The sequence below is a fragment of the Glycine soja genome, chromosome 18, assembly GCF_004193775.1.
Source record: "Glycine soja cultivar W05 chromosome 18, ASM419377v2, whole genome shotgun sequence".
Taxonomy (NCBI): Eukaryota; Viridiplantae; Streptophyta; class Magnoliopsida; order Fabales; family Fabaceae; genus Glycine; species Glycine soja.
The window spans coordinates 50,200,526-50,314,207 of NC_041019.1; the positions used below are offsets into that span (position 1 = coordinate 50,200,526).

The 113,682-nt window shown below is 31.2% G+C and overlaps 7 protein-coding genes across 8 annotated transcripts in view; 3 read left to right on the forward strand and 4 right to left on the reverse strand.

Annotated features, from left to right (window-relative positions):
* The window catches only part of LOC114396118 (2,3-bisphosphoglycerate-independent phosphoglycerate mutase-like), a 5,619-nt gene extending 833 nt beyond the window's left edge, over positions 1-4,786 (reverse strand). The window contains exons 1-9 of the mRNA XM_028358014.1: positions 4,659-4,786; positions 4,186-4,368; positions 3,792-3,919; positions 2,893-3,043; positions 2,612-2,815; positions 1,591-2,015; positions 1,006-1,198; positions 830-925; positions 1-47 (exon numbers count right to left, since the gene is read on the reverse strand). The exon at positions 1-47 is cut by the window's left edge and continues 109 nt beyond it. Coding sequence (XP_028213815.1) covers positions 1-47; positions 830-925; positions 1,006-1,198; positions 1,591-2,015; positions 2,612-2,815; positions 2,893-3,043; positions 3,792-3,919; positions 4,186-4,347 — 1,406 coding nt within the window. The 5' untranslated portion in view covers positions 4,348-4,368; positions 4,659-4,786. The remainder of the gene's footprint in view (positions 48-829; positions 926-1,005; positions 1,199-1,590; positions 2,016-2,611; positions 2,816-2,892; positions 3,044-3,791; positions 3,920-4,185; positions 4,369-4,658) is intronic.
* A 9,162-nt stretch (positions 4,787-13,948) lies between these two features.
* Positions 13,949-25,084, reverse strand: LOC114397380. The gene is made up of 14 exons (XM_028359434.1): positions 24,149-25,084; positions 22,617-22,751; positions 22,391-22,512; positions 22,103-22,313; positions 21,704-21,941; positions 21,466-21,619; positions 21,021-21,344; positions 18,807-20,421; positions 15,535-15,666; positions 15,310-15,431; positions 15,025-15,235; positions 14,636-14,873; positions 14,388-14,541; positions 13,949-14,278 (listed from the first exon to the last, which is right to left on the reverse strand). The coding sequence occupies exons 1-14, from the start codon at positions 24,981-24,983 to the stop codon at positions 13,949-13,951; spliced, it is 4,821 nt and encodes a 1,606-aa protein (XP_028215235.1). The 5' UTR covers positions 24,984-25,084.
* Positions 25,085-44,483: 19,399 nt separating this feature from the next.
* On the reverse strand, positions 44,484-45,435 carry LOC114397381 (putative cysteine-rich receptor-like protein kinase 9). The gene is made up of 2 exons (XM_028359436.1): positions 44,587-45,435; positions 44,484-44,501 (listed from the first exon to the last, which is right to left on the reverse strand). The coding sequence occupies exons 1-2, from the start codon at positions 45,433-45,435 to the stop codon at positions 44,484-44,486; spliced, it is 867 nt and encodes a 288-aa protein (XP_028215237.1).
* Positions 45,436-60,886: 15,451 nt separating this feature from the next.
* LOC114397382 lies at positions 60,887-73,099 on the forward strand. Its single transcript, XM_028359437.1, has 15 exons — positions 60,887-62,498; positions 65,245-65,376; positions 65,784-65,905; positions 65,977-66,187; positions 66,325-66,562; positions 66,647-66,803; positions 66,925-67,247; positions 67,378-67,462; positions 68,483-70,022; positions 70,857-70,988; positions 71,399-71,520; positions 71,592-71,802; positions 71,940-72,177; positions 72,261-72,417; positions 72,539-73,099. Exons 1-15 carry the CDS (start codon positions 60,968-60,970, stop codon positions 72,863-72,865), a joined length of 5,526 nt encoding a protein of 1,841 aa, XP_028215238.1. The 5' UTR covers positions 60,887-60,967; the 3' UTR covers positions 72,866-73,099.
* Positions 73,100-84,082: 10,983 nt separating this feature from the next.
* LOC114396558 (cysteine-rich receptor-like protein kinase 7) lies at positions 84,083-88,275 on the forward strand. Of its 2 annotated transcripts, none has more exons than XM_028358602.1 (7): positions 84,083-85,700; positions 86,337-86,471; positions 86,576-86,697; positions 86,774-86,984; positions 87,149-87,386; positions 87,476-87,629; positions 87,763-88,275. In XM_028358602.1, exons 1-7 carry the CDS (start codon positions 84,149-84,151, stop codon positions 88,096-88,098), a joined length of 2,748 nt encoding a protein of 915 aa, XP_028214403.1. In that variant the 5' UTR covers positions 84,083-84,148; the 3' UTR covers positions 88,099-88,275. The 2 variants fall into 2 exon arrangements, with proteins under 2 accessions (XP_028214403.1, XP_028214404.1); XM_028358603.1 differs by having other exon boundaries at positions 86,636-86,697.
* A 4,474-nt stretch (positions 88,276-92,749) lies between these two features.
* On the forward strand, positions 92,750-96,903 carry LOC114396521 (probable serine/threonine-protein kinase PBL8). Its single transcript, XM_028358535.1, has 6 exons — positions 92,750-93,015; positions 93,135-93,517; positions 93,759-93,894; positions 94,721-94,857; positions 94,964-95,087; positions 95,839-96,903. Exons 1-6 carry the CDS (start codon positions 92,964-92,966, stop codon positions 96,330-96,332), a joined length of 1,326 nt encoding a protein of 441 aa, XP_028214336.1. The 5' UTR covers positions 92,750-92,963; the 3' UTR covers positions 96,333-96,903.
* Positions 96,904-97,401: 498 nt separating this feature from the next.
* LOC114396754 (ethanolamine-phosphate cytidylyltransferase-like) lies at positions 97,402-107,537 on the reverse strand. Its single transcript, XM_028358897.1, has 9 exons — positions 107,037-107,537; positions 106,220-106,455; positions 105,508-105,701; positions 102,822-102,893; positions 102,301-102,368; positions 100,805-100,925; positions 99,692-99,757; positions 99,451-99,573; positions 97,402-97,921 (listed from the first exon to the last, which is right to left on the reverse strand). The coding sequence occupies exons 1-9, from the start codon at positions 107,345-107,347 to the stop codon at positions 97,850-97,852; spliced, it is 1,263 nt and encodes a 420-aa protein (XP_028214698.1). The 5' UTR covers positions 107,348-107,537; the 3' UTR covers positions 97,402-97,849.
* Between the last annotated feature and the right edge of the window lie 6,145 nt (positions 107,538-113,682).

Sequence of the window (113,682 nt, forward strand, 5' to 3'; positions counted from 1 at the left end):
GTGACAACATAAATTCCACCCACTTGCTCTATTGCATCAAGAATCATCTGCAATTACACATGTAAATATACATTAATCAACACAATGAGTAGCTATTTAGCCTTCATCTCTCTTGTTTGTTTCTTTATAGCAGTAATTGCTTAATTGGCAAGATACAAGATTAATGACGAGCCACCCGAAGACATTTGTTTTTTCCCCTCCTTAAGCAGAAACGAATTTGGGGTATAAAGCTATTTGGAGTTAACTAAGTCCACAGAAAAAGCTAAAAAAAATTGTATATATAAAACAAAATTAAAAAAAGACAAATAATTGCAAAAATGTTATAGAATTGCCATTGTGATTTGTGAATTCTTCCAACAAGGGAAAAAGAACTTGATCTTTAATATCTAAGGGACAATTAGTGCTGAGATAGGAGATTAGGACAGGTGATATAAATCCCTTCAGTTGACCAGACAATATGCCAAAAAACAGAGTGAAGGAACTAGGATCCTCTAATATTAGTTCTCAACATAACCTAGTTATTTTTAAAAATGATAGACACAATACTTTGGAGTCACATGACTTGATGCATTAAGCTTAACTGTTCATACAAGGCGAACAAGATTCACTCCTCTTTTCCCATACTTAGCTTTCTCTCCAAATCACATTCTATAAATATCATACTTGTTAACACTGATTAATCACCTGCGTACTACTTTTACTCTACTTGTGAAATAAAAATCTAAAGTGAAATAAGGAATTCCCAAAAATTTCAGCTAGAGTTTATAAAGAATATAACAAACTTTATTTGAAGAACTGCTCAAACAAATTTTAAAATTAAGCTTCATACCTTCACAGCAGCATCAGCTGCCTTGCATGCCACAACTGTTGCTTCAATGTCACCTGTATGCCCCACCATGTCACCATTTGGAAGGTTGACGCGTACCTATACAACATACAAAATAAGAGTAAATAAAAGTTTAATTAGACCATGATTCCCAAAATCACGGAGAACCATTTAGTCACCTGATCAAATTTCCCGCTAAGAATAGCATCCCTAGCCTTTTCAGCAATCTGCAATGCTTTCATTAATGGTTGTTCATTGAATGTAATCCCAGAATCACTAGGAATTTCCACATATTCCTCCAATTCTGCATTAAAATACCCAGAGCGGTTTCCATTCCAGAAGAATGTGACGTGGCCAAATTTAACAGTCTCACTGTTGACAAAAAAATTCGTACAAGTGAGTACGATGGCCATCATTTCACAGATAAGTACTAGATAATGAAGAGCACTTAAGGTAAACATTATGTTGCAAAGGAAGTCTCTTAAAGGAGACATGAATTTAAACCTCCTATTTCTCCCCACACAAAGTTGTTATCTTTTATTAATTATTAACCCCAGTGGCCCAGTTTGAAGGACTCAAATGAGAAACATTTGTTCACCAGGTTGGGCCAACAATATAAACATCGTGACTTCTCATTTATTACACAGTTCCCATCATTCACCATCAAGAACAGAATAAGCAGGTAGAAGTATTATGGTCTTCCATAAATTACAATATAATAAAAATCCTACTAATGATTAAAATAGAGATTATAGACAATTCACCTGCAAGCAAAAGTCCGAATACCATTATACACTAAATATTCACCAGAAGTCCTGTCAATCTCTGGTGGAGAAACAAGGTAATGACTTGGAAGTTTCAATTCACCATCATATTCAAGCATTCCAGCATAGCGGATTTTTGGGTAACGAACTCTATCAAATTTGTCAAAATTTTCATACTCAAGAGCTTTAGCAATCATTGTCATACGATCAGCTCGGAAGTTGAATGTAACAACAGCATCACCATCAACTATCGGACCAACAGGTTTCCCACTCTCGTCAACAATAACAAAAGGAGGCAAATATTGGTCATTGGCCTTTGGTTCTGCCCTCAGCTTCTTGACAGCTTCAAGAGCATTTGTAAACTTATAAGGGGCTTCACCAAGAACTTGAGCATCCCACCCTCGTTTCACAACACTCCAATCATTCTGCAGTTTGTTTAGAAATCGGTGAATCATAAATAGAAATACACACAAAAATGAAAACATTTCAAACTTATAAAGCATTTTTTTCTTTGTCAAACTTCAGAGGTAATATAGCAATACAATAGGCACATAGCTGCACAAAAATCAGTGACAGACTAGTTAAAAAGTTAAATGGTGTAGGTTAAGTACCTGCATAAGATGATAAAATATAAAGCTAAATTTGAAGTAAGAATGGAATAGGCAGAGTCTATCTAATGAATACTATAATTGACCAAAATATTTTCAAATTTAGAGAGAAGCTAAAGGCAGAACACAGCTCACATATGTAATCAGGCACCATAAAGTGAACTACCATTAAATTAGTAAATATTATAATATAATTGCTGTTAACACACACCTATCCCACCTTTTAATGAATTAAAATTGTCTTGTATACGAATAAACAGAGTGGCAAGAGAATAAATTGTGAAAATATAAAAGATTTTTTAACATTTGTTTTAAAGCAGGGGGGAGGTATTACACCTAAAATCCATATGGGAGTGCAGTAATGAAAGATGCCCGGGTTATGCAAATTGAAGGTCATTTCCAGGTCACTATACCTCATAACGATCCATTGTGACATTCATACGACCTCCACCTGATGCTATCCTAGCATCGACACCTTTTGCGCGCAAGTTTGCAAGATCATTTTCAAGGGTTTCCACAAACCCCACACTTGAGCCATCCAAAACATCACGGCCATCTGTAAGAATATGGACACGGACTCTTTTAACACCTCGCTCACTAACTCCTTTAAGCAACAACTGTACAAAAGTAGTTAGTTAGAAAGAATAAACTGAATACACATGAAGGAAAAACAGCTCCAACCCCAAATAATCACCTGCAACTGATCAAGTCTGGAGTGAACTCCACCATCACTCAGTAGCCCAATGAGATGCAATGTGCCATTTTCAAAACATTCCTTTATGTACTTGAAACCTTCTCCTTCAAAAATTTTTCCAGAGGCTAGAGCAAGGTCGACAAGCTTAGCACTAAAATGAACAATCACAAACCAAGATATCCCAATCATCACACATGCTATGAATAATTTTAAAACTAAGAAATATAGACTATATAGCATAGCTAATGGGGAAGAACATAACTAAACATTTCAAGATGGTAAACATGCAATTATAAATCCCAAATGTAATACAAATTCCTTGTGAAAAGTGACATTCAAAAAGACAAAACAACAACAGTGTTTACATGTTTATTGTTGTGTTGCATCCTGAAACAAAACTACACAAGTATCTGGGGCACATTTATCTATTGATCACATTTACGATAATTTAAGAAACAACGTGGAACAAGCCATTGTATGGTTCAATCCATGACAAAGTATGGCAGGCACAACACAACAAATACAAAAGTTCACAAGAAACAAGATAAGTTCATCTTCGTAGGAATCATAGGTATCTAGAAACACCAGTAACATAATTCAAGAAACATACAAGACCAAGCTCTCGTGAAAAACCAGTAAATCTAAAAACAAACATTTCATTTTAGTTTTCCAGACATCAATCAATTTAAAAAACAAAATTGACAAGCAGTATATGATCACAATTCCTATTAACTGCTAGTGGTAGTAACCAAGTTCACAAAGAACAGTTCACAACCAATGCGGCCAGATCTTCCTACAATATCACTAAATTGACGGCCCTGCGACCCCAATTTAATACCTAGGTAGTAACATACACAGGGGGCCAAATAGATGAAAAAGAGAGGCTAGTTTTAGTTTACCCCTGAGCAAATATGCGACCAGCCCCAAGGGCATTGTGACCAACTTCACTATTGCCCATGTCATCTTCTGTTGGAAGTCCTACAGCAGTACCATGAGCCCTGACCAATCTCCACCGTTCAGGAGCACCCTGTAGTACAAAAAAAAATCCTGATTAATTTCATCTAACTCAAACTAGCAATAGATTTTTGTTGTTGTTTCCTCACAGGTATCCTCCTTCGGTTTGGAGGCAACCCTGTTTGAAACACTGTCAGATACTAAACATGAACAACTCTTCCGGATTCGAAGGACTAGCCTTTTTTTCCCACTAGACCCAACCCCCCGTTTGTAAAATAGCAATAGATCTTTGAAATCTGTAAATAGAAATAGGATCCAAAAAAGTGCAAAAAATTGAACCTTTTTAAGTGAATCCATGCAGGGTGTTTCAGCCTTGTGGATGCAGTTGTACTCATTGGGTGTGGCCTCTCCCCAACCATCCAATACCACAACAGCCACAGTCTTACCCTTTGGAAGCTTTGGATGATCCGCCAATTTCCATGAGAAACCTGAGCTACCCATCTGCTCCTTTTTGTTTTTTTCCTATCAGATTCAGATTCAATGGCAAATCCAAATATACATCAATACATCATCACTCAGATACAACAATAATAATCACTCATTACCCATCTGGGTTTTGTTTTTCTTTTCTATCAAATTCAGATTCAATGACAAATCTATATAGATATACACTAATAATCATTCATACTATGATATTAGACAATAATAACTCAGATACAACTATTCACATCAATACATCATCACTCAGATACAACAATAATAACCGTCACATGTGATGTGATATTAGACATCTATGGACAGTTGGAAAATACCTGCTTTCCTTCTCGGTGTCAGCCGCAAATATATGAACTAGCAGCACAAATGTCACAGAGGTAACCTAACAAGACTAAACCTTGTGTCTGTGTTGTGTGGTTTGGTGTATATAAATACAATTTTATTGTACAACTGTTTGTAGAGTCTAGTAGCGTCGCTATTTTCTTTCTGTTTTCTTTTTTTTAACCTTTATTATTGTTGAAAAAAAGAAAAAGGTGGGCACGTGAATCCGGAGAGAAGTTTACGAGTAGCCACGAATTGAAGAGAAGAAGAAGGAAATAAAATAGAATTTTCAATCATAAATTATCGTATAGTAGTAAAATTATATAAAAATATTTATGAATAATCACGAAAAGAAATTAAAAAATGTTATAGGACTTTAACAAGAAAACTTGTTTTTGTGAAGATAAGTAATAATCATGAGATAAAAAATAGATTATTGAGATTAAAATATTTAAAATTTAATGTAACAAATCAAATTTCATCTCAATTATAAAGTCTTAATCTTCAAATAATTATCATATGTTAAAATATCATAATTATCATTCTATTTCATTTTTATTAGATAATGGTTAATCCATCCTAATGTTCATAATAATGTTTACAACAATAATTATGATAATGGTGAGAATGACAAGTAATCATAATGCAAAGCATCATGAATTAACAACAATCAATCATGATAACTTTTTTATGAATCTTTATCATATTTGATCTAGAAACTTTAATTCAAATTTTTAATTATTTTAATATTAATGATTTATTATTTTTAATGACAGTTACTATATTTAATTTTGAATTAGACTTAACTAACTTTCAAAATTTAGTTTAGAAGAAGATTGACCGATTGTCAACCTTTTATAAAGAAAGATAAATCAATTTAGTAAAATTTCTTAATATAATGTTCCGAAAACAGTTTAATTTATTTTTAAAGAATAACATATGTTTTATTTTAATTTTCAATTACTTTTATATACAAATCTATAAATTAATTTAAATTAATGATATTTATGTATTTAAACAAGTTTATTTTAATTGAGTTTAAAAATATCTATACTGTAACAAACCGAATATTCGTCATATGTTTGGTATATTCGTCATATATAGGCTGAAGCATGAAAATAGGGGCGTTATTTTCTATAGCAGACTAGCGTGCTCTACTACTTTATGCTGGCGTGGGTAGGCAAACAGCGTCATTCTCCATGCCTCCTCTTTTCATTTTTTCAAAGGAAATTAAATGTTTTTCTTTTTTGTTTTACAACCAGGTGTTGCCTTGAATTTTAGATAAATATTTTTGAGATGAGTATATAAAAATATAAATAATAAGTAAAATATAAAACTAATTGTAATAAAGCAATAATTATTTAATATTTAACTAATGAGATAGTTTTTTAAAAAATGTCAAAAACAATAGAATCATGTTGTGACATACGCTCATTTTAAAAATATGTAGAATTAAGAATTAAGAATTTGGGATATACAATGTGTTTGGATGTGTTCAATTTTTTTATCCATAAATAATCAATTTAGTTCTCGAAAGAAAGCAAGGGATTTAGATTAAAATTCAAAAAACCATATTTTTTAAGAACTAAAGTAATAATAACTAATTAAATTTAGAGACTAAAATAATAGCATAAATGCATAAGAACTTATTTTAAATTTTTTACTTGTAAAGACTAATTTGTTTTTTTAGACAAATAATATTATATTAGATATAAAGAACCTAGTACAATAGGCAACAAGTTCATAGCCAATGCCCATGCCAATAAGCAGTGACTGACTCCCACAGAATTGTCCACAGCCCACCAAAATGTAATACACTAAACGGAAGGCTATAAAACCACTCATAACAAAAAAAATATACACCTAATTGTTACAGTATATTTAGTGGTTACGAAAATCCCCACACCACCCAACTTTCCGTGAGCACCAATGGTTTGTTGAATACCAAAGTTGCACTGAATCCGTAACAAAATAATTGCCCCACCAATCCTCTCATTAAGGTTGATCCTTTCCATGCTCTTATCTTGGTAATCTCCATCAAATTTCCATAAATCTTCACTGTTTCTGCCACCAATGATTCGAATTTGCACCCCCCCAAGTCTCTATGCATGGTTTTAAATATAGCATCTCACAACCGTAATTTCGTAATTTCATTCACCAGCTTCATAGATCCACTGTCTGTTGATTAAAAACCAGATTATTGCGCGAGTTCCCCACGCAATAATACATCACAGCAGACCAAATAACTCCACAAACATAAGTCTTTGGTGGGGAGTCTATTCAGGAGTAATCTCCACACCAAAAAGCTTTTAAAGACTAATGTACCAATGTTTTACACTTAGACACATATATTTACATTTATCTTACTTTAAGGAAATGGGTGAAAATTCGAATAAACTTTATATCTTGTCAGATACAAGATCCTATATTACTTGATCAACCCTTGGAGTTAAACCACTGTGTATATCATGATTTATGCACGTAACATACACAATTTTAGTTTATTTATTGTACTAGTTTTTGCACTTAGTCGATCTACTTATATTATCTTGTCAGATGGCACAATTAATTAATGTTATTCAATGTTTGCTTATTTATTATTATGGCAGTAACCATTTCATGGTACATATTATTTGAATACTATTTCAATACAATTTCATTTTATTACTATATCAAAATACAAGAACAACTTCCTTATTACAATGATTAAACCGAAAACATGTCTACAGGTTTTCTATTTCGAAGGGTCCATGCATGAACCCTTTCTTAGTTTCTTTTCTAACGGGCCTTGCAAATTTAAGAAATTTAATTGTTTTTTTTTGTTTGGTCTAATATATGAATTTAATCCTTCATCTAAGGTAGCTTTCATATTTGCAAAAGCTCTTCTTCCTTGCACTACATAAGGTTTTATTTTCTCTTAATGTGAAAATAAGTTACATTCCTTTTTGCTCAATTGCTTGCTTGTTTCCTACCTCTTGTTTCCATTTGGGTTGAATTTAAGACGTGTTTTTTTTAGTGGTTTGGACTTTTAGACGTGGTTTTTAGTGTGTCGTGCTCTTAGCTCCTTTGTGTTTAAAAAACAAGTTGTTATATGGGAATTGCTATTCACATCCTCTCAATTTCTATTTTCACCCTCATATGTTGCAACAAAAATTATTCCAAAAACATCCTTTTGATGGAAATATTATTTTACTGTTCAAATTGTACAATGAAATCATATTATCATTACTTCATTTTTTTCACATCCTTTAATCACTACAGAAATATTTTTCTTGGTAAGAACTTTCTCAAATATCAACTTTCTCTCTCAATTATTTATCATCATATGTAATTTAGAAATAAAGAAATCAAAATTAAATATAAAGGAAAAAATAATCGTTTGTAGTTATATTGATAATCACAAAATAAATATCGATACTAATTAATACTTTTTTGGTGAATAATTAATAATACTTTAAATATGCGAATATTTAAAATATGTAAATTAAGACTTAAGAGTCTTTGAATGTTTTACTTGAAATAATAAAAGAAAAGAACACATATGAATGGTGTGTTTAGTAGGAAGGAAAAAAAAGGTTAAAAATAAGGCGAATTGGAGTTAGAGAAAAGAGAAATAGAGTGAAATGAAGAAAAATAGAATTGTTTGGTTTAAGAAAAATAAAGATAGAGAAATAAAAAAATAATGTTTAATTAAAATAATCTATTTTCAAAATATGAGAATCAGTTATCAAGGTTTGTTAATCAGTTATATATCAAAATGTGATAAAGGATTATCAAAATCAATTATGTTTTTATAAAAGCATCATAGGATTGCACGATGAGATACAAGTTACTCTACTTGATAAGATTAAACTTCACAGAGTTTAAACTAGAGAAGAGTACCATTGAAAATAATAAAAAGATGCAATGGAAGTGTGTAGGTGCTTTATTTATATACACTACTACTAAAAAATTGCGAATTAGCCACCAATGATCGCCAAGTGAGAAAAATTGGTCATCCCTAAAATTTTAGCGACCGTTTTTTCTTTTGCTTTGGGCTGACTCAGCGACCGAAATATAAAAAATATCTGAGACAAATTCGGTTGCTAAATTTATGTTAAATTAATTTGTATATGTAACTTATTTCTAACAAACTACTTTCTCCGTTGCCTTTGGGACGCATTGTCCACAAAGGGTACAACATAGCTAAGATCTTCTGAATATTCCTAATTTGCGTGAGTATTTTGTCTCAGCAACGAGTCCTTGTTGTGCCTCACTGGTGATGCTGAAGAAAGGGTACAATTCATACCCTAATATTACCCGAAATGGCTGCTTCATCTGCAGTGTGATTCATGGTGTTGTACAACAAACTCATGAAGCTTTCTTGCAATTGATTGTAGGAGATGTCTAGCGTGCTCCAATGTGAACCAACTTTGGAATACCGAACCGTGCCTCTTCGTACCAAATCACACCCTTCATGCAGGCTGCTAAAAAAATCAGTTAAAAAAAATCATAACAATAACTAGTTATAAAACTATGACCAGTTTTATAAAAAATGATTATTTCAAATTAAAAAACGCTAAAATTACCTTCTCCAACACACTCTTTTGAATATATTATTTTTTATTGATTAAAATTTATTAAAAATCACACAATTGATTAGGCTCTACATACTCCCTTCATCCCTATTATAAGAATTCTTCAAATAATTCATATTCCATTTGAACAAATTAAATAGCTAATCTATTACATTATCAATTACTTGTGTCATTTTAAAATTATCTTTTTCTTAACTCTCTATTCACTTAATTATTTATTATTAATGTTTGGAGAGAGAATAATTAAGTAAGATATAAAAAAAAATAATCCATCTAAGAATTAAAAAAGATCTTATAAAAAATAACAAACAGATTTTTGAAATATGTTTTATAATTAGAGATGAAATGAGTAGTATTTATTAATTCTCTTAACTAATAGAAAGAATGTTTTCAAAAGTATATTATTAACACTCCTCTTTTAAATATTTTTTTATTTAAAAAGTAATTATAGTTATAAAATTATAGCCTATTTCTTAGAAATAGTTATTTTAAATAACTTGTTTTATCCATCCAGGTTATATAACTAGTTTTGGATATAATTGGTTATATCCATAAAGGGTTTTTTAAAAGCTTAATTAGTTATGCTATATTATAATTAGTTATACAAAATTAATTAAGATTGTAGTTATTATATTCACTTATAATTTAATTATTTATTAGTTAAGATCATGGTCACGAACACCCCAACCTGAATGGACAAGGAACAATCTGGATGTGAGGATATATTGTGTTTGTTGCGTTTGCCACGCATTGTGTGCAGAGCTGAGAGGGTACATCGCCCCTACACATGAACATTCCATGCACTGTGTAGGAAGATAACCAAGAGAGGAGGGTCCTGAAGCCTGTTTCATAGGCCCTATTGGCCGTAGATTGGTTTCCAAATCCAAAGCAGAGTTGGTCTAGAAAACCAAGGTGGATGTTCTGTGCTTTAGTAGTTGCGAAATTGAAGAAGGTAAGAAAGATATAAAGGAAGAGAGCTTCGTCAAGGAATTATTTGAAGGCATAGTTCTGTTAAATATAGGGGAAGTTGAAACTTCTAATTAATTTCGAAAAATTCTTTGTCTTTGTCTGTTTATATGGAGCAATACAGTAGGAAAATTCATTTTTTTAAATGAATTTAAAATTATTTATGATAAAATAATTTGTTTGGATAGAATATTTGAAAAGAAATTTAATTTTTGATATTTTTATGAATTATTTTGATTCATTAAAATAATGAGATTTCAAATTCTCTCAAAAAAATAAGAATTTGAAATTCTTTTTTCATAGATGCTCACACTAATTCACGTCTTTTGCTCGCGATTCTTTCTCGCTCAACACTCGCAATTATGAGTGATCAAAGTTTTTACGGCCGACATCGACATAAGTTATTTTTCACTAATGTTGGTCGAAGTTTTTTCGGTCATAAGTTTTTTGTATAATGTCAATCAAAGCTATTTTTTGTTGATATCGGCTAAGATTTTTTTAGATGATGTTGATCAAGGTTATTTTCTCACTAACGTCAGTCATGGGAATTTTTTGCTGATGTCAGCCAATGATTTTTTTTGCCGTTGTCATCCAGTTTTTTTCAGTTGATGTTGACCAATGATTTTTTTTGTCGACGCTAGCTAGATTTTTTCTACTAATATCGATCATGACTAACTTTTGAGTAGACACCTGCTAAGATTTTTCAACCAACATCAACTAAGTTTTTTCAGCCAACATCAGCTAAAGTTATTTTTTAGCCAATATCGGCTAGGGTTATTTTTCAGTCAATGTTAGCTAGAGTATTTTGGCTGATGTCAACTAGATTTTCTTAGCCGACATCGGTTAGGATTTTTTTGCTGACGTCGACTAGGGTTTTTTGGCTGACATCAGTCAAAACTATTTTTTAACCACATTAGCTAGGTTTTTTTGTTGATGTCGGCTAAGGTTTTTTCCGCTAACACCAACTAGGTATTTTTTTTTACCGACATTGAGTATGATTATTTTTAGTCGACATCGACTAAGTTTTTACAGTCGACATCCACTAGAGTTTTTTCGGTCGACATCGATCAGAGCTATTTTTTAGCCAACATCAGCCAAGACTATTTTATAGCCGATGTTGGACAGGATTTTTTGTTCGACATTGATTAGGGCTATTTTTTAGTCAACTTCGACTTGGGATTTTTCAGTCAACGTTGACCAATGATTTTTTTCGACCGACATCGAATAGGTTCCATTGGTCGGCATCGATCAAACTATTTTTTAGTTTATATTGGATAGATTTTTTTGTCAATGCCTGTTAGGATTTTTTAGGCCGACATTGGCTAAAAATAATCTTGGTCAATGTTGTTCAAAAATACCCTAGCCAGTGACGGCTAAACAAACCCTAGCCAACGTTGGTAAAAACAAAACCTTGCCAACATCAACTGAAAAATATACTCAACCAATGTTAGCCAAAAAATAGTCCCGAATGAAGTCAATTGACAAATATTCACGACATATTTTGACAAAAAAAAACCATATTTAATGTCGACCGAAAAAATAGTCTTGATTGATGTTGGTTTAAAAATAATCAGTGGTTATGGTCAAACAAAACAACCCTAGTTAAAATTATCAATATTTTATATTTTTAAATAATTAAAAATAGAAAAATATTTTTTAATTAATATTTTAAAATTAGATTGTGTTTGTTTTTTTTATATAGTTTAGTATTAAAATTTCATAAATGTAAAATTGAAATTTTATATATGAAAAAAATTGAATTTTCTTAACAAAGAATGAGAATTAAAAAAAATTGAATTAATTTATCAAAATAAAACATTTTAAAAAGAAAGAAAATTAAAATCAAAGCAATTCAAATTTTAAATATTTTAAATTTCTTAAAAATTTAAAATTCCAAACCAAGTAATTCTACGAAGAAGGCGCGAGTTAAACACTCGTGATCATCATCTAGAAGGATTCCCCTGAAAAATCTTATAAAAAAAGTCAAGAGATTATTAATTATATTACGTGTGGAAGTAGTCTCAAAGAAAGTTAGAAAATGTCAAAAAAACTGGCTGTGGACTGTGTGGTTTGGTCGCAATTTCAATGTTACGGGAAATTGCCCACATTTTATTTGTAGTTGCAATGCGGACTGCAAAACCCTTGACATTATACATCAACATATTGTGGTTACAAACCGTTATGCAAAAACTTGATTTTATGAAACCCTTATGTCAAAATCCTTGTCAAAACATGATCAGCTCAAAAGACCCCCACCTTGTATTTATTATAAGGTCCAGCTAACAAATTCACCATATGATTAACTGTGTTTGCTCATTGAAGCATGAGAATAGGATTGATGTTTTATTTATTTAGTTCTTAAATTTTTTTTATTGATTTTTTAGATTTTGTCAAAAAAAAATTTAACTAATTTTAGTCCCTGAACTTTTATCTCATTAATATTTTTAGTTTTCATCGTCAATTGTTAACTGATGTTGTGGCATTAATTTTTAAATATTTTATTATATTTTGTAGTGATTAATTATATGATGGTTAAAACCCATTAATAATATTACTTTACAATAATGTTTAATAAGTAAAAAAATCATTTTTTTTGCAATTTTTAACCGCAAAAAATTACAAAGTCAAACTCTAAACTTGTTGGATTTGTTTTAAAAATAAGCTTAACCTACTACAATTAATAAGGGTATAAGAGTATTTTTCAATGTTTATTATTTTATTTTCACTTTATTTTGACATTTATTTCTTTTTATCCCAACAACTCAACTTTCAACTTTATTTTTACTCTATTTTTCTTTTTTTAATTTATAATATTTATTTTCATCTAATTTATTTATTTCTTTCTTCACAACCAAACCAAATAAAACATAAGAGATTCATACGATACCATAATAAGAGTTAGATTTGTCAATAATACTAATTAAAAATTAATACAATGTTAATTTTAGTTTTAATTTTTTATACCATCATCATTTTTTGAATTTGGTCATCCTATTTTTATTTATTTTTTAAATTTCATTGTCTCACTATTTTAATTGTACAAATTTAGTCATCAATCTATTAATTTATCATTTAATATTTAACAAAAATGCTAATATCACATCCTATTGCACATCTATGTTAGCATATTAGTTACACTATCACGTCAAAATCTCCATTAATTATTAGATGTCTAGTTAACATATGGACCAAAGTTGCACAACTAAAATAGTTAAAGGACCAAAAAATCACAATAAAAAAATGAAATTAAAATAACAAATAAAAAGTAATTATAGTAAAAGGACCAAAATTACAATTAAGCATTGAATATATTCATAGTAGGTACTACATCACAATAATGTATTCTTATTTTGAAATCCAAATTTCTTTGCTTAGCAAGTGATTCAAGAGTCATTCACAAATATCTAATGTAAAACATATTGAAATTTGAAATAAAGCATACTTCATTTTTTTATAGGTATTTTATATTTGTACTTTCTTTTTTGATAAACAACATGAATTTTATTATTTAAATAAGAGAACTTAACCTTAGCATAATACATGCCATAGGTCAACATAAAAAGATCTGAAACTTAAAGCCACACAAGTAGTAAGGGAACATAGTAGAAAAAGATTTACACAATTTGAGAAAACTCAAAACACATTTATATACTTCATAATTTGACCTCTACATCATAATTAAGTGTCCAATAATATTTTATAATATATTAAAACATGATTAAATAATGATATTAAAAAATAAACTATCGAGGATAAAATTTACTTATAGACATTTCATTTATAGATGATGGTATGGAATTATTGGTAGATTGCCTCGAACTTGATTCATGTGCAACAGTTGGATCCATTCTATGGTATAAGAAAAATGTTGGCTCTTGTGGAGATGGCAACTCTATTGAGTGACTACTGAGATATGAGACAATTGTCAACATTGTAGGTCTAGCATCCGGATTTTCTTGAACACATAATAAACCAATTCGAATGCATTTGATGACTTCAATGTTAGAATAATTATCTCTTAATTTGGGGTCCAATGTGTTCAATGGTGTTTCATCCTTCCAATGTCTCCAAACCTGTAACAATTTGTAAATTTGGCCAAATCATTATATTTTCCTACTTTTATATTGATTTTATTGTACATTAAGCATAAGTAATAAAAAATTCCAAGATTATTGCACTCACAAAATTTAGAAGACCATCAGCAACACGATGTGGTTCGTAGGAGCCTATATTCTTTTTTCCACTAATAATCTCGAGAATCATAACTCCAAAGCTATAAACATCTGATTTGTCTGAAAATTGTCCAAACATAGCATACTCTGGAGACATATAGCCACTGCAAAATTATGGGAAAACCGAAAAAGTGACAAATAAGCTTAAATATATCTTACAAGGGATGAAAATCATAGGAATGAGTATTGAAAACTTACTATGTTCCAATAATTCTATTTGTACTTCCTTCCTGTTGATCTATTTCAACAATTCTAGCAAGACCAAAATCTGAAATTTTTGGATTCATATTTTCGTCCAACAATACATTGCTAGGTTTAAGATCACGATGTATAACTTTAAGTCTAGAATGTTCATGTAAATATAAAATTCCTCGAGCAATTCCTCCTATGATTTTGTGACGATCAGACCAACTCAAAACCTTTTCTAGTTTAGTATCTGTAACAAATATTCATTATGTGAGAAAATTAAGCGATGCATGTTTTGTAATCAATCACTTGAATTGGTTTAAGATATAATATCATTAAAACATAATGCATGAATACTAGACTTTAAAATACTACTTAAAGAGAAGTCAACGGAATCGAACCAAATAAGAAGTAATCAAGACTTTTGTTTGGAACATATTCATAAATAAGTATCTTCTCTTGCTCATCAAGACAAAATCCTATGAAGGCTACTAGATTTCTATGTTGAAGCTTGGCTATCAATAGAACTTCATTTTTGAACTCCTCAACACCTTGCTTAGAATTTCTTGAGAGTCTCTTTACAGCTATAGGTCTTCCATCAATAAGAATTCCCTAAAAATTTAGACAATAATTTGTGTTAAAAATAGGAGCATATAAGAAAGAAGATTTAACATGTTTTCTTCTACCTTATAAACTTCTCCAAATCCACCTCTACCAATCTTGTTCTCGTGTGAAAAGTTGTTTGTTGCAGCTTCGATTGTTGCAAAATTGAATTGTAATGACTCAATAGTTGAACTTTCCTGTCCAACTAAATAAAATATTTCAATCATTACAATAAGTTTGTAAACTTTTTTAAGATTTATAATTTAAAAGTTAGTATTAAAATTTCGTTCTTTTTCTAATATACTTACAATTTTCTCTGAGAATAATCTTATTATTCTTTCTCGCCTTTCTTGTTATCAGATAGAAACAAAGGGTAGAAAGTATTCCCAATACAATGAAGGTGGGGATAAGGATAATGATAATAGTTCGTGAGTTATTTCCTGCATCAAAAAAAACACATGTCATTAGGTCAAGGTGAACTCATAACAAGAAAAGAAGCATTTTTTATTAAAACAAAAATATTATCGGTGAAAAAATGACTTTGATTTGAAGCACAATGTGTGCCCAAAATTAAACCTTGAAATTTTGATACAAATCAATAATTCTATAGCACAAATGCTACATGACCTAAGTACACTAAAACTTAAAAGCCAACAATAAAATGTTATCACATATGATAACAATATACCCTTATAAAAACGTTATCACATATAGAGTAGTCCTCAAAGAAGGCCAAACATCAATATTTTAGGGATTTGTTTTTTGCACCACCTATTTTTTAAATACACCATTTCTTTTTATTTTCTTAAATATATTTTTGGTCTCCATTTTTTTAATTTTTCATTTGGTCTCTAGTATTTTTTTTCTTGACTTTTTTTCTCAAAAAAACAAAATAATGGTCAAAATGTTTACCATTTGAAGGTGACATGTTAGGTTAACAAAGCCAATATAATGACATGGATAAAATGCAAAATATTTTTTTTCAAGGACAAAAAAGTCAACAAAAAATTTATCATTGACAAAAAAAATCCAAAAAAAATTTAGGAATAAAAATATATTTAAATCTTATATTTTTAATTCCAAAAATACCTATTAGAAAAGTCCATTTAGCATACTATCCATCCCTCTCAGGAGACTATCTCATTCCTATAAGCAAAGTTGTATCCCCTCCATTAACCACACACACTACTACCACCATTAAATCTATTAAAATCCAATTAAATTAATTAATTTTCATTTATGCAATTTTAGTTTATGAAAAATCAAATATCTCTTAGACAGTTCCCTTAGGACGTTGGGTGTGAATACTATTAATACAATCTACATATTAGAGTCCAAAGAAAATAATAATACTTTCGTATCAAAATAAAATAAAAAAAGTTATTTGAATTGAAAAGCCACAAGTTTATCACTGGTTTAACTATTGACCAGTTTTCTACACGTCTAATTTTTGTAGACAACTTGAAACAAACTTGCTATGCATATTAAATGTACTATTTTTCATATATAAAAAATATCCATGAATATCTAATTATCTTAAGTACAATACATGGATCCTTGCAAGACTAAATAAAAAGTATGTTTCATTTCAGTTAATTTATAATTCTTTTGATTAATTTATAATTTTATTTTAACAGAAATAAAAGTATCTGATAGAAAAATTATTTCACCATGTTAGACAAAACTAACTAAATTTATAATTCTTTTGATTAATTTATAATTTTATTTTAAAAAAAATAAAAGCATCTAATAAAAAATTCTTTGATTTTGTTACAAAACCAACTGAAAAGATAATTAAAAGCTAAAAGATTAAGTGATAGCTAAAAGCTAAAACTTGATAGTTAAAAAATTAACTTATCGAATCATAAGACTATATTTGATAATATATATATATATATATATATATATATATAATATATATATATATATATATATATATATATATATGTAAGCTAAAAAATCAGTAAAAAGACACAAATGGGCATATTTGGTGAAGTATAATATTCAAATAATAAATATTATCAATAATACAATGCTTAAAATAAATAGTGTAATATAAAAAAAGTGTATGAGGAATGAGTGAAAAAAATAAAAATAAAAAAAAACAAAATTGTATTTTATTTAAAAAAAGGTAATTAACAAATTTAATAAATATATGAAGAATAAAAATGAAATAAAATATAAGAAGATAGAACCTGGAAACTAACCTTTTTCAACAATGCTACTTCAAGACTATGTTTGATCTCTAAAATTAATTGAAAAGAAAGTTGAAAAACTAGTTGGTATTTAACATAGGAAGCAAGTACCTAGAAACAATAAAGCTAGTTTATTAGATTATAATTATTCGATAAAATTATCTTTTAAATTAATTGAATAATGTAAATGACAAAAAATAATACACATATTTATATGATAATTTTATATAAATTTTAATTTTATTTTATATACAAAAATATATTTTGATGTATTATAATTTAATTATTTTAATTAATTTTAAAATATTGGAATTTTTATTTATAGATAAATTATTTTTCTTATACTTTTAGTTTCAATCATAACATTTTTTATATTATTATATATTTTACCATTAATCTTATGTTTTATATTAAAATACATTTAATCAAGTTGAAAATAATATAAAGTAAAAAAACACTACAAGATAACTTTATTATCTTAATTAGCTTAATAGTTAAAATAATTCATATAATATAAATTTAATTTTTATCATCATCAATTAATGAAGTATAATGTTAATATAATAAATTAAATATTATAAAAAATACAATGGTTAAAATAAAATAGTGCAATCTAAAAAATGTATAAGAGAAATGAGTGAAAATAATAAACTAAATTTTATATAAAATATTAAAAATTTAAATTAAAATAAATCTAATATTTATCATCATTAATTTCATAAAGTATAATGTTAAAATAATAAACTAAATATTATAAAAAGTACAATGATTAAAATAAAATAGTGCAATATAAAAAAATGGTATAAGAGGAATGAGTGAAAATAATAAACTAAATAATAAATTCATGTTTTATTTAAAAATATAATAAAATTTTAATAAATATTTTAAGGATAGAAAAATAAATAAAATATAAAAAATTAAAATTTAGAAATTAGTGTTTAAAAAATGTTAAAAACTAATTGAAATGAGTTAATAACTAAAGTAGTGTTTTAAAAATTACTAACAACTACTGGAAATATTTGTTTATTGAATAGTGTTTTAAAAATTACTAACAACTACTCAAAATAACATACCGAATATAGTCCAACTCAGCCTACCATGTTTACTTGATCATATGTAACATGGGAGAAATCTTTATATGGTGTAGGACAATCATGTCACTTATAGTCATGTTTTCCAATAATCACCTAACATGTGAACAATTATCATTGATATGATATCATAAAAGTTAATAAATTTATTATTTATAATAAGTTGTGATTGAGTGTGTAATATTATAGTAAATATGTAACCTATTTTCTCTTTAAACATATGCATATTTAAGTTGGCATGCAAAATATATATACAGATTTTAAATGGATGCATATACTTAAAAATATGAAAACCTGAAGGTGAAGTATTAGTTGGTGTCGTAGGCGAGAGGTTGTAAAACTGGAACAATTCAAAGCGGAGAATACAGCTAGGATACAACATTCGTCCACCTACGCTTCCCAAACGAGCCCATGGAATTACTCCAATCATATCATTTAGGCACGCGCTGCAATCTTCGTTAGATATATCCAAGGTGCATTGAGCAAGAATATACAGCCATTGACGATCATTCAATTTCAATGGTACGGTTTGATATTTGTTACTAGTGTCCCCTGTTTCGCTAGCAACAACAGATAATCTAGTGGATATGAATGTCAAGGCTTCAGAGAATGGCACCGAATTGGTGTTGCTGGCATTCCATTTCTGATAGCTAGGACTTGTTTCCATGGTGAAGGACCGATTCGAATAGCGAAGCCAGCAGTGATTGTACCAAATTGTAACGTCCGTAGCCCAACCACACTCGGAGAGGATTTTCTCCGTCGCGTTTTGGACGCATTGTCCACAAAGGTAACGAGAAAGGTCGCCGCGACACCGGAAAAGGCCTCGCAGTGTTCCGGCTTTTACCGAGTATCTGTCGCCACTGGTGGCGTTGGAAGACAAGTCAGAGAAGAGGGTCTTGCGGTCTGATTGGAAAGCAGTATCATTCACGTTTTGGTTTGTTGAGCAGTTGTGGTAAATATAGCCAGGATCTTCTGAATATTCTGAGTCTCTTTCTGGATATTTCGTTTCAGGAACCAGTGCTTCTGATGCCTCATACGTGAGGTTGCGGTAGAAAGGGTACAGTTGATACCTAATGTTACAACTCGGAAAGAAAACTCTTCCTCCTTGCTTTCCATCGCAGCATATTTGGATTTTGGACTCTGCTGAATCAAGACAGTCTCTGCAGTGTTGGGGTGAAAGATCTTGTGTGCACTGAGCCAGACAGTAAAGGGTCTGAAATTCTGATAAGTTTGCTTGCTTTGTGGAGTACCTATTACCAGAATTTGCTGCTTCTTCTGCAGTTTTCCTAAAGGTGCTGGCCAACAAATTATTGAAGTTTTCTGGGTTGGAGGAGATATTTGCCAGGTTCCACATATAGTAAGAGGGTCTTGTGTCCACGGTGGAGAAGAAAGTGACGTTGGAATACCGAACCATGCACTCGTCGTACCAAATCACACCCTTTATGGACAGGGAACACTCTGGGTCTGAAGATAATCTCTCGGTTGCGTTTACCACGCAGCGTGCGCAGAGCTGAGAGGGTACATCACCCCTGCACATGAACAGACCGTACACGGTGTCGGAGGAGTTTGTGCTGCCGAGGACTGTGTTGTTGTAGAATAAGGTTGCGTTGGCGTTGGAAGATAAGGAAGACAGGAGGGTGTTGAGGTTCTTTTCATAAGCGCTGTTGGCAGTGGTTCTGTTTGCGCTGCAAATTTGGCCAATAATAAGAGGGTCGGCGTCCTGTGCTTTAGTAGTAGTTGCAAAATTGAAGAAGAAGCAAACAAAGATACAAAGAAAGATAAGCTTGAAGGATTTCCAAGGCATGGTTATTCTGTTAATGCTCCACATTAACATTATCATATCATGATGGTTATGCATGTCCGGAATTTCCTTTTGTGTTATAATGGAAAACAAAATATAGGGTGGAGTTTATTTAACATGGCAGTGAGGAATAGGGCAAAGCAAGTCAAGGCAGGGTACTCGTGTCTCGCTCATTAATATGGTCTTGCCCCATATTCATTCTACTGAAAATTCTTATAATTTTCATTAGATTATTAATTATATTACGTACGTGTGGAAGTAATCTCAAAGGAAAGTTAGAAGAATCTACCCAACAAAAAAAAAAAGTTAGAAAATGTCAAAACAAGTGGCTCCAATTTGGTCGCAATTTGAATGTTACGGGAAATTGCCGACATTTGCAGTTGTAATTCGGACCCAAAACCCTTTGGCATTTTTTTTATGGGTAATTTATATTTGTACTTTCTTTTTTCTGAGCAAAATGAAATTTATTGCTTAAACAAGATAACATAACCTTAGGATAAGAGAGGTCGTAGATCAACGTATATATAAAGTTCTAATATATGAATTGAAGCCATATTACTAAAGGCACAATGTTATCCCCTGAATGCCAGAATTGACCATACTTCACAATTTGACCACTATGATGACATAATTAAGTGCTAAATAAGACTTTATAACACATTATAAACATTATAATGACTAGATAATGATATACAGAGTTAAATTTATCGAGGATAGAATTTACTTATAGATATTTCATTGATAGAGGATGGTAGGGAATTATTGGCCAATTGCCTGGAACTTGCATGTGCAGCAATTGGATCTATTCTATGGTACAAGAAAAATTTTGGTTCTTGTGGGGAAGGCAATTCAACTGAGTGACTACTAAGATATGAAGCAATTGTCATCATTGTAGGTCTATCATCCGAGTAATCCTGAATACATAATAAGCCAATTTGAATGCATCTGATGACTTCAATGTTAGAATAATTTTCTTTTAATTTTGGGTCCAATATGTTCAATGGTGTTTCATCCATCCAATGTCTCCAAACCTGTAACAATTTGTCAGCTTGGCCAAATCATTATACTTTCTTACTTTTGGATTGATTTCATTGGACGTTAAGCATGATCAGTAATAATAAAATGAAAATACTGCAAGATTATTGCACTCACAAAATTTCGAAGACCATCATTTACTTGGTGTGATTCATATGAATCTATGTTTTTTCTCCCACTAATAATCTCAAGAACCATAACTCCAAAACTGTAAACATCTGATTTCTCAGAAAAATGTCCAAACATACAATACTCTGGAGACATATAGCCACTGCAAAATCAGGGGAAATAATAAATAAGCTTAAACATATGATGTTAAGGATGAGAAGTGTAGGAATAAGTACTTAAAACTTACTATGTTCCAATTATTCTTTTTGTACTACCTTTCTCTTTATCTATTTCAACAATTCTAGCAAGACCAAAATCTGAAATTTTTGGATTCATATTTTCATCTAACAGTACATTACTGGGTTTAAGATCACGATGTATAACTTTAAGTCGAGAATGCTCGTGTAAATATTGAATTCCTTGAGCAATTCCTCTTATGATTTTGTAACGCTTAGACCAGCTCAAAACATTTCCCAATTTAGTATCTACAAAAAATATTCATTACATGAGAAAATAAATCAATGCATATGTTTTGTAATCAATCACTTAATTGGTTTAAGATATAATACATTAAATATCTTAAATGCATAATGCATGAATGTTAAACTTCAAAAAACTAATAAAGAGAGGTAAGTAAACATCAAACCAAATAAGAAGAAGTCTAGACTCTTGTTTGGCACGTATTCATAGATTAGTATTTTCTCTTGTTCGTCAAGAGAAAATCCTATGAATGTCACTAGATTTCTATGTTGAAGCTTGGCTATTAATAGAACTTCATTTTTGAACTCTTCTACACCTTGCTTAGAATTTCTTGAGAGTCTCTTTATAGCTATAGGTCTTCCGTCAATAAGAATGCCCTAAAAATGTTGATGATTATTATTTTGACACAAAATAGGAACATATAAGAAATTAAGCTTAACATCTTTTCTTCTACCTTATAAACTTCTCCAAATCCACCTTTACCAATCTTGTTCTCGTGTGAAAAGTTGTTTGTTGCTATTTCAATTATTGCTAAGTTGAATTGCAATGACTCTATGGTGGAAGTTTCATGCCCAACTAAACAAAAATACTTCAATTGTTAAATTAAGTTTGTAAACTTTTTATGTTTTCTAATACAAAAGTTAGTATTAAATTTGCCTCTTTGTTTTTACCATACTTACAATTTTTCCTAAGAATAGTTTTGTTATTCTTTTTTGCTTTTCTGCGTATGAAATAATAGTAAAAGGTGAAAAGTATCCCTGGTAGAGTAATGCTGGAGGTAAGGATCAAAATAATATTCCGTGGTTGACCTTTCCCTACATTAAAAAATTAAAAAAAAAAGTGGCATTAGGTCATGAATTGATAACTAGAAGAGAAATGACTCATTTTTCTTTAATTTCAAAATATTATTGGTGAAAAATGATCACGATTTAAAGCATAAGGCGTGCAAAAAAAAATAATGACAGAAAATTTTATACAAATGAATGATCTTGTAGCACAAAAGCTACACAATCCAAATACACCAAAATCTAGAAGTAGCAAAAGCCACCATTAAAAATGTTGACACATTTGATTCAAAAGTACCTAATAAAATATGGTAACACTTAGAATAGCATAGTAGTTGTGTACGAAGGCCAAATTAAAGTAGCCTAAATTCAGTTACATTTTAAAATTTTAACATACTTATCAAATTATTAAATATAGGAATAAAATATCTTAATTAATTATTTGTATACTTTTATATTTGTTCTTCAATTTAAAATGTTCCATATGTTTTATTTATTTTTATATAATAAAATAAATATCCTCTATGTAAAATTTGAATAACTATATTAAATGAGAGTATTTTAAAGTTTTTTTTTTTAAAAAAAATAGAGTATTAGTCAATGAAAGTGTTTTTATGAGTTTCTCTCAACAATATCAGTTTTAGACTTTTTCGTAACATCTTGTCTCTTTCAATCTATTATTTTTATGTTTATTTCTAAATTTAAGTTTAAATAATTTTTAAAAGAAAGTATCAATGGTTAAAAATAACCATGTATATCACAATATAAATATTTGATCATAAATCTAAATTTTTATGTTCAAAAGTATTTATCTATTGCAAATTAAATTAAATGAATTATAATATAATTTTATATTTAATTTTTTTAATAAACTTGATTATATAAAGTAAATATTTATTTGTACCTAGTTGGAAGAGATAGGCTCTCGCATTTGACAGGTAGGAGGTTCAAACCCCTACTTGTTTTCTTGTCATAAGGTAAATATGTGTGGAAGCTGGCTTGGACTGGAACATCATCCATCTTCTCTTCTAATTTTTTTTTTCCAACAAAAAATAAAAATACTAAAATGCTAGTTTCTTTTTAATAAAGGAAATATTTTCTATTGTATTTTATTTTTCCATAAAACATATAATCTATGTCATGTTCAATAATAATAATAATAATAGTAATATATTTCCTATTCATTTTTATTTCTAATTTTAATCTGTACTCAATCTTTTTCCAGTTGTGCAAAATAAAAAATTAAATAAAGCACTCGAATCATCCTCGTAAATTTTTGGAAAAATCTTAATAGTTGTATATAGGAAAATGTTGAACATACACCCCATTTTTTTGGGTGTATATATAGGTAAAAAAATGTAATAAATGATATGATAAAAAAATAAAGAAAAATAAAATAAATACTATTTGATCATAACAGGAAAAACCTGATGATGATGATGATGGAGGAGGAGGAAGAGGAGTACTGGTTGGACTTGGAGTCTGATCCGTGATGAGGCCGTAGAAAGGGTACAGTTCATACCAAACGTTGCAACTGGGAAACCCTACTCTTCCTCCTTGTTTTGCATAACAACATATTGGAAGCTCACGTATTGCTTGCGCAAGACAGGTTGTGCAGTTTTGGGGTGACAAGTCTTCTGTGCACTGAGCCAGACAGTAAAGGGTCTGAGACTGAGACAAGTTTGCTTCCTTTGTTGAGAACCTTTTAGCAGAATTGGCTGCGGCTTCTGCAGTTTGGTTCATGGTGTTGGACAAGAAGTTCATGAAACTGTTTGTTGAGTTGTCGGTGATGTCGTTCGGGTTATACAAAGAATATCCGGGAGATGTGGCCACGGTGGAGAAGAAGCCGACGTTGGAATACCGAACTATGCATTCAGCGTACCACATCACAGCCTGTTTCGAAAGAGAACAGCTTTGGTCTGAAGATAGTTTCTCGGTTGCGTTCGCCACGCATTCTTTGCAGAGGCGAAGGGGTATATCACCCCTGCACATGAATAGACCGTACACTGTGTCAGAGGTAGTGTTTGTGCTGCCGAGGACTGTGTTGTTGTAGAATAAGGTTGCAGTGGCGTTGGAAGATAAGGAAGAGAGAAGGGTCTTAAGGTTCTTTTCGTAGGCGCTGTTGGCAGTGGTTTTGTTTGCACTGCAACTTTGGGAAACAAAATAAACCTGGTCCACGTTCTGTGCTTTAGTAGTGGTTGCAAAGTTGAACAAGGTAACAAGGACGCAAAGGAAGACGAGCATGAAGGAATTGGAAGCCATGGTTGTATGAATGTTCTACAACACTACCATACTATTGGAGGATTATATAGATGGATTTTTGCTATTCAAACTTCGCGTATTGTAATGGAAAATATAGGTACCGTGAAATTGAAACTTATAATAATTTTTTCCCCATCAACAACATAATTTAACATGGTAGTGAGGGATATAGGGGCAACGTGCAAACATTAGCGAGTCAAACACTCATGTCTCGCTTTCGTTACCTTCATACACTGATTCCACCCAAAATACTTGTAGTTTTTTTAGATTATTATATTGTGTGTTGAACATGTTTTGAAGAAAGTGGCAAAAACAGAAATGAGGGAGAAGATCGAGATGGTAGCCTGAAATCCTCTGTTGATAAAAAAAATTAACAAATTAATTAATAACCAACATTTTCAATCAAATAAAAAAGTGTCTTGAAGAAAGTTAGAAAACGTCAAAACTAGGGCAGCTCATAGTTTGGATCAGGAGAGAATTAAACCGAAATATTTATAGGTTCAGCGAGTCTTGTATTAAAAACCCAACCGAACTATTATAGGTTTAGTGAACCAGTTCTATATTAAAAAAATTGAACCAGACTTATACCAGTGAGACATAAAAATACTCAGGCACAGCAGAAGCAAACAAAGAAAAAGATGAACTTTTGTACTCTATTTCATTCCCAGACGGTGCAGAGGGTGGCTTTTTAGTGGAATATATATTACAAACATAAAAATAGTATTAAAAAACTACTTAATGAATAAGGAAGACCATAAGCGGTTGTAAACAAGAGGAGTTATAAATTCAATAACACTCATCGTAATATTATACGCACCAAGAGGAGACACCTACCTTGACAACTTTCTCTAATCTTAGCAAAAAGGTTAAGGTTCAGTGGTTCACTGAATTAGATTTTTACATTGGTGTATAGAAGTAGTGAAATGCTTTAAAAAAAACAGTTTAGTGTAGTTTTGTTAGTTGGATTATTAATAGTTTGGTGCAGTTCAGTTAAGGTTTATTCACGTTTCTTCAATAAAGTGTAGAATATTTTTCTGCTGAAAATGTTCATTTGATGTTAAATAACTATACTCGGTCACTTATTGAAGAAAAAGATGGAAATTAAATAGTCTACACTTTATATACTACTAAACTAACTAACATATAACTAATTAACTAACAAACTAATAGATTTCTAGCTAACTCACTCAACTTATATGTCCTATTTTTTGGGCAATCTAATGTTAGGAATGCTCTCACTTGGAAAGGGTTACTAAGAAGCTTTGAATTGGTGGCAGGACTTAAGGTGAATTTCCACAAAAGCAAACTGGCGGGTCTGGAGTTATGGAGGACGAGCTATAGAGGTATGCCTCTATTTTGAATTATCAGGTGATGAATATTCCCTTTGTGTACCTAGGAATGCCTATGGGGGGCTAACTTTAAAAGGGTAACAACATGGAAGCCAGTTGTGGACAAGATCTCAAACTAGCTAGCCTCATGGGAACAGAAATTTCTATCTTATGGCGGGAGGATATATATTTATTAAAATCTGTGTTATCATCTTTACCCTTGTTCTTCTTCTCTCTTCACAGAGCGCCCAAAGGGGTTACGAAAGAGATCATCAATTTACAAAGGAGGTTCTTAATGGGGGGAAAAGAAAATGTGTTGGGAAAGCTGGCAAAAGATTTGCTTGCCAAAGGAGTGTGGGTGGATCTTGAAATATTTAATGAAGCCCTAGTGGTCAAATGGATGCATGTGGTGCTTTGTTCATGAGTAGGAATCACTATGGGTAAAGGTATTATCCGGTTTCCTCATCCTGGTGGAAGGAAGTACATGAGGCATGCACACATGTGCTGGCAGCGATATGGTCAATATGGACTTAGGCTTCGTGAGTGCATGTATGTAAGCTAAGTATGTTTAAATCCAAACCAATCCATAATAAAAACTAAAAATCACTAAAAAAAAAATCAAACTAGATCAATTTTTTTTTATAGATTTGTGGATGATTTTTTCTTAAATAAATCTGTTTGATTTGATTTATGGTATGTATTTTTAAAATTAAATCAAAGCACAATACTTATATTATTTTAATATTATATGTTTTATATTTATATCACTTGATTTGATAATATTTTATAATATTATATATATAAAATTTATATAATGTATATTACTTATTTTTCAAATCACTTTTTAAGATACATTTAATTTAAATATGAAAATTTTAAATTAAGATTTTTTATTATAGAAGATTTAACATATTAATAAATTTGATAGATTTTTATTAATATTTTTTTAATATAATTTAATTTAAAAGATAAAAAAAATATAAACTTTAATAAAATAATATTTAAAAAAAACCGCAAAAATCAAATCATAAAATATTAATTTGATTTAGTTTAAATTTTATTCACACGGTGACTTTTGATGAAACTTAAAACCAATACCAATACCCCTACGGTCTCCCGTATTCTATCAGTGAGTAAACCTTAACCCGCACCTTGGAATCAATTTTTATGTTATCATTCTAACTCTTCTCCGTTATTCCCGATTACTATTCACCAACTCGTTAATGTTTATTCGCAGTCACGAGCGTTTGGAATCCTCGCTTCATTCACAAATCAAGGACAAAGATTTCAGTTTGGGGTGCTGCATTTCGCCGGTTCAGAATTACACTACAAAGTTTAAAAAAAAAAAATGAATTTGTTGTTTGTAGTATATTGGGTTCTGTTTACGCCAGAAAATTCAACAAATTGAATTTTTCATTTCAGGTTTAAAATGGGTGATTAAAGATCGAGCCTTCACTTCTGGGATCGAGCAAATTATGAGGCTTCTTGTACCTGCTTCTGATTCCAATTTAAATGGTGGCTTGAACGTTCATCCAAACTCAGAAAATTAGAGATTGAATTAGAAAGATTAAAGATAAAGTGATCCTTAGGTTTGAATTATATATAAAAAAAAAACAAATTTAATTGACTAATCTGACTATATAATTCACATCATGTTTCATGATGATTCAACTACACATAATATATAATGATGTAATTTATTTTAAAATCACAAAAAAATAATGATTAGCCGAAAAATTATTTTGTTAAATTATTAATGTTCAATAATATTAGTTGTTAAAATAGTTTAAAAATATAAAATAACAGAAAAATAATAAAATTATGATTTATTTTAAAATAAGTAATTAGGAGATTGAATAAATATACTGAGCATAAAAATAAAATAAAATATAAAAAGTGACAAGTTGACCTTTTAAAAATACTTAATAAAAACTACTAAAAAGTTACTAAAATAACTTTATTAATCAGTTGTTTAATTTGCATTTCTCATTGTATAACACATGGTACAAACCTTCTCTTCGTTCTATTTTATTTACTTTTCATTTTTTTTTCATATATATATACCCTTTGTTAGGATAATATGAGAAAAAACATGCAAAATAAATGACTTTGATGTTAGATAAGTACGTGAATGAGTTTAGAATGAAATAAAAAAAATAAAACAAAAAATTTGATATTTATAAAGTAGGATAAGAATTTCAGATTGTTATTTGTAAGAGTTATATATTATAATATAACAATCATTACAAATAATTCCTTATAATAACTAATAGATAAATAATGATTTATAGATAATTATGCACTTATCACTTGGTAAGGGAGTTGTCATATTATCATTAATATTCAAATATTAAAGTATACGAAGATAATCTATTGGTCACCCAAAAAAGGGTTGGATGTGATGTATTATCAAAATTGAATATGTGAAAGTTATTTTTCTCCTCTTTTACACAAGATGTGTGTGTCGGTATTTTTTAAGCTAAAAATATACATCACTTTGTTAAACATACGCATGTCAAATCAATAAAATAAGATGGCTTATTGAAAGAAAGAAAAAATCAATTTTTAAAAACACTGTTTTCTAATCGAAGAAGTCAACCAAATTAATATTTAAATTACATTCTTTATTTGTATTATAAAATACAATCATATACTCAATACGGTGATTAAAAGACTTTTAAAAAACTAAATAAAGAAGGGAGCATAAACACATGGTTTTATTTTTATACAAAGTATATATTAACTAGGTTAAATTAAAATATAAGTAACATAATAACATACAAATCAAAAGTTTTTGGTACAACTAATTTAGCATTTATATTTCTTAATAAAAGACTAAAGTTTGATTCTCAACTTAAAAATAGAGTCGTGACGGTATGTATTATTTTATCATCAAATGAGACAATTCTGTAGAGAAAAATAAGTTAAATGTGAAATAAAAATCTTAAATAACTTTTCATTATATAACAACAATAATAAGGGAAGTGCACTTTTTTTTATATTAAAAATCATTATAAAAGCGCCTAATTTCCATTTGATCCACATGATCACTCGAGCTCCTTGCAAATTCTACCAAAAAGAATCATTTAAAGATATATCTAACTAAACTTAGATTACAGCACATTTGTACTTTTCATAAGCTTAGCCATATATCTATTGCATTTAAATAATCTCTTAACTTTCTATCTATTTTTTTATTATTATCCTGCTTTTAATAACTATATCTTAAAAGTTTAATTTTAAGCTTTTATAATTTTTAAATTATTAGGAATTAATTAGTCCCTCTTATTATATGTAAAATTTTAGTCTTGATCCCCACATAAAGAAATAATTCTTAGTATGAAATTGTAGAGATTTAATATATTTGAACTTCTAAAATATAACAATTAAAATCAAAACTGTGTTTGGTAAAAAAAAAATGATCAAAACTGTGAAACTAACCATTTCTTCTTCAGATTTTGCAATGCAATGAATCAGTGACGCATTTTTTTATCCTAGTTCAAATCATTTAGGTTGAATTACAGGATTTGAACTCCAATAATTTAAATGCACGATTCAGCATTCTGTTGGGAACATTGAAGACCAGTCAACTACTATATTGTCATCATTGAAAGAAACAAATATAAGCTTTATATATAGTGGTGAAGGTACAATAAACAAAATAACCTAATAAATTGATCTTCCTTCTCCTGGTTAAAAAAATATTTAAATCAGAGTATAATACTGTATGGAAATTGGTTTCAAACTTATGATAACTATTTCTACAATAAATGCAAAATGTCGGTGTAATAATTATAATAATATATTAAATATTAAGATACCCCAACAACATCCCACCACAGATTAAAAGGTTTTACAAGCAGGAAGGGATCACTGGAAAAAATGGGAAAGACTAGCTATACTATCTGCAGTAAGTGAAGGATGTGACTTGTACTGGTTACTTGATATTTTTCTCTAATTGGTGCTCAATACTGTACCACCCTGCAAGGCTCTCAATCTCTCATAGTCTGCGTTGAGTCTCATTCGACTTCTATAAGATAAGATATTAGTATAACCAGCAACAATTACTTACCAAAAGAAATGCTGCAATTTATTCAAATTATAAAAGTAAAGTGGCTCAGACCAAGCTAGACTTTAATGGATAAGTTCCATGTTCTTTTAGTAACTAGTATGGTGCCCGTGGTCGTGTATGAGCACGGGTTGCTATATATACTTTCTTTTATGTTATTTAAATACTGTTTTTATATGAATATTTTTCTAATGATTTAGCCTTTTTTTATGAAGTGAAGTTAGTTATTATGTGAAATATTTATATTATTTTTTCAAATGCTCAATTAATTAGACAATTCAGTCTAAAACACAATAAAATATTTTTTATTTTATTTTGTAACGTAAGATAATACTTTATTCATTGTAAGTTGTAACGGTTTTTAATTATAATTGTTGCATTTAATGATTATCATTTTACAATTAAAAAATTAGAGATTAATCTAATAAGTTATAAACGACGTTTATGCTGGAGCAAAAAAAAAAAAAACTCACAGTAACTTGCAACTATTAACTCACAAATTGGTCCCTCGTGTCATGGTTTCAGCACAACTTGTGCTAAAACTCCGGCTGCTTTATTGATATATTTCTTTTGGCCTTTAAAAAAAAAACTCACAAATTGGTCCTAATCAGATTTGTAATGAAATATATTAAGTCTTAAATTAAATTTGTATTATTATAAAATTTGTAAAATTGTAACTAAGTAAACTGGAAGGTAAGCGTTAGGGTTTTATTTCAAAAAGTTATTATATAATTTTTCCCCCATCAACAACATATTTTACATGGCAGGGGGGGGGGGGGGGGGGGGGGATAACGGATAGGTGCAGCGTGCAAGCATTAGCGAGTCAAACACTCATGTCTTCCGGCCGAGATTGATTCCCCATAGTAATCTTATATTTTTTTTTTATAGATTATAATATTATGTGTTGAAAATGTCTAGAAGAATGCTAGAAAATGTCACAATTAGGGATGCAGATTGTTTGGTTCAGGAGACAATTGAATGGAACTGAAAAATGGTTCAAGAGAAAGTCAAACTGAAGCATTTTTTTTATAGTCAACAAATGTCTCTCACTAAATTCAATTTTGCTTGAATCGGATATATAGGACACCTGTAAGCAACAGAACTCTCTCTTATAGTGTTTAGGGTAACTGTATTTCAGGATTCAAACTTAAGAATTCTCGTTAAGCTCAAACAACCACAAGGTGAAACAACTTTCTAGATGTGGTTTGTGATTTTTATAAATGGTTTCTGAGTTTGTTTTCTTTCGCATGTTCTTTCTTACTTAGAAAAAACCTTCTTAGATGATGAGATAGTTGTTGAGTAATCTGTTTAGAAAGCAATCTTATGTTCTTTAGAATGAATCTTCTTCGATGTAAGCAAGCTGGTTCTTGCATTATGAGATGTAATAGGACTATGGATGACAATGGGTAATAAAGCAATATCGGATTATGCAGAAGAAAGAAAATGCAGTGCTGGTTTAGATGATCAAATCTGCATCTTGATCATTATTCAGTGGAGGCGAAAGTATATATATACATGTGCACGAAAGGTACTTACCCAGAAGTTAGTTACAACTGGAACAAATAACTAACCCAACGAAATTAACTAACCTAACAAGATGCTGTTAAGATCCCCCCCCTCAAGCTGGGAATGATGTGTTACAAAGATTTTGAAAAACAGTAGGAGACAAAGCTTTGGTGAAGATGTCCGCGAGTTGTAGTGAAGATGAGATCGGAAGGAGCTTGATGAGACCTAAGTTGACTTTGTGACGAACGATATGGTAGTCTATCTCTATATGTTTGGTGCGCTCGTGAAATACGAGATTGGTGGCAATCTGAATTGCTGACTGATTATCACAATATAGGGTAGCTGGTTTGATGAATGTGACACGAAAATCTTGAAGAAGATACGTTAACCATTGCAGTTCACAAGTCGTTGAAGCTAGGGCTCAGTACTTAGCCTCGGAAGAGCTGCGCGAAACAGTGGATTGCTTTTTAGATTGCCAAGAAATGAGAGAAGAACCAAAGTACACTAAGAAGCCAGTGGTGGATTTCCTGGAGTCTTGGCACCCTGCCCAGTCCGAGTCACTGAAGGCTCGAAGCTGAGGGGTTCCTGTAGCGGGAAAGAAAAGACCCGAGCCTGGTGTACCCTTGAGGTATCGAAACACCCGATAGGCAGCTTGAAGGTGAGCATTTGTGGGGCTAGACATATACTGACTGAGCTGCTGAACGGCGTATGCGATGTCAGGTAAGATATATGAGCCTCCCGATCAGCCTTCAATAGGAAGAAGAAGACTCTACCGATAGAGGAGTGCCTGACGTAGCCTGTAATTTTGTGGAGTAGTCCATCGGTGTGGTGTTTGGTCGACAACCAAGCATGCCCAAATCGGATAATATATCTAAAGCATACTTTCGTTGACACAAGTGGATCCCTACAGAAGTACGTGTAATTTTGAGTACGAGGAAAAACTTCAAATTGCCGAGGTCTTTGATTTTGAATGTCTGATCGAGAAGCATGGTTATGCCTTGTATTTCAGTGATGCTATTACCAGTTAGAATAATATCGTCTACATAAACTAAGAGCACCGTAGTGATGGATCCAGTGAATAGTAAGAAAAGTGAATGGTCTGAGTGGGATTGTTGAAAGCCATGAGATATTAAGAGGCTGGACAATTTCGTGAACCATTGACAACTCGCCTGTTTGAGTCCGTAGAGTGAGCGCTGCAAACGACATACTAGTTGGGGATTTTCAACTGATAACCTCGGTGGAACCTGCATATAGACTTCTTCAGCAAGCTCGCCGTGGAGAAAGGCGTTGTTGACGTCTAGTTGTCGCAGATGGCATTGATTAAGAGTAGCTAGAGCCAGAAGAAGACGGGCAGTAGTCAGCTTCGCTACCGGAGAGAAGGTATCAAGATAATCGAGCCCTTCCATTTGTGTGTAACCTTTTGCTACCAGACGCGCTTTGTACCTTTCTATAGAACCATCAGCACGATATTTGATCTTGTATATCCATCTGCAACCAATGGCGGTTTTGTGAGGAGGAAGAAGAGTAAGTCTCCAGGTGTCGTTCGACTATAGAGCTTGTAGCTCAGCCTGCATTGCTTTAATCCAGTAGTCATGGCGAGAAGCTTCGGCATAGGAGGAAGGTTCTGCTGTTGACGAGATGGACATGATGAAGTGTTTATGTGTAGGTGAGAGACGTGAGTATGAGAGAACTGAGCTTAGAGGGTAGCGAACAATCGTTGAAGCGCTGGTATTGTGTGAAGAGAGGTCACGGTGGTAATCCTGCAAGTATGTTGGGGCGTGTTTTGTTCGCGTGGAACGTCTAGGATATGAGGAAAAAGGTTCCACTGGGCGGCCATTGTTTGAAGGTTCTTGTATTGTGGGTTGTGTTGGTGCGGTTTCTATGGACAAGTCGAGTTGGCTACTGGAAAAGGATCCCGGGGATGGTGTACTGGGACTTAGGTTTGGTTGCTGGGTTTCAGAGAATTGCGGGAAATGATCTTCATAAAATATAACATTTCGTGATGTGATAATGTCATGCGAATGCAAGTTATAAACAAGGTACCCCTTTGTGTGTGATTTGAAACCAATGAAGATGCATGGGTGTGCTCTGGGATCAAGCTTCTGTCGATTTGCTTTAAGTGTGTTAGCATAACACAGGCAACCGAAAATGCGAAGATTGGATATATCCAATGAATGTCCATGAAGCTTTTCATAGGGTGAGATGCCATGTAAAAATGGGGTAGGAATGCAATTTATCAAATATGCAACATGTGATAACGCATAACACCAGAAGCTAGGTGGCAGATTTGCCTGAAACAAGAGCGCGCGTGTGACATTAAGTAAATGCTGGTGTTTGCGCTCCGCGATACCATTTTGTTCAGGCGTTTCTACACATGTAGTTTGATGTATGATTCCTTTCGAGGCGTAGTAGCCATGCATGAGGAACTCAGGCCCGTTGTCACTTCTTATAATTTTGACTTTGCTATTATATTGGGTTTCAATGGATGCAATGAAATTCATGATAATGTGTGGGGTTTCAGCCTTAGTGTGCATGAGATGTATCCATGTAAATCGCGAATGATCATCAACAATCGTTAAGAAATATCTATGACCGTGCATAGATGGTTTCGAACACGGGCCCCATATGTCCATGTGAAGTAAATAAAAAACATGAGATGCATGCGAAATGCTAGAGGGAAAAGGTAGTTTCTTATGTTTTGCATAGTGGCATGTGTTACACATAAAATTCTTGCCATTTCTTAAAAGAGGATAATAGGATCTCATACATTGTAATCTTTCAGCTGATGGGTGGCCCATTCGAAAATGCCAAAGGTCTATGGGAATAACATTGCATTGAGGATGAATAACGGTTGAGCATATAGCTTTGTTAGTTATCTGGTCTGGTATGAGATGGTAGAGGCTGTGTCCCGCTTCAACTATACCAATCTTCATACGATTGTTCGTATCCTGTAGCGTACATGAAGTAGAAGAGATGATTAGTGCATAGTTAGTGGAAGACACAAGCTTAGAAATTGAAATAAGGTTGAAGGTAAACATGGGTATGTATAAAACATTGAGTAAAGTTATGGTAGTCGAGAGGTGTACAATTCCCGAATGGGTGGCATGAACATGATGGCCGTTAGGAAGCTTTACTATGACTGGGTTGATGCGTTCATAGGACTGGAGATTGTTCAGGGAATAGGTTACATGATCTGTAGCTCCTGAATCTAATATCCAGGAGGTGGGTTTTTCGGTTGTGGAAGGTAGAGGCATACCTGGGCTTGATGGCTTATCAATGGTGCATGATGAGATGGAAGCAACCTGTTTGGTTTGGGTCTGGTCAGAAGCCGTGTTCCCGGAGGATGGCCGCTGGATTAAAGCAAGTAGGGCCTTGTACTGCTCAGGTGAGAATCGTACGAGATCCTGGGACTCATGATGCTGAGTTTGATCATCCACGGTTTTACCATCCACTGCCACCACATTGTTCACGGTGGTTCTTCCATTGTAGGGTTTGTATCCCGGCGGATACCCATGTTTCCGGTAACAGACGTCGACGGTAAGGCCTGTCTTACCGCAGTGGGTACATGCTTTTCTTCCGCTAGTATTCTTGTTCCTTCCATCGTGATTAAGAGGCATACCATGCTTCTTGTAGCAAACACTTTTCGTGTGACCGATTTGTCCACAGTAATCACAGATGGTCTTTGCAGCGTTAATGGAAATATCTTTAGGTTCAAAGTTGAGATTAGGAGTAGTGTTACCTAGCAGTTGTCGTTCTTGTTGTGCCACGTACGAAAATATTTTTGATATAGCGGGTATGGGATCCATGAGGAGCACGTGAGATCGAATGTTGGTATATTGTTCATTCAGGCCACGCAAGAACTGCATGGCTCGGTCTTCAAGCTTTCTTTGTGCGATGATGGTGAAGGCGGAGCAAGAACATCTAATGTTGCAGGTGCAGACTGGATCGGGTCTGAAATTTTCAATCTCATCCCAAATCACACGCAGTCGAGTGAAGTATTCCGTTACTGAGAGTGCTCCTTGCTTCATCGTTGACGCTTCTTGCTGGAGATCGGAAATCCTCAAAAGATCTCCCTGCGAATATCTTGATTTCAGGTCTCGCCAAATTTCTTTAGCTTTGTCCATCCAGAGTATACTTTGCCTTATAGAAGTTGCAACTGAGTGAACTATCCAGGATACCACCATATTATTGCACCGACACCAGGCTCCATACATTCTGTTCGTTTTCAGTGGTTCAGGTGCACTTCCATCTACAAATTCTACCTTGTTTTTGGCGCTTAACGCAGTGATCATGGATCGGCTCCATGAATGGTAATTAGTCGAATCCAGGACTGGAGAAACGAGAGTGATGGTTGGGTTCTCACTTAGATGAAGATACAAGTAGCTTTCTGTGTTATTGAACGTTGTTTCGTTCATGATGGTGGTTAATGTTCAAAGGGAAAAATAGAGGAGGTGAGTGCGCAGCAGAGCTCCTCGTTAGAAGAGCTCTGATACCATAATAAAGCAATATCGGATTATGCAGAAGAAAGAAAATGCAGTGCTGGTTTAGATGATCAAATCTGCATCTTGGTCATTATTCAGTGGAGGCGAAAGTATATATATACATGTGCACGAAGGGTACTTACCCAGAAGTTAGTTACAACTGGAACAAATAAATAACCCAACGAAATTAACTAACCTAACAAGATGTTGTTAAGAATGGGGCAAGGAAAACACGAGTAATAACCCTCATCACGTAGCAGTTGCCTTGTTGGATGAAATTCCTTCCCATGTTTACCACATACTTATACGTACACTTATTGTTAAGTGAGTATCCATGAGTTTTATGAATATCCACATATATGTATCCCCAGGAATGGGTACCTTGCTTTACTTTCCCTTGCTCGGTTAACAAAGCCAGTGGAAAAAAAATGCATTTACTTTAGGGAGTTGCTAGGTGCACCCAGCAACATTGCTGGTGCACCCAGCAATTATGTGAATGGGCCAAATTGCCCTTATCTAAAAAACACGAATACCTACATATGGAAGAAGGTTCTTCCGTTGTTGCTATTTTCAACTACGGAAGAACCTTCTTTCGTGCCATCTCGCGGAAGAACTTCTTCCGCAGAAAGTCACAGAAGAAGGTTCTTCCACAGTTGAAAATAACAACAGCAAAAGAACCTTCTTCCGTGGATTTTGCGAGATCGCATGGAAGAAGGTTTTTCCGCTGTTGTTATTTTCAACTGCGGAAGAACCTTCTTCCGTGAGTTAATTTATTTTTTTGGTTTTTAAATTTTTGGATTATTTTGTATTTGCCTATGTTATTTTGTATTTTATTATTACAACATTTAATGTATATTTAATTCGGGTTATTATTATAAAATAAAAAATATTTATTTAATATATATTAAATTTTGTAATAGTAAAAAAAAATTGTGATGGTAAATATTTTTTATTTTAAAAAATATATACGAATTAAATATTTTTTATTTAATTTGGGTTACTATTACAAAATTTAATGTATATTTAATTTGGATTACTATTACAAAATTTAATGCACTAAATATTTTTGTAATAGTAACCCGAATTAATGCATTAAATATTTTTTATTTAATTAGGGTTACTATTACAAAATTTAATGTATATTTAATTCGGATTGCTATTATAAAATAAAAAATATTTATTTAATATATATTAAATTTTGTAATAGTAAAAAATTTGTGATAGTAAATATTTTTTATTTTTAAAAAAATATACGGATTAAATAATTCGTATGATTTATATCAAAATTAATTATCACAAAATTTATTATTTAAATTTACATGTGCATTAAATATGCATTAAAAATTGTAGTGATATATATAGTAACATTATTTATTTTATAATCTAATTGGTTCATTATCCCAGTTGGTTAGAGCGTTGTGCTAATAACCTATATATTTTTTAATCTGTATATTTTTTAAAAATAAAAAATATTTACTATCACAATTTTTTTTTACTATTACAAAATGTAATATATATTAAATAAATATTTTTTATTTTGTAATAATAACTCGAATTAAATATGCACTAAATTTTGTAATAGTAACCCGAATTAAATAAAAAAATATTTAATGCATATTTAATTCTGGTTACTATTACAAAAATATTTAATGCATTAAATTTTATAATAGGAACCCGAATTAAATAAAAAATATTTAATGCATTAATTTGGGTTACTATTACAAAAATATTTAATGCATTAAATTTTGTAATAGTAATCCAAATTAAGTATACATTAAATTTTGTAATAGTAACCCAAATTAAATAAAAAATATTTAACCGTATATTTTTTTTAAAAATAAAAAATATTTACTATCACAAATTTTTTTACTATTACAAAATTTAATATATATTAAATAAATATTTGTATTTTGTAATAATAACCCGAATTAAATATGCATTAAATTTTGTAATAGTAAAATACAAAATACAAAATAACATAGACAAATACAAAATAATCCACAAATTTAAAAATAAAAAAAATAAATTAACTCACGGAAGAAGCTTCTTCCGCAGTTAATGTTACAACTGTGGAAGAATCTTCTTCCGTGCGATCTCGTGGAAGAAGTTCTTCCACAAGAATTCACAGAAGAAAGTTCTTCCGCTGTTGTAATTTACAACTACGGAAGAACCTTCTTTCGCAGAAACATTAAGGGGTATTTTGGGAATTATAAAAAATTGATGGGTGCACCAGCAATCTTGCTGGGTGCCCCTAGCGATTCCCTTTACTTTACTTGCATGTATATAGAGACTCGATCCTAAACTATGTTAAGAAGTACACTTAGCATTGGACCCATAAATTTGAGGGTCCCAAATTTTTATTTTGCTGTAATATTAAAAAAATCATTTTAATATGGTTCACCCATTCACACATTAATCAATCGGTAAAAAAAAAAAAAGTTCATGCACCACTCACCCTTTGAGCTTCTTCTTCACTTCTCAATATAGCGCATCTAACGGCAGTTCTCAAATTACAATCTCAAATTTAAAGGTTACAAGTAATTGAACATTGAAGTTCCACCAAATTATTCAATAATATGCACCAATTTCTAGCTTTGTGAAAATGGTAATATTTTTTCTAATAAAAGGTATGGAAAGCGAAGAACTATAGAAGGGAGAATCCACATAAAAAGGAAGAGTAATACACTGATTATTAATATCATACTGAGTCTAAGTAGTGACTATATATCATTGTCAATGACATTTGAATTGTGCTCTAGATTGTGATTTCCTTTTTGAACTTAAGCCAACAAGTCAAGAAGGAAAGGATCAAATCACGCAGAAGGTCAAGAACGATGTCGGTGCTAGTGCCACATGTCAACATTATAGATTACTGAGTGGATTATTGAACTCTTAAGGCTTGAAATTCAAAGATTTTTCTATGCATTCACTTTATAATATTATTCGAGTATATATATATATATATATATATATATATATATATATATATATATATAGTTTGACTTGGATAATTGGTGTTGGATTGATCAAATGATGCATAAGTGTTGTTATACTTGCTACTTGTCGTGATTTGATACTATTGTTGCTGCTTAATATTTAAAATGAAATAAAACTTGTTTCGTCTTAATTAAGAACTTAAATATTTCAATTGCTTATAGGATTTTACTAACTGTGTCATCGTATCATCAGTCGAGAGAAGTATTTCAACGTTAAAATTAATAAAACCTTACTTGAGGTTGTCAATATCATAAAAAAGATTGACTGATTTAACAATTTTTATCTATTGTAAAAGATATGTTGGAAAACATTGATGTTAATGTTACTATTAATGATTACTCATTGAAACCATTTTTTATGGTAATGTATCTATTTTGTTTTACCTGTGAAGCAACAATCCCACAAATAGAGAAAATATGTTGCTGATACTAAAAAATAGCACAATAGTTGATTAAAGAAAAAATGTAATATTTATCAGATCTATATTATTCAATAATAATATAACTTTTAATGAGATTATGTATCTATTTTATTTTTAGAATAAATATTGGTTTTAAAATAGTTATATATAAGGAGTCTTTTATTTATTATTTTGGAGAGGGCCTATAAAATGTCAGGAGCAGTCCTGTGTATATATAAGTATGAGTTTTTTTTTCATGCCCAAATAGAACTTTAGTATAGTTGCTGAATATGTTTTATTAGAAATCTTCGTGAATTACATCAGTCATTGGTGTTGCTACAGATTGTTTGCTTATATGCCAAAGTTTTGATCGGAGAACAATTTTTTTGAGTTATTGTTCTTTGCATTCTCAGCATATATCTATGTTAGTTGAGGAATAAAAAATATATTTATTGTGTAAATCATAGGAGAAAAGATTATAAATAACATAATTTTAATATGTCAATAAAAATATTTCTAAGTCCTTAACCAATACTCTTAAGTTACATACTAACATTTATATATAGAGAGATGCGGTAACAAAAAGAATCATACATATAGCTACACATGTAAAATATGTATAATTTTAGTCTTGATCTCTACATTAAGAATCAATTTTTAGTTTGAAAATTATAGAGATTTAATATATATTGAACTTTCCAAATATAACAACTAAAATCAAAACAGTGAACCTAACCATTTCTTCTTCAGATTTTGCAATTCAATGAAGCAGCGACACATTTTGGATCCTAGTTCAAATCATTTACGTTGAATCACACAATTTAAACTCCAATAATTTTAATGGACCATTCAACATTTTGTTGGAACATTGGAGACCAGTCAACTATATTGTCATCATTTAGTGAAAGAAATAAATAGAATAGCTTTATAGTGGTGACGGCCTGACGGGTGAGTAGAGCTGGACATGCAGGTAAATCCCCATTACCCATGAAGCCCATCTCGCAAACCCACTTTTTAATCGGGTTCGTTTTTTCTAAATCCGCCCTCGCCCCACATGGGTTATGCGGGTGACCCGCATTCACAAAAAAAAATCAGAAATTGTGTATTACCAAAATCACATTAATCTCAAGTTCTCAACATCAATTTTCTCGTTCCCATTTTTAAAATTGGATATCTCAGCAGTTCTAAGACTCAGATAACAAAGCTGTAGATAAATTAAACTTATATATATATATATATATATATATATATATATATATATATATATATATATATATTTCTCACGAAGCTTGAAAGGATATCCATATTTTATACTCCAAGTATCTCTTCTAACAAAATCTTTCTTCCTAGATCTATACTGATCACTCCTCTCACAACCAATTAACACAAATGAAATTTTTTCTCTAATATCAGTGTTTGTGTCTGATCTCATAATCACCGCCACAAATAAGTTTTCATGAGCAACTGATCGACCCACTGCAAAACATCATCTCAGATAGGAAACATCAACAACTCAACTCATACAATTTTAGTCTTCAAAAGGACATTCATTTTATCAATTTAATAACAATAATGAAGATTATTACCTCAGAAGTATTGAACGCATCTGAACAATCAACATGTTGTTCATTCACACCACATTCTTGTTTATTTTCATCATCCATATCAACTTCTTCAGACATTATACTGTCATACATCTATTGATTTTGGTCCATCTTTACAACAAATTAAAATTTTCCACATGACAAACATACAACACCTAACCGCATTATACATATAATATCATACAAAACTAAATGTAATCTTTTATTGCATACCATTTTATAAACACTACAATTCATAACCATATATATTAAAAACCAAAAACCCTATATCAATCTATATACAAATTATTTCAAATACACATATAAACAAATAATTTTTATTTACAAATTTACATACAAACATATTTATAATTAAAAGGAATTAAAACTTTAAACAATTTTTACAAATTTTAAAATCTGTATACCATACGGATCATGTTGATTCATAAGGTTTATATAGATCAAGTTGATCCGTATGTTAAAATTAAACATATAGATCAACTCACCCAGGGAAACCAGCAACACCAACCCGTGTACCTGGTGTACTTTCGACGACGAACCAACCACTGCAACAACCACCACTCATCGGTAACACTTTCACCTTCACCCAAGTGGCACCTCACTCAACGAGAAAAACCAACAGAGTAAAAAGCGAAGTGCAAATACCACAAAACAGTAAAAACAACTTTAAAAAGGAAGAAGACGCATGGATAATTCTGAAATTACCAAAAATTGTTGGGTGCACAAGCAATAATGCTAGTGCACCTAGCATCACCCCGCATGGGTTATGCGGGTAACCCAGATTCACAAAAAAAAATAAAAATTGTGTAATACCAAAATCATATTAATTTCAGGTTCTCAACATCAATTTCCTTGTCTCCATTTTTTTAAATTGGATATGTTAACCGTCCTAAGTGATAGTATAGGTAGAGAAGATAATTTAAACTCAGGTAACAGAGCTGTAGATAAGTTAAACTAAAAATAAATAAATTTAATGGGGAGTGAGAGAGAGAGAGGAGTCTGATGGTGGAGGAAATGATTTAGGTTTAGTTTAGTGTCGATGAATTAGAGCTAAGCCTTAGGTTAGGGGTTTTAGTTTTGTTAAAACACCTTCATTTTTGTTAAATCACACACCTTATTTTATTTTTTCATAGATATTTAAAACTCGTGGGACCCACGGATAAAACTTGTTGAACCGTTGACTTTATGCGGCGCAGGCTAAAAAACCTACTTTTTAAATGTGCTCAAAAAAATGAGAACCGTTTGCCCAGGTCTACTGGTGATGGTGCAATAAATAAAATAACCTAATAAGTTGATCCAGCTTTCTTTCATTTTGGATATGTTTTTATATAAAAATTTATGAAAAAAGAAAAAAAATAAAAAAATAATAATTTTTTTCCTTAAGCTAAAATAAATTCTCTATTAACTAATCATTAGCTAATTTGTGAAAACTTTTTTGTATTATTTCTCTAAAAAATAATAAAACATCTACAAATTAACTAATAATTTATTAATAAAAAATTCATTTTAACTTATGAAAAACTTTTTCATTTTTTCTCTTAGAAATATTTCTAAAAAAACTTGTTCAAACAAATCACTTAGTGGTTAAATGAATTATTTAATAAGAGTATAATATTATATGGAAATTGGATTCAAACTATGATATTTAATCCTATTAAATGGCAAATGACGATGTGATCATATTAATATAATATATCGAGGGCCGCCTGTGTTTTGAATGAGTGAAGATATGGCTTGTGTTGGAATGAGTGAAGATATGGCCTGTGTTGGGACACGTTTTGCAATGTTGACCTTGGTGCTCAAGAGCGTGCTCTCGTAGTGTAGGTTGGGACTCTCTATACTTATATATATATATATATATATATATATATATATATATATATATATATGAAAATAATGATTTTTGTTCATCAATATATAAAATATTAATAAATTCGTCGATAAAATTTAAATTCTAGTTTTTAAAAATAAAAAAAATGTGAAAAATTTATTCATTTGTTATTGTTGACGAAAGGATTTATGCGAAACATGTAAGAATAAATTTATCAATGTTCTAAACATTCAGAAATGAAAATGACTATTTATCTAAAATATATTTAATTTTCTATCTATCTCCATTTTTTAATTGTGACAAACATAATATTACAATAAGCACTTAAAAAATAATTATAAGTTACAACAAACATAATAATAAACATAATATTGATTAATAAACATATTTTATTTGTTATTTTGAAATTTTTATTGTGACAACATTAAGCAGTTACAAAAATCAAGTTGATTCTCATTTTTTTCTATAAAGGTTAACTTAATGGTTGTGTATTTTTGTTTGAGTCTCATATTTTGGATAAGGTACGGTCAAATTAGACATTTCAGAGTAATAAATAGATTGTGTTTTTTAATCAATATTATGCTCATTATTATGTTTGTTCTAACTTATGTTTGCTTTCTTTTTTTTAAGTGTTTATTATAATATTATGCTTGCAATGATTAAAAATTGGAGGAGATGAAAATTAAATTATATTTTCGTCCATGGATGTATAGAGCGCTGATAAATTCGTCCTTGAATGTGTCATGTAAGATCTTTCATTAACAGTGACGAATGAAAGTTAACAGATTGTTAGATTGTCGTACTTTTTCATTTTTAAATACTAAAATTTAAATTTTTATCTTTTAGAAATGAATTTATCATATATATTTCCATGTTGTGAATATATTATTCAGTTCTAAAAACTAGCCCGGTGATTGACACGGTCATGACATTGGGTCACTGGGTTAGTGATCGAACCTGTGGGTCACTAATTGACTCACATGACCTGATCTATAATATAAAAAATTTATATCTATCTTAAAATATTTTAAAATAACATCACAAATTAATATAATTTCATAACATAGATAATTAGATATCAAAATGTAAAAAAAAAACATTATTATCCAAGTTGAAACAAACAAGTAACAAACATTACAAACATAAATAAATAGATAAATAAGTTCATGTTCAACATATATTCCAATTATCCAATATGTAAATAATATATAATTGCATTAATTGTATTCATTACTATCCAATATTTTGCCCATCATCTCACATTTTTCCCCTACAACATCTAGTTCAACAATAATAGTTATCCTGATCACAAAAAATTAAACAAACTAAAATATCAACTAACCCCTGATTTAAAAATGATATGATAGAAAAATAAAATAAATACTACTTGATCATAATAGGAAAAACCCGATGATGATGATGATGGAGGAGGAGGAAGAGGAGTACTGGTTGGACTTGGAGTCTGATCCGTGATGAGGCCGTAGAAAGGGTACAGTTCATACCAAACATTGCAACTGGGAAACCCTACTCTTGCTCCTTGTTTTGCATAACAACATATTGGAAGCTCACGTATTGCTTGCGCAAGACAGGTTGTGCAGTTTTGGGGGGACAGGTCTTCTGTGCACTGAGCCAGACAGTAAAGGGTCTGAGACTGAGACAAGTTTGCTTCCTTTGTGGAGAACCTTTTAGCAGAATTGGCTGCTGCTTCTGCAGTTTGGTTCATGGTGTTGGACAAAAAGTTCATGAAACTGTTTGTTGAGTTGTTGGTGATGTTGTTCGGGTTATACAAAGAATATTCGGGAGATGTGGCCACGGTGGAGAAGAAGCCGACGTTGGAATACCGAACTATGCATTCAGCGTACCACATCACAGCCTGTTTCGAAAGAGAACAGCTTTGGTCTGAAGATAGTTTCTCGGTTGCGTTCGCCACGCATTCTTTGCAGAGGCGAAGGGGTATATCACCCCTGCACATGAATAGACCGTACACTGTGTCAGAGGTAGTGTTTGTGCTGCCGAGGACTGTGTTGTTGTAGAATAAGGTTGTAGTGGCGTTGGAAGATAAGGAAGAGAGAAGGGTCTTAAGGTTCTTTTCGTAGGGGCTGTTGGCAGTGGCTTTGTTTGCACCGCAATTTTGGGAAACAAAATAAACCTTGTCCTGTGCTTTAGTAGTGGTTGCAAAGTTGAACAAGGTAACAAGGACGCAAAGGAAGACGAGCATGAAGGAATTGGAAGCCATGGTTGTATGAATGTTCTACAACACTACCATACTATTGGAGGATTATATAGATGGATTTTTGCTGTTCAAACTTTGCGTATTGTAATGGAAAATATAGGTACCGTGAAATTGAAACTTATAATAATTTTTTCCCCATCAACAACATAATTTAACATGGTAGTGAGGGATATAGGGGCAACGTGCAAGAATTAGCGAGTCAAACACTCATGTCTCGCTTTCGTTACCTTCATACATTGATTCCACCCAAAATACTTAATAATTTTTTTAGATTATTATATTGTGTGTTGAACATGTTTTGAAGAAAGTGGCAAAAACAGAAATGAGGGAGAAGATCGAGATGGTAGCTTGAAATCCTCTGTTGATAAAAAAAAATTAACAAATTAATTAATAACTAACATTTTCAATCAAATAAAAAAAATGTCTCGAAGAAAGTTAGAAAACGTCAAAATTAGGGCAGCTCATAGTTTGGATCAGGAGAGAGAATTAAAACGAAATATTTATAGATTCAGAGAGTCCTGTATTAAAAACCCAACCGAACTATTATAGGTTTAGTGAACCAGTTCTATATTATAAAAATTGAACCAGACTTATACCAGTGAGACATAAAAATACTCAGGCACAGTAGAAGCAAACAAAGAAAAAGATGAACTTCTGTACTCTATTTCATTCCCAGACGGTGCAGAGGGTGGCTTTTTAGTGGAATATATATTACAAACATAAAAATAGTATTAAAAGACTACTTAATGAATAAGGAAAACCATAAGCGGTTGTAAACAAGAGGAGTTATAAATTCAATACCACTCATCGTAGTATTATACGCACCAAGGGGAGACACCTACCTTGACAACTTTCTCTCATCTTAGCAAAAAGGTTAAGGTTCAGTGATTCACTGAATTAAGTAAATTTTTACATTGCTGTATAGAGGTAGTGAACTGCTTTTAAAAAAACAGTTTAGTGTAGTTTTGTTAGTTGGATTATTAATAGTTTGGTGCAGTTCAGTTAAGGTTTATTCACGTTTCTTCAATTAAGTGTAGAATATTTTTCTTCTGAAAATGTTCATTTGATGTTAAATAACTATACTCGGTCACTTATTGAAGAAAAAGATGGAAATAGTCTACACTTCATATACTACTAAACTAACTAACATATAACTAATTAACTAACAAACTAATCGATCTCTAGCTAACTCACTCAACTTATATGTCCTATTTTTTGGGCAATCTAATGTTAGGAGTGGTCTCACTTGGAAAGGGTTACTAAGAAGCTTTGAATTGGTGGCAGGACTTAAATTTCCACAAAAGCAAACTGGCGGGTCTGGAGTTATGGAGGACGAGCTTTAGAGGTATGCCTCTATTTTGAATTATCAGGTGGTGAACATTCCCTTTGTGTACCTAGGAATGCCTATGGGGGGCTAACTTTAAAAGGGTAACAACATGAAAGCCAGTTGTGGACAAGATCTCAAAGAAACTAGCTAGCCTCATGGGAACATAAATTTCTATCTTATGGCGGGAGGATATGTTTATTAAAATCAATGCTATCATCTTTACCCTTAGTTATTTTTCTCTCTTCACAGAGCGCCCAAAGGGGTTACGAAAGTGATAATCAATTTACAAAGGAGGTTCTTATTGGGGGGCAAAAGAAAATGTGTTGGGAAAGCTGGCAAAAGGTTTGCTTGCCAAAGGAGTGAGGGTGGATCTTGAAATATTTAATAAAGCCCTAGTGGTCAAATGGATGTGGTGCTTTGTTCATGAGCAGGAATCACTATGGGTAAAGGTATTATCCGGTCTCCTCATCCTGGTGGAAGGAAGTACATGAGGCATGCACACATGAGCTGGCAGCGATATGGTCAATATGGACTTAGGCTTCGTGAGTGCATATCTGTCCCTAAGTAGGGAGGGATGTTTAAATTCAGACCAATCCATAATAAAAATAGAAAACCATTAAAAAAAATTAAAAATAAAATTAGATTGATTTTTTTTATTTGTTTAAATGATTTCTTTTCAAGCAAATCGGTTTAGTTTGATATGTGATTTATATTTTTAAAATTAAATTAAATCATAATATTTATATTATTTTAGTGTTATATATATATATATATATATATATATATATATATATATATATATATCACTTGATTTTGTAGTATTATATATATATAATTTATATAATGTATATTATTTTTTTAAATAACTTTTTAAAGATACGTTTAATTTAAATATAAAAATTTTAATATAGAAGATTTAACATATTAATAATTTTGATAAATTATTATTAATATTTTTTTAATGTAATTTAATTTAAAAAATAAAACTAATATATAAATTTTAATAAAATAATATTTAAAAAAACCACAAAAATCAAATCATAAAATAAAATATTAATTTGATTTAGTTTAAATTTTATTCACATAGTAACTTTTGATGAAACATAAAACCAAACCAATACCAATACCCCTAGTATCTCCCGTGTTCTATCAGTGAGTAAACCTTAACCCGCACCTTGGAATCAATTTTTATGTTATCATTCTAACTCCTCTCCGTTATTCCCGATTACTATTCACCAACTCGTTAATGTTTATTCGCAGTAACGCGCGTTTGGAATCCTCGCTTCATTCACAAATCAAGGACAAAGATTTCTGTTCGGGGTGCTGCATTCGCCGGTTCAGAATTACACTACAAAGTTTTAAAAAAAAATTGAATTTGTTGTTTGTAGTATATTGGGTCTCTGTTTACGCCAGAAAATTCAACAAATTGAAATTTTCATTTCAGGATTAAAATGGGTGATTAAAGAGCCTTCACTTTTGGGATCGAGCAAATTCCATAGGCTTCGTGTACTTGCTTCTGATTCCAATTTAAATGGTGGCTTGGAAGTTCATCCAAAATCAGGAAATTAGATATTGAATTAGAATTAAGATTAGAAATAAAGTGATCCTCGGGTTTGAATTATAAAAAAAGAACAAATTTAATTGACTAATGTGACTATATAATTCACATCATGTTTCATGATTCAACTATATATAATATATAATGATATAATTTATTTTAAAATCACATGAAAATAATGATTAGTCAAAAAATTAGTTTGTTAAATTATTAATGTTTGATAAAATTAGTTGTTGAAGTAACTAAAAAAATATAAAATGACAGTAAAATAATAAATCATAATTTATTTAAAAAATAATTAGAAAATTAAATAAATATATTGGGGATAAAAATAAAAAAATATATAAAAAGTTAAAAGTTAACATTTTAAAAATACATAACAAATTAAAAACTAATAAAAAGCTACTAAAATAACTTTGTCATAATATAACACATGGTACAAACCTTCTCTTCTATTTTTATTTACTTTTCATTTTTTCTCATTTATATATATATATATATATAGAGAGAGAGAGAGAGAGAGAGAGAGAGAGAGAGAGAGAGAGAGAGAGAGAGAGAGAGAGAGAGAGAGAGAGAGAGAGAGAGAGAGAGTTAATATGTTGGTTGTAGGAACCCTTTGTTAGAATAATATGAGGGGAAACATGAAAAACAAATGATCCATATGATCACTCGAGCTCCTTGCATATTCTACCAATAAGAATCATTTAAAGATATATCTAACTATAACTTAGATTACAGCACATTTGTACTTTTCACAAGCTAAGCCATATAGCTATTGGATTTAAATAATCTCTTAACTTTCTATCTATTTTTTATTATTATCTTGCTTTTAATAACTATATCTTAAAAGTTTAATTTTAAGCTTTTATAATTTTTAATTATTAGGAATTAATTAGTCCCTCTTATTATATGTAAAATTTTAGTCTTGATACCCACATAAAGAAATAATTCTTAGTATGAAATTGTAGAGATTTAATATATTTGAACTTCTAAAATATAACAATTAAAATCAAAACTGTGAAACTAAATAACCATTTCTTCTAGTGACGCATTTTTTTATCCTAGTTCAAATCATTTAGGTTGAATTACAGGATTTGAACTCCAATAATCTAAATGCACGATTCAGCTTTCTGTTGGGAACATTGAAGACCAGTCAACTACTATATTGTCATCATTGAAAGAAACAAATATAAGCGTTATATATAGTGGTGAAGGTACAATAAACAAAATAACCTAATAAATTGATCTTCCTTCTCCTGGTTAAAAAAATATTTAAATAAGAGTATAATACTGCATGGAAATTGGTTTCAAACTTACGATAACTATTTCTACAATATATGCAAAATGTCGGTGTAATAATTATAATCATATATTGAATATTATTATATGGAAGCCCATGTTTGTTTTTTTTATAAGTGAAGGGTATTTATTTATTTTATGTAAGGAAGGGTAAAGTCCTTATATTAAAATAGAGGGGTCAAGATACCCCAACAACATCCCACCACAGATTAAAAGGATTTACAAGCAGGAAGGGATCACTGGAACAAATGTAAACCTATGGGTAAAAAAATGGGAAAGACTAGCTATACTATCTGCAGTAAGTGAAGGATGTGGCTTGTGTTGGTTACTTAATTGATATTTTTCTCTAATTGGTGCTCAATACTGTACCACCCTGCAAGGCTCTCAATCTCTCATAGTCTGCGTTGAGTCTCTCTCGACTTCTATAAGATAAGATATTAGTATATAACCAGCAACAATTACTTACTTAAAGAAATGCTGCAATTTATTCAAATTATAAAAGTAAAATGGCTCAGACCAAGCTAGACTTTAATGGATAAGTTCCATGTTCTTTTAGTAACGAGTATGGCGCCCGTGGTCGTGTATGAGCACGGGTTGCTATATATACTTTCTTTTATGTTATTTAAATATTATTTTTATATGAATATTTCTCTATTGATTTAGCCTTTTTTTTATGAAGTGAAATTAGTTATTATGTGAAATATTTATATTATTTTTTCAAATGCTCAATTAATTAGACAATTCAGTCTAAAACACAATATAATATTTTATTTTGTAAGTAAGATAATGCTTTATTCATTGTAAGTTGTAACGGTTTTTAATTATAATTATTTCATTTAATGATTATCATTTTACAATTAAAAAATTAGAGATTAATCTAATAAGTTATAAATGACGTGTATGCTGGAGCAAAAAAAAAAAAACTCACAGTAACTTGCAACTAAATAAATATGTTAACGTCCCTCGTGTCATGGTTTCAGCACAACTTGTGCTAAAACTCCGGCTGCTTTATTGATATATTTCTTTTGGCCTTTAAAAAAAAAAAACTCACAAATTGGTCCTAATCAGATTTGTAATGAAATATATTAAGTATAAATTAAATTTGTGTTATTATACAATTTGTATAATTGTAACTAAGTAAACTGTAAGGTAAGCGTTAGGGTTTTATTTCAAAAAATTATTATATAATTTTTCCCCCATCAATAACATATTTTACATGGCAGTGGGGAATAACGGATAGGTGCAGCGTGCAAGCATTAGCGAGTCAAACACTCATGTCTTCCGAGATTGATTCCCCATAGTAATCTTATATATATATATATATATAGATTATAATATTATGTGTTGAAAATGTCTAGAAGAATTCTAGAAAATGTCACAATTAGGGATGCTGATTGTTTGGTTCAGGAGACAATTGAATGGAACTGAAAAATGATTCAAGAGAAAGTCAAAGTGAACCATTTTTTTATAGTCTACAAATGTCTTTCACTAAATTCAATTTTGCTTGAATAGGATATATAGGACACCTGTAAGCAACAGAAGTCTCTCTTATAGTGTTTACTGTAACTGTATTTCAGCATTCAAACTTAAGAATTCTCGTTAAGCTCAAAAAACCACAAGTTGAAACAACTTTCTAGATGTGGTTTGTGATTTTTATAAATGGTTTCTGAGTTCGTTTTCTTTCGCATGTTCTTTCTTACTTAGAAAAAACCTTCTTAGATGATGAGATAGTTGTTGAGTAATCTGTTTAGAAAGCAATCTAATTATGTTCTTTAGAAAGAATCTTCTTCGATGTAAGCTAGCTGGTTCTTGCATTATGAGAAGTAATAGGACTATGGATGACAATGGGGCAAGGAAAACACGAGTAATAACCCTCATCACGTAGCAGTTGCCTTGTTGGATGAAATTCCTTCCCATGTTTACCACATACTTGTACGTACACTTATTGTTAAGTGAGTATCCATGAATTTTATGAATATTCATATATATATGTATCCCCAGGCATGGGTACCTTGTTTTACTTTCCCTTGCCCAGTTAACAAAGCCAGTGGAGAAAAAAAAAATGCATTTACTTTACTTGCATGTATATAGAGGCCCGATCCTAAACTATGTTAAGAAGTGCACTTAGCACTGGACCCGTAAATTTGAGGGGCACAATTTTTTATTTTGCTATAATATTAAAAAAATCATTTTAATATGACTTACCCATTCTTACACTAATCAATCAGTAAAAAAAAGTTTACGCACCACTCTCATCACTTTCCACTTCTCGATAACGGCAGTTCTCAAATTACAAACTCAAATTTAAAGGTTATAAGCAATTGAACATTGAATTTCCACCAAATTATTCAATAGTCTACACTAATTTCTAACTTTGTGAAAACGGTAATATTTTTTTCTAATAAAAGGTATGGAAAGCAAAGAACTATAGAAGGGAGAATCACGAAAAAAAAAGGAAGAGTAATACACTGATTATTGATATCATACTAAGTCTGAGTAGTGAGTATCATTATCAATGACATTTGAATTGTTTCTGAATTGTGATTTTCTTTTTGAACTTAAGTCAACAAGTCAAAAAGGGAATGACCAAATCACGAAGAGGATTGAGAATGATGTTGATGCCAGTGCCGCATGTCAAGATTATAGATTATTGAGAGGATTATTGAACTCTCAAGGCTTCAAATTCGAAGGTTATTTTCTAGTCATTCACTTTATAATATTATTCTAATGTGTGTGTATGTGTGTATATATATATATATATATATATATATATATATATATATATATATATATATATATATATATATATAATTTGACTTGGATAATTGGTGTTGGATTGATCAAATGATGCTTCGGTGTTGTTGTACTTGTTGCTTGTCGTAATTTGATACTATTGTTGCGGTTTAATATTTAAAGTGAAATAAAGCTTGTTTCACCTTAATTAAGAATTTAAGATATCCAAATATTTCAATCACAAAAAAGATGTACTAATTTAGCAATTTTATCTATTGTGAAAGATATGTTAAGAAACATTGATGTTAATGTTATTATTAATGATTTTGCATCACAAAAATGCTCATAGAAACCATTTTTTATGATAATGTATATATTTTATTTTATCGGTAATAAGTCAAGTAACAACCCTACAAGTAGAGAAAATATTTTGTTGATGATACAAAATAGCACAAGAGTTGATTAAAGAAAAAATGTAATATTTATTAGATCTATGCTATTCAATAATAATACAATTTTTAATGAGATTCTGTATTTATATTTTTAGAATAAATATTTGTTTTAAAATAGTTATATATAAGGGGTTTTTTATTTATTATTTTGGACTGGGCCTATAAAATGTCAGGAGCAGTCCTGTGTATATAAGTGAGTTTTTTTTTTTTCATGCCCAAATAGAACTTTATCATAGTAGCTGAATATGTTTTATCAGAAATTTTCGTGAATTAAATCAGTCATTGATGTTGCTATAGATTGTTTGCTTATATGCCAAAGTTTTGATGGGAGAACAAATTTTTTGAGTTATTGTTCTTTGCATTCTTAGCATATCTATGTGATCTTGATAATTAGTGTTCTTATAGTATTAGTTGAGGAGTAAAAAAAATATTTATTATTTAATTAAAGGAGAACATAAAAAAATTATAAATAACATAATTTTTGTTTTCCAATAAAAATATTACTAATTCTTTAACCAATACTCTTAAGACATATATATATATATATATATATATATATATATATATATATATATATATATATATATATATATATATATATATATATATTCAATTTCCATATCATCAATGGCTCTTAATTTCATTTTGATTTATGTCTTGTATATCATACATATTGTATTTTCTTTGCATGGCGATGTTAAATCGTTGTATCTCTCAAGAATTATGTTCTTTTCACATTCTCAAGGATATTCAGATTCATTAGTAGCACTCATTCAAAATGCTTATGTTAGGATTTGTGTAATTGTCATATATATAGAGAGAGGATGCATGCGGTAACAAAAAGAATCATACATATAGCTACATATGTAAAATATGTATAATTTTAGTCTTGATCTCTACATTAAGAATCAATTTTTAGTTTGAAAATTATAGAGATTTAATGTATATTGAACTTTCCAAATATAACAACTAAAACTAAAACTGTGAACCTAACCATTTCTTCTTCAGATTTTGCAATTCAATGAAACAGTGACACATTTTGGATCCTAGTTCAAATCATTTACGTTGAATTACACAATTTAAACTCCAATAATTTTAATAGACCATTCAACATTTTGTTGGAACATTGGAGACCAGTCAACTATATTGTCATCATTTAGTGAAAGAAATAAATAGAACAGCTTTATAGTGGTGACAGGTGAGTAGAGGTGGGCATGCAGGTAAACCCGCACCTTCTAAAACCATTACCCGTGAAGCCCATCTCGCAAACCCGCGAGGAAGTGATTTAGGTTTAGTTTAGTGTCCATGAATTAGAGCTAGGCCTTAGGTTAGGTTAGGGGTTTTAGTTTTGCTAAAACACCCCGGTTTCTGTTAAATCGAACACCCTATTTTATTTTTTCAGATATTAAAAACCCGTGGGACCCACGGATAAAACTTCTTTAACGCATTATGCAGGACGGGCTAAAAAGTCTGCTTTTTAAATGGGCTCAAAAAAATGAGACCCGCTTGCCCAGGTCTACTGATGTACTGGTGATGGTGCAATAAATAAAATAACCTAACAAGTTGATTCAGCTTTTCTTTCATTTTGGGTATGTTTTTTTTGAAACATTTCTGAAAAAAGAAAATAAGAAAAAAAATAATAGAATTTTTTTTTCATAAAAGCTAAAATAAATTTTTCATTAATTAATTTGTGGAAGCTTTCTGGTATGACTTTTCTAAAATATGATAGAACATCTACCAATTAACTAGTAATTTTTTAATAAAAAATTCATTTTAACTTATGCAAAAACTTTTTTATTTTTCTCTTAGAAATATTTCTAAAAAAAATATTGAAACAAATATTTTACTGGTTAAATGAATTATTTAATCAGAGTATAATATTATATGAAAATTGGATTCAAACTATGATATTTAATTCTATATTAAATGGCAAATGACGGTGTAATCATATTAATATAATATATGGAGGGCCGCGTGTGTTTTAATAAGTGAAGATATGGCTTGTGTTGGACACGTTTTGCGATGTTGACCTGGTGCTCAAGAGGGTGCTCTCGCAGTCTACGTTGCGACTCTATACTTCTATATGTATATATACCTAAATAATTATTTTTGGTCATAAATATATAGAGGGATGATAAATTTATTTTTAAAAGATAAAAATTTAAATTTTAGTTCTTAAAAGTGAAAAAATATGATTAATTCATTCATTTGTTAACGAAATAAGTTATATGAAACATTCAGAGATGAATTTGTCAGCGTTAAACACATTTAGGGATAAAAATGATTATTTACCTAAAATATATTTAATCTTCCATTTTTTTCTATTTTTTTAATTATGATAAACATAAAATTACAATAAACACTTAAAAAATAAGAAAATAAACATTAGTTACAATAAACATAATAATAAATATAATATTGATTGATAAACATAATTTATCTGTTGCTTTGAAATTTCTATTGTAACAACAGTTACAAAATCAAGTTGATTCTTTTTTTTGTAAGGATTAACTTTCATATTTTGGATAAAGTATTGTCAAATTAGACATTTTAGAATAATAAGCAGATTATGCTTATATTAATCAATATTATGCTTATTAGTATGTTTATTCTAACTTATGTTTGCTTTCCTATTTTTTAAGTGTTTATTATAATATTATGCTTACAACGATTAAAAGCGGGAGATCGGTGAAGATTAAATTATATTTTGGTTAAATAGTTATTTTCATCCCTGAATGTGTAGATTGCTGATAAATTCGTCCTTGAGTGTGCCATGTAGGATCTTTCATTAACACTAACGGACGAAAGTTAACGGATGAATATATTTATCCTCCTTTTTTCACTTTCAGAAACTAAAATTTAAATTTTTTATCTTTCAAAGACAAATTTGTCAGCGCTCTGTACATTCATGGATGAAAATGATTATTTATCCTATATATTTTCATGTTGTGAATATATTATTCATAGTTTTAAAAATTGGTCCGGTGATTGACCCAGTCATTACACTGGATCACTGGGTTAGTGATCGAACTCATGAGTTACTAGTTGCATTGACCCACATGACCCGATCTATAATAAAAAAATATAAAATTTTTATATTTGTCTTAAAATATTTTAAAATAATATCACAAATTAATATAATTCCATAACAGATAATTAGATACCAAAATGTTAAAAAGAACATCATTATCCAAGTTGAAACAAACAAGTAACAAACATAAATAAATAGCTAAATAAGTTCAAGTTCAACATATGTTTTTACCTGTCCAATATCCAAATAATATCTAATTGTTTTCATTACTATCCAATACTTTGGTGTTGGGACAGGTTCTCCAATCAGCTCACATTTTTTTTTCCAGTACGGCATCTAGTTGCTCATAACAAATTAGACAAACCAAAACATCAGCTAACCCCTGATTTGAAAAGAAATTTAACTTATAATCATAAGTAAAACTGCCTCCCACAAAGCAAAAATAACACTCAACTAGTTCACAATAATAAAAACCGAAAAAAGCACAACTGAATAACTTTCTCCTTTTATGAAGCCCTACAACTATCACAAAAATAGTCACCCATGTTTCAAAAATCTTTCTCATGATGCATTGAAATTCACAAGTCTTAAAAACACAAACAAAATATAAAAACACAAGTTAAAAAATGACTATAACCAGAAAAAAAAAAAGATAAGTGACTCGGTCCGACTTGACAGGTCACCGATTTAATTGCAAATCCGTCTGGGTCATTCCGGGTTGAAAGCACACCTAAACAAATGTAAGACCCAACCCAGTCTAGCCATAGGTTCACGGTTCATCAACTGGTCGGATCAGCCGGGTTGGTCAAGTTTTAAAACTTTAATTTGATATTATTATTAGAATATGTATTATAAACATTAATGGTTTACATAAATAATAACGACTTGTGTTTCTTAATTAAGTAGTTTGAAATTTAAATTTTAATTGATTCATGAATATGAAATAAATTATGTTGAAAAAAGAATATACATCTTATATGCACTCACAAGCTTCGATAAAGATTTATTATTACTTTCAATAGGGACACTTTCGTATAAATACCCTGGTGTGAGAAAAAAATAACTAACAACAATTAATTAAAAAATGATAAAAAAGTTTATTAAAATTATAAGAAGTAAAAATGGCTTAGAACAAGCTAGAGTTTACTAGACAATTCCATGTTCCATTAAAAATTTGAAAACAATCAATGCAAATATGTAGTCATCATTTAGTGAAAGAAATATTGCTAAAAGTTTTGTAGCGGTGAGGGTGCCAAAAAATAAAATAACTTAACAAATTGATCTATATCTATCTCAACATGAAATGAAATTGAATATTAATTAATTTGAGATTTTAAAAATAAAAATATATTTTAAAGACAAAATTACATGTATTTTCAATTTTCATGTTAGGAAAAGAAGAAAAATAATGGTTATCAAGAAAAGAATCAAACACCAAAATGGGGAAGCTTATATGGGACCTAGTCAATAATCAAGATAAACTCTGGATTCAAGTTATTGGCAAAATTTTGGATGATAGCAGAAAACAAATGGAGTGCTCTTAGTAACCACTCTTTGGAATGCGAGGTCCCAGGAATGGAATCTGACTCTGATACTATGTTAGATTTCATCTTAAAATTAATTGACATTAAGTGAAGTTGTCCAACAAGTATATAAGTTATCCTGCAAGGAACGAGGCAGCTGATGTGAGACTTTGGTATTTTTCAACAATTTTAACTAAAGAAAAGTCATGCATCCTTGGAAATTATAAAAAATTTCCGGAGAAAATACTGTCTCATGAAAATGGAAATGAAAAAAATGTGGGCGGTTGACTTCGTTGACTTGCTTGCACCACCAGTCCTTGATTGCCATGTTAAATTATACGTCCATTGAATCTTATGGAAAAATAATATATAGAAATTTCATCTTCATGAGCCCATTCAACCCATATTACAGGACCCAAAGGAATGTGGACAATCTGAAGAGTGACTCGTGGTTAAGGGTTCATTAGACTTGTTTGTATCTAGTCTTCAGTCATTCCGTGTTAAACTTAAATGCGTACGTTGCTGTCTTGCTGATTGAAGGAAAGAAAAAAAAATGAAGAAAGAAAACTAGTTTGACGAAAACAGGCACGAGAAATTACAAGGCAGTTTCGTCATAACTTATATATCTTGGAGCAAATACTCATCAAGGATAATATCGTGGTGTTGTGAAACATTAAAAAAATCATGCATTCGAATTCCTTCAAGCTCATCTTCCTTTTTACCCTTGTTACTTTGTTCAATTTCCCAACTACTAAAGCACAGGAGTCCCGCGATTGTCTTGGCCAACTGTGCAGTGAAAGCCACATATCAAAATGGAACATTGATATTGAATAATAAACAATGGGTGTATATTCTTGCTCAGTGTGCATTGGATCTACCTAGTGATGATTGTTGATCTGGTGCTCAAGAGCGTGCTCTCGTAGTCTACATAGGACTCTATTTAGATAAATAATCATTTTTATTTATAAATATATAAAATATTGATAAATTTATCCTCAAAAAATAAATATTTAAATTTTAATATATAAAAGTGTAAAAATGTGATAAATTCATTCATCTATTATCATTAACGAAAGAATTTACATGAAAAATTCAAGAATGAATTTATCAGCGTTGTACGTTCAGAGATAAAAATAATTATTTACCTAAAATATATTTAATCTTCGTCTTCCTCCATTTTTTAATTGGAACAAACATAACATTACAATAAATACTTAGAAAAAAATAGAAAAACAAACATAAGTTACAACAAACATAATAATAAAAATAATATTGGTTGATGAGCATAATTTGTTTCTTGTTTTAAAATTTCCATTGTGACAATATTAGGTAGTTAGAAAATCAAGTTGATTCTCATATTTTTTTTGTAAAGATTGACTTAATGACAGTACATTTTTGTTTGAGTTTCATATTTTGGATAAGGTACGATCAAGTTAGACATTTCAAAGTAATAAACACAAATTATATTTATTAATCAATATTTTTGTTTTAACTTATGTTTTTTTTTCTATTTTTGTAAGTATTTATTATAATATTATGCTTGCAATGATTAAAAATGGGAGATATGAAGATTAAATCATATTTTGGATAAATAGTCATTTTCGTCCCTCAATTTGTAGAGTGCTGATAAATTTGTTCTTGAATGTGTCACATAGGATCTTTCATTAACGGTAATAGACCAAAGTTAACGGACAAATAGATTTGTTGCATATTTTTTACTTTTGGAGACTAAAATTTGATTTTTTTTATCTTTTAGGGACGAATTTGTCCGCGCTCTACACATTTAGGAATGAAATTGATTATTTATCCTATATATTTTCATGTTCTGAATATATTATTCATAATTTTTAAAATCGGCTTGGTGATTGACCCGATCATGACAATAGGTCACTAATCGAACCGATGAGTCATTGGTTAACCCACATGATCTGATATATAATTAAAAAAAATATAAAATTTTTATACATGTCTTAAAATATTTTAAAATCACAAATTAATATAATTTCATAACATAGATAAATTAGATACCCAAATTTTAAAAAAAATTATCCAAGTTGAAACAAACAAGTAACAAACATCACAAACATAAATAACTAAATAAGTTCAATTTCAACATATATTAATAATGCCCAATATGTAAATAATATCTAATTATATTCATTATTACCCAATATCTTGGTGCTGGGACAAGTTCTTCAATCTGCTTATATTTTTCCCCTTCGACAATGATAATTATCCTACTCACAACAAATTAAACAAACAAAACATCAACAAACCCCTGATATAAAAAGAAATTCAACTTATAATTACAAGCAAAAGTGCCTCCACTAAGCAAAAATAATACTCAACAAGTTCACAATAATAAAAACTGACAAAAGCACAACCCAATAACTTTCTCCTTTTATGAAGTCCTACAACTATCACAAAAATAACCACTTATGTTCCAAAAATCTTTCTAGTGACACATTGAAATTCACAAATCTTAAAAAATACAAACAAAATATAAAAAACACAAGTTAAAAAAAATGACTATAACGAAAAAAAAAAAAAAACAAGTGACTCCATCCAGCTTGATGGGTCACCTATTTAATCACAAACTCATGTGGATCACTTCTGGTTGCAAGCACACCTAATCGAATGAAAGACCTAACCCACTCTAGCCTCTAGGCCGCGATTCAACCGATCAGACCGACAGGAGGATCAGTCCAAGTCTTAAAATTTTGATATTATTATTATAATATATATTATAAACATCAATTATATACATAAATAATGACGTGTGTTTATTAAGTCATTCAAAATTTAAATTTTAATTGATTTAAGAATATTAGAAAAAAACATATTCAATATGCATTTACTTCGATAAAGATTATCATTGCTTTTAACATTGACACTGTGGTCCAAATACCATGGTGAGAAAAAAAAATCAACAACAATTAATTAAAAAAATGATACAAAATTTATTGAAATTATAAAAAGTAAAAATGGCGCAGACCAAGCTAGAGTTTACAAGACAGTTCCATGTTTTATATATATATATATATATATAAACAATCAATGCAAATATGTAGTCATCATTTTAACTAAACAAAAGCCATGCATCCTTGGAAATTATAAAAATTTCCGGAGAAAATACTGTCTGGAATGAAAATGAAAAAGATGTATGTGGGCGGTTGACTTCATTGACTTGCTTGCATCACCAGTCCTTGATTGTCATGCCAAATTATACGTCCAATGAATCTTAGAAAAATATATAGAAATTTCATCTTCATGAGCCCATTCAACCCATATTACAGGACCCAAAGGAATGTGGGAAAATAATGAGAGTGACTCACGTGGTTAAGGGTTCATTGACTTGTTTGTATCTAGTCTTCAGTCATTCTGTGTTCAACTTAAATGCGTTGCTGTCTTGCTGATTGAAGGAAAGAAAAAAAATGAAGAAAGAAAACTAGTTTGACAAAAACAGGCACGAAATTACAATGCAGTTTCCTCATAACTATATATCTTGGAACAAATACTCATCAAGGAAACCTGGACAAACTATGAACAGCAAAAATCCATCGATCGATCCTCCACCATAATATCGTAGCGTTGTGAAACATTAAAATAATCATGCATTCGAATTCCTTCAAGCTCATCTTCCTTTGTACCCTTGTTATTTTGTTCAATTTCCCAACTACTAAAGCACAGGAGTCCCACGATTATCTTAACCAAATGTGCAGTGAAAGCGAAATCCCTGCCAACAGCACCTATGAAAAGAACCTGAGGACTCTCTTCTCTTCCTTATCTTCGAAGGCAACCGCCAAAACATTCTTCTACGACACAGTGGTGGGCAGAAACTCCTTTGACACGGTGTATGGTATGTTCATGTGCAGGGGTGATGTACCCTCTCAACTCTGTGGGCAGTGTGTGGTAAATGCAACCCACACCCGAGATTCAGAGCCAGGTTGTTCCAGGTCCATATGGGATGTGATTTGGTACGAGGAGTGCATGGTTCGGTATTCCAACGTCCCTTTCTACTCCAAAGTGGCCACACATCCCTTCTGTTACAAGTGGAGCTTGGCCAATATCTCCTACAACCCAGAAAGTTTCATGAGTTTGTTGTACAACACCATGAACCATACTGCACATGAAGCAGCCATTTCTGGTAACATGTACTCCACAAAGCAAGCAAACTATTCTAATTCTGAGACCCTATACTGTCTGGCTCAGTGCACACAAGACCTCTCACCCCAAAACTGCACAGCCTGTCTTACTCAAGCAATAGAGTACCTCCCCAACTGCTGTGAAGGAAAGCAAGGAGGTAGAGTTTTGTTTCCCAGTTGTAACATTAGGTATGAATTGTACCCTTTCTTCCGCAATGTCACGGATGAGGCACTACCAGAAGGAATTGTTCCTGAGACAAAATATTCACACACGGATTCAGAATATTCAGAAGATCCTGGCTATATTTCTCACAACTGCTCAACCGACCAAATCATTAACGATACTGCTTTCGAATCAAACCTCAAGACCCTCTTCTCTGATTTGACTTCCAACGCCACCAGTGGCAACAGAAACAGCAAAAGAGCGGGAGCGGGAACACTGCAAGGCTTCTTCACGTGTCGTGTCGACCTTTCTCGTACCCTTTGTGGAGAATGCGTCCAAAACGCAACGGAGAAAATATTCTCCGCGTGTGGTTTGGCTGCGGAGGGTGTGATTTGGTACAATCACTGCTGGCTTCGCTATTCAAATCGATCCTTTGCCATGGAAACAAGTCCCAGCTATGTGGATCTGAATGTCACCGACACCTATAATCAGGTGCAATATTCCTCTCATGCTTTGACATTGATATCCAATAAATTAGCTGCAATGGCGGATGGCACGGGCCAAATTCTTGACAAATATCAAAGTGGAACATTGATATTGAATAATAAACAAAGGGTGTATATTCTTGCTCAGTGTGCATTGGATCTATCTAGTGAAGATTGTGGTGCCTGCCTAAGTGATATGGTTGGATCAGCAATTCCATGGACTCGTTTGGGAACCCTAGGTGGCAGAGTTCTGTATCCTACCTGTATTCTCCGCTTTGAACTGTTCCAGTTTTACGATCTGATTCCCACCACAGCAATCACTCATCCACTTCTACTAGCACCAGCATCAGGTTTTTATAATTTTCTTTTCAATAATCATACTCAAATATTTCGTCATTTAAGTATCATTCTAATATTATTATTTTTTCTTATTACATCATGAATTCTAAAATAAAATAAAAGATAAATATCCATTTATTTTATAAATTTCACAAATATTTTTCATTTCTTTTTATTTTTCTCTTACTCTCACATCATAAATTTTATAATATTTATATTCTTTTCTTTCTCTAAATCATCATAAACTATATAATACTTACTAATATAATAAGTGTCCGTAGAACCATTCATGGAAACTCTATCTTTCCTTCATTTTTCTTTCTTTTTCTTCACTCTAAATATGAAATAGCATATGTGTTCATGTAACATTTTTTTATGATTACGGTTTTATACTTTTTTAATCGGTACATGTTTTTTTATAATAAAATCAGTACAGTTTTTACTTTTTACAAGGCAGCTTTTATACTTCACGTATACGTGCATTTAAAAAATTTCAAAAACTTCACAACGATCATTAATTAAAATAAAGTGCATTAGTTTTTTACACAACTAGCAAAATTAAGATTGAGTAAAGTCTAAAATTCGAAATAAAATTAAATGAGATATTTATTGTTCTTCTTATTATTATTAAACATAAACATGACAAAGATTATTAAATAATAATAAAATATAAAATACGTAATTTTCTTTATTAATAATAAATAAATATCATAAATATAAAATATAATTTATATATTCAAAATATTATTTATTATAATTTTTAGTTATATATATAATTTTAATTACAATACACAGAGTAAAACTAATGCTAATTTTCATCAAATCTCTCCATGGTTCATAGATCTTATAATAAGTACTATTTATTCCTGTACAAAAATTTGAATTTTATTTGAGAGTGTTTCGACGAAATTATTTTCCTTGTTAAATTACGTGATTTTATTTCAATATATCTACTTTTATTTATATATTTTTTTATTAATTTTATCATTTAACTTTTTAATTAATTTTAAATTAGTGTCAATTTGATTTAAAATTTAAAATTTGATAAACTGCATCAAACTAAAGATAGTTTTTAAATAGAATATACTTAATCAATTTTAATTTAAATTTAAATTTAAAATTCAATATTTGTCACGTACGTCGTATCAATAAAGATAACCTGTGTCAATTCAAAAAGTTTATTTTCATAACTTTTTTATTCTTATGGAGTTGTCTAGTTTGTCCCAAGCTAAAATGAACTTAACAACCTTCATCATACCTAATTGGTGCAAACTACTTTTAGATGGTTGCAAGTATTAATTGCACCAATTAGAAATGATGAAGTAATGGTTGTTTAATTTTATTTTTCCTTGTACATGCAGTAGTAAATTAAGCAAAATCCTTTCTAAAAGTCTTAATTTTTTAATTTACTTTTACATTATTTTAATTTTTTATTTCAACATAATAAAATAAGATGTTAAAATTCAATAACAAAAACATCTATTTTTTATTGTGTATTTATTTATAAACTTTACTTAAATTTAAAAATACATTTAATATATGAGAAACTTATAATAAATATATCTAAATTGAAGATGCATGTTACTCTATAGTCTATCCGATCCATTGTACCCAAAAAAAAGCCTATATGATATTAAATATAAGACATTTATAACTAATTCATAATTATTAAAAAAATTGATTACTTTAGTTATTAACATTACGTTTGTAATTGTAATTTCTTTTCAAAGCAATCCTTAAATAATTAATGTATGAAAAAGAATAATATATAATGGTACAGATTCTATTTTAAAATTAAACTCTTCAATTATCCAATCCTCATAAGAGATGAAAATAAGACAAACAGTTAATAACATTTATTAGTTATGGATTGAAATAATTAAGAGTATTTTGATTAAAAATAATAGTTAATACTTGGAACATTTAAAAAAGACTTTTATAATACAAAGGAATCTCTAAAGAAAAGGGAGTACAAAAGAATAAGGTAATTTCTAAATAATAATATTTTATATTTAGGGACGAGTATTATGTTTTACGAAGTAAGCTTCACTAATTTATTCTAGGTTATAATGTTAGTGTATACATTAGATCTCTGGTAAAGTAATTTGTTTTCCTGTAAGTATGTGGTGGAGAGTTTGACTTTTAGTGGTATCTATGAAAAAGATTTTGTTAAAAAGAATTTGTTGAGAAAAATATAATTCCACAAAATGAAATTAGTCTTTCACAGGTGATATTCTTATTGAAAAAAAAAAGTAATTTTCCTTTCTCTCTATTTATTTTTTTATATGAGTCACTATGCTATGAGTTTTTTATTAGAAAAAAAATTAAAATAATAAAAATAAAAGTAACATATCTAAATAATAAAACATATATTACTTATGTTATTATTTATAAGACACAATTATTTAATTTATTAAAATTAAAAATAAAAAAGTGGTAAATTTTTTTAAGCAAAAGAAATAACATTAGTAAGAGTACAAAGAGTGTACTCTAGAAATTTTATGATTTTGATGAAATAGTTTGTCTTTTATTATTGTATAGTAATATTTGAATTAAGATTTGTAATGTTAAAAGAGATAATAGTCATCGAAAAAGAATCATATCTAAAAGGTTTAATGTTGTACTTATCTTTGTTGATATAATATTTATTTAACAAACATAAAATTATGAATATAAAATTTAGATTTATACTACTAATAATAATAAAGCACTTCTTTTCTTGCTATCAATTCACCATGTGCCTTTTTTTTAATGTAGGAAAAGGTCGATCACGAACTATTATCTTGATCCTTACCTCCGCCATCATTGTTTTGGGGGTACTTTTCACCTTTTGCTACTATTTGATTCGAAGAAAAGCAAGGAATAATAAAACTATTCTCAGAGAAAACTGTAAGTATAGTAAAAAAAAATGAAATTTTAATACTAACTTTTCAATTAGAAAACTTAAAGAAGTTTAGGTGGCTTTTTGGAGTTTGAGTGTTTATTTTCTGTTTTATTTTTTATTTTTTGCAAATAATTTTTATTTTCAAAATTTTAAGATTTATAAAATATGTATTAAGAAAAAAAGTTCTTCATTAGGTTTTCACTTATTCAGAAAAAGCTAAAAGTATTGATTTGTTATTTTTATTTTTTGGTCTATTTTAAAATAATTCTAGAGAAAATATTTTCTAAATTTTAAGTAAAAGTATTTTCACTTATTTCATATTTTCTTTATAAATGAAAACAGAAAAAAATATTCAAATCAAGCGCCACCTTACAAATTTAGCTTAATGATTCAAGTATTTTCATTTATATAGTTGGACATGAAAGTTCCACCATAGAGTCATTGCAATTCAATTTGCCAACAATTGTAGCAGCTACAAACAACTTTTCATATGAGAACAAGATTGGCAAAGGAGGATTTGGGGAAGTTTATAAGGTAGAAGAAAATGTGTTAAATTTATTTCTTATATGTTCCTACTTTTAACTTATAAATATCTACATTTTTAGGGCATTCTTAGTGATGAAAGACCAATAGCAGTAAAGAGGCTCTCAAGAACTTCAAAGCAAGGTGTAGAGGAGTTTAAAAATGAGGTTTTGTTGATAGCCAAACTTCAACACAGAAATTTAGTGACATTTATTGGATTTTGTCTTGAAGAGCAAGAGAAAATACTTATATATGAATACGTGCCAAACAAGAGTCTGGACTACTTCTTATTTGGTTTGATCCTTTAAACCTCTCTTTAGTTTTTTAAAGCTTAACATTCATACATTATGTATTTAAGATATTAACTGTATTATATCTTAAACCTATGAATATCACTGAATTTACTCATATAATGAATATTTCTTGTGTAGATACTAAACTAGAAAAGATTTTGACTTGGTCTGAGCGTCACAAAATCATAGAAGGAATTGCTCGAGGAATTCTATATTTACACGAATATTCTCGACTTAAAATTATACATCGTGATCTTAAACCTAGTAATGTACTATTAGACAAAAATATGAATCCAAAGATTTCAGATTTTGGACTTGCTAAAATTGTTGAACTAGATCAACAAGAAGGAAGTACAAATAGAATTATTGGAACATAGTAAGTTTTGAATACTCTCATTCCTTACTGTCCTTTGCATGATATTTTTAAGGTTTTTTTTTTAATTTTCCCATAATTTTGCAGCGGCTTTATGGCTCCAGAGTATGCTATGTTTGGACAATTTTCTGAGAAATCGGATGTATACAGTTTTGGAGTTATGGTTCTCGAGATTATTAGTGGGAAAAAGAATATAAGTTCATATGAACCACGTCGTGTTGTTGATGATGGCCTTTTAAAATTTGTGAGTGCAATAATCTTACAATATTTCCCCTTTATTTTTACCCATGCTTAGTGTACAATTAAGTCAATCTAAGAGTAGGAAAGTGTAATTAATGATTTGCCTAACTTACATATTGTTACAGTTCTGGAGACATTGGAGGGATGAAACACCATTCAACACATTAGACGAAAAATTAAAGGAAAGTTATTCTGAAATTGAAGTCATCAAATGCATTCAAATTGGTTTATTATGTGTTCAAGAAGATCCAAATGCTAGACCAACAATGATGTCAATTGTCTCATATCTCAATAATCACTCGATTGAGTTGCCAACTCCACATGAACCAACCTTTTTCTTATACAATAGAATGGATCCAATTGCCTATGAATCAAATTCAGGGCAATCTTCCAACAGTTTCATATCATCCTCTATCAATGAAATGTCTATAAGTACATTCTACCCTAGATAATTCATTTTTGTATATCATTATCTGTCATGCATGTTTTAATTTATTATAAACTCTGGATTCAAGTTATTGGCAAAATTTTGGATGATAAACTTCTGTTCCCTAGTCGTTCCAATCTTGTTTGGGCAGATTGGCTATAGCAGAAAACAAAGGTGGATGGAGTGCTCTTAGTAACCACTCTTTGGAGTATCTGGTTATCAGGAATGATGAACTCGTTTTTGTTATACCAGCTTGTGTCTAAGATTCAAGCATTAATTGGAACGATATTGCGGGCGTTTGAAACCCTAGGGAGCTTAATCATCACTCGCGTCAAGAAAGACTTGTCAGTTGCATTAATTTGTACCAGCTTAAGCATTGGAAGCTGGTACACACTTTTCATACATATTTTTATTGGTTAAAATATATAAAAAATTAGAAAAGCATAATACAAACTCATTAAATAAAATATGAAATCAATTGAATTTTATGATTTTTAATAAATTTTTACCGATCAATATATTTGAAAGAGTATGTATGTGACTCTATCATTTCTCTATCTCCTACCCTTTCATTATCAATGAGGAAGATATTTCTTTCTTCAATAGCAATGTTAATTATTTTCTCTTTTGTAGTTTTCTGCAGTTGCTATTTACAGACTTTCCCCGATCGTTCGCATTCACAGTCTCGCTTTTGCATTCTTTAATTTAATTCTTGTGGAATCATTTTAACTAAAGAAAAGTCATGCATCCTTGGAAATTATAAAAAATTTCCGGAGAAAATACTGTCTCATATGAAAAAAAACGTGGGCTGTTGACTTCGTTGACTTGCTTTCACCACCAGTCCTTGATTGTCATGCCAAATTATACGTCCAATGAATCTTATGGAAAAATATATAGAAATTTCATCTTCATGAGCCCATTCAACCCATATTACAGGACCCAAAGGAATGTGAACAACCTCTGGGAAAATAATGAGAGTGAATCACGTGGTTAAGGGTTCATTGACTTGTTTGTATCTAGTCTTCAGTCAGTGCCGTGTTAAATTAAAAAATTGAATGCGTTGCTGTCTTGCTGATTGAAGGAAAGAAAAAAAATGAAGAAAGAAAACTAGTTTGACAAAAACAGGCACGAAATTACATTGCAGTTTCCTCATAACTATATATCTTGGAACAAATACTCATCAAGGAAACCTGGACAAACTATGAACAGCAAAAATCCATCGATCAATCCTCCACCATAATATCGTAGTGTTGTGAAACATTAAAATAATCATGCATTCGAATTCCTTCAAGCTCATCTTCCTTTTTACCCTTATTATTTTGTTCAATTTCCCAACTACTAAAGCACAGGAGTCCCACGATTATCTTAACCAACTGTGCAGTGACAGCCAAACCCCTGCCAACAGCACCTATGAAAAGAACCTGAGGACTCTCTTATCTTCCTTATCTTCGAAGGCAACCGCCAAAACATTCTTCTACGACACAGTGGTGGGCAGAAACTCCTTTGACACGGTGTATGGTATGTTCATGTGCAGGGGTGATGTACCCTCTCAACTCTGTGGGCAGTGTGTGGTAAATGCAACCCACATCAAATATTCAGAGCCAGATTGTTCCAGGTCCATATGGGATGTGATTTGGTACGAGGAGTGCATGGTTCGGTATTCCAACGTCTCTTTCTTCTCCAAAGTGGCCACACATCCCTTCGGTTACGAGTCGAGCTTGGCCAATATCTCCTCCAACCCAGCAAGTTTCATGAGTTTGTTGTACAACACCATGAACCAAACTGCACATGAAGCAGCCATTTCTGGTAACATGTACTCCACAAAGCAAGCAAACTATTCTAATTCTGAGACCCTATACTGTCTGGCTCAGTGCACACAAGACCTCTCACCCCAAAACTGCACAGCCTGTCTTACTCAAGCAATAGAGTACCTCCCAGACTGCTGTGAAGGAAAGCAAGGAGGTAGAGTTGTGTTTCCCAGTTGTAACATTAGGTTTGAATTGTACCCTTTCTTCCGCAATGTCACGGATGAGGCACTACCAGAAGGAATTGTTCCTGAGACAAAATATTCACACACGGATTCAGAATATTCAGAAGATCCTGGCTATATTTCTCACAACTGCTCAACCGACCAAATCATTAACGATACTGCTTTCGAATCAAACCTCAAGACCCTCTTCTCTGACTTGACTTCCAACGCCACCAGTGGCAACAGAAACAGAAAAAAAGCGGGAACACTGCAAGGCTTCTTCACGTGTCGTGTCGACCTTTCTCGTACCCTTTGTGGAGAATGCGTCCAAAACGCAACGGAGAAAATATTCTCCACGTGTGGTTTGGCTGCGGAGGGTGTGATTTGGTACAATCACTGCTGGCTTCGCTATTCAAATCGATCCTTTGCCATGGAAACAAGTCCCAGCTATGTGGATCTGAATGTCACCGACACCGATAATCGGGTGCAATATTCCTCTCATGCTTTGACATTGATATCCAATAAATTAGCTGCAATGGCGGATGGCACGGGCCAAATTCTTGACAAATATCAAAATGGAACATTGATATTGAATAATAAACAAAGGGTTTATATTCTTGCTCAGTGTGCATTGGATCTAACTAGTGATGATTGCAGTGCCTGCCTAAGTGATATGATTGGATCAGCAATTCCATGGACTCGTTTGGGAAGCCTAGGTGGCAGAGTTCTGTATCCTACCTGTATTCTCCGCTTTGAATTGTTCCAGTTTTACGATCTGATTCCCACCACAGCAATTACTCATCCACTTCTACTAGCACCAGCATCAGGTTATTACAATTTTCTTTTTAAAAAAGACTTTTATAATACAAAGAAATCTCTAAAGAAAAGGGAGTAGAAAAGAATATGGTGATTTCTAAACAATAATATTTTGTATTTAGGGACGAGCATTATGTTTTTTACGAAGTAAGCTTCACTAATTTATTCTAGGTTATAATGTTAGTGTATACTTTAGATCTCTGGTAAAGTAATTTGTTTTCCATGTAAGTATGCATGTGGTGGAGAGTTTGACTTTTAGTGGTATGTATGAAAAAGATTTTGTTAAAAAGAATTTGTTGAGAAAAATATAATTCCACAAAATGAAATTAGTCTTTCACAGGTGATATTCTTATTGAAAAAAAAAGTAATTTGCCTTTCTCTCTATTTTTTTTTTATAAGAGTCACTATGCTATGAGTCTTTTATTGGACAAAAAAAATTAAAACAATAAAAATGAAAGTAACATATCTAAATAATAAAATATATATTACCTATATTCTTATTTATAAGACTCAATTACTTAAATAAGACTCAATTACTTAATGAATTAAGATTTAAAAAAATGTACAAAGAGTGTACTCTAGAAATTTTATGATTTTGATGAAATAGTTTATCTTTTATTAGTGTATAGTAATATTTGAATTAAGATTTGTAATTTTAAAAGAGATAATATTCATCGTAAAAGAATCATATCTAAAAGGTCTAATGTTGCACTTATCTTTGTTGATATAATCTTTATTTAACAAACATTAAATTATGAATATAAAATTTAGATTTATACTACCAATAATAATAAAGCACTTCTTTTCTTGCTATCAATTCACCATGTGACTTTTTTTTAATGTAGGAAAAGGTCGATCACGAACTATTATCTTGATCCTTACCTCCGCCATCATTGTTTTGGGGGTACTTTTCACCTTTTGCTACTATTCGATTAGAAGAAAAGCAAGGAATAATAAAACTATTCTCAGAGAAAACTGTAAGTATAGTAAAAAAATGAAATTTTAATACTAACTTTTCAATTAGAAAACTTAAAGAAGTTTAGGTGGCTTTTGGAGTTTGAGTGTTTATCTTCTGTTTTATTTTTTATTTTTGCAAATCATTTTTATTTTCAAAATTTTAAGATTTATAAAATATGTATTAAGAAAAAAGTTCTTTTAGGTGTTATTACGTTTTCACTTATTCAGAAAAAGCTAAAAATATTGATTTGTTATTTTTATTTTTTGGTCTATTTTAAAATAATTCTAGAGAAAATATTTTCTAAATTTTTAGTACATGTATTTTCACTATTATTTATATTTTCTTTATAAATGAAAACAGAAAAAATATTCAAATCAAGCGCCACCTTACAAATTTAGCTTAATGATTCAAGTATTTTCATTTATATAGTTGGACATGAAAGTTCCTCCATAGAGTCATTGCAATTCAATTTGCCAACAATTGTAGCAGCTACAAACAACTTTTCATATGAGAACAAGATTGGCAAAGGAGGATTTGGGGAAGTTTATAAGGTAGAAGAAAATGTGTTAAATTTATTTCTTATATGTTCCTATTTTTAACTTATAAATATCTACATTTTTAGGGCATTCTTAGTGATGGAAGACCAATAGCAGTAAAGAGGCTCTCAAGAACTTCAAAGCAAGGTGTAGAGGAGTTTAAAAATGAGGTTTTGTTGATAGCCAAACTTCAACACAGAAATTTAGTGACATTTATTGGATTTTGTCTTGAAGAGCAAGAGAAAATACTTATATATGAATTCGTGCCAAACAAGAGTCTCGACTACTTCTTATTTGGTTTGATCCTTTAGACCTCTCTTTAGTTTTTTAAAGCTTAACATTCATACATTATGTATTTAAGATATTAACTATATTATATCTTAAACATATGAATATCACTGAATTTACTCACATAATGAATATTTCTTGTGTAGATACTAAACTAGAAAAGGTTTTGACTTGGTCTGAGCGTTACAAAATCATAGAAGGAATTGCTCGAGGAATTCTATATTTACACGAATATTCTCGACTTAAAATTATACATCGTGATCTTAAACCTAGTAATGTACTATTAGACAAAAATATGAATCCAAAGATTTCAGATTTTGGACTAGCTAAAATTGTTGAACTAGATCAACAAGAAGGAAGTACAAATAGAATTATTGGAACATAGTAAGTTTTGAATACTCTCATTCCTTACTGTCCTTTGCATGATATTTTTAAGGTTTTTTTTTAATTTTCCCTTAATTTTGCAGCGGCTTTATGGCTCCAGAGTATGCTATGTTTGGACAATTTTCTGAGAAATCGGATGTATACAGTTTTGGAGTTATGGTTCTCGAGATTATTAGTGGGAAAAAGAATATAAGTTCATATGAACCACGTCGTGTTGTTGATGATGGCCTTTTAAAATTTGTGAGTGCAATAATCTTACAATATTTCCCCTTTATTTTTACCCATGCTTAGTGTACAATTAAGTCAATCTAAGAGTAGGAAAGTGTAATTAATGATTTGCCTAACTTACATATTGTTACAGTTCTGGAGACATTGGAGGGATGAAACACCATTCAACACATTAGACGAAAAATTAAAGGAAAGTTATTCTGAAATTGAAGTCATCAAATGCATTCAAATTGGTTTATTATGTGTTCAAGAAGATCCAAATGCTAGACCAACAATGATGTCAATTGTCTCATATCTCAATAATCACTCGATTGAGTTGCCAACTCCACATGAACCAACCTTTTTCTTATACAATAGAATGGATCCAATTGCCTATGAATCAAATTCAGGGCAATCTTCCAACAGTTTCATATCATCCTCTATCAATGAAATGTCTATAAGTACATTCTACCCTAGATAATTCATTTTTGTATATCATTATCTGTCATGCATGTTTTAATTTATTATAAAACCTTATATGGGACTTAATTATGTCATAGAGGTCAAAATATGAAGTATGTTTTATGATGTTGGTTTTCTCAAAATGTGTAAAGCTTTTGGACTTCAACTCTAGTCTTTACTACTGGTTGGTTGTACCTTATGTATTAAGACGTTTTTATGTTGACCTATGACATGTCTTATGCGCTTAGCTTAAGTTTTCTTATTTAAGTAATAAATAAAATTTATTTTGCTGATAAAAAAGAAAGTACAAATATAAAATACCTGTAAAGAAATAATGTATGCATTTTGTTTCAATTTTCAATAACTTTTACATTAGAATTAATTCTTAATAAGACTTTAAAAAATACCTATCAACTTTCGGCTAAACATAAGGAGCTTATAAGCTCCTTCAACTATCTTAGAAGTTATTTTGGTCAAAATAAATTTGTTTGGTATGCATGTTTATTTTGGTATTTTATTTTTTATAAGTTGTGATTTTATTTGATAAAACTAGTTGATAAGTTAGGTAAAACTTATAATTTATAAGTTAAGAGCTGAAAAATTAGAAGTTAATTGAAACTTAAAAGCTTATAAACTAACTGATTTAATCTAAAGTGTTTGATAAGACTAATGGATAAATATTGAATGATGTAACAAAATATATTTAATATTTTTTACATTTAATTTTATTTCTAATAGCTTATATTCTTAAAAAGTAGGATAATGATTTTTAAATTTTGTATTATAAGAAAATGATAAAGATGCAGTGATTTTGCTCACGTTGTTTAAACTCAAATTTTTTATTTTTTTCAAAAAAACTAAAATGAAATGAAATCACTACTAAAAAATAGAAAATGAAATGAAATCACCCTTGTTAACATTGGTTTTTGAAAAAATCGATGTTAATAAACTTATGTTAATATCGATTTTCTGAAAAAATTGATGTTAATAAACTTGTGTTATTTATGAATATGTCATCGCATTTTATTTAATATTGGATTTATCAAAAAATTGATATTAATGTAACAATGTTAAAATCATTATTTGTAGTATTGAATAACTTTTATTGTTTAAAATCATTTTCTTACATTTAAATACTTTAATAAAATTATTTTAAAACAAAAAAATTAAAAAATATTTTTAGAATTTTCTTAAACATTTATTTTTCTATTTATACAAGAATAACTTAGATGTATACATCTCTCACTTGCTTCATGATACAAATCGGATCTTTTATTTTGAACTAATCATATATATTTAAAATTTCATTTAGATTATGTTATATAATTAAAAAAATAATTGAGCAAATAATTGTAAAATTGATATGATTCAAGTAATTTTTAACTTTAATGCGATCATGATAATTGGCGAGTTGACTATGTATACATGTAAGAATAATAAATTAGAAAGAGAAGTTTTCCAAACCTAAGAGGATTTTTAATAAATTAAATAAAAGGGTAAAATAAAATTTTAAATAAAATTATAAAGATAAAATTAAAAATAATAAAAAATTAAGTAGTTTTTAAAGTAGTTTATTTTCCACACGTTACTTTTCATGCTTATCAAATAAAATGCTAAGGATTCGTCAAGGTGTTACATGACTTAGACAGACATTCGCAGACTCACCACTCCGACGTTTTACTTTGCCGACGAGATCTCGATTGTACTTGGCGCTCGACAACGGAAAGGGGAAGGGGGAAGACGATAGAGAGAGGTCAATCGATGGGTTTGTTTGTGTTTGGCGTTGGGTTTGATTTTGAACTAATCTGGCATTGAAGTATGTTTGTTTGATTTGAATAATCTGTTGCTGTGATTTTATTTATTTATCGAGTTTAGGAAATGAAGAATTTTCTTCTTACACTAGGGAAGCAATTTCTGGCGGTGAGGTAAAAGTAGCAGCCTGCAGCCCTGAGGTTGGAGCTTGGTTTTTCCAAATAGCTAGAGGAATCACTAATGGAAAATAGAACGGCTTGGGGATAGTGAGAACAAATTGTTACGGGCATGCAGTCCTATCATTTTCCTAATTAATTTTACAAATTATTTTATTTTTCTAAATAATTTTAAATAAATATCATGATATCTTTCTCAGCTCTATCATGATGTTATATGTTTCTTTAAAAAAATCATGATATTCCACGTCAACATTTTATTTAATATTATGTGTCAATTAGTTAGCAAATGAACCTAAATTACATAATTAAAATATAGTAATGAACTAACGGGGACCAAATTTGCTGGGGGGGGGAAATGAAAGGACTTCACATTCAATAAATAGTAAAGGAACCAAATGCAATTAACCCTTCAATATATTCATTACTAAATACTTCGTGAGAATCACAATATTGTATACAAATTTTGTAGTCCAATTTTCTTTGCCATGTTAAACGATCTAAGAGTCATTAACAAATTTCAAATGTAAAAAGATATTTTATATTTGAAAACTGAAACAAATCAAACTTCAATTTTTTAGGTATTTTATATTTGTACTTTCTTCTGTGATAAGCAAACTGAATTTTATTACTTAAAAAAGAGAAAACATTAGCATAAGGCATGTCATAGGTCAACATTAAATGGTCTACTATACAAAGCTATAACTAGTAAAGACACCAAGTTAAAACTGCCTAAACTAAAATCAAAAGCCCTATATAATCTAAGAAAACACAAAACATATACTACATAATTTGTCCATTTGTCCCCTATGACACAATTTGTCAAATAATATTTTAGGATTAATTAAGTTTTTCATATCTTAAAAATATGTCATTTTTATATTACTATCTAACATTATTTTTTTTAATTAAGTATCGAAAAAAAATTTGTTTCAATTTAATTACTACCTATTGTTAGTCCTCTTTTATTAAGTGATGGTATGACAAACAAAATGTTATGTCATCACGCCTAATCATTGACACATAATTAAAGGTGGTGACGTGTCAATAAGGTGTCAATAATAAAACATGATGATATGATATTTTATTTGTCACATCATCACTTAACGGAATGAGACTAATGATAAGTAGTAAGTTGAAATATAACAATTTTTTTAGTAGTTATTTGACAAAAAAATTAATTTTTAGGTAATAATCTGAAAATTTTATCAAAGCCTTCAATGATGTGTAATTGTAAATTTAAGTTATGTTTAATAATTTTTGTAGGTATGAAAAACTTATCATAGCTCAATGATGTGCAATTGTAAATTTAAGTTAGGTATGAAAAACTTATCTAAGCCAATCTAAAAAATAATTTTTTAGTTAACAAATGATAAGGAGGAGTTTTACCAAAATAAATAATTTAATTTCAGATAAAATGATAAATTTATTATTTTATTAAAAATAAAAATAAAAATGGTAATCGTAAATTTAAGTTATGTTTAAAAGCAAATCTTATAAGTTAATAAGAAAAAAATATTTCTCAAACACTTTTATTTGATCAAATATTTGTAAACTTGTCAAAAAACTAAAAATTAATTAAAATAAATTGATGAACATATATGTAATTTACTTTTATATAGACTTCAAAAATTTATCTGTTTATTTTTTTAAGATAATCTCTCATTTAAAATAAGAAATATATTAATTTAATAAGATATTTTTTATTGGTAGGAATAAAAAAATACTATTTAAAATTTACAATTGTTCACTTATCAATTTATCATGTTTAACCAATTGAATTAGATTAATAAGATAGTATTAAAAGTGAAATTAAAAAGTTAAGACACATGTATGTAATATTTGGACAAAGCTCAAAGAGAACCTCACAAGATCAAATGGTAGGATCTATATTTTTGGTTTAGAGAATAGTGAAGGAAGAGTAAGGAAAGACATATAACATGTTGCATGTATACATTGATCATAGACCGCAAAACAACAATTATATGATTTAAATAAGTTTTTCATACCTAAAAAATAAGTCATTTTTAGATTACTACCTAAAAATTAATTTTTATCGAATAACTACCTGAAAAATTTTAATGTTTGAACTTACTACCTTTTGTTAGTCCCATTTCGCTAAATGATAATGTTGGCATAATAAAAACTCAACCAAGTTTGTGTAAGCTATCTCATGTGGGGACAGTGAACCAAGTAAGGCACAACTAACTCTGCCAAATATAACTTTTTATGAATGACTTATGTTTCTTGAGAATGATTATGAGAAATTAGAAAATACAACAAATGATTGTCAAAAGTCAAAAATAAAATCTTATAATTAATGGAGAAAATATTATGTTATTCCCAATTGTCAATAAAAAAAATCTCACATCGTTAAGGAGCCAAAAAGATATAAAATCATTTTTGTTTTAAAACAATTATTTTATGTGACATCTGTCACGATCAATCAAGGCCACTTAAAAAATGTAACAAATAAGAATAAATCACCATTTTGATTCTTAAAAATGTGTAGCATTATCAAATTAGTCCTTGAAAATAAGAAAGTTTCAAATAGTAAAATATTATTTTGGTCTCTATCTAAATATATAAGAAGTTATCAAATAAGCCCCTAAACATAATTATTTATTTTCACTTTAATTCTTATGCATATGTTAATATCATCACTTAACACTTAAGCTACATGACTTTTAAAATTTTAGAATAAATGCTACATTATATTTATAGTATGCGACATATATGTTAATTTTTTATACCAACAAAATTAATTGTCATGCTTTTTTTTGTTTCATTCAAGGGGCAAAAGCCTGAAAACAAAAACACAGAAAAAGTTACACCAAGCCTAAAACCTAAACTAAATCCCTCCTCTAAGGAGAGATTGTACTTTGCAAATATGTCTGGAACCTTATTGCATTCTCTATAAACATGAATAAATTGAACTCTCATTTGAGATACCACACTTGCCTTGATCGCATCCACAATAATCTTTGTCTTGAGCCTACAAATCCTTGAAATCTTTTAACATTTGAATAACATACTCAGCATCTGAGTAGATCTTCAAAGACATACACACCCACATTCCCGAGCCATATTGATACCATATGAAGGATGACCTATAATTCAGATTGAATAACAAAGCAGGTCTTCAATTTGCACGCAAATGCTCCTTGAAAATATCCTTTGTAATCTCTGATAACCCATTCGTTGTTGGAAATGGTGCTGAAGGTCACAAACAGTGTCTTCCTGAGGCATATATGAGCATTTTCCTAAAGGACTTATTTGTAGTATCCATGCAAGTCCCTCGGTATACAACAGGAACTTCCCTGATGTGTTGTGGCTACAAAATTGGTAACGACAAAAATTCAAACCCAAGAACAGAGAAGAGAGAACGAAAGTAAAAGAGGAGAGGAAATGTTGGTGTGTGAAAAACTCGATCAAGAGACTAGTATCTATAGGTCTGAAAGAGACCATATGATTGCTTGAAATTAAATGGTAATCAAACTGTGATTAAGGTAATTGATATAGTAATAAAAAAACGTTTAAAACAAAACAGGAAACTAAATAAATGATTGGACTGGAAAGCCCATGATTATACTAATTAAACTAAATAAAAATATGGTTCATTTAAAACAAGATTTTCTAGACAAGCTTTTGAAATTCAAATAATTCTAAAAAATAATTTAATTAATTAAAAATGTAAAACTTTGCACGACCCATTATCACACGCACAAGAGGGAAAATTAATGGATACATACTACGACCAGCCCACATGGCCCAAGCTCATGCACACAACACTTTCATCTCTTGCTAGTCACTTTGAAAGCTCATATTACAAGTTGATATATGAACAAGTGAGCCAAGACTATCCTAGGCAATGCGGGACTTTGCCTTTTGTAATACTCAAAACTACAACAACCCCCCACATATTACAAAAGGATAAATAAAACATTTTTTTAAAACATTTTAAGTTCCTGGGTTCACATGGGATATAATGCACCGAACTTGGCGTAACAAGCTATTGAATCAGGCCTAAACTGATAAGACATGACACACAATGTAGTAGGTGTAACAAGTTATTGAACCTAAAACACTTGGCGTGTACTAATGGTTTACCAATCATAGTACACCCCCATAATTTTTTGTTGTTGTCATATGTGTGTCGGATATTTATATGTGCTCTCACTATTACAAAAAAGTCTTTTAATAATGGTTCTAAAAGTGTTTCAATAATGGTTTTTAACTGTCGTTGAAACGATTGTCGTTAAAAGTGGAATGCTTTTAATGACGATTTCAAACCATTGTGAAACCATCTTAAAAAATGTATCAAAAAAGTCTTTGGAGTGTGTTTTCATAAACGATTTTGGGAAAAATCATCATGGAAAATCGACTTTCAAAGATGATTTTTTCCAAAACCTTCTTTGAACATGCATTTTCAAAAATGATTTTAAGGAAAACTATCATGGAAAGATACTTTCTACATTAGGTTTTTGATAGCAGATGTAGAAAGTTCAACTTTTTTAAAAATATTTATTTTATTTTGATAACAAAACCAAACCTAGGCATATTTAATTATATTCAAATTATCATCAATTAAAAGCAATAAATAACAATAAAATGATGGCGATGACTCTAAGGGGATCCTCCATCTTAAGTCTCACCTTCATAGTCAATTTCAGATTAAGGACTTAGGTTCACTCAGGTACTTCTTTGACATTAAAGTTGCTCAATCCTCATTTGACATTGTCATTTTCTAGTAGAAGTATGCTTTAGACATTTTTACCGGGACTGGTATGCTTGATTGTCGCCTGAGCGACACTTCCATGGATCCTAATATGAAGCTTCTTCCAGGTCAGGGGGAGTCATTGAAAGACCCCAGAAGATATCGTTGTCTAATAGGCAGACTTACTTAGCTCACTGTTACTAGACCATACATCACATTTGCGATTAGTGTGGTTAGCCTATTCATAAAGAAACCATGTGATAGTCATTGGAATGTTGTGATACATGGTCTTTAATACCTCAAGGATGCACCAAGCTGCATATTAATATATGGAGATAAAGGCAATATCACCATCAAATAAGAGGTCTACTTTTGGGTATTGTATTCTCATTGGAGGGAACTTGATTTCTTGGAGAAGCAAGAAGCACAAAATAGTTAGTTGAAGCTAAGTATCATGCTATGTCAGTCGTCGCAAGTGAGATTACATGACTTAGGCAACTTCTCCAACAACTAAAATTTAAAGACACTTGGGATACTAAACTGATATGACAATCAAGATGCTCTTCTTATCGAATCAAATCTGATCTTCCATGAGTGGACTAAACATATAGAGATTGATTGTTACTTTGTGAGAAAAAAGGTTTTCTCAGGCAAAATTATCACTGACTTTGTCAACTCCAACAACCAACTTGCAAACATGCTTACTAAATCTCTCAAGAGCTCTTGTATTGGCAACATCTGTAACAAACTTGGTTCATGTGATATATATGCTCTAGCTTGAAGGGAGTGTTAAATATATAATTTGATCATTATAATTAGGGAATTATCTCAATAAATAATTAGGGATTATTTTCATTGATAGTCTCTTATGTTTCCATATATTGTATTGATTATTCATTATAAATAAGAACATTCATGCATGGTATAAACACACAATTGCATTAAATACTTTTTTATAACTTGCTTCACCTATATCTTTCATATCATCAAATTTAGATACCAAGAATGATTTAGTTCTTAAAACTATATCAATGCATGTACCAAAGATAAGCATGCCATCCACACATAAACATATAATGACACAATCACCATTCACAAATTTTGTGTACACACATCTATCAACATCATTAGAGGAAAAACTATCACCAAGTAAAGACTCATTAAACTTGTCATGTCATTGTTTTGCTGCCTATTTTAAACCATATAGGGATTTTAAAAGTTTGCACTCTTTGTTTTCTTGACTAGGAACCTCACACCCTTAAGGTTGAGTCATATATATCTCTTCCTCTAAATCACCATCAGGGGAAGCTATCTTCACATCCATTTGATGAGTCACTAACTTATGGATGGCAGCTAAAGCAATCAAAACTCAAATAAAGGAAATCCTAGTAACATGCACAAAGGTATCAAAGTATTATATGTCTGGTTTTTTAGAAACCCTTTAGCGACCAATCTAGCCTTACAATTGTCTATTCATCCATCAGGGTTATACTTCCTCTTAAAGATCCATTTGCATCCAATTGGCTTTGCTCCTTTATGTAAATCTACTAAGTCCATGTGTTGTTCTTCTTGATAGAATCAATTTCAATCTTAATGGCTTGTTTCCAAAGGTTTGCATATAAAGAACTAACACTTTAGAAAAACTCAAAGGGTCATCCTCAACAAGATATGTATAAAAATCATCTCCAAAAGATTTCTCTATCCTTTGTCTTTTACTTCTTCTCAAGCCCTTACACATAGGTTCACTATAGGTTTCAATAGGTTGCTCAAGACTAGTATTGGTACTAGAACTAGCACTTGATTTTTAAGGGAATATGTATTCAAAGAAATCAATGTTCTTAATTTCTATGATAGTATTGCAATCAAGCACATTACTCTTGAGGACAAGAAACCTATAGGCAATATTATGTTCTACATAACCAAGAAACATGCAATAAGAAGTCTTAGGTTCTATTTCCCTTAAACTCATAAGGTGTCTTTCTTGTTTTCTTATGTGGGATCCTATTTTGTAAAAAACAAGTTGTTAAAAGGGTTTCTCCCCAAAGGTTATTAGGTGTTAAGGAATTTATAAGTAAAGCATTCATCATCTCCTTAAGGGTTTCATTTTTCCTCTCCGCTACTTCGTTTGACTTAGCTAAATATGGTGGGATTACCTCATGAATTATACATTCCTTTACACAAAATTCATGAAACAAAGTGTATTCACCATCCCTATCGAATCTTATTTTTTTCTTCTATTTAGTTGATTTTCAACTTTAGTTTTATAAGATAAAAACATGTTAAACATTTCATCTTTTTGTCTAATCAAATAAACTCTAGTATATTGAGAGAAGTCATCTATAAAACTTACAAAATAACTTTTACATCCTCTAGACATAGTCTGTTTTAAATTAACAAGATCAAAAAATGAATTATGTTAAGCAATTCAGTTTCACATTGAATAGAAGGACAATGAATTTTAGTTAATTTTGATTCAATGAATAGATCACATTTTTTTAGTTTGATTATCATGCATGTTGATTAAGCCTAGTCGTTGTAATTTAAAAACATAAGTAGAATTTGTATGTTCTAATCAAGCATGTCCCACATATCATAGGAATCAATCATATAAGCAAAAGAAGATGCATTTTTATTAATCACTTAAAAAAAAATCAATATAAAGAGTGCTTGATCACACAAAGCGTCATCATAGTTGACATCCCTAAGTGCCTTCGTAGCATGCACATTCTTTTCTTAAACCTTAAACCATATGCACAGTCATACCACAAAGAGTGGAATCCTTGGATTGTGACACTCGCCATGGAGATCATCACCATGTTCTGCGGGGACAAGGAACATATAGGCAATGCACACCAACCATTGGTCTCATACACAACAACCATTATTAATTGTGTTGCTATTGTTATTTAACGAAAATGCTAATATGACATTGTACTGCACATCCATGTCAACATTTTCATTTAGTTTTATATGTCAAAGTTAAGGGATAAATCAAAATTACATAATTAAAATATAATAGTAGACACTAAATTTTAAAATTACATTAGTGATCATGAGGGTTTTAAAATTTGACATCAGTTTAATCAACCCAGAATTTTAAAATTTAAAATTTACCACCATAAAAAAACTCAAATCTTGTTTCAAATTCTAATCATTTTAATCCGTTCTTTCCAAAAAAATCTCCCTTGCTCTATTCTATCAAATTTTCATGATTCTTAATTCTTCCTAGTTGCCACCAAGAAGAAATCTCGTAACCATAGGATGTTGTTGCTGACGAGCGTGACACAGGTGGTAATGGCTCGCAGCAGCCAAACCACGGATTGGAGGTGGCAGTGTTGCAGGCACGCCACAGAGCCTTCGTGTGGAGGTGGCGATGTTGTGCTAGAGGTGGTGGCATGGTTATATTTTTGTAAATTGATCGTTTACAATTTGCATAATCTAGCTTGCACAATATGTGGTTAAATTGATTCTATAAGATTTTTATTTTCATGGATTGTTTACGATTATGTAATCTCATTTGCTGAAATTGTTTTTTAATAATAATTTGCTAAATTTATTAAGAACGTAGATTTTAAATTTCAAATGATTTCACAAACAATAATGTGACGTTAACCTCATACCCGTTGTTAGTGAGTTATCCACTAACTTACACATACTAGTCCAGGTTTCATACTTTTTTTGGTCGGGACCATTGCTCACATGATAGTCCCAAATTATATTATAACTTATCCACATCATAGGGACCAAATAGTGAATTTAATTAACTTTAATTTTAGTCACGTTATTGCATGTGTTAGTCACACATCTTAAATCCTTAACAAAGATCTGACAATATTAAAATCGATACTAAACAAAAAGATGAATATAGAAATTAACATTTACGTTTTTTTTAATGAATACTACATAGGACTAAATGAATATTTAACTTATAATTATTTTTATTGGAAATAAGTTATAATTAAATATAAAATAATTATAAAAAATTAAAAATGAAGACACTGTAACAAAGAATCTTTCGAAGGACTTGATCAATCTTCTTCAGCTTTTCTCCAATCTCTCTACCTCTCTCATTTTTATTTGTTCATCATCGGCCTTCATTTAATCTATCATTCCCTTTGTTTGGTTCCCCCCCCCCCCCCTTATATAGCTAGAGGAAGTGGCAGGAGAGAATTTATTTTGATCTTCTTACAACTTTTTTAATGGAAACAATGTGTTTTCTTTTTTAACAAGTTACCATCTTGTATTAGCTAGGAAGACTCAATCGGGATTTTCTATATTAATGAGACTCACGTATATATATATTTTAAGCTTAAATCAATACTTTTCGTGATGTGAAAAGGAGAAAAGCATACTGTAAAACCAAGAGGAGAAATTAATAACTGCTATTTTATCATCATAACGTAATCGGTGCACAATTTATCAAACTAGAATAACTCATCCATTAAAATAGAACACTCCTAAGTGTGAGACAGTGACTTACATTGACGCAATTAATCTTTGATCAGATAATGAAAACGACCAGAATTCTAGCTCATTCACTTAATTGCTTCCACCTATATCAGCCATGCCAAACAAACATGTCACTAACCAGAATGCATCTAATTAAAGTTCCTTCAACTCAACAAATTATCACAGGCACAAACTCATTAACACGACCATGGCTTCTTCTAATTCCTTCAATCTTCTCTTCCTCTACATCTTCTTCAATTTCACAACCACCAAAGCACAAGTCTCTCCCATCATCATGTACCCATTTTGCCAAGACACCACCACCAACACCACTTACCAAGCAAACCTCAAGACCCTCTTGTCTTCCTTGGTTTCAAACGCCATTTTCAACAGATTCTACAACGACACAATCCAAAACACAGTCTTCGGCCTATTCATGTGCAGAGGCGACGTGTCCCACATACTCTGCCAACAATGCGTCCAAAACGCGACCAACAAACTATCCTCGTACCCACAGTGCTCCGTCTCCAAACAAGCCGTAACCTACTACGACGAGTGCATGGTTCGCTACTCCAACGCCTCGTTCTTCTCCACCCTCACCACCGAACCCAGCGTACGCGAATTCAACAAAGCCTACATCTCCAGCAACGAAACCATCTTCACGAGCCTCTTATCCGACACCATGAACCAAACCATACAAGCAGCAACAAATCCCATGACATGGGGCAGTAACTACTACGCCGCCAGACACGCGAACGTGTCGGACATTCAGACGCTCTACTGTGTGGCGCAGTGCACCATGGACCTCTCGCGTCAAGATTGCGCCACCTGTCTCGCCAACGCAACAACCACGCTTCTGTTGTTATACGAGGAGAAACAAGGAGGAAGAGTTTTGTACCCTAGCTGCAACGTTAGGTTTGAACTATACCCTTTCTATCAAGAAACCAAAAATAGCTTAGATTCTAACGGATTAGGTGGACTCGTTCCCGAAACCAGATATGAATATCCACTTTCAGATCCAAAATATTCTGGATACATTTCCCATAACTGTTCCTCAAACCTTGCCATTCTTCAAAACGATGACGTTTCATTCAAACCATACACAAACCTCACGACTCTTTTTTCTTACTTGATTTCTAATGCCACCGACGGCGCTGAATTTCAAATGCAAGTTGGGAATCTGTATGGCTTGTTCATGTGTCGCGGTGACGTGGATAACCGTGCCGTTTGTGGAGAATGCGTGCGAAACGCGTCGGAGAGGGTGGTCTCGGAGTGTCGTTTTGCCAACGAGGGTGTGATTTGGTTCGAGTACTGTTTGGTTCGGTTTTCGGATCGGGATTTTTTCTCCGTAGTGGAGAGGAATCCGAGGTTTCAGAAGTTGAACGTGACGAACCGTGACGAGCGGGATGATGAAAACTCGTTTACTTCTACGGTTTCGAATAAGTTGGCTTGGATGGAGAGCCAAACAGGAGGTAGTGGTTCCAGGTACCGGAATGCGACGTTGGCGTTGAACCAGATCCAAACGCTTTATATTGTGGCTCAGTGCACGCGAGATCTTTCCAGCGACGATTGTGAAGTATGCTTAAGTGATGTGGTATCGGCGATTCCTTGGCGTCGTTTGGGGAGCGTTGGTGGAAGAGTTCTGTACCCTAGCTGTTTTCTCAGGTTTGAACAGTTTCAGTTTTTGAACCATTGGATGGCCCCGTCGCTGTCTCCGTCGCCGCTGCCGCCGTCGCCGCCGTCTACCCCGCAACGTCCAGGTATCAACGTATTTTTACATGCATGATGCACGTTTTTCATTTTTTTTATCATAAAAAAACAGGAAAATATTTCTCATGCAATTATGTACGTACTTATATATTTGTTTCCGAAAATGGGGGGAGGGCATTGGGCTGATCACAACTGTTAAATATAGATGCTCATAATTTTTTTTTATAAATTTAATTTAAAATATCAATATTTATTCAAAGGTTCAAATTCAGATGAATGCATAAACTCTATTTACTTTTTATCTATCTCTCTTCTCTTTTCTATTTTTATCACATTTATTATTTTTTCTATCTTCAGTTTACAAAAAATCTGACATTCTTATGTATTTTGGAGAACAAAAGTGTTACTCTATTAACATATCATATGTAAGTACCACTTTTTATACGCGACATTAATATCTAGCTACCCCTCTAATAAGATGTTTAAAATCATAATTGTGATATTAAAGACCAATTAATGACTTTCTTTTTACTCCAAAAGCAACTAAGAATTCAAGACGAACTACCACGAGTCCATAACTAATACTAGTATTAGAAATGATCCGCTTTAATTTCACTCTGTGCTATCAACTCGATCGTCATTACCTATTTCAATGACATTTTTTGTTGTTGTTATTGTTATCGTAGAAATAAGAAGTTCGTCACGAACAACTGTCTCTATTGTTGTTCCCGTCATTATCATTTCGGTGATACTCTTCTCTTTTGGATGCTACTTCATACGTACAAAAGCAAAGAATTACAAGACCATTCTCAAAGAAAATTGTAAGTGCTTGAGTAAGAAAAGAAATTTTTATACATACTTCCTTAACTGGTAAGCATTGACAAATTTGCATATATAGTTTAACAATTGAAGCATTTTTGTCTAGTTGGAGCTGAAAGTACTAATGTAGAGCCATTGCAATTTGATTTGGTTATAATCAAAGCAGCAACAAACAACTTTTCAGATGAGAATAAGATTGGCAAAGGTGGATTTGGTGAAGTTTACAAGGTAGGAAAAATATGGCAATTTTATTTCTTATTTGAGCTTGTTTTACACATAATTAAATAATTATTTATATTTATAGGGCATTCTTACTGATGGAAGACATATTGCGGTAAAAAGACTGTCAAAAACTTCTAGGCAAGGTGCACAAGAGTTCAGAAATGAGGTTTTATTAATAGCGAAGCTTCAACATAGAAATCTCGTGGAATTCATTGGATTTTGTCTGGATGAAGAAGAAAAAATACTTATATATGAATACGTGTCAAACAAGAGTTTGGATTACTTCTTATTTGGTTAGATATATACTTTTAACCTCTCTAATTAGATTATTAAACTTTAACAATGATCCATTATGTAATTATGATGTTTAATTCATATTAGATCTCAAAGTAGATCAAGTGATTGATTACAAAATATGCATACCTTAATTTTCTAACTTGCTAAACTTTTCATGTAGGTACTCAATTGCAAAAGGTATTCAATTGGTCGGAGCGTTACACAATTATAGGAGGAATTGCTCGAGGAATTCTTTATTTACATGAATACTCTCGACTTAAAGTTATACATCGTGATCTTAAACCTAGTAATATATTATTAGACCAAAATATGAACCCAAAAATTTCAGATTTTGGTCTTGCTAGAATTGTTGAAATAGATCAACAAGAAGGAAGTACAAACAGAATTATTGGAACATAGTAAGTTTTGAGTATTCATTCCCATTTTTTCCATCCTTTACATAGTATATTTAAGCTTATTTTTAATTATTTTTATTTCAATTTTATAGTGGGTACATGTCTCCAGAGTATGCAATGTTTGGACAATTTTCTGAGAAATCAGATGTTTACAGTTTTGGAGTTATGATTTTGGAGATTATCACCGGAAGAAAGAATGTGGGTTCTTATGAATCATATGGTGTTGTTGATGGTCTTCTAAGTTTTGTAAGTATCTAGCAAATTCTTTATTATATTTTATTATTATTGTTATTCATGACAAAAAAAAATAATTATTTTGTTATTATGTGCAAAAAATTAAGAAAGTGTAATGTTTTGATTAAGTTTCAAATTGATATAGGTTTGGAGACAATGGACGGACCAAACACCGCTGAACATATTAGACCCAAAATTGAGAGGAGATTATTCCAAAATTGAAGTCATTAAGTGCATTCAAATTGGTTTATTATGTGTTCAAGAAAATCCGGATGCTAGACCTTCAATGTTGGCAATTGCTTCATATCTTAGCAATCACTCAATTGAATTGCCACCTCCACTAGAACCAGCAATCTTTATCTTGAATAGTAAAATGAATCCACAGATAGTTACACATGAATCAAGTTCCAGTCAATCTGCCAAGAATTCCACTCCATTATCAATCAATGAAATGACTATAAGTGACTTCTATCCTCGGTAGATATTTAATTTCTCTTTCCATTTATATAGTAGTGTTTTTAAATTGTAATGAAATTTCGTTTGGCACCTTTATTGGTAGAGATCAAACTATGAAGTATGTTTTATTTCATTTTTCAATATTTTGTACATTGCACACAAATTTCACGTTTCATGTTTTCTTAGTAGCTTACCGTTTAAATTCTTTATTCCTTTTTTCGTCTGCCTTACTACCTAAAACATACAACTTTAACATGATGGTTATGGCCTGTGTTGCCATTATTTTATTACCAAGTTCTTTACATTTTAAAGTGCAAAACTTTCTATATTATTTCATGCTTCTTTTTCATCAAAATTAAATAGTTGTTTTTCTCCTTGTTTTATTGGAGCCACTTCAAAAGGCTTCGCCTTGGGCCAATTTACCAGCTACCTCAAGCCAAAGCCCAGGTCCTTGTCGTGATCTCTCACATGTATGTGAACATTTTTGGCTTTTTGCTAACAATGCGTAAAATCGTTGTTTAAAGCAAACAAATTGGTGTCTTTTCTTTCGACAATGGTTATTTGAGATGTTAACCTTGTTTCAGCAACAATTTTACCAAATAATGGCAACGCTAAGAAAAAAAAATGTAGCCTTTAACACAATAATAAAAAAAAAATCTATGTAAGCGTGCATTTTTGGTTCACATCATTTGTCACATGGTGGCTAAATCCTTGTCAATAATATACCAGGAATCCAGGATCTATCCTTTATAACACCAAGAATGGCAAAAACACTAATGGATTTTGATTAAAATGTTTTTCAGGTCCACTACAATTCCTATCAAAATGATGCAAACAATTAATGAAAACGTATTCCTCTACACATTTGATAAATTGGCATGCCTTGTGACCTTCCTCTTCTACCTTTGAAATGACCACCTTGTGAACTATTTTTGTTTGTCATCAACCACGGTTATTCTCCTTAAAGTCACTGTTTTGAATCAAATTTACAAACTTTGCCCAACGCTCAAGCCATCAAACAATTAAATTGTTTCAACTTGTTCTCACATGTTAACAGAGTAGCATACAATTTTACCTAGGTTTTTTTTTTTTTTTCATATAACTAGATAACAGGGTTATACTCAATTTCAAGGCTAGTCAAAATTTAAGTGGTGAGGTCAAGAACTAAGAGGGGACTTCCTGGTATATTTAAATTATAAGCAACATTTTCATTTTGCTGAGATATTCCTCCATTTTTGTGTGACACATTTTCTTGTTCATTGAAACTTGCCTTTAAGGAGGGTATTCCTTCATATTGTACTGTATTTAAAGCTAAAAGTTTACAATGGTCTTTAGAGTTTTTTCAATGTATTAGTAGTTGGGATGTAACATCTAATGTCCTGGAATTAAACAACCAGCTGAGGAATAACTGGTCTTTGTCATCCAATCTTCAAGCTCTAGATTTTGTCTTCACCATTGGACAAAACTTTTTGAGGCACACGCCTTTAAAACATTGATGAAGCCTTCAAGTCTGTGACCTCAAATTGCTGCAAGAAGGAATGAGACATTTCCAAAGGGAAAAATTGGTTCTATCCAATTTGACTCAAGCCATTGAAGACTGATTAAGTGTTTTTATTATTTATGGTGTTAATAGCTATGATGCCAAAAAAGAAATATATATACAGTTAAGTTTTAAGTTTTGAAGTACAATTTTCTAAAGCTTGAAAACTTGCATTATTTTATTGAAAAATAGCAGTCTTTTTTTTTTTGAAAGGTGAAACTAACAGTAGTCATATAAATATAATAAAAATGTAAAAGCAACTAATAAAACTTTTATAATCATAGGATATAGTAAGGATAACATCATACAGTAAAACAGAAATTCCAACACCGATAAAATGAAAATAAAATATATTATGTCTTAATATCGTAAAAAAAAAAGATATTCTATATATTTTAACTATATATGCATTACATCAAGTTTTGATTGAAAGGAGTAGATCGATCTTGACCTTTGCAACATATGTGATTTACTAACCTTACCTCCCTTAAAAGAATTGTGCCTCCAATGTGTTCCTTCCCCGTATGATTTAACTTTCTGTACACCTTCATTTTTATTTTATCACCTACCCTGTTAACGTGATGTCCCCGTAATGTGCTGGAACTTATTATATTAAGCGATATTCATAACAAAGAAAAAGGTTAAGTGCAATGAGTAAACAATATAATGCCTTTTTGATAGGCCAAGGGTATCAAAAAAGTTGAAAGTTGAATTATTTTAGAAAGTTGAAAGTTGAATTATGTTAGTATTGCATTGCGCTGTATGCAGCAGTCTTCGCATGACGGTAGCAAAGGGTACTTTATTTTATATTCATAGCATGCTTTAAATTTAGGAGGAACAGCATGTGTTGAAAAGAGTTCATTTTTTTAATGATTTTCTATCGCTTAAATATCTTTTTGTTACTTTTTACCCTAAATTTGTTTTCTGTCCTTCAAATTTAAATGTTATTCTACTAATTTAAAAATAGACTACTTTTAATTTTTATCGAGGAGTACTAGAATATAATATCACACATTAGACATTAAAATTATTTCTAAATTATGAGAAAAAAAAATCACTTTTAAATTTAAAGAATCAAAAATAAAATTTACTTAAATTTCAGAGATTAAGAAAGATGTTTAAATTTTTCATAAAAAATTTTAAAATATAAATTGAATGATCTAATAAATATAGGGTACTTATCTAACTCGTGAATACTACTGTCGATATAATCTAAAAGGTGAGTTTAGACAATCACCATATTTCGAAGACTTAAGTACTAAAAATGGTTAACTTGAAAGCAATACGATACCTACTAAAATTAATACTTAGTTAAAATTAATACCCTGTATTTATTTTTTATTTTTTTTGTGTCAATTGTATTTATATTTATTAGTACTTTAGTTTGATACATTGCTAATATGAAAACCTTCTAAATTAGTTTAATTTCGTTTCAGTATTAATACGAGATTCTCTATTTTGTTAAGTAAACCATTCATCAATAATAATACAGACACAACAATGGATATAATAAGAGAAACATTAATTATAGATTTAAATATAATATTACTTTTTAAGAATTTATTTTCTTTTCAAACAGGTATCCATCATAAAAAGCATTCATAATCTAGTGGTGGAGAGGCATTATAAATGATAAACCTCTCCTCTTTTTATGTATTTAATGTTATTACAGATTCAGGATTTAAATTTAAAACCAGAAGCAATTCTGTATCAATTCATACGTTCCTTGTTAGAAATGTCAAATTAAGATATTAGCTAAATGAAATATATGGTGATGTTTGTTTCAAGATATATTTTAAATTTTTCAACAATAATTTTTTTAGGAATATTATAACCAGAAACATTATTCTTGAATTTGAATATATGTTTGGTTAGATATTAATATTCTTAAAAATTTAGAATAATTAGAATAAAATAGACTTAAATGTAATTTTGTTCTCTTATTTTTAAAAATATTTAATTTTGTTTATTTTATTTTATAATAGAAATATTTAGTCATTATATTTTTTTAATTTTATATTTTTAGTCTTTGATTTTAAAATAAAAATATTTATTCTTTCAATTTTTTAAAATCTATAATTTTAATGATATAAAATAAAATAATTAACTTAAGATATTATCAGATTTAAAAAATATGTAAATCAATAAGAAATTAACTTAAGATAACTCAAATTTAATTATATAAAATAAAATAATTTAATTAATTTATATCATAATCAATATTAATGTCTTAATAGTCAATATTATCAATTTGAGAACAGTTACAAAATTAAAAAATTAAATAATTAAATGTCTTTATTTTAAAATAGAAAAACAAAATTTTGAATTTTGAAAAAATAAAGAAATAAAAATTATATTTAAACTAAAAAATAAAATAAAAATTGAAAAGTTATAAATGTGATATTCTGATATTTTTCATATGAATATCATTCGTCATGAAAATAAAAATAAAAAAATGTTGATAATACTAGTTTTTCATATCCAAAACAAATTTTAAATCTATAAAACAAACATATTTTGTTATACAGAAAAAGTAAAGTGATAGAGAGTAAACGATGCAACTAATGAATAATGAACGAATTCACCTGAAATTGTTCAAACAAATAAGTGATTTTAAGATTGAGTTCTAATTATATAATTATATTAAATATTTTGAAAGAAAAATTTATAACTCAATAATAATCTTATTTGTTTTGAGCATAATTGTGTTTCATAAGTTATACTTGTAAGTAAAAATAAATAATAGATTAATAATAAAAAATGTTAATATAATCTTTAAAACATATTTCTATTATTAGTTAAAACTTATTAAAAATAACTAAAAGGCCTCAAAATTTTTATCCAATAAAAAAAAAAAAGAAGGTACTGCAAAAGAGTGTGTATATAGCTGTCCAGTTAATACATAGACAGAAAAATGAATATATCAGGAGCGTAAACATTAATTGTAGATTTAAAGAATTAATACAATGATACTAGTATTTATCAAGCAAGACGCTCCCTATAAAAGAATTTTAAAAAAAAAAATACTATATTTGTATTTATTACAAATATTCAAAAAAGTAAAGTGATAGATAAGCAAATACTCGAGTGCCATGAAAAGCAAACTCAAGAAAAGAAATAAAATATTAAATATATGCCATTAAAGAGCGAGTGAGTCACCTCAAAAGAATTTACGGAGTGAACAAGAGGGGAGAACCAGGCGAAGCATGAAAATCTGCTCCTCGGAGAAAATTGCTAGTAGTACCCCACAACCACCATCACCACCATCACCACCACCACCACCACCACCGCCGCCACCGCAACAACAATTGCTCCGACGACGTCGTTTCCTCTCTCCACCACTTGAATGAATGGGCAATTGCGGTACCAGAGAGGAATCTGCTGTGGTTTCCAACGCTCAAGGTCTCAGATCTAGGCCTCTCAATTTCATAATTAATTACTCTCATCAATTCAATTTCACTGTGTTAACTCGCGCACTCGTTCTCACTCACTCGCATTGTTTGTGTTTTTGGTTGCTTCAGTTGTTCAGCAGCTTCACCATGCGACGTCGTTGGGCGCGAGTGCGAGGAGCCAGAATGCAGGTAGCGAGAAGAAGCACGGTCACGGTCACGGTCACAGGCACAATCTGAGCGAGTGCGCTTCGGATCTGAGCGAGTCCTGTTCCACACCGCACGGTAACAATAGCAACAACACGCTGCTCTACACGCACGTGATCGCCTTCACGCTCTACGAGTTGGAGACCATAACGAAGAGCTTCCGCGGCGACTATATCCTCGGTGAGGGAGGCTTCGGCACCGTTTACAAAGGTTACATTGATGAGAACGTCAGAGTCGGACTCAAATCGCTCCCTGTCGCTGTCAAAGTGTTAAACAAAGAGGGTTTACAAGGACATCGAGAGTGGCTTGTGCGTTTTTGCGTGATTTTTTCCTTCTTTTTTTTTAAAATTTTATTTGTTTTCTTAAATTGCGGTCTTGTGGTGAGTCAGAAAACTTTTACATTACAGACAATTGTGGAAAAATGTGACTGATGTGTCATAATTACTTTCGTGATGTGATTGTTGAGTGTCAAAATACCTTAATGTTGAAATTGCAGAGCGTAATTTAAAACCATACGTTTATTTAATTTTGTGTGTTTTGGTGGTGCAGACGGAGGTGAATTTTCTAGGGCAGCTGAGGCATCCTAATCTGGTGAAGTTGATTGGGTACTGCTGCGAAGATGATCACAGGCTGCTTGTGTATGAGTTCATGTTTCGAGGGAGTTTGGAAAATCACTTGTTCCGAAGTACGGCGAGTTTTGCCCTTTCTAAACAAAAATTCAATTTCGGTTGGTTTTGTTCTTGCTTTGTTTAGGAATGGAATGGATTTGGATCTAAGTGATGAGATGTTCTCTTAGGTGTTTTGGCTTCTGAGTAATCTAATTAGGTTTTGTTTGGATAAACTTTTGAACAACTGCTTTTAAAGAAAACAGAATAAAAAGTAAAATGAATCAAACTTCTTTCGTAAGTTAGAATCTAAGCCGCCGAGTGAGTGCATTACTCTCTGAATGCATTTGAATTTCTACCAAGAAAGTGGATGTTTGCTTGGTTGCACTTGTTCTGGTTATATATTGATTGGTGTGGCAATTCTTCTAAAGTTTCAAATTTAACTGTTGAAAATGGCCTAATTTCTTCCTATTCTAGAGTAGAGATGATTACTGTTGAATTTCTACCAAGAAAGTGGATGTTTGGTTGGTTGCACTTGTTCTGGTGCTATAAATTGACACATGCAGTATTTGATCAGTGTTGATTTAGAATCTGGAAATATGTGGTTACTGATCTGCTTCATTAAATTTGATAATGTTTTATATTTTCAATATGTGGTTAAACATTATTGACACTTGAAATAGTATGAAGTATCTTTTTCTAACTTTATCAGGTTTTTGGTATAAAAAAAAAAACTATTGTCTTACTTCATAACAAAAGACAAATCGTCTTGAACAATAAATTCTGATTTTTTGTTCAGTATTAGTTGTGAAAAATAAATGCCAAAGCTGACAGTTATGAAGCTAAGATTTTTTTTCTTGGGGTGTTTTTTCAACTTGTTGATATGACTTTTCCTGATGCTTCCAGAGGCAACTGTCCCTTTATCATGGGCTACAAGAATGATGATTGCTCTTGGAGCAGCCAAAGGACTTGCCTTTCTCCACAATGCTGAAAGGCCTGTAATCTATCGTGACTTCAAAACGTCTAATATATTATTGGACTCCGTAAGTTTCTGGTATTTTGAAGTTAATTAATCTGTGTTGTATTTTGTGGCTGTTATAAAAGAGTTACTAATTATTTTTTTCACTGTGTTCCCAAATGACTGTATAGGACTATACAGCCAAACTTTCTGATTTTGGACTAGCTAAAGCAGGACCACAAGGTGATGAAACCCATGTATCCACCCGAGTGATGGGTACATATGGTTATGCTGCCCCTGAATATGTAATGACTGGTATGACCTTTGTTTTTCAAACATGCTCAATTTGTAAGAAATGAAATGGAAAATACAAATTGCTTGAAAGCTTGAACTTCCATAAAAGTTGATGGTACTCATCGTGTTCTGTAATGTGAGAGTTAGCTAGGATGATCTATTAAGGTGGGGTAACAGTCATAACTCCACTGTACAATGTTGTCCTTGTTATCGTATTCTACACAGTAAGTTTGTCTGCAAGATAGCATGTCTTTCTTGGCTTCACCAATAGGAGGATATACCAGGCATTGCGCCTCAATTTTAGTTGGAAAGACCAAGAAAGATGATTATTGAGTTATGGTGAAAATCTATCTCAATAATTATCTGTTAATTCCAATATTATGTAACGGTACAGAGACCAAAGATTAATATGCAAGATTTCTTTTCTGGTATCAAGAAGTTGTTTTTATCTCATTGCAGGTCAATCCCATTTGCTTCCAGTCGTTTTAATTTTAACATGACTACCGAATTTCCTCAAACAAATTTTCAGATCATTTTCTTATTATAGATGTCCTTCCTTCTGCATCTTTCTAAATAAACTAGCATTTTTAGATTGTATGTTGCATAGTTAACAATCTTAACTGGTTTATTCTTGCTTGCATGTGCACATTGAGCTTGTTATATAATACATATTAGTTATGGCCTTTGTTTTGCATTCCCTCTGGTGCATGCTTCTACATTGAACATGTATTGGCAAGTGTCTACTAAACTTGGCATGTGTTAATATGGCCAGGCCACCTGACGGCTAGGAGTGATGTCTATAGCTTTGGCGTTGTTCTTTTGGAACTTTTAACGGGGAGGAAATCTGTTGACAAGACCAGACCTGGAAAGGAACAGAGCTTGGTAGATTGGGCACGGCCGAAGCTCAATGACAAGAGAAAGCTCCTTCAAATAATTGATCCTAGATTGGAGAATCAATACTCAGTGAGGGCAGCACAAAAAGCATGTAGCTTGGCTTATTACTGTTTGAGTCAAAATCCCAAAGCAAGGCCACTAATGAGTGATGTGGTTGAGACATTGGAGCCTTTGCAAAGTTCAAGTGTTGGTCCAGGTGAAGTCTCATTATCTGGATCAAATAGTGGGAGTGCTGGGCCTTTTGCTATGAACAAAATCTCTGACTACCGGATGCGCCACAAGTTTTCAAACAACGTTGGTCCCGGTGCTACTTGTCGGTCTCCGAACCCGAATTGCTCACCAGGTGGCCCAGCAACATTACGGGTCAGATGATAATCGCATGCCATGAATCCATGTCTGGTGTGCTTTATCTCAAGAAAATGGTGTTTGTTGTTAAAATGTGGGTGCATCCTTGTATTTGTTTCTTTGTACATGATATGATAATATGGTGACAAGAAGCCCCGGTGGATCATTTTTGTATCAATTTTTGGTCTTCTGTTCATCTGGGTGGGAATTAGTGTGTGAAAATCTGTGTACTTGTAATCATCGCGGCATCAGAACTAATATAACGGGCTCCTCACAACATCAGCAGTGCAAGAGTAAGACGACCCGAACACGCAAGTACCTAATGATGTATTTTATTTGAGATTATTAGGTAAAATGAGGGTAAGATAAGACAATCTTAGTTAACATTTCTCTGTCAAACCCGGTTAGATTGTCTGCACGCTCGTGTCTTTTTGAAATGACCTATTGGTGTTTTAAAGAAATAAAGATGGAGGGTCATTTTCAAGCTTTTTAAGGTTTTTGTAAGTTTCCTAGTTTGAAGTCTCGGTAGATGCTCTCTTTTTGTAGTTGATAGCATGTGTATACTATAATAAATGAAGTGAGTGAGCTTTTTTAACCATCACCTTAAACGTTAAAATTCATTTATGTAGCTTTCCTTTTCAAAAAGTGTACATTTTTTAAATCAAAATATTTCATTTATTGATTTCGTTAAATATTGGTACTTAAATACATGTATGATTATTAGAGATTTTCCCAGATGAGGGTTTATTCAAATTGCATTAGTGGCAAGAATATCTTAAGTATATCTCACTAACGATTATCGTATATTGAATATTTTCATATTTAACTAAATTTATTATATCAAATAGATTGAAATATACATTAATAAATATGGAAAATAATTAAATATGAAATTATAGATTTAACTTATACTCAAATGTTATCACCGTGTAGGTTTGAATATGAAATTACAGGTAAAATTCAACGATGAAGTTCAATTTATTATAGGTCCAACATAAACTCAAATGTTATCACTATGAAATTCAAAACCATGCCCATAAAACATGATAATCATAAATAGCACAACTTTATTGCTAGTAACCAATAGAAATTCAAATTTAAAAACTATTCAATAGTCATTTAACGAATATATTTTCACTAGTTTATCAAACAAAAAAATCAATACTTAATCAGACAACATAATACTTCAACAACTTCTCACAGCAATAATACAGTATAGGCCATTTAAAAGAAAAGAAAAAATGAAGAAAATGAGTTGTGTTCGGCTGGTAGCATAAGTTGAACATTTCGGTTCGCGAGTCTATTCAAATATACCTCATTTAACAGATAATTTAGTTAATCACGAATTTATTTGGGGAACGCTTTCATACTTGTGATCAACTGTAGGTAAGTTGTTGGTTCAATAAGTTTGACAAATCATAACCTGTAGACGCACTGAACACAATATCCAACTTTGTGCACCAAGTTGAACCAAAACTCATTTCTCAAAAAAGAGAAAAAGCTTGGTATCCTCCTATGTCTGTGCTCCAAACGACAGACATGAATTATTCTTCAGACACATGACTCTTGCCCTCGTAGTATCTTTTCTCACTTTCACCCTTCTTCTTATTTCGGTTCTGTGTGCAAAAATAACAAAGTGAAAAAGAAGAAAATGAGAGATGAGAACAAAGAAACAAACTTGATACACAACATATGCAGGATGAAAAGTAAAAACCACGAATTCCCTTTACACACATGTCTATTCTAATCTTTGAGAAATTATTAGGCGGTCTAGGACTATCATGATTTCAACTAATCTCTGTATGACTTGTGATTAAGAGTTTTTAATTCTTCATGCACATGGCGCTGAGGTACAACCATATAACATTTTCACCTGTCCACTCATTCACATTAAAATGCTCATCTCTTTTGCACTATGGATCTGTTTGCTCATCATTTGCTACCATAGAGCATCCCTATATTCTTAAAGTTATCGCCTATTGGGGAATTTCCAACTTTGATGGGTAGTTGGAGCCATCACAACAACTGTCATTCATTCACGTAACTCGGCATCGTATGTATGACATCTCCACTAATCTCCATATCATTTTTTAAAGGATTCAAGATACTTCGTACAAAAAAACAAAAAATGCTTTTTTCAAACCATACAGACCCTGCAGTAACGTTTTCTATCATTTTATATTTTTTGAAATCAAAAAACATTTCCACAAACAAACCCACCCTTAGTTCACTCCCTTCTAACATACTGCCAGACTTCAATGTGTATATTACTTGCTCCAACAACTTTATATTGCTCGTCTTCTATAATGCTACAGTTACCTCAAAAATCTTTAAACCAAACATGATGTTAATAGGAGTGAGAAATTCAATCCACTCCTAACCTCTCAAAATAGAATTGATTCAAATAGGTATATCAATTATAAAGTACAAACCAAACCCCTGCCAAAAATACTTTGCTTTAAGGGGGTAGATCACCCACCTTTGCCACCATATTTAGAACTTATCAATACAGACCATTCAATGCCAAAGCCATTTGCCAAGGAAGGTCTTAAAGGTTTCTAAACTACTAAACCAAATTACCAAACAGTCCACAACAGCCAAAATGAGCAAAATACCATTTATATTTCTAAACAGCAAATATCAAAACAAGAGGATTAATGAAAGGGAGAAGTGAGCTTCATGAAAAGGATACACTAGCAACCACATGTTTGGTCTTGTTATGAAATGGTTAATCATTAGCTAACAAGACTAATTACGATAGTGATTAATATATTGTTGTTTAAAATATAAATAACTCCATGTTATTGCTTGATTCTCCCTATGCTAATTAATAATTAAGACAGGTCCTTAAAAAGTAGGATGGTAGCATATTTTGATAACAAATCTCATGCTATCAAAAAAAGAAGCAAACTCCTCAAGTACCAAAATACATGCCTTGTGTATTCGACTAGACATTACTGTTAAAATTTGTCTTGGCTAGACACACTAATTACTTACTTATAGTATAACTACAGACCATGATAAAAACATGCTAAAGATGCTAACATTCTAACAGTAACAAGTACTACAAATTGAAAAATGATAGGCCAAAGAATCCAACAGTTACTACTAACCAAACAAAAAATTGGACAAAGGTCTGCAGTACCTGGTATGCCTCATGATTTGAAACAATCCTTCTAATTATTGTAGTAGTAGTTATATCTAAAGGACTTTCTAAAACTTTGAAGATGCCCATGCTAATAGGAACAGCATATGGATTGCATTCTTCCTATATGAAAACCAAGGTCAATAACTGATAAGGAAGGATAGTTGGAGATGAGGAAGCAACTTATACAAAAAGTAATAATTGTAAATACATCACTGTAGCAGAAAAGTAGACAATTTACCTTCTGAAAATCATTACTTTCTGCAATGGTTCCATGAACAACTAATGAGATGTTAAATGTAGTGAGCTGCACTCAAATAAATTTAAACCAAGTGTCACAACAATACATGACTAAGTGCTTAATTAATAGCAAAACATGTTCCGACTAAACCAAGAAATTGTCACTAATTTTTTTACTGCTTTCTAACAGCAACAACTAAACCTTATCCCACTAAGTGGGGTTGGCTATGTTGCTGCATTTATAACTAAAAAAAGTTCTAATTCATAGAAAACAAAATTGTTTAAGAGAAAAGAGAAATGAGAGATCTGTGAATACCATGAACACAATCAACTTAGACAGTATATTCAAAACAAATGCAAAAAGGTAACCAAAAAAATTTTTAGTACACCAACACTGCCCTATCTCTGTATTCAACATCACAACTCTTCAGAAACAGACATGAGCAGAATCCAGAGAGAAGCTATAAGCAAAAACTTATCCTATAAACAAATTTAAGGGCACAAGACACCATTTATTTAAAAAAGGATAAACTTTTAAGGTACAGGAAAAGCTCAAGTTCCCCCTTTTTATCATACAATGAAAATTACCTAATACAAGACCAATTCAAAGTAGAGGCATCATGTACTAATTATCATGTACTTTGAAAGTTTAGAATTTCAAAATTAAAATAAGGGTGAATAAAAGTTGTTTTAATTACTGGTATCGGCATTACAACAAAATAATAAAACTAATGGCACAAGAATGTACAAAAAAATAGAAAGGAAAGAATCATCATACACAAAATTAATAAAAAATTAAAGGAATAAATATGTTTTTGGCCCCTAAAATATAGTCATCTTACTTTTGGTCCCTAAAAAATTTTTGCCCAACTTTTGGTACCTAAACATTTTTTCTTCTGTTTTTCATCCTCACCGTTACAATAAGCCATTAGTTTATAGGGACCAAAACAAAAATTAGATGTATTTATATGGATGAAAAACAAGAAAAAATATTTCAGGGACCAAAAGTCAAGCAAAAAATTTTAGGGACCAAAAGCAAAACAGGATCATATTTCAAGGACCAGGACCAAAAACATATTTAAGCCAAAACTAAATAAGCTAAAATGAGACTAACCATATCTTTGGAAATCTCCCATGGGGCACCAATTATAACCTCATCCACATAGCGACATGCTAAAACACTTAGACTTCTTTCATGAAGATTCATGATAGGACGATGCGATCCTCTAGTTGCACTACAAAGAAAGAAAACACAGTATAAAATTTCCACACATTACCACCCTGTATGAAATATAAGCACAAACAATATTAGATGTTCAAATTATATTAATTCAAATTTATAACTTACAATCGAGGCAACAGAGTTGCTACTACTGAAACAGTTTTTGGCAATGATGCAAGCCCAATAACTATGAAGCCTCACCCATACACCATATAAATGCAACAAATAAATAGGAAAGATAGATTAATCTTTAATACGATGTTACATAGAAGTATACAAAAAATCTCTTAGATAAAACAATGCTCACAATCCTGTGGCATATTTCAGAGACACCCATTTCAGAAAATCGATAGCCCAAATGATCATATAGAAGCCAAGAACATAACATTTTACTTAAGAATTTTATACCTCCCTAGAATTCTGAACAAGCTTGAAAATAAGCAACTACTACATCTACACACAAGGTGACAAAAGCAACCACTAATTTTTTACCTGAGACTTCCAGTAGAGTACAATAGAAGCTTTTAAAGTTGCAATAAAATCGTGCAAACAACTTCCAAGAATAAACCCAAATGTAACTGTCCCACCCCCTTTTATAATTTACAGAAACTAGAATGAAATTATTTTTACTAACCAAATCCCCAATTGCCAATATGTACCAGTATGATGGCAGAATGGGCAAGGGCAGCAAAATCTACAAGAATGACCAAAAGAACTCCCAGGAATTCAAGAGCCCGGTCTCTCCCACCCAAAACTAATTCTCACTGGCTAGCTTCCCCCTATCATCTCCTGCCTCTATCTATAACAGACAAACTAACTACCTATTCTAACAGATTATAAGGCCTACTCTGAACTAACAAGGCCTAATTAATAGGGCCCATCTTAACACCCCACATCAATGGCATCATAGTGGGATAGCAACACAATGAGTAAAACTGCAACCTGCCTGTCCACCCATTAACCTCATCACCCAGTCCCTGGAAGTGTGAAATGCTACTTTGACCAGGGTTTTTTTCCAGCTTGCTTATATAGCTCATGCTTCCATTTATATTATGTTTTCTATTGGCCTTTCTGTTTTAACCTTTTTATTGCATTTAAGTTCGAGAATGTGTTCTACTTTTAATAAGTTGATCAAATACTTGTAATAAGTTTGATATGTTAAAAAAATAGTTTAATTATGTTACTTTAGTAATTTGTCTTGAAGTATAAGTTATAATCTTTTAGTACGGCCAGCATGCATCTGACACTTGCCACAATGCCATCCAGCTTAATTCCATGATGGAGTTTTGGGTTGCCACTATTCACCATTGAGAACACTGATAACAAGTACAAAAACAAAATTTAAAAAGTAAATACAGTGGGGAGGCAGAGATATAAAGGTTGCCAACCTGACTGTCTGATCAGTGTGTATTCCAACAAGAAGAAAATCTCCAAGATCCCTAGCAAGCCTCAAGATCTATATTACATAAAGGTCAGTTAATAAAAGGTACAATATCCAGCCACATCCATTTAAACAATCTAAATGGTAGTAGCAGCATAGAAGAAAATTATTGCAAGAGGTATAATTTACCATGGCTCACCCTCCCAAAATAGCCCCCATCTAATAACCCAAGATTTATTTTCTATAGACAGATATAACAGGCAAATAGCAATAGATTATTGAATAAGAACATCACCAAAAAAGGGATATCAGTTATCTTATGTTTCTCTCTCACTACCCTCTACTCAATTTTGTGAGACTAAGACATTTTGACAGACTAGGTGCTTGTTTGGAGTATCTTGCTTTGCATTAAAAACAGCTTATAATCAAAAAGATGTTACTGAGCGGAGAGAGCTTTTGAATAAAAAGCTGTTTTAAGTAATGATCAAGCAAAACCAACAGTTATGCAATAAGGTATGTAAACTGTACCTCAACATGTCCAGCATGAAAGAGATCAAAAGCACCATCTATATATACAATGCGAGAATCAGGTCCTGGACCCTGGAACAGAAAGCATGAGTAAATTATCGAGTGACATGAAGAAATTACTACATATACCCTACACAAAGCATGGCTCTACTTAAAATTATTTGGAAAAAAAATGTTACACAATCTCTAAGTAGCAAGAAATAAAAAATATATTTCTATAAGCAATAGGGAGAAATAAACCACCCATAAAGATTCAATCACAGCCCTATGATATTCAGGAGACCAAATCAGTAACTTATACAAAGAGATATGCTATTATGATTACTGCTATATCTCTCAGCACATGGGAGGAAATCAGATAGAAAAAAGAACAAAAACAAGCTCAAAAGAGCTAACCCAATCTCCTTGACATAGTCTCTCAATCTCTTCACATAATCACACTCCAAAAAAATTTGAAAATCACAAGCTTGCATTTAATTTGATGTACTCTCCAAACTTTTGGGTCCATTGCTAATCAATCTCAGATTACTGAAAATGTTCACATGATTAGCACAAGTTTTCATAGGAAGGACTGAAAATGTTCACCCATATCTCCAACAATAAGCAAGACTTATTTGTTGTAACTTGTGTAGGATTCAAAAACCAATCCACTTTTTTGCTTTTTGACTTTTCAGGAAGGTTGTTATTTTAACAACTTCTATGGGTGATCATGGGTTTGGATGAACCCACGAACCTGAACAATCAGACAGGATCTAACAAAAAGGGAGTCTGGGTTAGTTCAGGTAATTAGGGTTCATGTTAGGTAGAGGAATGGCATAGCTGATCAATTTGGGTTGTGCATTTTGTTTATTTTTATAAACCCACTGAACTCTAGCAGGATGTTATGTGCTTTGCTGCATCCATGATGTGCGACTGATTTGCTACATCATTTGTCCAAGGACTATCTTCACCCCTCGTTGTGCCCTACCTAAGGCTATGTTTGGATATCTAATGGAGAATGGAATGGAATGGAGTGAAATGAAAAAGAATTAAGGCTTTGTTTGGTTTGGGAAAGAAAGTGATATGATTTTTAGATTGTTTGGCAAGTGAGAAAATGAAAGGAAAGAAAGAAAAAATCTTCTCTTGTTTGGTTGTATAGAAAGTAGAAGGAAAGGAAAATGTGTGTATAAAATTATCCCTGATAAAAAAAATAAATGTATAGAAATAAGGGTAGTTTAGTACTTTCATCTCAAAAAAGCAAGTTATACTACTTTTGCATCCAAAATGAGAAGATTGAAAAAAAAGTACGACATTTTTATTAGTTGCTTTCTTTCCTGTTAAATAACCTAACAGGGGAATGACTTATAAATTTTTTCCATTCCCTTCTTCTAACTTTCAGCTATTCCAAACCAACACTAAGTTACCACTCTATTGTTTGGATATTTTTATCATGGAATGTAAAAGATAAGGGCTGGTATCATCTCATGCTTTCCCCCCAAATCAGGGGAAGAAAAAGGGGTATTTTCAAACAATCCAAACAATAGAACCTAGCACCATTCCAGTCTATTCCATCCATTTCCATCAGTCCAAACATAATCTAAATGCCATCCTAAAATATGATTCGGGAGCCATTACCTAGGTAACCTAGCTCAACGGAAGTCAGCAGTGTAAACGAGACATGTACCTCAGAAATGAATTTCTTGAGGCTGGAGTATGTTGCCACGTCACTAGGTTTGTAATTGTATGTCACCTATTCTGCTGTTTCCCAAATTTACTTTTCATAACATGATGGCATACAGTATAGATAACTAAAGGAGAATGCCAAAGCAATGTTACCGGCTACCAAGTTGCCCCCACTGTAGACCCTTCTATGTCATCTTTCCAAAACAAACTTTACTAACCTTTAACAATAGCCAATTAACGCCTATTATCATTTGCCACAAACTTAATTCCCAATAATCAGCCTTACCTACATGGTTGAAGGGCTTTTTTCTTTGGAAAAACAAAGAACTTATTAAAGAGATATAAATACAAGTGGAGAAGAAATCCTCAAAATATAAACCAAGAAAGAAATGGAAAAAAAAAACTAAGAACCTGATACATGTAACATAGCATGTCAATCTCTCTTAAGATCTACCAAAGACAACCCCCCTACCTCCCCCACATACCAAAAAAAAAAAAGCAGAACACCACAAGGAAGCTAAGTGATCGACTTGATCCCAAATGAACTCCAAAGGCAACACTTGACTAATTGAAATTGGAGCATTTCTCTCCAACCATATACACCAAACAACCACAAATTGAGAAGTGAACAACACCAAATCCATTTAGCAACAAGGTTTAGTTTTTTTATAATTCCTAGGGCCTAGGCTTCCCTGTCAGTTGATTTTCAAGTAAAAAGCTATCATTGGCTTCTTCCAGACCACAAGTCCCTATAAGGTATAAACAAGTCTAATGCACATGCCAAATTAAATCCTTAAAAGTGATCCAGTTGAGAAGGAAATAAGCAAAGCAAACAATAATGCACTTGTCAATGATAAATGCTCGAAGACTCATTCCTATAGACCAACATCATGATGTGAAGTGAAATACATGATTCAAGCATCACAAAGACTAAAGGATGCAAAAATAATAGAGGGGGGTGAGGAAATTGATAACAAGCTTATGAGCAGTTAGAAATCAGAATGAAGATTTTACATGAACATACCCTCCCATTTGAGAACTGAACAATTCTACGAGATGTAGGCAAAAAATGAGATATACGAGTTCCACTTGCAGTTGCAGCAGATGCACCAGCTTCAAACTTCGGACTATGGCCATTGCTGAATTGTCTTTGTAAAGAAGAATGATTATGATTTTTTTCAGTAATAGACCTTTCTCTTACACAGAGAAGCATGCGACCTGGGCAAAAAATGATTATATAACATTAATTACATATTTTATAAGTACTATGAGGGCAACCCTATAACCTCAAAGGGAAAACATAAAGACATGCTACAGTCCAAATCTATGCTTGCATAAAGTAAACATCAAACAAACCACACAAAGAGCCATCTAGAATGGAACAATCAGTAAGAACTGTTGCAAGTTCAGTGAGAATGGCCCAGAGGTTAGTCATCAAGCTTAGGTGGACAGAACCACAGTCCACAGAACAATAAGGAATAAGGAGAGTAGTCTAAAGAAAGGGTAAGGTTTGAAAGGTCTTTCAAAAAATTTAGTCAACTGATGGGAAGAAAAATTGTTACATAACCAAACAAATTACCAATTTGAAATCACAAAGAGTCACCCATTCACCAAAATTCCAAATTAAGCTTCACCACAAAAATAACCAAAATGGAAGGAAGAAAGGAACTAGAGTCAAACAGCATGCCCAATTGCAACACAACCAAAGAAAGCAAGCACAAGAATATAAATCTAACCAACAATATCAGTGCTGGAAACCCCTTCAGTACGCTTTATCTGCTTATATCGACCAGCCTTCTTAGCATGAGCATAAGCATCAGTTCCATCCGGAAGAACACAAGGATCATCCCCGTGAATAATGTAATCTATCTTGTACTCATCAAAAAGCTTCTTCATGAACTCCTCGGTTATCGCATAGGGAGCTTCAGGAATAACCTCATCCACCCACTTCACCGCATTCACCATTATCAACCTAACACACATACATCATCTCAAAATCCAAACCAGCACACCAAATCCCCCACATCAAAACAAACAATTAAATATCACATCAAAATTGAAGATTCAACTCCTCTAAAGCGGGGTAAGAGTAAAGTATGTAATATCATGCGTCAATAAGAAAATCAACTGTTAATATGTTAACCAAGGTTTTAAAAAATGGTCCATGGCCGTGGCAGCAAAGTTGAGGCTTTTTAATTTAAGTGTTTGTGGCCGCATTTGTCTGCAACTTCCCGCAATTTAAGGAAAACATGACAAAACTGCAGCCGCAATTTAAAACTTTGATTGTAACACATCTCTGAATTGTTATAACCTCGATTTTAACACATCTATAATTCGTTGTCCATGTGGACGTGACATTGACTGTTTCATCAACCACTAAGATCACTTACTTTACCCTCTAAGGCAAACTCCTAACTTCAAACAACCCGGATTCAAAAACTAAATAAACAAACAAAAGGGCATCCAAAACAAATCAAAATTGCTACTACAAGATCACAAGCACCACCACCACCCCAATAATCGAATTACAAAAAATGAGCACAAAGATGAAACCTTTCGTGAAGAGGGGTAACGGGGGGGCCCTTATTGGCAATGATCTCTGCATCACTAACAACCCCAACAATCAACTGGTCGCCGAGGGCACGAGCTTGGCGAAGGGCATTGCAATGGCCATAATGCATCATGTCGAAGCAGCCATCCATGTAGACGCGAACGGGCTTCTTGTTGCGTCTTCGGCTCTTCCAGAGCTGGCTCGAGTATGCACCCAGCAGTGACACCCCCACGATCACCCCTCCCACCATGCACGTCACCACCCACTTCGTCGCCGTCGCCGGCTTCTCCGTCACCGCCTCGTAACTACCCATTTTCCCTCTCTTTCGAGATGTTCGATGATGTCTCTTCTCTATCTATGTATCTATCTATTCTAGCACCGCTTCTTCTCCTTCCTCATTCGTAGCACCCACACAAAATGGAATGGAATGGAATGAAATGCGTAGCGAATTGTAGAATGTGCGAAAGGCAAAATATTCGGCCTAGGTGCGAGAATTCTAAGTGTAAGATTCCCGTAAAAATGGGCCCGAACCCCCGGGTTTGGGTTATTTGTACGAAACCGAACCGACAACATTGGAGACAGACACACTCACACACAGCCCATGGTTTTTTTTCTGTTTCTTTTTAGGTTTAGTAACCCACCAATAGTTTTCAAATTTATTCTTATTAGTCTGAATAAATAAATTTTCTAATATGTGACATTTACATTTTAATTTTCAAAAGACTTCTGTCGTTAAAATTCGTTAACTAACGGAATTAAAAAAAATTAACGGTAAAAACTATAAAATCTACTTATTAAATTTCAAGAACTAAAAGAATAAGTTTAAAAACGGACTAAATAGATACTTAAACCTTGTTTTTATTTATTAAAATTACGGTTTTCTTGTTTTTTGTTTGGAGCGTACAAAGCAACACGAATAGCCAGAAAAATTATAGGCCCAAATATTGGCCCAAGTACTGATTATAGACTTGGAATTTATAATCGCTCAGCTAAAAAAAACTGGCAATTTGGCATCCTGCACTCCACTGTTGTTTCCTGCACTCACGCCGAATGGGCTTTGCAGAATACAATAGGAGGTATAAGATGCAATAGTGAAAGTGCTGGAAACAAATGCCAAAAAAATCACCTAGTATCCACCAGCTTAGTTGAGTAGTTCTTCAACATAGTTAATCAATATTAAGCATTTCAATAATCTCAGATATTAGAAAACAAAGTCTTGTATATTATATAACATTTGTCAAACTAAAGTTAATTTAATTCATAGGATGTAGGCAGGAATATAAGATTTCACTGTATTTACCGGAGTCGGACAAATGTATTTGGATCAATGAACTACCGGCTAAACCCGCAACCGACACAGTATATGGGTTTTATTTTTTTTAAGATCGTCTTGAATGCATGCGGAAGTCAATTATTGAAGTCGATCCTTTGAGGTTGTAATCCATATTGTCCAGAATGGAAGTTGCAATGATGGTGGTTTCCTACAGAGACATTACTACGTTTAAGTTAATGGATGTTTTAGTATAGAAACAATAGTATAAAAATGGAGGATTTCGTTATTTAAAAGTGCCAAGTGATATGAATTAGGTGAGACTGAGTTAACCAAGCTGTTAGCCTCCCACTAATGGCCCTCGTACATGCTTCTGCAAATACACATGGAGTAGTTCTTGAAGTAGTAGCAAGAATGACCCTTTAGTTAAAATGGGTGGCATTTTCAACTTGCTGAAAATCTATGAACAATATATATATATATATATATGAAAAGTTGAAGTTGAAGTAGACTCAAATTTAAATTTTAAAATAATATTAGAACTCATCTTATTGGTTGTTTTAGGTACCATCTAATTGTTATCAAACCACCAATAAACATCTAGTCTTACAAATTTCACACTCAAGATATTCAATCCTCAAAGTGAGAGAAGGGTATTGAAAATCCTACATTAATTAATGATATATGACAAAAATAATATATATATATATATATATATATATAAAAGTAAGGATCATTATCATTTCCATAAATTAACTTTTAGGATTGAGTTAAATTCAAATTTAAATTCTAAAATATCATAAAGTTAGAATAATGAACTTCCAAGTGTCAAGTTGAACCTCAATTTGTCTAAGGTTCATGATGTGTTGGATATTTATTGAGTGTGCATATATAATTATTGGGCCATTAACAATTTCAAAATCAGTTCAAAACAAAATTTAATATTGCAATTGTTAGGAATCGAAGGACGAGTTAAAAAATGGAAAATTTTCATCAATGGATCACAAACACATCACACAAGTGAAATTAACATTATGATTCAATCTAAAATCTTAAGGCATTGGCTTGTGAGTTTTTCTCACTTATTTGTTAGTCAACTTGTCTATTTTCATCCTATGTGGGACTTCTCATTCCTATTTGAACTCCAACATTTTTTTCCTCATGTGTAAGTCTCTTTCACATTATAGTTCTCCCTCATATGAAAACATTTTTCATCTATGTGTAAGGGTCAAGATTGGGATGATGAATTTAGAATGAAAATGAAAAAAAATAGGGTGATGTGCAAAAAATGAGTTAGATAGGTATTTGGAGGGTGATGTTGAAGATGATCACGTTGAGTTTAACATTTTGAATTGGTGGAAATTGAAAGCATCCAAATATTATATTATTTCCTATATGGCTAAAGATATATTGGTTATTCCTATATCTATTGTATCATTCGAGTCTGCATTTAGTACATAAGGTAGAATTCTAGATTCATTTCGTAGTTCCTTGGGTCCAACTACTATTGAAGCTTTCATTTGTGTCCAAAATTGACTTAAATCTACCAAGCAAAATGTTAATGACTTGCAAGTTGAAATAAATGAAGTGGAAAAATTGAATCAGTGAATAAGGTGTGTAATCACTTATTTCATTTTTTTTATATTTGTATAAAATATCAATTAATTTTTGTGCTAACAGGGTTGTGCTTAAATTTTTAGAGTTGTTTAGTTTGACTTTAAATACTTTGAGTATTGAGACTCCAAGTGTTGGGAGTACTAATGTTGGAACATCTTAAAGTATTACTTTCAGGTATATTGTTATTAGTTTCACCTTTTTTCATATTTTTTTTACCATGCTTATAATATTAATGGATCACATTTTGTTCATTTGTTTCAACAAATCTGGTTGCAACAAATGTGGTTGTAGCAAATCTAGTTGTAAGAAATTATTTTGTAGGAAATAATTGTATTTCAGACTATTATAGTAAATCTTGTTAAATAATATTTTGTTTTAATTTGTATTAGTCTACTTTAGAATATTATGTTGATGGTGCTAAATGAATCAATTTTACTACTTTCAAACATTTGATAATATTGTGTTAATTGGATTAGATATTTAAAAGAATCATGATATAAAATAATAATTTTAAGAAGAAAAAAAAAGACTAAATTTAAATGGATAATCCGTTGGCTCAAACCGAATCAAATCGTTTATGAATGAGTTAGGTATAAAAAATTGTCAAAATCGAACCAAACCAAACCAATCCAATTCGATTGGATTGGGTCTTAAATTTGATCAAAACTGATCCAAATCGGCCTGCGAACACCACTACATTGCTCCCTCTATCATCGTTTCCAATCAAAGCTCCGACGCACCATTGTCGTCTTTCACAAACATCGTCGATAGTAACCATGTTTCCCACTACAAACCCAACACCAACAAATACAACATCATCCCACACCACCAAATTTATTCAAGTTTGCTCTCACAAAATCAATCACCAAACACATGTGAGGTGTCATTGTTTTGCTGCAAGTCCCAGGTGTCGACGCATCTGACAGATGTAAAGGGAGAATGAAATTGAAGCTTCAAGAGAGAGACATGAAAGATGAAAAAATTTCTATTCCGCTTGCAAAAATTGAGGCTCCATTGTTCACCCCCCCTTCAACCTTCGAGAGAGAATGATGAAAAAGATAAAAGTTTTTCCCTTTCCAAGATATTACAATAATCGTGGCTTCGATAGACTTTTCTGATGGCTAACCAGACAACATCGTACCTAGCTTTGTCATCGCAAGTTGGCATTTATTATTGTGGGGACGTGAGGAGTAGGGAAAGAGTTTGAATCAATTGCGGTGGGATGGTAATGATGTTGTTCATGGGTTCTAATGGTTGTGCCGTTGTGAAAGTGATGGACATAGAAGGCTAGGAGGAGTGGAAGGGAAAGATTGATAAAAAAAAAAAGTAGGATAAATAGCTTAGATGACACATCCAAGACGAATTTCTTACTTTCTACACATTTAGGTTATTTATCTAAAATATAATTTAATCTTTATTTTTCTCTTTTTTTAATCGTTGCAAACATAATATTATAATAAACATTAAAAATAGGAAAACAATACTCAAACAAAATACACCGCCATTAAGTTAAACAAATAATTAAGATAAACAAATATTAAAAATGTTTTAATATTTGTTTATTTTAATTATTTAAAGTTAATATTAATTAACAGTTATTAAAAAAATATTTTAATTTTAATTTTCATTAGGGGTATATGTGTCATTTCAAATATATTTTGGTTACTGTGGCAACTTTTCATACTTCTTCACCCATGAACCACTTAAAACACATTCTCCACGGTAGAAAGCGCCTTGATAATACAGACTCTTTAAACTCTCTTCTTTTTTTTTATTTATTGAATTCTCTCAAAAGAACACGGCACTTGAAAGAAATTCAAGAAACAAGAAGGGGCAAAAAAACTCACGAAGGAAGTGATAAAGAATCATTTGCATTTGATAGGAAAAAGACGAAAAGAGTAAGTAGAAAAGTGAAAATGGCTCTTAGCTAAGTCCAAAAACATGCTGCATGCAAGTTAGCTTTAAAAGCAAAGACAAAACATATATCTCATCAATCTATCGGGAACTTTCTCTCTTATTTAGTACTACACAATGCTACAGGCAGAGGAGGCTCCACCATGTTAACAAGATAACCGGCGAGGAGCGAGGGAGAAGGGAGAAAATGGAACCACTGTCCCCTCGGGTGTTGAACCCCAAAATAGGAATTTGCAAAGCACACAATTAAATAGTTTTAATCACAACAATCTAATTGTTGGACTTTTCCCATTGTCATGATATAAGCGACTCTTTTTAGGTGTGGGGAATGAACAATGATTATTGAATTATTAAGTCCCTTATAAACTGTGTAAACTAGAACAAAGTTACATAATTGAAAGATGATTTTCAATTTAGCCTCTAAGATAGATCATAAGTATTGATTAACTTTTACAGACACATATCATATGTGTGATAATTTTCTTTCATTATTATTATGTGTGATAATATTAAAGTTACTTTTTATCAATGACATGAAATGACAAAATCTCAGTCATGAAATGGTTCATGCATGATCCATCAAAATCAGTTATGAGGAACAGAGGAAGGACGTGTGGGTCAAAAACAATTTTGTCTTAAGGTCAGCAATGTCGACTAGGGGTCGGGGGGCTTATCAAGTGAATCCAGCAATGGATTTTTTATTTGCAACAAGCATGTGTGTGTGTGTGTTAAAAATGTGTGTGTAGGTTCAATTTGATACCTTGAGGGTGCGTGTGTGTGGGAGACACTAAAAAGTTGAATTTGATATCTTGAGGGATTATAAAGAGGGTCCAATAAAATCCTATTTAACGAATAATTTTATTATAGTTTATTATTGGTTAATTTTATTGTTCCCATTTCACAAAAAAATTCTTAAACATTTACAGCTTGACTAACAACGGATAATTAAAGAAATGCAGAATCAATAGACTAAATTTTAGTCAGTAGACACATAAGTTCAGGATACTCAATTGACTCTCAACTTAATACCAAGTATTTTCATAATGAGTTGATGATTAACGAGAATGAGCATATAAAATATATAAAGGAGTGAATTTATATAGATATAAGATTTTTCAAACCTACATAGGAAAGTTAATACATACACTTATCTATTTTCGATAAAATCACGTTTTTTTTATTGGTTCAACTCAAAAGACTCCTAAATAATCAGAGACTGAGATTATGTTAAAGGATGAAGCGTATGTAGAACCACTCATATGATGTCGAAACTCCATGAAATTGAATTAGTGTCTTTGATGATTGAAGATTGTGATAGTTTATGCTTAGATGTGATTCATAATATATTTTGATGGTTTATGTTAATAATGGGTGGTTGAGCTATGTTGTTGATGATTGATTTATGGTGTTTTAGAAAACAAATTAACTTTTCATTATTGAAATTGTTAATATTAAATGATGTTAACTAATTTTCAGTTTGGAGGAAGTAGTAGTGAAGCTTTTATTTTTAAAAATAAACTTTTCAATATCCAATTATCTTAAGAAAGAATAAGAGAAAATTTACAATATTTATTATGAGAAAAAAGGCTATATGCAGACACCGTAAAAAAAATTATATAATCATGTAATCACATATCTTCATGTATGATAAATTTATTAATTTTTAAAATAATTATTTAAAAATAATTAAAACGATGATTTGTGATTGAATAACAATATCAAATTATTTAATATTGTAAATGCATATGCATTAAAGTTATTGAATATTTATTGACTATAATAATTAACAATACTTTGGTAAAAAAATTAATGTAAGAAAAAGTTAGAAAAGAGTTATATATAAAAAG

Bases quoted from the DNA above. Each gene is read 5' to 3' on its own strand.
- LOC114397380 (XM_028359434.1), bottom strand. From the start codon at position 24,983: ATGGCTTCCAATTCCTTCATGCTCGTCTTCCTTTGCGTCCTTGTTACC. The intron at 22,752-24,148 runs GTTTTTCCTGTT...TTTTTAATGTAG, and splicing joins TCCATCATCATCATCATCAG to GGAAAGGTCAACCACGGAAT. The intron at 14,874-15,024 runs GTTCGATTCCGT...TATTTGTTACAG, and splicing joins TCTTGATTACTTCTTATTTG to ATACTAAACTAGAAAAGGTT.
- LOC114397381 (XM_028359436.1), bottom strand. From the start codon at position 45,435: ATGGCTTCCAATTCCTTCATGCTCGTCTTCCTTTGCGTCCTTGTTACC.
- LOC114397382 (XM_028359437.1), top strand. From the start codon at position 60,968: ATGCATTCGAATTCCTTCAAGCTCATCTTCCTTTGTACCCTTGTTATT. The intron at 66,563-66,646 runs GTAAGTTTTGAA...ATAATTTTGCAG, and splicing joins AATAGAATTATTGGAACATA to CGGCTTTATGGCTCCAGAGT. The intron at 70,989-71,398 runs GTAAGTATAGTA...TCATTTATATAG, and splicing joins AACTATTCTCAGAGAAAACT to TTGGACATGAAAGTTCCTCC.
- LOC114396558 (XM_028358602.1), top strand. From the start codon at position 84,149: ATGGCTTCTTCTAATTCCTTCAATCTTCTCTTCCTCTACATCTTCTTC. The intron at 85,701-86,336 runs GTATCAACGTAT...TTGTTATCGTAG, and splicing joins GTCTACCCCGCAACGTCCAG to AAATAAGAAGTTCGTCACGA. The intron at 86,985-87,148 runs GTTAGATATATA...CTTTTCATGTAG, and splicing joins TTTGGATTACTTCTTATTTG to GTACTCAATTGCAAAAGGTA.
- LOC114396521 (XM_028358535.1), top strand. From the start codon at position 92,964: ATGGGCAATTGCGGTACCAGAGAGGAATCTGCTGTGGTTTCCAACGCT. The intron at 93,895-94,720 runs GTACGGCGAGTT...TGATGCTTCCAG, and splicing joins GGAAAATCACTTGTTCCGAA to AGGCAACTGTCCCTTTATCA. The intron at 95,088-95,838 runs GTATGACCTTTG...TAATATGGCCAG, and splicing joins CCCTGAATATGTAATGACTG to GCCACCTGACGGCTAGGAGT.
- LOC114396754 (XM_028358897.1), bottom strand. From the start codon at position 107,347: ATGGGTAGTTACGAGGCGGTGACGGAGAAGCCGGCGACGGCGACGAAG. The intron at 100,926-102,300 runs GTTGGCAACCTT...CTTTCTTTGTAG, and splicing joins CACACTGATCAGACAGTCAG to TGCAACTAGAGGATCGCATC. The intron at 99,574-99,691 runs GTAAATTGTCTA...GTTTTCATATAG, and splicing joins AAAGTAATGATTTTCAGAAG to GAAGAATGCAATCCATATGC.